The following is a 144179-nucleotide window of genomic DNA, read 5'->3' as shown; positions in this document are numbered from 1 at the left end:
AATAGATGACCTCTTGGACCAGCTTAGGGGGGCCCGATTCTTCACAAAAATTGATTTGAAATCGGGATACCATCAAGTACCAATTGAATCAGCTGATGTGTGGAAGACAACTTTCAAACCTAAAGAGGGATTGTTTGAGTGGCTAGTGATGACTTTCGATCTAACAAATGCCCTAGTGACATTCATGAGAATGATGAATGATGTACTTAGACCATTCACTGATTCTTTCGTGGTGGTATATGGATGACATACTCATCTTCAGCAAAACTTGGGATGAACATTTGCAACATGTGGAAAAAACTCTCTCAACTTTACAAGATCATGGGCTTTATGCAAACAAAGAAAAGTGCTCCTTTGATATGCAGGGTATCAAATACTTGGGATATGTTATTGACAGTGAGGGTGTCCATGTTGACCTAGAGAAGATACAAGTAATTAAGGACTGGCCATCTCCTAGAAATCTCACAGAGTTACGAACTTTCCTTGGATTGGCAAACTTTTATCGCAAATTTGTGTTGGGATTTTCCCTTTTGTCTTGGCCTCTAAATTAGTCATTGCTGGGAGGAACACAGGCAAAGTTTAAATGGACAAGTTCTCAACAGGAAGCATTTGAGGAGTTAAAACAAAGATTATGTTCTGCACCTATTTAATCTCTTCCTGATCTTCAAAATTCATTTGAAATACAAACTGATACATCAGAATATGCCTTGGGAGCTATCCTTATGCAACATGGTCACCCAATTGCATATCATAGTCAGACTTTTTCTGATAGAGTGCGTCAATATGCCACTTACGACAAGGAACTATGTGCTATTGTTCAAGCATGTAAGCAATGGAAACATTATATTTTGGGTAAGGAGACTGTCATCCACACAGACCACAAACCTCTTCAATTCTTGCAAACACAAGGGAAGTTGCAGAATGATCGACATCAACGATGGTTAGCCTATCTTCAACAATTTTATCTCAATATTTGCCACAAGAAGGGAAGCACTAACAAAGTAGCATACTGTTTGAGTAGGCCTCCGAATGCAGCTATCAGTATGGTATTGGTCTCATGTGGTCATCAAAATAAAGCTTGGGCTTGCTTGTATGAGAATGATGTTGAATTTGCAAATTTTTATAATCAATTGGTGATGGGACATCAAGTGAATGATTTCTATTTGTAGGATGGAATGCTTTGTCACCTTGGCCAAATCTGTGTGTCCAATGCAGAAATCAAAAATTTGATATGGGAAGCTCACTATAGTAAGGTTGTTGGTCATTTTGGCATAGGTAAGACTACTGCTATACTTCAGAGGTATTTTTATTGGCCAAAATTGACACATGATGTCATTTCATATATTCAAGCTTATACCACATGTGCTATTGCTAAGCCTACCAATCGTAAACTTGGAATATATTCACCGCTTACTGTTCTTGAAAAACCTTGGCATTCAGTTTCTATGGACTTTATGTCTAGTATTCCCACCACCAAAAGAGGCCATGATTGTGTGTATGTTGTGGTAGATATGTTCTAAAAAATGGCAGTAATAGTGTCTTGTACAAAAACAATTTTTGCAGAGGACATTGCAAAGCTTTTCTTTGAACACATTTGGGTTCATTTTGGTTTGCTGAATACCATCATTCCAGATAGGGACAACACGTTTCTTAGTAAGTTCTGGGCCACATTATGGGAAAAGATGGACACAAAATTAACAAAGTCTACTTCTTTCCATCCTCAAATAGATGGCCATACAGAGGTAGTGAACCAGATGATCATTCACATCCTACGCATGTATCACTCAAATATCCCTGCAAATGGGATGAAAGTCTTCCATATGTTCAGCATAGCTACAATAGGGCAATTCATAGTTCCTTTGGTCATAGTCCATTTGAGGTATGTCTTGGTTATCAGCCACTTGCACCCATGGATGTTTCCATACCACTTATTCAACCCGATATGGTTCCATGCATGTGTTGGTAAGGAGGAAGATAAGGCAGCCCAGTTCATTGATAGAATTCATCATCTGCAACAACAAGTCCATGAAATCTTGGAGCATACCAATAAGAAATATAAGGAGAGACATGAGCATCATACTCCTCATAATTTTCAAGTTGGGGACAAGGTGTGGCTACATATTTAGAAGGAATGATTGCAAGGTGATAATAGAAGGCTTTGCCCTCTATGTTATGGGCCATACACAATCATCAAGCAAGTTGGTGATAATGCTTTTGAGCTTAATTTACCCCCATTTCTAGGTCTTCATCCAATCTTCAATGTGGAACTCTTGAAGCCATATTTTCCTCCACTATTAGATGTTGCAGATGTGGCAGAAACAATTTACACTACAGAACTGAATCCAAGTGCAACTTCTCCATTCCAATGTTATCACATTGTGGATACCATGGCGAAAACACTCAAACAACAACAGATCTATCTATACAAAGTAGTTTGAGCAGGGCATATCGCTCAACAAGGAAAGTGGTTTACCAAGGAGAAGCTTCAGCTCCGTTTCCCTCATCTCATTCAGAATGTTGATGCAATAGAGCCAATTGCTCTTTAAGGGGGGAGTAATGATCAGAAGAAAATTTGAAATATTTTTATATATTTTTTTTTAGTTTTTCTATATGATAGTAATTGTCATTTTTGAAGGCCTTCGAGGCATTTTCAGCCCTTGAAAGTTTGGCCTATCCTTTAGAATGTTGTTGTAGGCAGGTTCTTTTAGGACATTTCTTCCAACTCTTGGAAACCCTTCCAATGAGTTAAACGGCTTGTAATTTCGAGTCCCGAGTAGAAGGTTATGCCTAGTTAAAGTTAGGACAAAATTTCATATAGTTTTTCGAAATTTTCGTAGTTTTAGATTTTATTATGTAATAAATAGATGTGACTGTTGGGTTTCGATTCTCAAGGGGTTTTTGTGACCCTTGGAATCTCATGAACTACTATATGTTGAATTTTCGAATGGAATAGATCACTTTTTGGCTTGCTTCAATTCTGTGTTATCTTGTTCATCCACAATACTGTAGGTTCTCACTTAGGTGTTGTCGTCCGAATCCATAATTTGGATCACATAGATAGGCATCCTGTTCTTGAAAAACGGAGGTCAAGTATTCATAAAAATGATGTAGGCTTCTACCCTGATCCTTTTAATAAACTGGCGGCTATCTACTATTAATGAAATTCCTCTCATATCAAATCTTACCAGTACACATTCTCAACCATTAGTAAATTGTGAAAAGTCAATATTAGCGCCACCCCATATATCAATGAAGAGATCGTGAATAAATAAGCTTTGATTTCTAAGTTTAAAAGTGTTAATCATTTATAATTGACTGACATTCTTTAAATTTAATTTTACTATGTTACTTTATTTGGGTTTAAGACTAGTCGATTGTGAAAGGGAATTTTAGAGATGATAAACGGCTTAGGTGATGAAAATGGAGTTTTGAATGAACATTTTGGTTTAGTTATTGTGAGAAAAATAACAAGTGCAGAAAATTTGCAGAGAAGAACAATAGCACATAACACACAGATTTACGTGGAAAACCTAGGAAAAATATACCAGTAATAAACAACCACGGGAAAATTATCTTTTGTATTGACTTCGAGTTGCATAAAACAACTGAGTTGCATAACTACATGTAATACCAATTCAAAATTACTATTTATAGAAAGTTTCCTAACAAAACATTCTATTTATAGGAAGTCTCAAAAAAAATTGTGCCTCTGATAAGATGCCTAGTGGCACACTAGTGGGTAATCCATAACGATGCAACCACTGCTACCTAAGAAGGCCATCATGACTCAACCACTGCCAGATGGGAGTCCAAAATGACTCAACCACTCCAAGCTAAGAACTCAATTTGAACTTCACATTCCAACAATATGGCCCGTATGAGTAACAAGCTTTGGAGGCGATTTCCCATCTGATACAGCTGGGTCTATTCCTATCAATCTGGGGTAGTTAATAGGAGTGGTCTTTGTATGGGAGATACGTGTGAAGTGGAGCCTGAATTGACAGTTAAATTCCAAGTTCAGAAGCTAATTGCTCGAGCAATATTGCGTGAAAATTTTTGACAGAGCCACGACGGTATGAAGCTTATTATGACATGAACTTCAAGTTGATGTTCGTATGGCAAATGCCTCTGTCACCATGTATTCTAGATGTAGAAGCATAAACAACGCCTTCAATATTTTCAACAGAATGTTCGAAGGAGATTTGATTTCCTGGAATGCAATGATAGTAGGATGTGTCCAGCATGGGCTTGGCAAGGAATGTTTTCTCCCTGCATGCAGTCGTGTAGGTTTGGTACAAGAAGGGCGAGCAGAATGATGAAAAATAGAGCTGTGAAGAAGGATGGAGTGCACAGTTGGGTAAAGGTTGTGAAAAGTGCATGTGTTTGATGAAGCTTATGCAAGGTGTGCCCTTGGAAACCTGTTATTTACTACTAATCAATACAGTGAAAGGAAAACCCTCCAGCAGGAATAATTCAAGATTAGCAGGCCAAAGATCATGTTGCTATAGGGCAAGTTACAGGATTTCAATCAGTGAATATTAGTGACAATGATACCGAGAAGAGGAGAATGTGTTTCGGCATCATACAAACGAAAGAAAAGTTTGTATTTACCAATATAGAAAGGAACATACAAACTGAAAATGATTTGGATTCATTTGAAGATGTTGGAGAAGAGCCAGAGAATTTTGTTGATGATCTTACCATCACGGAATCAAGAAACATAAATAGATTCTGAGTGCCAAATTAAACAAGAAGACTTCAATCACTAAAGATTATGAATGCATACCTGCAGCTCCCGCGTTATACTATCATTTTCCTGTACTTTAATAAGTTCTCTGTATGTACCTGAGAGGGGAATCTGTGTATTCATTCTCTTTTGCGTAGTCTCTCTTTTTCATTTTTCATTTTTTTTGTTTACTGGTTAAAAGCGTATCTTTAAAAAACACATTTAATTATATAAGGGAGCTGTACTTCTTAATATGTCCCTATTATATAGGTTCAAAACCTAATTGAAAGTATTTGATCATCATTCAAAGTTTAGCTACTATGATTTTTTTATGCTTGGCTTAACTAAACCTACTTTAGTCTTCAATAAACTTTAGAGTCACTTTCAACATTGTTTTTCTTTATGTGAGCATAGAGAAAACCTTTAGAATTAATAGAGCTAAAATAATTAAATTTTGAGAGTTGGATATTGCAATAGTAGGTATAGGTACCCCTTCACAATTGGGAGGTCTATCCTTTTAGTAAATGAGGGCATAATAAACATGTTCATGAAATATCTTTAAATAAGTTTTGAAAATCTTATAACATTTAATTAATGACAAAGTTTAGCTAAGTCTTTATGATTTCATGATGCAAGAAACTCTTATTAAGTAGGAATGATCTACTTGCTCTCAATATGTACCTGGTTTTGTGTTGAGCTTAAGATGGTGTTTCTTATGATTTCTCTAACAACTATTTGTAATTGTTGGTGTAATTAAGGTGTTGTATCTTATATGCTCTTCACCTAGGTCCTAATTACATATTACTTAAGTTTACTTAGGGACCACATAGGAAATTTCCACCTTCAGTGCACTTATCATGTTAACACTTTCTACCTCATGTGGAACTTCCACCTTTAGTGAATTTATCATGCTATCACTTTTCCACCTTAGGTGGGTGATCCACCTTTAGTGATTGTATCACACTATCAATTTTCCACCTTAGGTGGGTAATCAGCTATCACTTTATGTATCACGTCATAAGATTAAGACACTTGTCATAATCTTATGTCATCCTATTTTTTAGCTTGGCCTATATAACCAAGGGGTCTCCTTTGTACACACATTTGATTCCACTGATTTCATTCTATTACATTCCTAATGAGAATACAATTTATTCTTGTCATATTGTTTCTCTCTTGTTCTTGTGCTTTCCATTAGGCTTCTAGATCTTGGTTGGCGTTTTTTACAGCCAAATCTTATATGCTATCATATCTTTTAGAGTGCCTTTGATTAGTCTTTTGAGTGAATTTTTGTTGCAATTTTGAGGATGTTTTTAGTGGATTTATTTGGCAAGTCAAAATTAAATCTTTTGGAGTTAAATTTGAGTTCACCATTGGATTTATAAGGTTTGCAAAAGTCAATTTTACCTTTTGTTTTATCAAAATCAAACACTAGAGGCCAAATCTATGAGGGTTTTAAGGTGGGAGGTGCTTACTAGGTTTGGGGTGTACTTGCCATTTGTGATCTTTTGGGCCAAATTCACCTTTCCATTATGCTTAGAAGGTGCAAAAACCCCAAGATTGACTATCAAATTGTCAAAATCGAAGCACTTCACCCAGGGGCATCAAGAAAAATTCTCTTCCTCGACGTATAAATGTCACTATGATAGTCAAGTACTATTTCTTGTAAAATAAAATAAATATTTTTGAAATAAATTTTTTAAATATTATTAAATTTTTCATAGTTTTTAATTTGTTTGTAAAATTTTATGTTAAAAATAAAATAAAAAGTTGCCCAAGCAAATATTTTTAGTTTCAAGTCATACTTGCCTTCACAAGTATGACTCTACAATTGGACACCTACGCCCATAGGCATAGGGACACATGTCCCCACCTTATTTGTCAATCAAATCCATGCATATGCATTATGAGCCACAACACAAGTGGATAGCTATCATCGAACCCACTAATGATGCAACACCTGGTGTACTCTGATTCATGATTGCCACATCATAGGACACATAATCAAACACATGGCATGCCCACATCAACATGCCACATAAACGTCATACGTCATGTCACCCTCTTGACATCAACATGTATATTTTTGTTAATGGGCCCTAGGCCATTAAATTTATTGTAGTGAGTTACTAACATTAGTCCTATGCTAGCATGACATCATTGAATTTCTTTTGAATTTGGACCCCCCTTTCCAATGATAGTTTTGATTTTGTAGTTCATTTTCAAATGACCGTAACTTTCTCATTTTGACTCCTTTCTTCAAATTTTCTTTTATGTGGGCTATAATAATTTTTTTCTCTTTGTAGTGGTGTAGTTATTTTCTAGTTTTGGTTGACATATTTTCTAAAAAATAAGTTTTTCATAGGTGTTGTTAAGTAATCCTCATTTTTTAACTTCTGGGGTTTTATTTGGGCTCCTACGGACTTCTTTTCAAGTACCATTTTTTTGAAAGTGCCTAATTTTCCCTATATTTTGTAGTGGTACTATTGAAGTTTGTAGCTAGTATGATAAAAAAAATCACTTTCAGAACATGGCCTTGTTTGGTAATTTTTAGAAATTGTAATGCATAGATCACAGTTTAGTCTTTTGCATATTGATATAGTCCAATTCTAGCTATTGTAATCAATGAAATTAGAATTCCAGAACTAGACTTCATTTTACATGTGGCCATTGTAATCGCCCTTAGTATAAAGTGCCAAATCATTTTCTTTGGGGCATTCTTTGATTGAGTAATTTGTGGGGGTAACCTTGTAGTGGCTGATTCAATTATTTTGCATGTTCTTGTGTTAAAGAAATGAGAAATTCTCAAATTGAACTCATAACATCACATAATTATGCATCATTAGAAGAAATTAGTATGGAATTATCTCATGGGAAATGGTTATCAATTGGCTATCTAAAGGAAAGAATTTTTTAATCAACCGATCCTAATGCATGATAAAAATTGGAGAGTGAATGGGAGAGTCTTGAAAAATTGTATGGTAAAGTTGATAAGATTAGTGGATATTAGATTGATAATGATTTAATGAATCTTGATCCAATAATTGTTTACCACATCGAAGTCTATATCTCCAAAATCAAGAAATTAATCTAACATAGCTAAATGAATGCAAAATTCAAAAAGAGGATTTATAATTGGTTCTTAGTGTATTATCTAAACTTGGTCTTGAGCATTAAGTATTTATTTTTTTCTTTTATACAAATAGGCTTTCATTAGGAGCATCATATATTGGTCCCAAGTTTGATGATTTTGCAAATCTCCTAATCCAAGAGGAAGAAAAGTTAGTTCACATGGGTCTGATCAAGTCTTCTACACACCAATCATTGGTGGCAATTGAACCTAAGGTAAAGAAAGAAATGTGAAATCTTAAATAAAAGTAAAAGAAGAAAAAAAAAGCTAAGAAAAGAATTTGAATCCTCTCCATCTGAAGAAGAATCATCTAAGAAGAAGAAGAAGCCTAAATGTGCATATTGGAAGAAATTACAACATGATTAACACCAATTTTATTTGAAACAAATTTATGAGTTGAAGCATCTTCTTAATATGAATCAAATCAATGTGCCTTCAAAAATATAAGGGGGTCCATCCTATTCTTCTTCTTCTTCTTCTTCTTCATCATCATCATCTAAGATAGAGAATCAAAATAAGCAAGAACTTGTTGGAGTTGTAGATTCTAATTTAGATAGGTGGATACTTGATTCATTGCTTCAGATCATATAGATTGTATAGAGAGTATGTTGTCTTTATTTCAGTATTGTTCACCACCACACATATTGATGGCTAAAAACACATATATGCATGTATGTGGAAAGGGCTCAATTTACATGGATAATGGAGCATTCAATTATGCTCTTTGCAAATGCCTTCATTGTCAACCAATATCATTTCTATCTATTGAATCACACATTGTGGACCAGGAAAGAGTGTTGAGTTCACACCATATTTTGTCATCATTTAGGTTTTATTGAGTAGAGATATTGTTGTAGTTGGGGAGGTTAATCATCATTCTTGATTCTACACCTCACATTTTTCTCCTATTATTGATTCATCTGATATACACATTATGGCATCTAGTTGTAAAGAAAGAAAATTGAACTATTGTGAAAGGTGGTGAAATTTCTCAAGGTCTCACTAATCTCCTCTCCACTCAAGGAAATCTTTAGAGTTCTTTAAACTCTAAGTTAACTCAGTACAAGTAAATAAATGCACAAAAGCAATTATTGCTAGAAAATAAAATTATTTTAACCACAAAACCTGAAAACACTAATTGATCATAGATATTGTTTGGTGACCATTGTGAGCTCTCTATCCAGAAGGCACACATGGATCAAAGATTACAGTATAGCATGCTAGCATATTGTACAGACGAGACACAAAAGCTGTACTAAAAAATGCAAAAGTGACTAGCTATCAAGTGTTAAATGTTTAGTGCAATAAATGACAACAAGAAACTAAACTAATTTAAAAACATAGAATTAAAGGAAAAGGGAAAAGAGGAAGAAATTAACAAAGGGTCCCACTAACGAATCTTCTATCCAATGCAATACTTACCTTGATGAACTTACACACAAAAGAATGAAGATGAAATATTGGGGCTATGAATTAGAAGTATTCCATAGTCAAACCCCCGTTTTGGTGTTTTCACCTCCACGGATAGCCAAGATTGATAAATAGATAAAATTATAATGCTAAAAATGATAAAATAAATAACGCAAAACAATATGCTAACATAGATAATACAATTGAAAATGTAATCAAAGAGGAAGAAGAAACTCCCCTTCAACACTAAGAAGTCAGAAGCTTGATAGAGCAAAAATGAGAACTAAACCCTTGAAGGTGTGAAGCTACAACAATGGCAATAGTGTATTGAATGAACGTGTTTATTGTGGAAAATATGAAAAAAATAATTACAAAGCACAAAAGATAGCTAGCAGAGAGCCAAAGAAGATCGAAGAAGGAGAAATGAAGTGAAAAGGGGAATAAATAAAGCCTAGAGAGGAATAACAATGTTGGTGCATGTAGAAGGAGGCATTACACTACCAAAATTAGCAAATGTAATCTCTCAACATGTTGAATAAGAATATTCGGGAAATTGTGAGGGAGGGTGAATCAATTGACAGCAAATTTTTAATTTTAACTTTAATGCACAGATCTAGAATATTGAGAAGAAATAACAAAATTAGGAAACAAATGAAAAATTCAGATTAGCCACAAAAGACATCAAAATCTACGTGGAAAACCCAAGAAGGGAAAAACCATGGAGAATGTTAATTCTCGATATATAAACATTGGTTAAGGTAACATGGGTTAAGGTGATTTATACAAAGGCTGGCTCATTGTCGGTTTGGCTCACTATCGAAGAAGAAAAAAGAAAGAAAATCCACCAAAAGAAAAACAAAGTCTACACTACCGAAACTCCTTCCAGTAAATGTCATACACAATCACTAGATTCCTTCAATATTGCATATCTTCAACACAAAAATCCATATATGAAATCATCAAATCAAACTCCTATATATACTGTTTCCGAAAATCATAATCCTTAATGTTGGATGAGACAAGGAAGTAAAATAGGTCTCCACTAAACATTCTGGTGGTGGCAAGGAATGAAAAGTGAACTATGTCACATTTTTCTTCCTCAAACATATCAACACACTACATACATCTCCAAGATCAAACCTAAAATGCATCCACACACTATACATCCTCAATATCTAGTCAAAGACCTCGATATTCAGAGCATGCCAAACCCAAATATAATATAAAAAAACATCTTCTGAGATACCAATCACATCTGGTGAAATGAGGAAACCTTCACGCACACAATATGCCTACTCCTACTCACCATACCACATCCAGACTTAAAGATTGACATCAATGACAACACATAATGAAATGCTAACTATCTCCCCCTTTATCATTGATGGAAACATCCAACAACAATAATCAACAAAAGATCATCATTTAGAGTACAACCAATTCTCTCTCATCTCTCTCTCCCCCTTTGACAACAATGACAAAGGTGGTCAAAAACTCCCCTTGAGAAACTTACTCCTACTTCCCTTGAGAGGAAGCACATTAGCATCAGTCCAGAAGAGAATGTACATGTTGCTCACTAGACCAATACACACTTGGAATGCACATTAGTTGGAAATGGTAGGGGGTAATACCCATAACTTCTACCAGAGATACTCAAAAGTATCTTTGCAAAACGCCTTTCTAAAAATATTTGCAAACTGCTCCTCTGTGGGAACATACTCAAGTCTAACCTCATTATCTAAAAATTTCTCCCTCAAGAAGTGATGCCTCATAGATATATGCTTTGTTCTGGAATGTTGTACCAAATTCTTGGAAATGTTTATTGCACTAGTATTATCACACACAATTGAAATGGGCTCATCAAACTTCACACCAATGTCCTTTAAAGTCTACTTCATCCATAAAATTTGAGTGCAATAGGAAGGTGTTGCAATGTACTTTTCTTCTTCCATAGATAAGGATACAAAATCTCTATTTTTGCTTGACCAAGCAACTAATCAGGAGCCAAGAAAGAATGCTCATCCACTTGTTCTTTTTCTATCATCAACACTTCCAACTCAATCTGCATTTGTATAAGTTGTGAAGTTAAAATCTAAATTTTTGGGGTAACATAGTCTAAACTCTTTTGTAGCTTTAAGATATCTAAAAATCCTTTTTACTGCCATGACATGTGATTCTTTTTGTTCTTACTGAAACCTTGCTGCCAAACATACTGCATACATGATATTTGGTCTGCTTGCAATCAAATATAACAATCCTCCAATCATTGACATGTACCAACTTGCATCTGCCTTAGGTGAGTTATCATCTTTAGTTAACTTGCATCTGTTAGTCATAGGTGTACATGTTGTTTTACACCTCTCCAACCCAAACTTCTCAATGGTTCTTTGGCATACTTAGATTGAGAAATAAAAAATCCCTTGTCATTCTAATTAACTTGAAATCCAAAATAATTCAACTCACCAATCATGGACATCTCAAATTCTTTTTGCCTCTTAAGAGCAATTTTTTTTCACATACCTTCATTTCCTCCAAAAATTATATCATCAACATATACTACCAGGATCAAAATTTTACCTGATTTTATCTTGAAGTACAAGTTATTGTTTGTTAAACCCTTCTGAAATCCTTGATTAGTTAGATACTTGTCTAATCTCCCATATCAATCTCTAGGAGCTTGTTTCAGTCCATATAGAGTCATTTTTAATTTGCAAACAAGGTTCAGATCATCCTTAAACTTGAATCCTTCTAGTTTTTCAATGTAAACTTCTTCTTTTAACTCTTCATTTAAAAATGTTGATTTCACATCTATCTAATAAACCTTGAAAACTTTAAATGTTGCAAATGCCAAGAACATCTAGATTCCCTCTGTTCTTCCAACATCAGCATAAGTTTCATCAAAATCAATGCCTTCAATCTGAGAGTATCCTTTGTAAACCAAACTTTCCTTATTCCTCACAACCTTTCCATCCTCATCTAGTTTTTTTTTGGCATACCCATTTCTAGTTCCTCTGTCATTGCCTTCATCCAATTTTGATCTTTACATGCTTCCTCTACCATCTTTGGCTAAGTCTTAGATAGCTGACATAGAAAGACCTATTCTTGTGCTATTTTGCTTCTTGTGATAACTCCTTTTCTCTTGTCTCTGATGATCCAATCTTCTAAGTGATGCTTCTTGACATACCTAGGATTCTTGGATGCAGATGTCCGAGCATCCCGATCATTCTTTTCTTCACTCTTGTTTTCTTCCTTCCTTTCCTTTTCTCTAGAGTCATCTAAGTCATATCTTGTTGCTATTTTTGACCGCTTTGAATTATTCTCATCAACTTTTACACTTGCACTTTCAACAATCTTTTTCAATCTTTTGTTAAAACATCGATATACCTTTCTCTTTGTTGAGTAACCTAAGAATATTCCTTCATTTTCTCAACTATCAAACTTTCCAATATTATCTTCATCTCTCCTAATAAAGAACTTTCTTCCAAAAACTTTGAAATATTTTACTATGGGAGTTCCGCCATACCATAGTTCATAAGATGTCTTACCATACTTCCTCCAATACATAATTTTGTTGAGTGTGTACATTGTTGTATGAATTTCTTGTTTCCAATAGACTTCAGGTAACTCTACACCTTTTATCATGGTTCTAGTTGCTTCTTGTATAGTCCAATTCCTTCTTTCTACTACACTGTTATGTTGAGGTTTTCAAGGAGCTGATAGCTATCTTTTCATGCCACGATCTTTACAAAAGTCATTGAACTCATCTGAGATGAATTCTCCTCCTTTGTCAAGCCTTAAACACTTGATTTTCCTATCAACTTCATTTTCAACTTTTGCCTTGAATATCTTGAACTTTTCTAATGCTTCATATTTTTCTCTGAGAAATGCAACTCAATTCATTTTAGAATAATCATCAATCAGTAATATGAAGTACCTCTGATCTTGCAAACTTCTTATTTGGGTTGGACCACAAAGATCTATATGAACCAAATCTAGCAATCTAGTGGATGAGTACTCCTTTCCTCTAAATGTGCTTATGGTATGCTTTCCTATTTGATATTCCCTATAGATGTTCTCTGATTTAGACAATCTGGGCAAATCTCTTTCTAGACATTTTGAACTGATATGTATCCAGCTATCAAAGTTGATATGACACATCCTCTAGTGCCATAGTGAATTGTCATCTAGTTGTGATATTGAGGAATGGTTTGTAGCTCCTTCCAACTGGTACATATTTCTATGTGTCCTCCTTCCAGCTACAATGACAGTTCTAGAATCCTTTCGAATCTCACATCCATTGTCCTAAAAGATAGCATTGTATCCATTTTCACACATATATCCAACACTTAAGTGATAACGATGCAAACCCTTCACATATAAAAATTGTCAGTGCTATGATTTCCATCAAAGGTCATTGAACCAATACCAATAGTTTGTGTTGTCTGATCATCTCCAAATCTCACATACCTTTATATTTACTAGTATCTTTCTTTAACTTCCTTACAAAGTTTTCTTCTATCGCATCTGGTCTTTCCTCATCTTCTAGACTATCTTCAGATGCCTTGAATGCAGTTTCAGAGTTGTCTTTATCATTTCCAAATTTTCTTACTTCAAATGCTTGTAGGGTACCAAATAATTGCTCTGTGGTGAACTTCTCTGGATAATAAGTTTCTTCAATTGCAAAGATCTTGTCATTGTAGCTCATGGGTAATGTCATCAATATTTTTTTAATCACATATTCATCACTTAAAGTTCCTCCAAGGTCTCTGATCTCTTTTACCATTGTATCAGCTTTCTCAAAATAGCTCACAATATCCTCTCCTTCCATCCTCAAGTTTTTGTATCTTGTTTTAGCAATTAATCTCTTTATCAGCTTGAGTCTCTCATTTCCTTCATAGATGTCTTTTAACTTCTGCCAACTTCATATGCAATATTCAAAGAGATAACCATAGTTAATTCATTTTTTGATAATGCACTAAAATTAGCATACCTCTCTTTTTCATTATATTCATAAGCTTGAATCTCATCCGGAGTGTCAAGTCCATTTGCCAGAAGAACATACTTAGTCTCCATAGCTTTCCAAGTATTGTAACCTAGAGAAACCAAGTAACCTCTCATCTTTACTTTCCAAAAACTATAATCAGATCCTTCAAAGATAGGAATGGATAACTTGTGTGCCATTGGATCAGGATCTACCTCAAGTGGTTAAGCTCTACATCAAGCAACCAGATCTCTGAAACCAGTTGTTGAATAAGAATATCTAGGCAATTGAGAGGGGAGTGGGAGAATGAATTCACAACAAATTTTTTATTTTAACTTTAATGCAAAGATCTATAATATTGAGCAAAAATAATAGACTTAGGAAACTCATGCAAAATTTAGATTAGGCACAAAAGACACTAGAATTTACATGGAAAACCCAAGAAGGGAAAAACCATGGAGAATACTAATTTTCAATATATAAACACCGATTAAGGTGACATTGGTTAAGGTGATTTTTACAAAGGGTGGCTCACTATCAGTTTGGTTTGCTGCGGGTTTGGCTCACTGCCCTAATAGGCTCATTACCAAAGAAGAAAAAAAGACAAAGAAGATCTACCACAAGAAAAACATAGTTTTCCCTGCCATAACTCCTTCTGGTAAATGTCTCACACAATCATTGGATTCCTTCAATCTCGCATGTCTTCAACAAAAAATCCATAAATGAAATCATCAAATCAAACTCCTATATATGCTATCTCCAAAAATCATAATCCTCAATGTTGGCTGAGATAGGGAATTAAAATAGGTCTCCACCAAACATTCTGGTGGTGGCAAGGAATGAAAATTGAACCATGTCACATTGTTCTTCCTCAAACATATCAACACGCTACATACATCTCCAAGGTCATACCTAAAACACATCTGCATGTTATACATCCTCAATATCTAGTCAAAGACCCCAAGCTTCGTAGCATGCCAGACCCAAAGCTAATATATAATTAAATATCTTATGTGATACAAATGACATCTCATGAAATTGAGAAACTTTTACGTGCACAATATACCTACTCCTGCTCGCCATATCACATTCGGATTCAATCTGGACCTAAAGGTTGACATCAATGAAAACACATAATGTAATGCTAACATGTTACAAGCTGGGGTTGTCATTGCACCAAAAGATCAACCTTTCAATGCCCGATACAATTGTTGTGCTTTGTGAAGTGTGATAACTGCAGCTGCAACACAAAACACTCAATAGATCATTACAAGAATGGTTAGTAAATAATAAATAAACAAAGGTGAAACCATGACAAAGTAACCTATCACCTCCTAAGAGATGCGAGTATGGATTTTCTCTCAGATCTACATAAGCAATCCCAGTGACTTGAGTATACCTAGATGGAGGATTTGAAATGATAATGATATGCAAAGATGAGATTGATTATGCTAGATTGATCCAAGAGACTAATTAAGCTAATGATATGCATGATTAAGCTATGAAAAAGATTGATTAAGCTACATGATTTAACAATTATGCTAGAAAATGATAAAATTAAACTAAATCTAAGATGTAATTGCCTATAATAACAATGCTCAAATGATATGCTAGAATGGATATGCCTATAGTAACAATGCATAAGATGAAAATGAGATGGGATCCTTATTGCTCCAAAAAGGGGAATATTTTTAGGATTTCCAAGGTCAGGGGTGAGGTGGCAGGAATCAATAGTGAAGATTGAGTCTAAAGATATCAAGGGTTAAATTGGAGGAGGTTGGAAAAGAGGTTGGAGGAAGAGACACTTGTCATCTTTGTGGTGACAAGTGTCAAGGAGCTTTGTTCATAAAAGGGCAAGTGTCCAAGAGCGGAGACATGTGGCCAAAGTGCCATGTGTCTCAAGAAGAAAATATCCACACCATACGAGGTTAGGATGTGCAAGATAGGATAGGGTTAGGAAAACCCAAGGTTAGGTGGAATGAGTTAGGTTAGAAGGATGGTTAGGTTAGGTGGCTATAAGTTAGGAGGCATGTGGGTAATTTGAATTTAAAAATTCAAATAATAGGGAAAGACTAATTAATTCTCAGCAACTCATAAATTGATTTGTTTTAATTAATTAGGGGATTCAAAGAATTAATTGAAGTGGGGGGAGGATTAATTAATTTGAATTAATTAGTCAAAGGGGATTATGAGATAAACCTATTAAATAAATCATTAGATTTATTAATAAGTAGATGAAAGGGGGAATTTAATCAAATTGCTTAATGAATTCAATTAAATTAGGAAAGGGGATTAATTAAATAATTGCTTGTTTGATTAATTATCTTCAGACCATTTTTAGGTGTATACATTTTGCCCCTCTTTGAAGCGAGGTGTGATGACACGTTGATACAAAGAATAATCTCATTTTGATGATGATATTGGTTCGATAGGATGCCCTAGCTATTGATTGATAAATTCTGATACGATGATGCCCCCTCGGGAGATCAATTGAGATAATTGATCTTTGGAGTTTTTTGGATTTTTTTTGCGAAATTGATATCCCGATTAGAAATGATTGATGTTTGCAACTGTGGTTGATGAAAATGCGAGTTCTATGATCATGGTGATGTGGTTCTTGATTATTGATAAATCTTGATTGATTAGATTGATAATATCCAGATTCAATCTCATTTCAAGAATGACACCTCTTGTATAAGACAAAGATGATCAAAGCGTCTGGTTTGAGGAACAATATATCCTGTATAAGACATGATCAGAACATCTAGTTTCAGGAAAGATACATCATGTATAAGACATGAGAGAATTGATTCAAATGCAATTGATTAATAGAATTGATAAGGCTGATTGAGTAAAGAACTGACAGTTTGTTGATATCAAGTTGCAGGAAGAGTTAGATAAGCTAATGTTGGTTTTGTTGAAGAAATATAAGATTTTCGTTGAGTTGATAATATCTAGATAGAGATGAGTCATCCGTTTGATTGTGTATACACTTATGATGATACCTTGATGATTCCTATGATAAATTTAACCTTGGATAAAAGGATCATGAGGGATCCCATGCAAGAATGAAATGTAAGCTAAATGAAAATGCCAATGAAAATGAGATGCAATGCGATGATCGGATCAGTCACTGGGTTATTGCGTTTTGTCATCTTTGACCTTTTTAAAATGTGGGAAGTAAGTGCAAACATTGATGGTATAATTAAACCATGATGACCTGAGCACAACTTTCCTGGATTTTGATATGGCAAGTTAGCATAAGCATCGAGATATAATTGAACTGAGATGACCTAAGTGTTGCTTGCATAAAACAGGCAGTATTAATCTTTTCAGTACACAAATAGGAAATGTCTTCGATGATACTCTGATGATCATGTACTGAGACAAATTTGCACATTAATGATTAATTTATAGACAACAGACAAGAAAAATATCATGCTCCTTGCTTGTTTCTCTAGTCAAAGACATTGTGGAGTCACTCAGAAATCATGATAACAAAAATTACGATAGAAAAGTTGAACAATCATGTTAAAATGATTATCCAAAAGATATCATCCATGTGCTTAGACTAACTTTGTGATAGTTTGATGTTAGATAATTTGATATTATGTTCAATGTTGCATATGTCTCAGTTTTTCGCTTTATAAGAGTTGCCTAACTATTGTTCGACCTGTTTGATTAAGCTCAAAATGATCAAAATTTTTGCCCCCAGCTAAGTGCGGGATCTTGCCCCAAGCCTAGAAACAAATTCATTATGATATACCCAATGATTCAAACCATTGCAAGAAGCCACCCGGGATGCTTGCATATGTACAATGCTTTATTATGCATATGAATAACACTGGTGGAAAATAATGCAAGCAGAAGGATGCATGAACTAATAGATGGAAGAGCTAGCTGATAGATAGTGCTTGCTTGCCTGGTTTTCACCATCTGTTTTTATTGCACTTTTTCTCATATTTGATTTTTTTTTATTTTCTTCTTTTTCACTGTTTTTTATTTTTCTGCTTTTTCAGTTTTTTTTTTTTGGATTTTTCTACTTTTTCAGTTTTTTTAATTTTTTTCTGCTTTTTCACTATTTTTGGATTTTTCTACTTTTTTCACACATAAAACTTCTTTAGATGCATGCTATTGATGGGTTCTTCGATCTGATCTCCATCCTATGTTGATAGCTGATATTCTCCTAACCCAAATACTGCTGTGACTACAAACGAACCTAAACAATTTAGTTCAAACTTTCCTTTCTTTTCTTTATCTGCCTGGTTGTGTGGATTTTCCTTTAGTACTAGTTCCCCAACTTGAAAGATTCATGGTTTGACCCTATGATTATATATTTGGCACATTCTTTGTTGATATACCTTTAAATGATCAAAGGCATTTTGTCTTCGTTCATGGATCAATTCTAACTCTTGCAGTCTAGATACTCATTTTTCTTCATCTGGAATAAGACCTTTTAATGATACTCGTAAAGAAGGTATCTCTACTTCTATTGGCAGTATTGCTTCTGATCCATAAACAAGAGAGAAAGGTGTGGCACCTATTGGCGTGCGGATACTGATACGGTAGGCCCATAGAGCAGGGTTCAATTGAATATGCCAATATCTTCCAGCATCATTTATTGTCTTTTTAATAATTTTTCAGAATAGTTTTGGTTTATGCTTCTACTTGTCCATTCCCTTGTGGATAATAGGGTGTGGAGAATCTGTGTTGGATCTTGAATTTCTCACATAGCTCTTGTACATCCTGATTCTTGAATGGTTGCCCCATATCAGTGATAATGGTCATGTGTATTCCATAGCGATAGATGATGTAGTTCAAGATAAATGCATCAATTTGTTTTCCTATGATATTTGTGAGAGGTACCACCTCAATACATTTTGTGAAATATTTTGTAGCGAAAAGGATGAATTAATGACCATTAGATGAAGAAGGATTTGTTTTTCCTACTAGATCAAGACCCCATTGACAGAAAGGCCAAGATATTTCCAAAGCATGAAGTTCTTGTGTTGGTGCATGAATCAAATTCCCATGGATCTGACATTGTTTGCATGTTCTAGCTATCTGAAAGAATCTCATTCCATAGTTGGCCAATAATAGCCCAAGCGTATGAGTTTTTTCGAAAGGGTAAGACCACTTGAATGATTGCCACAAATGTTGTTATGGACTTCATGTAAGACCTTCTCAAATTCTTCTTAATCGAGACATCTTAAAAGAGTACCATCTAGATCTCGTTTAAATAGGGTATCCGCGACAAGAGTATAATGTGAGGATTCGTGAATAAAGTTTCTCTTTTGATTTTTTGATAAGTTAGGAGGGAGGATATTATCTTTCAGGTATGTGTAAATTTGGCCATAGTGGGAGGAATCATGCCCAACAAGGTGACTGATATTTTGGGATCCAAGACAATTATGAGTAGGGTAAAACAACTCTTCTACCAATAATTCATAACGGTGTTGATTTTCCTGTGTCTGAAGTAGAGAAGTAAGTGTAGCCATGACATCTGTTTCTTTGTTGTCATTCCTTGGAATCTACTGAAAAGTTATTTCTACAAAGTATTTCTTGATATCATCAACCATCTTTTTATAAGGCATCAAATTTTCATCCTTTGTTTGATAATCATCATTAATTTGATTGATGATGCGCTGAGAGTCTCCAAAGACTTTTAGTTGTGTAATGGTCCATTTTATAGCCATTTTGATACTTGTAGCCAAAGCTTAATATTTTTTTGTACTGTTGGTTCATGGAAAGCTTAATTTATATGCTTTTGGAATTGTATGACCTTGTGGTGTGATGAATAGAATACCTGCTCCTAATCCATGTTGTGTTTCATTATTGATGCCTTCTCCTGGACTCATATTCGGGTGATGTATTGTAAGATATGGATCGAACCCTAAAATGTCTGCATATGACCAGGTAAAATTGATTTTCCATCTTTTGATGGGTTCCAAATATTTTTGCCTTACTACTTTTGATAGATAAGTTGCTAGATATGTGCCAATGATAACTGCCTCTGCTAGTTCTATCAGGATATATGACCTCTCTTGATAGTATTCAGGTAAAGTGTCAAATCTCCCATCTTCTGGCACCTCAAGGAGGTTTTCACCGTTAGATGTATCCTTTCTTTTTACTTTTTTGTGGTCTAATGTTACCAATAAATGGTTTTCAACATTAGTCCTGATATTGTTTTCTTTATTTTCACTTTTGCGACTAGGAGATTTGGCACCCACTTGACTGGAAGATACGTTGCTGAAATTCCTAGTGAGAGCTTTTGTAGGTTCGATTGCATTAAGATATAGAGATATGGCATGGTCATTTCGAAAGGTATCAATGGCAGTATGTCCTTCATTTTCCTAGTCCATAGGTTTAGGATGGATTAAGGATAAATGATCCTCAGGTTGAATTGTTTCAAAGATATTAGGGGTCATGATAGAGATGTCAAGGCTTTCAGTATGTATTTCCATGTCTAAAATGATACTCCCGTCAGAATGACCTCTTGGAAGTAGCTCCCTTTTATCCTTGATTACGTCCAAGGTAGCCGAATGTGATTCTGATTCAAGTGGACTAGTTCCTAACATTTTTCCTACATATGTATGAACTAGATTGACTCCTATATCTTCTTCTTCCCTTTCAATTTCATGCTGCTCTTATTTGTTTTTCCATGATAGTAAATATTTTCCATTCCCTCGATCTCTTAGCTACATTTCTTTTTTCATATTTGACAAAATTGATGCAAATGATTGTTCTTTGGATTGTGTGCTTGAAGATCTTGCCTCTTTGTTATGTGAAACGATGACTTCCTGAGTTGGTTTTATATTACTACAACACTGCAATGAATTTGAGTTTGCTGAGATCATGATTTCCTGCCCATTGTAGGGAAATTTAAAGCACTGATGACATGTTGATGGAATAGCCTGTATGTCATGTATCCATGGTCTTCCTAAGAGTAGGTTGAATAGTACGTCCAAGTCAAAAACTTGGCATGTTGTGTCTTTCTGGAAAGGTCCCACTCTAATGGGTAACATCACAATTCCTTTAGAAGAATGCTCTTCTTCATCATATGCTTTAACTGTGATCTTTTTCTGGGTATCAATTACATCTTCTGAATAACCTAGAGCACAAACAAGACTCAAAGAGAAAATGTTCAAGCCAACTCCCCCATCTATTAGGACATGTTTAACAAGCATTCTATGAATGAGGACTTAAATTTGTAAGGAAGCGCTATGGGGATTGTTGCAAGGAATCAATGCTTGGATATGAAGGACATGAGATTTGAATAAGATCCTCTGAAATAGGCATGATGGGTATATTGTTTGGTGAGGATGCTATGGAAGGTTCTTGCAAGTTTTTAGGTGTAGGAATAAATTCCTTTGGAGAGTCAATTTTCTTATGGGGGGATGAACCATTGCTAGACATAGGTGCGCGAATTTGATCTTCTTTAGCAAAATCCTTTAGGGATCTCTTTAAGAGTTAAATAAAAGAGCCACCTTTCTTTTGAGATGGTTTTGAATCCTTGTGAGATTTTGACATAGTTGGATTTTGATTTTGGACTTGTTTGATTGCTTTGATATGTTGGCTTGTTATGTTTTCTTCTTGTATTTTTCTTTGATATGTCATGTTGATATGATTTTCAGCTATTTCAAATATTTCTATTTCTGTCTTTGTGATCTTATGTCTCTGTGCCCTAGTAAAAATGGGCATACACGTGTATTAGATATTTGTGCTAGGATTCGATTGTCCAAAAGTTTTTTTGATAAGTGATCAACTATCAATGTAAATGTGATAGAGTGATATGACATGAAAAGATGATTCAAGTGTTGAAAAGTTTGCAAGTTTTTAGATCTTCGGTTTTGGAGTGCAATGATCATGATTTGATAAAAGCAAGGTCCAATAGGAACGATATATCCTAAGATGGACAAGATTATCCTAACCAAGCATTGTATTTTCATGATAAAGGATGATAAATCCTGATGAGAAACTATGTTTTGAGTGATCAGTTTATCAAAGAGGGTGATGATGCACTTTGAGATGTTTAGACCTTGAACTTGTTGAGGGTGAGTACTTGAAAATCTTGAGGTGTTTATTTCTAAAGTCTAATTTGACAGATGATAACTTGACCAAGCTAACCAAGAAGACAATCCAAACATAAAATGACAGATAACAGTTGCTTATGATCACTACAAATTGATCAAGCAAATATGACAGACTTGAAAAAGATGTGCAAGAAGATAGCTTTGAACGAATCGAGACAGAAATTCATACGACAGACTACATAGCCCCGAATGACAATTTATGTAGGCTCATACAACAAATCATAAATCTTGCACGACAGAAGGCATTAACTCGTATGAGATTTCTCACAGAACCAGATGACAAATGATGGCATAAAATCCTCTGCTAAGATGACTCATACGACAATTATCATTGGACCGGACTATGAAAGATAACATAAAATCTTCTCCTAAACAAGATCGTACATAAATTCCCACCAAACCATACAACAAAGTAGATACCTTGTACGACAAAATAACAAACTCATATGACAGAGGATAGAACAGAGACAAAAATGTTTGTTTGGCAGAATTTTGATTAATGAAGTTTGATTTTTTGCTTTTATTTTCTAGTTTTAAATGTTTTATTTTCTATTTTAGGGATGAATACAAAGAAAACACATGATCTAATAAGTGACCTCAAGCACATTACACTACCTAAGGAAGTTGGCTAAGAGAGAAAACATTTGCTTGCAAGCTTAGTTACACACCCAATAGCTAATTAGAATATGGTTGCTGAGTCTCACGCAATGGATTCTCAATGTCATATTATCCAACTCCAAACGTTGATGGGGGCACGATATGACAAGTGTCTTGGGAGAGTTACTATCTCTCTTGCACAAAGATTATCACCCTTTTGGAGGTGAGTTGGGTAGCTTCTAATTTAACCGAAACTAGTAAGGGATTCTTTCGGTGTGTCAGGGTATAATACTCAATTAAGAGGTCTCCCAACCTTTAAAACCAAGTTCTAATATAACTGAAGGTACAGAGGAGAGCTATTCTCGAGCACTACCATTGACCTGATTTTCATCAAATCATATTTATTTTATAGTGGGTTTGATTACTTGGCGTTAGCCATTCCCACTTAGGTCATTCCCCTCTCACCAGCCTTAATGACTACGAGTTATTAGCTCCTCAGGAGGGTAGCCCCACTAAAGAAATGCACTAATGAAAGCAAAGGATGAGTCTAGCTTTCTGATCACCTAAGAAAGGTGAGAGCATACTCACCTATCATCAAAACACATATAACATGATTGTTCATTTCCACTAGAAAAATCAATTGTGCCTAGAAAAATCAAAGAAGACATAGAGTTTAGTTGAGACCTCCTAGGCAACCTGCAAAATAGATGCATTAGTATTCATGATGTGTTTTGTTGAAATGAAGCTTTGACAAGCGTTATCTTCGACAATCGTCCTGCAAAAACTAGTTAGGCTGCCAAAAAGCTCACAAACAGACCAAGGTTAGCATTAGTAATAACCAAATTGAAACATGAAACCCTTAAAATGCAAACTTATTTGAAAAGATAGAAACAGAATTTCGTACGACACAATTTATCTGACCATACGAGTGTAAAACAAAGATCGTATGAGTCAAGAAGAATTATTGTTTCAGTGCACAAAGGACCTCATACGACATTGAAAAGGGACTTGTATGATATTCTAATTCTGGATCGGTCAAAAATGAAGATTTGATGATGCTTGAGAGGCCAAAAATCAGATTTCCAGCCCCATAGTGGGCACCAAAATATCATGTTGTGTGAAGTGTGATACCTACAACTGCAACACAAAACACTCAATAAATAACTACAATCATGGTTACCCAATAATAAACAAACAAAGGTAAAACCATGACAAAGCGACCTATCGCCTCCTAAAACATGCGAGTATGGATTTTCTCTCAGATCTGGATAAGCAACCCTAGTGACTTGACTACAACTAGATGGAGGATTTGAAATGATAATGATATGCAAATATGAGATTGATTATGCTAGATTGATCCAAGAGACTAATTAAGCTAATGATATGCATGATTAAGCTATGAAAAAGATTGATTAAGCTACACGATTCAATAATTATGCTAGAAAATGATCATATTAAACTAAATCTAAGATGGAATTTCCTATAATAAGAATTCTCCAATGATAAGCTAGAATGGATATGCCTATAGTAACAATGCATAAGATGAAAATGAGATGGGATCCTTATTGCTCCATAATGGGGGATATTTATACGATTTCCAATGTAAAGGGTGAGGTGGCAGGAATCAACAATCAAGGTTGGAGGAAGAGACACTTGTCATCTCTATGGTAACAAGTGTCAATGAGCTTTTCTCACAAAAGGGCAAGTGTCCAAGAGAGGAGACATGTGGCCAAAGTGTCATGTGTCTCAAGAAGAAAATATCCACACCATAGGAGGCTAGGATAAGGAGGTTAGGATGTGAAAGATAGGATAGGGTTAGGCAAACCCAAGGTTAGGTGGAATGAGTTAGGTTAGAGGGATGGTTAGGTTAGGTGGTTATAAGTTAGGAGGCATGTGGGTAATTTAAATTTAAAAATTCAAATAACAGGGAAAGACTAATTAATTCTCAACAACTCATAAATCGATTTGTTTTAATTAATTAGGGGATTATAAGGATTAATTGAAGTTGGGGGAGGATTAGTTAATTTTAATTAATTAATCAAATGGGATTATGAAATGAACCTGTAAAGCAGAAAATCGAACCCTAGGTGTTTCCCCTACTCCAAGGAGAAAGGAGGTCACTAGGATTGACGGTTTTCACTTAGGAGGGGCTTTACATTCAAAAGAGGGGTTGAAACCCACAAGATCCAATCCCACACAATGCAAGACTGGATTCTAAATGAGTTTCAAGGGTTGAGATATGAAGGATACCCTCTTTTGTAAAGAATGTAGATAGAAAGATTGAACTAGGAGTACATGTGAAGTAGGAAAGATTCACTTATAAACGGAGATAGGGACATAGGATGAAGCTACGGACCTGAAATTAGTAGTAAAATGTCGAGACGATGCTATCTTGCAAGTTTGAATGAAAGTTGATGGGACGATGGTGTCCGGAGTGCACACGGTCCTCCGAAAAATCTACGAAACGAAGGGAGATTTGTTCGTCTCTGCACAAGGATTCCAGATCTTCAATTACAACTACGTACCTACAACCTACACATAGAAAAGAGAGGACAATTGGGGGGTTAGGGCTTAGGGGTTTGCCTTTAGGTCAAACCCCGGTTTTGGAATTAACCAAGAAATGAGAATGCTGTAAATGTAAATGTTTGTAATGTAAACAAGTACTGATACCTTGTTGTAAGAATGTTTGTATTCTTACATGCGAAGGTGTAATGATGTTGTATGTTGTATGTTGTAGGTAATCTCCTCTTCAATGGTTGAATCCTTGCCTTGAATGCAACACTTAGCCTTGAATGGAGACTTAGAATGCTCAATTGCTTGAAGAAATGCTTGAATGCTTGAATGTTTGAATGTTTGAATATTTGAATATTGCTTCCGCCTCTTGCACGCATATGTTTTTCCTCTCCCCTTTCTGGGAGGGGAAATGTAGTTTATATACTTGTCAATTAGGGTTAGGAGACTAATTTTTCTGACCTTAGGCTAACATAGGAACATTATTTTCCGAATTGCAAACTTAAAGACCCGATACCCAACAAGAGACCGGGCCCAAAATAGGGCCAGGGACCAGGGCACTGGGCGCCATGGTCTTTAGGGACCAGGGCGCTAGGCACCATGGTCCTGAAGGACCAGGGTGCTGGGCGCCATGGTCCCACCTCCCGGGACAGTAGGGTGCAAGGAAGGATCAGGCCAAGGTGCAAAAAGATGCAGTTTTTGGTGTCGTAAATAGGTTTTGGGGTCTCCATTCAGGTTCAATGTTGCGCCGCCATCGTGAAGACCCAAATGCAGTTGAAATTGAAAGTGTCACAATTTTAGGATGCTACATTTAGCCCCCACTTTAGGGGGAGTATAAGCGTACACCTATACTTCTGGTAAAGTACAAGGAAACAACATTGAAAGACTTTCACCATGTCAAGGAGGCAAGATACACCAAGCCCCCAGTGGACTAAGGATCTTATGACTTTGATTGACAAAGTAAAAGGGAAGATCATGAGGGAGAACCATGACTGTCAGTAGTAAGGTTCCCTCACTATGAGTCATGCAAGAAAAATATCAAAAATTTTCAAGGCAAAGCTAAATTTGCCAAGAAATTTTCAAGTATCTTGAAGAGATATGGATGGAGTGTATGCCCCCCTACGTTAAAGCGATCGCACATGCCTCATCGGGGGTGATTGCTTTAAGGTAGTGATACATATAAAAAATGAGAAGGGAAAGGAGCACGTTATCACAAGGATTTAGCCCCCAAGTGTGAGATAAACCCAAGGATAATAGACACAAAACACAAAGAATGAGGTGGCTTCGCTTTCATTGGGGTCAGTATGCTGTATGATAATTAATGTATATCAAATGTATCTATGCATAATTGTTCTTCATTCCCCAATCAAGGAAGGTCACCTAGAAGAAGGGAACACATGTGTCTTTTGAGTCAACATGAGAGAGACCAAGAGAGATCTCAATGCTTTGCATTGTCCTCAAGTAGACAACACTAAGGAAAAAAAATAGAAGAATGGGAATAACACATAGAAGAAGTAACAAAAGAGATCAAGAGAGGAGGAGAGAGTCTGCTATGCTGATGAAACTAGTCTAGCACGTCATCCACCCCCCGATCTTGCTGATCAATATTTCAGGAAGGTAGGGAACACGCTAGAGGAGGAACATCCAACATAGCAGATGGAGCTATCACAAGATCCAAACAAGGGCTATGTTCATGTTCCAAGCCACGTTGTTCTTGTCTAGGAGCTAGGATAAGTGCTTTAGAAAATTCGTTAGATAAATGGTTATCGACACCAACATATTCATATTCACTATCAGAATGAAGAGAAGTAACATTTTCATCATGAATAACATTTTTGTCTATATCATCATCAAGATTTATAAAAATAGGATCTTTAACTCGCATAAGATCAAAACCATCATGCATCTTATGTTTAGGAGATTTTGGCTCAATTTTTGGCTGAGGAGAAAATGGAATAATACTAGCTGAAGGTGTTTTTGGGGATTGCAAAATTTGAGAAGCAGCTACACAAGCTCTAAGACGATGCTTTCGTCGGCGTTCACGCATAGAACAATTTTGTCTAGTCTTAGTAGGAATTTGAGAAGATTGAGGAGGAGGAATGTTCTCATCCTTATCACTTGGGTGTTTAGGTTGTGGTCTCTTAGGTTGGACAATAGGAGAAGAGGAAGGTCTCTTCTCTCTGTAAGAGGAAGGAGGAGGAACTTCTCCATATAAAGGAGGAATATCTGGTTTAGGAAGGAGACCAAGTCCATCATGACTAGGAGGTATAGGTCTACCTTTAGAAAGTTTATTAGACATAGACATAGTTACATCCATAGGGATGGGTTGGGAATCTTTTTGAGGAAAGACATTAGTTTTATCTTTCAAAGGAAGAACTTCCTTCTCAAGAATGATAGGAATATCAAGTCTAGGTTCACTTAGAGATAGGATCATATCTTTTTTCCACTTTGGATAAGATTTGAAAAGATGATCACTTCGCGGTGGAAAAGATTGGAATTGTTTAGGCCAAAAATAATCAATAGGAATGCTAGAAGTTCTTTCAGCTGGTTTAAAGAGACCATGATTGACAGTAACAACTTCACCATTATGGGGAAATTTCAAACACTTGTGAATAGGAGAAGCAATAGCTTTCATGGAAGATAGCCAAGGATAGCCTAGCTTCACACGAAATTGTTCAGATGATGGAATAATAGCAAAGCTTACATCAAGGGATTTGTTATGGACCTCAATAGGTAATGTAATAGAACCAATTGCAGGAGAAGAAAATGCATCAAATAATTTCACAACCACATTTGTTTTGTCATAGATCACTTGATTCAATTGCAAAGTAAAAAGAAATTCTTCAGTAATGATATTAACCATACAAGAAGGATCAATAAGCACTCCACGGCAAGGTGTACTCTAAATTTTTGCAACTATATATAAAGGACCATTAGGTGCCCTGATAGTTTCACTGGAATCAAATGTGATAGAAGGTTCTTCAGGGATTTTCTGCTATTCCACAAAGTTAATCACATTCGGAGTCATAGACACAAGACTATCAGGTGAGAAAGAGGAATCATTAGTCTCAATCACATTAGAGGTATGAGAAGGTAATGGATTAGTAAGGTTTTGGTTAGGAGGAGCTATAGATGTGTTGCCTTTATCATTCACACTTGAAACAGAGATAGTATTATTATCAATCAAATCTTGAATTTTACCCTTTAAAGCAAAACATTTTTCAGTATCATGCCCAGGTTGACGATGAAATTGACAAAAATATTTGTTATCAAAATAGGGTGAATTAATCTTTGCAGGATCTATTTTCTTTATAGGAGGGAGAGTAAGCACATTTTGTTCCAATAATTTATTCATAATACTATGCAATGATTCATTCAAAGGAGTAAACTTTCTTTCTTTCTTGAAAAACTTAGAAATAGGAGGCACACTTGATGCTGCATTCACATTATTGTTGATGATGTTTTCATTGAAATTAATGGACTCTCTATTCGGTTTAAACTTCCCAAATGGTTGTTGAATACTATCACCCTTATCACTCGGAGCCATAGGATTTGCTTGTCCATTTGACTCACAGTTAGTTGATAATTGTGAAGAGTTACACACAACTGTTGGAAAGAAGTAAACTCAGAAAACAGAAGTTTTTCTCTAATATCTTTTTGTAAATTAGAAATAAAGATTCTTTGAATATCATTGTCAGGTACTGGAAAAGAAATTTGAGCATACAAATGCTTATATCTACCAATGAAATCAGTCACTTTTTCTTTAACACCTTGTTTACAATGCATTAAATCAATCAAAGTAACTTTAGGACTTATATTGTTTTGAAATTGTTGAATAAAAGAATTTGCAAGTTGTTGGAAAGAAGTAATAGAATAGGAAGGCAACGAGCAATACCATTGTAGAGCCTTATCTCTCAATGTTCTAGTAAACAGTTTTGCAAGCAACCTTTGGTCATGAGCAAAATCAGTACATATTGTTTGAAACGTCTTAACATCTGTTAGAGGATCACCTTCACCATTATAAAGCTCCAATTGCGGGATTTCAACATGCTTAGGGGGATAGCTCGAACAATGTCAAGAGAAAGTGGGCTCACAACATCAAATGTGGGCACACTAAACTTAGATTGATTCATAGAGGCAATTTGTTGTTGTAAAGAAGAGACAATTTGTGCAAGATTGTTAATGGTCGCTTCAGTCGAAGAGTTCATATTAGACGTGTTAGATTGTGATGGAGGTATTATGTTATTGAAAGAAGATATTGATTGAGAGTAAGGTGGCGGGACACTATGATAGTTAGTCATAGGAGATGATTGGAAAGGAGGAACACTACAAGGAGGAATGGAATGGTTAAATGAATTGCCCCCTTGTGCCAGGTTCATTTGTGGAGATGTAATAGGGACACTCATTGAAGGAATGAATGAAGAAGTCAGATTGAATGAAGGGAGAGGGTTAATTGAAGAAGAAGGATTGCCCCCATGACTGGTGATCATAGGTGGAATGTCTTGTATTGAAGTAGTCATTATGTTTGATGTAAAAGTAGGTATACTAGCAATAGAAGTTGTCAAAGGGATAAAATGATTGACTTGAGTAGGAGGTTGTGTATAACCTAAAGTTTCGGCACAACTCTTCATAGGCATCACATTCGAATCCACAATGTGTGCAATACTACGCAAAATATCAATTCCATTCTTATCATTTTGAACCATACGTTTTAGACCCTCAATTAATGAAAGAGCTTGACTATCAGGGTATTCTTGAGACATCCATTGTTGAAAATCATCAAATTGGTTATCCAATTTCGAAAGTTGTTCTACAAAAACCTCATGGAGAGCTTCTTCATCATTAAGAGGATTAGAGGAATTACCCGTGTCCTCATTAAAAAGGCCATTCAAATTAGGTTCCATCTCCTCAGTAATTAAACCTCATGCACTAGGGAGAGAAAGAGAAGATTTTGAATTTTAGAGGTAGCAAATTTCAATAAAATCAGCCAATCTCCTAGATTTAAGCTGTTAAATACAATCAGGACAATCTCCCGAAATTTCAGAAAAAATGTCAGGGACCGTGGCGAATGGAGTGCACATGGTCCTGGCAACTTTTTTCAAAATTTTCAGGGATGAAAGTTATGATGATTTTAAAGCTAATCTGAAAAAATTGAGTGATTTTAAGATCTGTAGATAGGCCAACTTAAAGTTGCAATCTCAAAATTGAACCCTACCGAGATTGTTGAAAAATGCAAAATTTGAATTTTGAAAAAGAGAGGGAAACTAAAATTTTGAATTTTATGATTTTCGAGGGAATACTAAAAGCAATGCAGGTTTTGAAATTTAAAAGTTGACTCAATTTCACGCAAAATTCAATTTTGAAAGTGGAAATCAAGGTTGTTGCAATTAAACATTTAATTTCAAAAGTCACAAACTACAAAAATTTGAATAAAGCACTGAAATTTCGAATGAATGCCAACACACTTTTCAGATTTAGGATAGTAAGAAACACAATTTTAATATGAATTTCAATTTCAACAATTTTTGAATGATTATAAGCCTTAATCCAAGCAATCACTAGACCAACTTTAACTTTAATTTTGAAAGTGTTAGAATTGATGAAATCAGCCAAAATTCTGGATTTTAGCAGAAAAATATAGTAAGATCTAGCTCTCGAAATTTCAAAAAAAATGTCGGGGACAGTGGCGATCGGGGTGCACACGATCCTTGCAACTTTTTTTTAAATTTTCAGGGATTAGAGATATTGTGATTTTGTTGCGGAATCCAAAGTTACAGCCGATTTGGAGGTGCTCTGATTAGTAAAATCATCAGTCAAAGGTTCAATCAAGAGGGTTTTAAAAATTAGGGTTTTGACACTTAACCACTTAATTTTTAGAATTAAAGCACAAATATGAATTGACAATTTGCAATAGAAGGGTAGATCTAAAACAAGCATTAACAATTAAACATTTCACAAGCTCAATTACTAAAAGGAAAATTTAGGGTTTTTATGCAATTAACCTCTAAAATTTGCAAAAGATCAAACATGGAAATGTAATTAAGGAAGCCAATTTTTTAGATCTAACCATGAATAATCAGAATTAGGATGTTCACGTCGGGTTCACCAAAATGTAAATTGGAAAATTGAACCCTAGGTGTTTCCCCTACTCCAAGGAGAAAGGAGGTCACTAGGATTGACGGTTTTCACTTAGGAGGGGCTTTACATTCAAAAGAGGGGTTGAAACCCACAAGATCCAATCCCACACAATGCAAGACTAGATTCTAAATGAGTTTCAAGGGTTGAGACATCAAGGATACCCTCTTTTGTAAAGAATGTAGATAGAAAGATTGAACTAGGAGTACATGTGAAGTAGGAAAGATTCGCTTATAAATGGAGATAGGGACACAGGATGAAGCTACAGACCTAAAATTAGTAGTAAAATGTCGAGACGATGCTATCCTACAAGTTTGAGAAAAATTTGACGAGACGATGGCACCCGGAGTGCACACGGTCCTTCGAAAAATCCACGAAACGAAGGGGGATCTGTTCGTCTCTGCACAAGGATTCCAGATCTTCAATTACAGCCGCATACCTGCAACCTACACACATAAAAGAGAGGATGATTGGGGGGTTAGGGATTAGGGGTTTGCCTTTAGGTCAAACCCCGGTTTTGGAATTAACCAAGAAATGAGAATGTTGTAAATGTAAATGTTTGTAATGTAAACAAGTACTGATACCTTGTTGTAAGAATGTTTGTATTCTTACATGTGAAGGTGTAATGATGTTGTATGTTGTATGTTATAGGTACTCTCCTCTTCAATGGTTGAATCCTTGCCTTGAATGAAACACTTAGCCTTGAATGGAGACTTAGAATGCTCAATTTCTTGAAGGAATGCTTGAATGCTTGAATGTTTGAATGTTTGAATATTTGAATATTGCTTCCACCTCTTGCACGCATATGTTTTTCCTCTCCCCTTTCTGGGAGGGGAAATGTAGTTTATATACTTGTCAATTAGCGTTAGGAGACTGATTTTTCCAACCTTAGGTCGACATAGGAACATTATTTTCCAAATTGCAAACTTAAAGACCCGATGCCCAACAAGAGACCGGGCCCAAAATAGGGCCAGGGACCAGGGCGCTGGGCGCCATGGTCCCACCTCCTGGGATAGCAGGGTGCAAGGAAGGATCAGGCCAAGGTGCAAAAAGATGCAGTTTTTGGTGTCGTAAACAGGTTTCGGGGTCTCCATTTAGGTTCAACGTTGCGCCGCCATTGTGAAGACCCAAATGCAGTCGAAATTGCAAGTGTCACAATTTTAGGATGCTACAAAACCTATTAAATAAATCTTTAGATTTATTAATAAGTAGATGAAAGGGACAATTTAATCATGTTTTTTAATGCATTCAATTAAATTAGGAATGGGGATTAATTAAATAATTTCTTATTTAATTAATCATCTTCAGACCATTTTAGGTGTATACAACAACCACTAGACTTATAGAATCCACAGGAGGTTGTTAAACCATGTTGCTAATCCCCATGAGGGACATTGGCCCACTGCCAACAATCCCACTCCCAGAATCACTCGTCACGGCCTGCGTGATTCGAACATGTGACCAAGCTCTAATACCACTTGTTACAAGCTATGGTTGTCATTGCACCAAAAGATAGACCTGTCAATTCCCGATACAACCACTAGACTTATAGAATCCATAGGAGGTTAGTAAACCATATTGCGAATCTTTGTGAGGGATGCTAGCCCACTGCCAACATAACATAATGACCACCTTTAGACTACATATTCTTGGAATGAATGTGCACCATGTGGACGTTTTTGTAGTGTGCAAGTGTCCCAAAATAAAATAATCAATATGGCCAAGAAAACTGACAAAAAATGTAACCAAATAGGATAGACAGATGGATGAGATAGAAGACAAAGAGTTATCTTTAATTTGTCTTAAAGTGGTGTTCGCATGTGATGTGGAATTACATAGGATAAAATTTACAATATTACATTTTTCCCTCACTTTGGCAAGAATATCATTAACAAGTGTGAGATATTTAGTAAAGAGAAAAATTTGATAAAACTATATCAAGACATGAAGTAGAAGCAAAAGCCTTTATCCATGTGGTGTTTCCCCCAGGGAATAGACTTGAAGATTTGGGAGATGTTGTTGAGCTATATCATCATAAACATGTACGCTACAAACAAACATGTTAGATGAGAAGTAAAAATTTAGATACAAAATAATTGATGATCAGATGCATATTGCAAGATAGTAATCACTAAGATAAAATATTATTAGATTATGTTGGTATGGGTATCGTTGTGTTATTATAGATAGTCATATGATAGAGAAACACATGGCTACTACAAGCCACATTTTAGGATAGCCACATAAAATATTAATGACTAATTGGATAGTGGTTTTTCTCCCATAAAGGAAATAGATAATATAAAAGATCTAAGATACACATGAGATAAATATAACATTGTAGTGTGGGGGAAATAGGTTTCACTAGAAAACTAGGAAACTTAGGCCTATTTATGCTTTAATTAGATTGAAAGGGAGAATGATCCACTTGGCCCAAGATTTTCTCAAACACAAAGTGCATTCAGTGGTCCCTCGAGGAGGGGAGGTACTTGAGAATGAATTTAAAAATTTGGAAGAAAAATATGAGGTAAGGTGAGAAGATGACATTTTCCATGTGTGTAGGCCTAAAACAATTTAGGAACTTGATTCTAGAAGAAGATCTAGTAAAGAGGGCTTGAACCAAAATATAGTCCAAATTTTAGGCAAAAGTGCAAGGACTGGGGAACCCTGGGTGACTTGCTCCTACGACTAGGGCACTCTGGGTGACCCACTCCAAACACTTTCTACTTTGACATATTATAGACTATAGATATTTACCTTATTAGCTCATACCTAGTTTCGTAGATGTGCCACATATTCCCACACAACAAAAAAGAGGCAAATAATGGTTGGAAAGGGATTTTCCTAAGTCAAAACTTGATTTTGGAATTAACCTTGAAATAGAATTGAAATAAACTTGAAAGGAAAGCATATTGTTAGGTAGCAGAGGCTAGCTCTAAAAATGGAAGCGTCTTATACCTTGATGATTCAAATACTTCTTAAAATATGATCACAAATTTTGATGAAATAACATTTATCCACATAAAAGACCTTAAAGGAAATCACAAAAGACATGCTTGCATGAAGGTTGTTGAAGGTTTCCACAATGAATAATATGGTGCAATGAAATGCCTTGAATGTTTAAATTCCTTATCCTCTTATATTTGCATTACCCAAAAATGAGGGAGGATACCTTGCTTATATACCTCTCCTAAAAATTTTGAGGTGCAAAACATGGAGCAATAAACATGATAAAATATTTCTTGCTAAATCCACCTAACCATTGTGTGATTTCAATTTGGAGCCAAACTAACGAGAGTGGGGTGACCTAGGCACCATGCTCCCTCCAAAGCAAACCAAATTGGGACTTGAGGTCCAAAATGAGAAGAAAAATCTGGAATAACATGTTGAATTGGGTTGTGATGAGTGGAACTAGATGCGGGATGCCATACATGATAAAATTGGGCTTGGTTAAGTAGAAAACTACATAGGGATGAAATTTATGACACTACATTTAGCCTCCACTTTAGCAAGAGTATGAGCCTACACAAATACTCATAGTAAAGTAGAATAAAGAAAGAGGGAAAGATAGAGGTATTGGGAAAGCCTACAAAGAGATAAGACATCACTAAGTTCAAGGGAACAAACACCCAAACCAAGGGTCTTAACTCATACAACCATGTGCAAAGACACACAAACAAAAATAATCACAAACACAAAAGATTTGCAAAGGAGTTAGTACAAAAAAAAAGGCTCCAAGTTATCTAGTTGAAGAGATCTTAATAATGAAAATATCTCAACCACTAATATCACCCTCAAAATTCTATTGTAAGAGAACAAATGATCACCTAGAAAGAGAAAGATCACACATTAAGGACAAGACAAAATTGTATGGTCCAATCAACTAACAAAGGTATGTTATGCAATCATAGAGGAGAAAGAGAAAGAGAGCATGGATTCCACAAGCTAGTAAGTTGCATTGTGCTAGGTGATCCAGGAAAGAGGAGGAAGAGTAGAAAATATTTTACTAAGCTACATTATGCTAGTTCAACTCATCCCAATAAATCTCAATGCAAAAGAAAGAGTTTAATTGTCTAGCAAGTTGTTCTATTCTTGTCAACCCATCTTGAAAATGTATCGACGTAAATAAAAGGTCAAATAGTAAAGAAAGTTGTGTTATGCTAGTCAACGTATCCTAAAAATGTTGTCTGGTTTCAAGAGTTAAGGATCTCATCTAAGAATTTGGTCTATTTTTTAGCACTTAACAACCTATATAAGACATGCAATTTGAAAAATGTGTCTAGTTTCCGGAATGCAACATCCTGTCTAAGAATATTGGTCTGGTTTTGAGCATGTACACCTCATTTAATATGTGCAATGAGTATAACCAAGAAAGGACTTATGCAAGGAAACATACAAGGAGGTTTCATAAATGACCCCCTCCTTAAGATGGAAACGCAAAGTTATGGTGACAGATTAAGGAAAAGAAGAAGAAGGATACACACCTTTAATCACCAAGGAGATATTTTTAAAAAACAATTTGCAAACAACCCTAGCCAAAGAGGCACAAGAAGGAATATATATTTACTCAAAGACATCTACCTCCAATAGTAGTTCATGAATAAAAATAACATCATTGACCAAAAGAGAGGGAGGAGAACAAGAATTTACAACTTCCTCGTATTGTTAGGTAGAGGGATTCTTGATGAAAGATAACACACTTTTTTATCCCCAACTGAGGGTTTTGTTTAAAATAAATATACACCATCAACTGAGGAATATTTTATACCCAAGGATACACACCTCTTGCATAGGAGAGAACCTTTGAGAGAAAAAACAATTCTACAAAAGAAATGATATCATATCACAAGAAAATACTACTCAACCAAGGAAACTTGGATCCTTAGATTTTAGACGATAGAATTCTTCTCCCCCAAGAATAGGGATAGAGAGAAGGGTTACACACCTTCTAAGGAGAGATTATGTATTAAATATGTACCATTTCAACTAAGCAATAGGTCATAACAAAGTAACACACATATACTCGCATGAAGGACAATTCAATGTGAGAAAGGACATCAGGTTATAAAAGATACAACTCAATAAAGAAAAAGTGTATCCATAGAAATAAGGAACCAATAAAATCCCTTCCCTCCAAGCATGAAGGACAAAGAAAAATGGGATTACATACATTCAAAAAGGGTAAATCATTCATAAGAAGAGGCACTAATGCAAACATAGAACAATTCCAACCAAGGGACATATATGTACTCATGTGGAGGACCACTCTATGTAAGAAAGGATCTCAAGATATGAAAAAAAATATACCACTCAAAGGAAGAGACAATTTTAGATAAAGAGAGAAGATTGAAAGGAAGGAAGGCTATTATGTTGTTGTCCAAATATGATTAGAATTGAAATGTATCACCACACATGACAATGAGCCCCTAAATTAAGATAAAATAGTAGTGCTATAAGGTAAGGGGAAACATAATAGGGTGAATGGAGTACAAGGCACTACCTCTTCACTAAGAAAATGTGCAAGATTAGTTTCAAGACTAATACAAGTACAATCATATTGGTCTTGAACAAATTCTTTAAAATCTTTACAATTTCCAAGAGAATGAAAATAGATATTATGAAAGAGACAATACACGTGACCATATTTGTTTCTATAATTTTTGACATATCTTATGAAAGGAAAAGTAACATTCTTGTCATATTTCAACCTCCAAAACAATCTTGTAGCTAATTGTTCATGATTCTCAACATGGATAGGTCTTGTCTTTTGAGATATACAACAAGGTACACTAGTGGAATAAGAAGGGTTATTTTCTTGTGCTAAAAGGATTGGTAATGTAGGAGGAGTATTGTTTGATGAAGAAGCATGTTTAGATTGATGATAGTTTCTATCTTACAAAGTACTCCCTAATAATTTGAACCTTACATAGATCATACATAGCTGATGATGAATTGGGATATCCTAAAAATTCTCTAGTAGATTGTAAGTGAAGATGTATTGGAACCTTAATTCCTTGTTCATGCTTTCTAATTCCTTGTCCTCTATAGCCTTTCTTTGAAATCTTATCATATCCCACCTCATAAGATGCTTGTAATTTTGAAAAAGAATTTCCTTCATCATGCATTTGTTTAAAATGTGTTGTGTAAGGATAATGTGAAGGGCCAAAGGGATAAATAGGTGTAAAAGGAATATCCTTAATAGGATAATTTTCCTTCCTATCATCATTAGTCATGTCCTCTTTGGTATATTTTGGAGGAGGGTCTTCTAAATATTCATATTTGCTTAATGCTATTTTAGGAGACAAATCATGAATAAAGTTCACAACATCATCTTGTTTTATAATATTTTTATAACAAATATAAGATGTAGGAGAACAAGGAGGATCTAGAGGGGTTGATATGCCAACATTTCGATTGTGTCCCCCTTGCACTAGAGTATGTATATGAGAAAAAGATGGTTCCATGTTTCTCTTAATTTATTGCTCTCCATTAGAGATATCATTGGTAGGAGCATTTATTCTTTCCTCATTCTCATGGGATACCATAACAAAAGTACAAATGTTATCAATTTCAATGTCATCTCAAGGATTATTATTTTCTACAAAATCTTTTGTGTGATCTACATATGCTATACATTTTCTTAAGAATATCATCATGAAAACAACATGCAACATTGATAAAAGCTATGAGAAATTATTTGCAAGTAGGAAAAATCTATAAAATGCTAGTGATGGCATATGAAAGAGTACTATGAAGAAAATAAGCAATGTGAAGTGAAAAAACCATTATCCAACATATGAATTTGATAGATGTAACTAAGAAGCAATGTAATCATATGTGAAATAGTAAACCAATCAAATTTAGTGAATTTTATCATACACAATTCAAGATGCCTAAATCAAATCTAAACTGGAAATCCATAACTAATGCAATGTAAGAAGAATCGGGTTCACCAAAATGGGAGAAATAGGGTTCACTAGAAAACTAGAAAAATTAAGTGTTTTTTGCTTTAATTACATTTAGAGGGATAATTTTCCACTTTTATCAAGATCTTCTCAAGCACAAAGTGGATTCAATGGTCCTTTATGGGGGTACTTGAAAATGACTCTACAAATTAGGAAGAAGAATGCAAGTTAAGATGAGAAGATTACCTTTTCTATGTGTAGAGGGTCGAAACAAGTGTTGGGAAATAGGTCTTTTACACCTTGCATAATAATACTATAATTGTAATATTTATTTATTATGTTTCCCATGGACATGAAATGTAATATTTATTCATTTGATGTTGCACATGGGCATGTAACATGAAGAGATTCCTTGGGAATATTCTCGAGGCCACTTGATGAGTTGTGTTGTAATATTGGGATTATTATATTGTAATTATTTAATATTGGGGAAAGATATTTAAAAAGAGAAAAATCAACACCCAATATTAAATGTGGGGTCAAGGGTAGTTGTGAGCACATGGTTTTATGGCACATGATTTTACTTAACCACCAGTTCTTTTTGTGTGAGATTTTGTGTATATAAGCAAGAACATGTTTAGTGGTTAAGGTTGGAAGGTGGTTTTGGTTAGTCATTGTATTGAGTCCTTTGGAGGACTGCATTTGTGAAGCATGGCATGAGATGTGTGCATTTATGCTTGGACACATGGGAATGAATTAGAGGGCTTGATGGTTTGAACTAACTCTATGTTTCTTTATGGATGCATAATATGATGGAGTATGGATGCTTTTGAAGCTGGGTTTTTTTACCCTCATGAGGGTTTTCCAAGAATATATCTTGTGTTATCTTGTCGCTTATCTATTTTATCTTTTCATTATGGTGATTTCATAAGCTTGTATGCATGCTTTTCTCTCATTATTTTTGTATGAAATGGTTTAAATGCATGTGGCTTTAAAACATTATTCCCTAATAACAAGCTGAGAACCTGATTCAAGAAGAGGATATACTAGAGAAAACTAGAACCAAATCGTAGTACAAATTTGAGGCAAAAGTGCAAGGACTAGGGAAACTTGGGCAACCTGCTCCTAGTACCGAGGTGTTGTCAGCAACACATTCCTAGTAGTTTCTACTCTAAAAAATAATGTACTATAGATATTCACCTAATTAGCTTGTACCTATTTCTGTAGATGCACCATTTATTCCTAGACAACAAAAAATAGGAAAATGTTGGGTGGAAAGGGGTTTGCCTAAGTCAAAACCCGATTTTTGAATTTACCTTGAAAAAGAATACAAATGAACTTGAAAGGAAAGTGTCTTGTTAGGTAGGAGATGCTAGATCAAAAAATGGAAGTGTCTTATACCTTGATGATGCAAATACTTCTTTGAAGATGATCAAAAAATTTGATGCTATAGAATGACTCCACATAAAAGACCTAAAAGGACATCATGAAAGACATTCTTGCTTGAAGATTGTTGAAGGTTGCCAAAATGAAGAATATGATGGGATGAAATGCCTTGTGTAAAGTGGAAAATCGATCGAACCCTAGTTGCTCTCCCATCTTCCAACTCCAAGGAGAGAGAAGGGAGGTTGCTAGGGTTGATGGTTTTCACTTAGGGGAGACTTTACATTCAAAAGAGGGGTTGAAACCCACAAGATCCAATCCCACACAATGCAAGATTGGATGCTAAATGAGTTTCAAGGGTTAAGACAGCAAGGCTACCCTCTTTTGTAAAGAATGTAGATAGAAAGATTAAGCTAGGAATGCATAGAAAGTGAGAAAGATTCGCTTATAAACTGAGATAGGGATATAGGATGAAGCTGTGGACCTGGAATTAGCAGTAAAATGTCGATACGGTGCTGTCCTGCAAATTTGGGCAAAAGTTGACAAGACGATGGCGCCTGGTGTGCACACGGTCCTCCGAAAAATCTGCGAAACGAAGGGGGATCTGTTCGTCTCTGCACAAGGATTCCAGATCTTCAATTTTAGCCGTGTACCTGCAACCTACACACAGAAAAGCGAAGACGATTGGGGGATTAGGGATTAGGGGTTTGCCTTTAGGTCAAACGCCGGTTTTGGAATTAACCAAGAAATGAGAAATGTTGTAAATGTAAATGTTTGTAATGTAAAACAAGTACTAATACCTTGTTGTAAGTATGTTTGTATCTTTATGTGCGAAGGTATAGATGTTGTTGTTTGTTGTATGTTGTATGTTGTAGTATGTGATCTCCTCTTCAATGGTTGAATCCTTGTCTTGAATGCAACACTTAGCCTTGAATGGAGACTTAGAATGCTCAATTGCTTGAAGGAATGTTTGAATGCTTGAATGCTTGAATGCTTGAGTATCGTTTCCACCTTTTTTCCATCCATCCCAATGAGAGAGGAAAATTTCGTTTATATACTTGTCAATTAGGGTTAATAGATTGATTTTCCCAACCTTAGGCCAACCAAGAAATGATATTTTCCATATTGCAAACAAAAAGACCCGAAGTCCCAAAGGAAACCAGGCCCAAAATAGGACCAGGGACTAGGGCGCTGGGCGCTCTAGTCCTACCTCCCAGGACAGTAGGGTGCAAAGGAGGTTCAGGCTAGGGTGCTTGAAAAATGCAGTTTTTGGTGTCGTGGACAAGTTTCGGGGTCTCCATTTAGGTTGCGTGTTGCGTCACCATCGTGAAGACCGAAATGCAATCGAAATTGCAAGTGTCGCAATTTTAGGATGCTACATTTAGCCCCCATTTTAGCGGGAGTATGTATGCTCATACTTCCGGTAAAGTACACGGAAACAACATTGAAATACTTTCACCACGTCAAGGAGGCAAGATACACCAAGCCCCCAGTGGGCTAAGGATCTTACGACTTCAATTGACAAAGTAAAAGGGAAGATCATGAGGGAGAACCATGACTGTCAGTAGTAAGGTTCCCTCACTATGAGTCATGCAAAAGAAATACCAAAAATTTTTCAAGGCAAAGCTAAGTTCGCCAAGAAATTTTCAAGTATCCTGAAGGGATAGACAGGGTGTATGCCCCCCTACATTAAAGCGATCGCACACGCCTCAACGGGGGTGATTGTTTTAACATAGTGATACACATAAGAAATGAGAAGGGAAAGGAGCACGTTATCACAAAGATTTAGCCACCAAGTGTGAGATAAACCCAAGGATAATAGACACAAAACACAAAGCACAAGGTGACTTCGCTTTCCTCAGGGTCAATATGCTGTATGATAATTCATGTATATATATCATATGTATGTATGCATAATTGTTCTTCATTCCCCAATCAAGGAAGGTCACCTAGAAGAAGGGAACACATGTGTCTTTTGAGTCAACATGAGAGAGACCAAAAGAGATCTCAATGCTTTGCATCGTCCTCAAGTAGACAACACTAAGGACAACAAATAGAAGAATGAGAATAACATATAGAAGAAGTAACAAAAGAGAGGAGGAGAGAATCTGCTATGCTAATGAAACTAGTCTAGCACGTCATCTACCCCCCCGATCTTGCTGATCAATGTTTCGGGAAGGCAGGGAACACGCTAGAGGAGGAACATCCAACACAGCAGATGGAGCTATCACAAGATCCAAACAAGGGCTATGTTCATTTTCCGAGGCACGTCGTTCTTGTCTAGGAGCTAGGATAAGTGCTTTAGAAAATTCGTTAGATAAATGGTTATCAATATCAACAAGTTCATATTCATTATCAGAAGCAAGAGGAGTAACATTTTCATCATGAATAACATTTTCATCCATATCATCGTCAAGATTTATAAAAATAGGATCTTTAACCCGCACAGGATCAAGACCATCATGCATTTTATGTTTAGGAGATTTAAGCTCAATTTCTGGTTGAGGAGAAAATGGAATAATGCTTGTTGAAGGTGTTTTTGGAGATTGTAAAGTTTGAGAAGTAGCTGCTTGAGCTCTAAGACGACGCTTTCGTCGGCGTTCACGTGCAGAATGATTTCGTCTAGTCTTAGTAGGAAGTGGAGAAGATTGAGGAGGAATGTTCTCATCCTTATCACTTGGGTGTTTAGGTTGTGGTCTCTTAGGCTGGATAATAGGAGAAGAGGAAGGTCTCTTCTCTCTATAAAAGGAAGGAGGAGGAACTGCTCCATATAAAGGAGGAATTTTTGGTTTAGGCAGGAGACCAAGTCCATCATAACGAGGAGGTATAGGTCTACTTTTAGAAAGTTTATTCGGCATAGACATAGTCACATCCATAGGAACGGGTTGGGAATCTTCTTGAGGAAAGACATTAGTTTTATCTTTCAAAGGAAGAGCTTCCTTCTCAAGAATGATAGGAATATCAAGTTTAGGCATTCTAGGTTCACTTAGAGATAGGATCATATCTGTTTTCCACTTTTGATAAGATTTGAAAAGATGATCACTTTGCGGAGGAAGAGATTGGAATTGTTTAGGCCAAAAATAATCAATAGGAACGCTAGAAGTTCTTTCAGCTGGTTTAAAGAGACTATGATTGACAGTAACAACTTCACCATTATGGGGAAATTTCAAACATTTGTGAATAGGAGAAGCAATAGCTTTCATGGAAGATAACCAAGGATAGCCAAGCTTCACACGAAATTGTTTGGATGAAGGAATAATAGCAAAGCTCACATCAAGGGATTTGTTATGAACTTCAATAGGTAATGTAATAGAACCAATTGCAGGAGAAGAAAATGCATCAAATAATTTCACAACCACATCTATTTTTTCATAGATCACTTGATTCAATTGCAAAGTAAAAAGAAATTCTTCAGTAATAACATTAACCATGCATGAAGGATCAATAAGCACTCCACGGCAAGGTGTATTCTTAACTTTTGCAACTATGTATAAAGGACCATCAGGTGCTCTAATGGTTTCACTAGAATCAAATGTGATGGAAGGTTCTTTAGGGTTTTCTTGCTGCTCTACAAAGTTAATCACATTCAGAGTCATACCATCAGATGAGAAAGAGGAATCATTAGCCTCAATCGCATTAGAGGTATGAGAAGGTAATGGATCAGTAAAAATCTGAAGATTTTGGTTAGGAGGAGCTACAGATGTGTTGCCTCTATCATTCACTCTAGAAATAGAGATAGTATTATTATCAATCAAATCTTGAATTTTACCCTTTAAAGAAAAACATTTTTCAGTATCATGCCCAGGCTGACGATGAAATTGACAAAAAGATTTGTTATCAAAATAAGGTGAAGTAATCTTTGCAGGATCAATTTGCCTTATAGGAGGAAGAGTAAGCACATTTTGTTCCAATAACTTATTCATAATACTATGCAATGATTCATTCAAAGGAGTATACTTTCTTTCTTTCTTGAAAAATTTAGAAATAGGAGGCACACCTGATGCTGCATTCACATTGTTGTTGATGATGTTTTCATTGAATTTGATGGAATCTCTGTTTGGTTTAAACTTCCCAAATGGTTGTTGACTGCTATCACCCTTATCACTCGGAGCCATAGGATGTGATTGTTCCATTTGACTCACAGTCAGTTGATAATTGTGAAGAGTTGCACACAACTGTTGGAAAGAAGTAAAATCAGAAAACAGAAGTTTGTCTCGAATATCTTTTTGTAAATTAGAAATAAAGATTCTTTGAATATCATTGTCAGGCACTAGAAAAGAAATTTGAGCACACAAATGCTTATATCTACCAATGAAATCAGTCACTTTTTCTTTAACACCTTGTTTACAATGCATTAAATCAATCAAAGTAACTTTAGGACTTATATTGTTTTGAAATTGTTGAATGAAAGCATTTGCAAGTTGTTCGAAAGAAGTAATAGAATAAGAAGGCAACGAGCAATACCATTGTAGGGCTTTGTCTCTTAATGTTCTAGTAAACAGTTTCGCAAGCAACCTTTGGTCATAAGCGAAATCAGTACATATTGTTTGAAAAGTCTTAACATGTGTTAGAGGATCACCTTTACCATTATAAAGCTCCAAATGCGGGATTTCAACATGTTTAGGAGGGATAGCTCGAGCAATGTCAAGAGAAAGGGGGCTCGCAACATCAAATGTGGGCACACTAAACTTAGATTGATTCATAGAGGCAATTTGTTGCTGTAAGGAAGAGATAGTTTGTGCAAGATTGTTAATGGTCGCTTCAGTCGAAGAGTTCATATTAGATGTGTTAGATTGAGATGGAGGTGTTGTGTTATTGAAAGAAGGTAAAGAGTAAGGTGGTGGGACACTATGATAGTTAGTCATAGGAGAGGATTGGACAGGAGGAACACTACAAGGAGGAATGGAATGGTTAAATGAATTGCCCCCTTGCGTCATGTTCATTTGCCGAGATGTAATAGGAACACTCATTGAAGGGATGAATGAAGAAGTCAGATTGAATGAAGGAAGAGGGTTAATTGAAGAGGAATGATTACCCCCATGACTGGTGATCATAGGAGGAATGTCTTGTATAGAAGTAGTCATTATGTTTGATGTAAAGGTAGGTATGCTAGCAATAGAAGTTGTCAAAGGAATAGAATGATTGACTTGAGTGGGAGGTTGTGTATAACCTAAAGTTTTGGCACAACTCTTCATAGGCATCACATTCGAATCCACAATGTGTGCAATACCACGCAAAATATCAATTCCATTCTTATCACTTTGAAGCATATGTTTTAGACCCTCAATTAAAGGAAGAGCTTGACTATCGGGGTATTCTTGAGACATCCATTGTCAAAAATCATCAAATTGATTATCCAATTTTGAAAGTTGTTCTACAGAAACCTCATGGAGAGATTCTTCATCATTAGGAGGATTAGAGGAATTACCCATGTCCTTGTTAAAAAGGCTATTCAAATTAGGTTCCATCTCCTCGGTAATTAAACCTCGGAAAGACTTAATTCTACGGCTTCGTCTAACGGGAATAGTGTAAGTAGGGCTTATTGTTGTAAAACTCATGCACTAGAAAGAGACAGAAGATTTTTAATTTTAGAGGTAGCAATTTTCAGTAAAATCAACCAATCTCCCAGATTTAAGCTGTTAAATGCAATCATGATAGTCTCCCAAAATTTCGGAAAAAATGTCCTGCAACTTTTTTTGAAATTTGCAGGGATGAAAGTTATGATGATTTTAGAGCTAATCTGAAAAAATTGAGTGATTTTACGATCTGTAGATAGGCCAAATTAAAGTTGCAATCTCAAAATTGAACCCTACCCAGATTGTCGAAAAATGCAAGATTTGAATTTTGAAAAAGAGAGGGAAACTGAAATTTTGAATTTTATGATTTTAGAGGGAATACCAAAAGTAATGCAAGTTTTGAAATTCAAAAGTTGACTCAATTTCATGCAAAATTCAATTTTGAAAGCGGAAATCAAAGTTGTTGTAATTAAGCACTTAATTTCAAAAGTCACAAATTGCAAGAATTTGAATAAAGCACTGAAATTTTTAATGAATGCTAACACACTTTTCAGATTTAGGACAGTAAGAACTCAATTTTGACACAAAATTTCAATTTCAATGATTTTTGAATGATTAGAAGCCCTAAACCAAGCAATCACAAGACCAACTTTGACTATAATTTTGAAAGTGTTAGAATTGATAAAATCAGCCAAAATTCTGGATTTTAGCAGGAAAATATAGTAAGATATAGCTCCCGAAATTTCAGAAAAAATGTCGGGGACGATGGCTCTCGGAGTGCACACGGTCCTCGCAACTTTTTTCCAAATTTTTAGGGATGAAATATATTGTGATTTTATTGCGGAATCCAAAGTTACAGCTGATTTGGAGATGTTTTGATCAGTGAAATTGTCGGACAAAGGTTGAATCAAGAGGGTTTCAAAAATTAGGGTTTTGACATTTAACCACTTAATTTTCAAAATTAAAGCACAACTATGAATTGATAATTTGTAATAGAAGGGCAGATCTGAAACAAGCATTAATAATTAAACATTTCACAAGCTTAATTACAAAAAAGAAAATTTAGGGTTTTTATGCAATTAACCTCTAAACTTTGCAAAAGATCAAACATGGAAATGTAATCAAGGAAGCCAATTTTCAGATCTAACCATGAATAATCAAAAAGGATGTTCACGTCGGGTTCACCAAAATGTAAAGCGGAAAATCGATCGAACCCTAGTTGCTCTCCCCTCTTCCAACTCCAAGGAGAGAGAAGGGAGGTTGCTAGGGTTGATGGTTTTCACTTAGGGGAGACTTTACATTCAAAAGAGGGGTTGAAACCCACAAGATCCAATCCCACACAATGCAAGATTGGATGCTAAATGAGTTTCAAGGGTTAAGACAGCAAGGCTACCCTCTTTTGTAAAGAATGTAGATAGAAATATTAAGCTAGGAATGCATAGAAAGTGAGAAAGATTCGCTTATAAACTGAGATAGGGATATAGGATGAAGCTGTGGACCTGGAATTAGCAGTAAAATGTCGATACCACACTGTCCTGCAAATTTGGGCAAAAGTTGATGGGACGATGGCACCCGACGTGCACACGGTCCTCCGAAAAATCCGCGAAACGAAGGGGGATCTGTTCGTCTCTGCACAAGGATTCCAGATCTTTAATTTCAGCCGTGTACCTGCAACCTACACACAGAAAAGTGAAGACGATTGGGGGGTTAGGGATTAGGGGTTTGCCTTTACGTCAAACCCCAGTTTTCGAATTAACCAAGAAATGAGAAATGTTGTAAATGTAAATGTTTGTAATGTAAAACAAGTACTAATACCTTGTTGTAAGGATGTTTGTATCCTTATGTGCGAAGGTATAGATGTTGTTGTTTGTTGTATGTTGTATGTTGTATGTTGTAGTATGTGATCTCCTCTTCAATGGTTGAATCCTTGTCTTGAATGCAACACTTAGCCTTGAATGGAGACTTAGAATGCTCAATTGCTTGAAGGAATGTTTGAATGCTTGAATGCTTGAATGCTTGAGTATCGTTTCCACCTTTTTTCCATCCATCCCAATGAGAGAGGAAAATTTCATTTATATACTTGTCAATTAGGGTTAATAGACTGATTTTCCTGACCTTAGGCCAACCAGGAAATGATATTTTCCATATTGCAAACAAAAAGACCCGAAGTCCCAAAGGAGACCGGGCCCAAAATAGGATCAAGGACCAGGGCGCTGGGCGCCATGGTCCTGGGGGACCAGGGCACTGGGCGCCCTGGTCCTAAAGGACCAGGGCGTTGGGCGCTCTGGTCCTACCTCCCGGGACAGGAGGGTGCAAAGGAGGTTCAGGCCAGGGTGCTTGAAAAATGCAGTTTTTGGTGTCGTGGACAAGTTTCGGGGTCTCCATTCAAGTTGCGTGTTGCGTCGCAATTGTGAAGACCGAAATGCAGTCGAAATTGCAAGTGTCACAATTTTAGGACGCTACACCTTGAATGTTGAATATTTGAATGCTTGAGTGCATTATCCTTCATATATTTATCTTACCCAGAATGTGGGAGGATACCTATCTTATATACTTCTCCCAAGCATTTTGTGATGTAAAATAGGAAGAAATATTTCCAACTAAATCCACCTAATCATTCTGTCATTTCAATTTGGGGCCAAACTAAGGGGAGAGGGGTGCCCCGACCACCAAGTTCCCTCAAGATCTTGCCCAAATTGGGAGTTGAAGTCCAAAATGAGAAGAAGAAGCTGGAATGAAATTGGGAGTGGAAGTCCAAAATGAGTTGAAGTCAACTAGGCCCTATGTAATAAAATAGGGCCTAGTTGACCAATAAACTGCATAGGAATGCAATTTACGATCCTACAAACATGAATGCAAAAATGTACGAATGCCCTATATGATAGCTCCTCTTTAAATTGATATACTTTACATGGAGAAAATGTAAGTCATTCAATGGAGAGTAGATATTGTGTCATATCAAAATAATGAGATTTTTCCATGGAATGCCACCTTGCAATAGTTGACATGTGATACCCACAACATCAACAAAAATACAAAGAGATAGAAGGATTCGATTAGTCAACTATAGAAGAAATCATAGAAGTGAAATTAGATCAGTATAAATATTATTAACAAATAGAGTAAGGGAATGATAGATAATCTCCTATTTCCAAGCACATAGAGAGTAACTTGGGTCCTACAGGAGAGCACAAACAAATAAAAAAATAAATAACCTCCTCTTTCCAAGTACGTACGGAATAACTAGGGTCCTTTAGGAGGACATAAACATGTAAAGAAAATCACAAGATAACACAAACAGGCACATGCTAATATAAAAGATAAAGAGAGCATATTCCTAACAATCATCCATGATCAAATCATCATCCTCTAAATCTTGATCATATAGGGAGGGAGGATGAGCTTGAAGAGGGATAATTGCTAAGATGATACTAGGAACCTTGATAATACCAAGAGCCAAGGAAGATGCATCTTCAACATTCTCATCCAAGAGCTCCCAAGAGACAAGAGTTAACAATCATTCAAATATCATAGACATCATTGGAACTTCCTCTAAAGAATTAAATAGATTCCCCTCTATAGAAAAGGTGGGTTAGCCCGAGGTAGTGAAATAGGTGCTGCACCACCAACCTCTAAAAAAGGGGGGTGAGAAACTCACGATATGGAAGAGGATCCTTAACAACACATAGAAAATAAGACAAAAAGTTTCCAAAACCAATTTCTAACAATGAAACTCTAAAATGGGGCCTTTCCCAAACTTTTGCTTAGGCTCCTACAAAGATGATTAACTCTTACCAACTATAGTAGGTCTAAGGACTCTAGAAAAGCTACAATGAAGATGTGGCTTTGAAGTATGGTGACTAGATAATACTCTGTTGGAAGCAACCTATGTATGCAACATGTCAATCGATATTGAAAATGGAGGGATATTCAACAAAGAGGTGACGAGCGGGACTCAAAGTATAGGGTGATGAATACCTATACCCATTTGGGGTGAGGCTCATCTTTAGCCCCAAGAATAGTGGGAAGCAATATGAAGGATAGAGCAGAAGTGAATGTAGATATAGAGCTAGCAGCAAGAGCAATAGGAGAGGAATCAAGAATGTGTACATCAATAGAAGGAGAAAACTTCAACAAATTACCCTCAACTCTCAAATTGGGCTCAAAACACTCAACCATTTGTTCATCATGATTCTTATGCTCATGTGCAAGTTGTTTCTAATATATATGGAGACCAGGAAGAGAAGTCTAAGAAGACCCACTAGCATGCTTCTGCACTAGATAGGCCATCAATATCATTTCCAGTAGAGAAAAGATGCCAATCGATGAGGATAGAGGTGCCACTATAGTAGGCACTACATGTTCAGTCATGGAAACCCTTCCCCATTTTTCTCAGGAAGTAGTTTCAAGCAATAGGGGACCATACCCTGAAAGGATAAGATATAGGAGCTAGAGGTGAAGGAAGAGCATGAGGGGAATTCTTACCCTTACCATACCATGTAAGATGAGGGAAATAAATGAGGATGAGCAGCTCAAATGGAGGGAAAGCCTTAGATGTCGACTTCACAGGTTCCTTTCCTTCTTTTGTGCAAGGCACAACTACAAGAATAGAAGACACCATCAAAATTTGCGTAGTCCTTGGCAAAGGGGAGGTCTACCCTAAAGAATGGGTTTGTCCTTAACCATTAATGAAGTGGGAGTAGAGGATATAACACACTATAGTATAAGAGAAGACAATAATAGAGGAGCTAAAATAGATGTAGGAGGAGCTAAAGATATTAAAAGTTAAACTAACTTAGGTGCCAAATCCTTCATCATATACTTATAGAAATACTTTTACAATAGATCACCGCACAAAATCATAGGCCCAATTAGAGTAGGCCAAAAAATGATAAAGAAAAAATCCCCGATGGTCTATCAAAAACTAATATATAATGTCCTAGACATTGTGCATTGTATTCTAATGAGAAAAATATAAACACTTATGTATCATCAAGGGGATTGCATCTATAGAAACCAGTCACGGAATACCTATCTTGACATAGAATAGATCTGACTCAAGAATAACAACAAATGTGTTAGATACCACCTTGGGTACCACAAGGATCATCAAGGTGGTGCTATGCAAATAAGGAACATATAGCCCATCATGGATCCAAATAGTAGCATGCCACTCATAATATATCATCTGATAAAGGCCATTAATAAATACAACCTCTTTTGTAATAACATGAACTCTATATGAAGGGTCAACCATCACACTTGTACCAATGTGACCATTTATCTTTGCATGGATCTAGAGAGGAACGAGCTCCCCATAATACATAGCATCCAAAGGTGTGAGAGACATGTCAGAATTATTTTTCCTTTGGCTAGGGGGTGAGATTGGAGTGATAATGATCATATTCACATAAGGACTATAACTCGATGCAAGATCTGATGATGTAAAAATAAAACTAGATGAATGTGGTAAAAAAAGATCAGTGTAGATCTAGCTCACTATTCACCTTGTTAGTAGACATTAGATTTCTACTTCTGATCATTTCCTTGGATGGCACCATTGTCTATATTCTCCTAGACAATATGTCATAGAGTAGCATCATAAAATTGTACTTGCCTGCAATTTTTGTCCCTACTTGGACCTCACTTTGGCACTTCAGCTTCCAAGGCCTGATTGAGGTGTTGATTTTTCTCACATAACCTATCTAACATGATTTTTCACTATCTCCATTGATTCCCCCAAAACGTAGAGCCCTAATTTCTAGGACCATGGTATTGGGCAACCTCGTCCTAAATCAGGACCATGGTGCTCAATGTCATAGTTTTCTTAAAAAGGGCCCAATTTAGGGTCTCATAACGGTCACATTATTTTAGCAGGGGGCAAGATCCTTTGTCATCTTATGCCAAAAATTCAATTGTTTTTTGACAAGCAAGTATAAAATTAAATCTACCCCTCTCATTTTAAACCTAACCTCATTCAAGATCTCAATTATACTTTAGCAAATTCAAGTGAGAAAGCAATCAATATTTCATCAAGCATTGGAGCAAAAGTGAAGTCAAGTTTCAAACATTGAAGGTGACATCCACGATCTATGTTTTATGAAAACAACATACATGAAACCCTAATTCCTTTGTAAAGGTCAAACAAAACTTTATTGAGCTATATAATTATTGTTTCAATCATTTTTAGACTTTCCTTCAAAAGGAAAGTATTTTATTATAGTCTTTCATTATATTTATCAATTCAATAGTTAATTCCAAAATTGAGGTTTGACCTAAGGCAAACCAATATTCACAACATCTTTCACTTTCTTTCTGTGTGTAGGAAATAGGTACATACTAGTACTCGGGAGGATTGATAGAGTTCACATAGAAGAACATAGTCAAGTTTTGACGATGGAAAATTGAAAGGACCATGGAAAATTGATACAAATTGCTCCCAAAAAATGAACCCAAACTTCTTAGAACAGATTCCAAACAACTTATTTTACCCAAATCTAAGTTCATGGATCCATGCGACATCTGTAGCTTACTCTTTCTTTCAAAATACTTCAATTATCACCTTATTTTTCCTAATTATCAAATAATTATATAAATTCAACTTAGGAAGGAGAAAGGCCTTACCTAAAGAGGCTAGAGTGTGATCAGAATCTTAGTCTTTTGAGGCTAGATCTATTAGATTCCTTCTCCTTCTAAATGTAATAGTTAATTAGGTCATGTAATTGTTTTATTATCTTAATTTAACCCTAACCCCAATTTCATCTCATTACATGTAGACATATACAATACTCACTGTCATGGTCAGGAACACAATGATACTAGAAATATTTGGATCTAGAATACTAGTGAGGGTATGATCTATTATCAAGAAGTTGTTTGATATTAGGTTCATGGTCATGAGATTATCTTTTAATCATTTCTACAATGTGCTCAAATAGGAATTGGATAAGTTAGTAAAACCTTGATTTCATTGAGGGTCATATATATTTCTCTTAACTACCTGAGGTAGAATGGTTACATTTTCCACAACCTTGATCTTTCTAGATCCACTTGAGGAAGATTCACCCCTAAAGGAATTGGCATGAGAGTTCAAAGTAGAATCTCTAAATAGAGTTATTATATGCTAATAATTAGTGAGCACGGAACATAGATTGGTGAAATTTGGACAGCGTGGAGAATATCTTAATACTTTTCCATCTATTTTGGCTATAAATTTCTAATGAACATTCTTTGAAGATCATGATTAGGGAGGTTAAAGGGGATCTTAGTTTATATATACTATCAACATGAAATAAAATTAGTGATTTTCTCATTTAGCCTTTTCTTTCAGTGAACAAGGTCAGTAATTGTGATCTTACTACTAGTGTTTTCTTGGAACTATTTGAAAAATGTATCTTTAAGCTAATAAAATATCTATATATAATGATCTAGTAAAGAACTATATATTTTAACATGGTACCTAAGAGACAAGGAGAATATATTTAATTAAAAAAAATCCAGATTATGATAATCACTACATAAATTCATAAGAGAATCAATATACACATGTAGATCTCCATCTCCATTATACTGGTAAAACTTCAATGTCTCATATTCCTAAGGAAGTATGATGTTCAGGATCTACAAATCAAGTGGATTATGATGATAGTGTGACAAGAGAAAATATTGGTTAGTAGTAGATTCTAGGTTGGTGAACCATTGTTGCAACTATCAGATATTTTGCAAGATGGTATTCAAGATAAGATTATTAGGTGGAGGAGGCTGAGGTGGGTTATGCATAACAATAGAGACATGGGTACCAAAACCATCTCTAGCACCAACACCAGAACCAATGCTATCACTAGGGCCAATTCTGATACCCACAAAAATGATAATAGAAACAACATGAATAGTGGAAGTGGCAACATAAGATGCCACAACCATGCTAGTGTACCCCAAGGGAGTCTGAGAGACATGGACACTCAAAATAGCTTGACTACATAATGGGTCAATCATAGGACCAATATCCACCATGTAAAATAACACCACAAGAATAGAGAAACCAATGTGTGGACCAATGGTAGAGGATTAATTTTCTTGGGTGATAGCCTCAACATGAGGGACATTAGATCTCTTGATCATATTGTTAATAATGAAACTGACATAGGGGAGGAGATTATCTTGATTAAAGAACCCTTCAAAATCCTTCAAGTTCTCTAAATACTGAATCTAATCAAACAAAATTTTAAGAGAAGACTTACGATTAATAGTAGGATTACACACCAAAGATTTATTCATCAAATTTTTATTTTGGGAGTTAGGTTGGGAACTAGATGTAGAAGAGCCTCCAATGATAATACATTTAGGCAAGGGGCAGGAACAAAATGGATCATTAGGATCTGTACTCTCTAGGAAAATTTGTCAAGGACATATAGTGACTATAGTGATCTAGTGGGTGTTAGGTCTAGAAGTTATCCTCACAACAACCCCAAAATAAATTTAGGTCTTAAAGCCATAGACAAGCCTCATAATACTTTGAAAACTCTAAGAGTGTGCCAAAGAGGAACCTGACAAAAGCATTGAATTGTTTGAGTTTAAGAAAACATTTTTTTTTTTTGTAAATAACCAAACACACAAGAGGCAAGTTTAGATTGGTTTCACCAAAATATAGAGTAGGAAAATTGAATTGTTGTAAAAGGTGGTCAAACCTCTCAAGGACTCACTAATCTCATCTCCACTTGGAGCAACCTTAAAAGTCCTCTAACCTATAAGTTAACTCACTACAAATAAATAAAAGGATGAAACTAGTTACTACTAGCATATAAATATTTTTTAACAATAGAACCCAAAAACACTAATTACAAAGATCATCTAGTAAGTTATGTGATCTCTTTATCAAAGACACACATATAGGTCAAAGAAGACAATGAGGCATGTTGATGTCCTATATAGATGAGACATAGAGGTCGTACTAGAAAATACATAAGTATTTAGCTATCAAGGCTTAAACATTTTATGCAATAAATGATAAAATAGAACTAAAATAACTAGGAACATAGAACCAAAGGACAAGAAAATAAGAAAGAAACTCACAAAGGGTCCTACTAATGAAGCTTCTAGCCAATATAATGCTTCCATTGATGAACCTGCACATAGACTTGAATGGAGAGAAAATGTTTGGGCTATGATTAGAGGTTTGTTATAGTTATACCCTTGTTTTGGTATTTCCACCTCCATGAAAAACCAATAATGATAGATAAAATGATAAAAAAATTAACATAAAGCAATATGCTAATAGAGTTAATAAAATGGAAAATATAATCAAAGAGGAAGAAGAAAATCCTTTCAACACCAAGAAGTAGGAAGCTTGCTGGAGTGACGATGAGAACTAAACCATTAAAGATGTGAATCTACATAAATGGTAGTAGTGTAACAAATGAACACGTTAATAATGGACAAGGTGCAGAGAGTAGTCATAAAACACAAAAATTAGCTAGAAAAGAGACAAATGACATCAAAGAAGGAGAAATGAAGCAACAAAGGTAAGAAATAAAGCCCTAAATGGAATCCCAATGTCGGTGCATACAAAAGGAGGTATTATAATGCCAAAATTAGTAAGTACAACATCTCAACAACCACCTTCAAACTATATATGCATGGCGTGAATTCCTAGCATGCTGACATCTCTATGGTGCACAAGTGTCTCGAGATAAAATAGTGAACCTAGTTGAGAAAGATGACAAAAAGGGTGACCAAGTAGGGTAGATATGTAGATTTGATGGAAGCCAAGTGGTTGTCTTCGATTTGGCTTAAAGTGGAGGCACCATGTGATGTGTAATTGTATGGGGTGTGATTTACAATGCTACACTAGTGCAAACACATTTGTGAAGATTCAATATAGTCATTTGAATCCTGGAGTTCTTTCTACTGAGATTATTAAGACCTAAGTAGATATTCCATCTCCTTCATTAACTATTTTATTCAATAATACTTGTATTTCTACAGTTTGGGATCCATGTGATTTTGTCCAGTAGGTGACACTTTGTCTTCTAGAGATGGCTTCATGGGATGATCATTTGGCAGACATTGCATGATTTTTTGTGGAGTCCTACACTTCATATTTGGAAGACACACTTGATTACATTCATCTTCTCATTGATGGAGATAAGCATTCTTTAATTATTGCGGGGGAGAACTCTAACCCTCTTGTCAATTCTATACACCATCATTATTTCAAGTTTAACGTGACTATGGATACTTACCTACAATATTTGGAGAAGCTCCCTTTATCTTCAAAGGAGACTCTTGATTCTTTGGATCATGTTCTACTTTCATCTTCACTAGATCTTAGATTGTCCTTTTTAGTAGTGTAGCCTAGTAGACCTTATTTGGAGGGAACGTCTTTTAACATTGACATGGTAACATTTGAGTAGCTTTTAAAGACTCCATACATTTTGAGATTTCTTCCTACATATTCCTTTCAAGATTGAGTACACTTCATACATACACCTCTGGTTTTGTTTCTTCCTAAGGGGAGGAACATAATTCGATAATCATGGATAGACTTCTACATCCAATTTCAAGCTACAACCATTGGTGCACATTCTACATTGATGGGAACTATTCAATTATCTTCCTCTCTCTTATGGGGGTAGGGTGTGGATTTTTTACATGGGGTTTTGTCCTTCTCATTTTTCTATAAGAGTAGTTTGTATTTTCATCTCCCTTTTGGGGAGGATTTTTTTCATACTAGGTTTTCTACTTTTCTACATTTGTTAGAGATTGTCTTGCATTTATATGTTAGGTAAATAACATGGCCTAGTTTTCTAGACCCATCTTGCATTGTTTGCATTCATGTACATTCTCCCTAAGTTGCACAAAGGGTTGGTGTTGGTGTAATTAAATTGTTGTACCTTGTCTGTTCTTCACCTACGTCCTCATTACACATTACTTAAGTTTACTTTGGGATCACATAGGAAATTTACACCTTCAATGGGATTATCACATTATGACTTTTCACCTCATGGGAAACTTCCACCTTTAGTAGTTTTGTCATGTTATCACCCTTCCACCTTAGGTAGGCGATCCAACTTTTATGGAAATATCACACTATCACTTTTCCACCTTAGGTGGGTGACAAATTTTCACTTTATATATCATGCCATAAGATTAAGACAATCGTCATAATTTTATGTCATCCTATGTTTCACCTTGGCCTATTTAACCACGGGCTCTACTTTGTATTTGCATTCAATTCCATTGATTTTGTTCTATTGTATTCTTGATGAGAATGCAATTTATTCATGTCATTATTAGGCCTCTAGATCCTAGGTGGCTTTCTCCATAGACAAATCTTATCGCAATTAACATTAAGTATCACTCAATAAGATTGGGTGTGCTTTTATTATATTTATGTGGTGGAAAAATGTAAGATAAGCCTTATCTTTGGTAATATATAGTTCAAGGTGGAACATTGTTTAAAATTACAACTATTAGCTCATTTATGTTTAATAAATAATGTAGTCTCAAATAAAAAATAAAAATGCCTTTATGCTTCTGGTAAGAGAATTTCTTAGTAGTGAAAAATTGAGGAGAACTGTTGCAAGGAAAGTTTGAACACTAAAGGAAATTACTCAAATGTAAATCCTAATAATATCAGTTTGCGGCTTCTATAGCTTCTTTAGAAACTCATCTTTGAAAAACTGATACCTATAAGAGGAAACAAGCCAAATTAAGGGCTAGATTACAATGGGTTAAGGTGAGAAATAGATGTTATAAATAATATTCAATTTTTTAAATTATAAACAAAACAAGGAATATATTTCATCCATTCAACATGATTTTGATCATATTCTTACTAGTCCAAAAGAGGTTAAGGGTTTATTTTAGAACTTATATTAGAGGTTTTTCAAATAATACTCCCATTGGCAAGAAAATTAACTAATTCTAGCAGACATTATCAAATATCATGTTCCAAAAAAAATTGATACTAACTATAGCTGGTTTCTTCACTATGAAATTTTAAATAATACAAGATTTAGAATATGCTTGTAAAAAGGATCCCAACAAGAGTCCTAGAATTGAAGTAGAATTTATCAGACTATGTGGCAACACATTGACGAAAAGTTCTATTTCATTTATTTGAATGCTTTAACACATGGTTATTTATGCCCTAATATTTATAACTATTTTATCAGGGTCACTATCAAAAAGGAAAAGTGAGGATAATATTTTTAGATGGAATCTTATCAATTTGCTTAATATTTACTAAAATTGTTATTAAAGTTATTGGTACAAGAATTAAACCGATGACAAAAGGGATAGTTAGGCTAGAACAAATTGGGTTGTTTGGCAAAATATTTATCCTTGACAACTTGACTCTTGCATCAAAAACTATTGAATGATTCTAATAATTAGGACAAAATGTCTTATTGTTGAAACTAGATTTTGATAAAGTTTATAATAGAATGCTTTGAAGCTTTATTCTTGTAATTCTTCAATGGCTCAGTTTTGGTCCTAATATTTGTAAACATGTCCAAATTCTTTTCAAGGATGCTAATGTGCAATGATTATAAACAAAGAGTTTTTAGGAACCTTTCTATTATAATATTCAATTAGACAAGGTTGTCCATTATCACATTTTTTTTATATTATTGTTGTCGATAATCTTGGGTATACTCTTCATGGTGATTGGATCCAACAATCATGACTTAACTTCTTTGGAAGATGGAGGTAACCAGTAGACCATTAATTGATAGAATAGGGAAAAATGAGGTATTTTGATAATATGTTGATCCAGAATCATCTTCGGTGTTTGTGGTCATTATTTTTTTCTGATCTCGATGTGTGGTAAGACCTTTAGGAAGCGTGTGGTTGTAATATTTTAGTCCAGTGCTATGGCATGTTCAAGATTGGAGTGAACTTCATCTACACATTACATCTCTTGAAGCCAACTTGATGAAGATTGTTTTTGTGGTGAGACTGGATATATAAGATCATTGTAGCAGTTAATTTTTAGTATGTGATGATCAGTTTTGGTGTGATTGAGTGCAGTTTAATGTGTGCATTTTTCTTTCAAATCAACCAATAAAAAGACTGAGACTAGAATAGGGTAACCAATAGAACAAAGAGAGTCAATGATACAAATCCTAACCAAAACTCAATTTTGTATAGTCAGATCTTATTTATGAGTTCACTTCATTGTACATTCTCATTGTAAGGCAGTGATCCTTCTCTAAAGGTTGTAGCCTTCCAATAAATTGTAACTGAGTAGTGAGCTCAAGGTAGTGATCCTGAATGAAAGTGCATTCCCCATCTATATAATATTTATTTACTCCTAGTCATAGTATATTAATATTGTGGGTTGCAGCCCCATTGTGGTTTTTCCCAGGTTTACACATAAAAATTTTGGTGTTGTAGATTTGTGCTTTTATTGTTGCATGTTTATGTTCATATTTGTTGTGCATTGTTAACTGGTGGATATAGAATAAGTTTGCAGTTTTAATTTCTGGTAAATCACTGATTCACCCCCCCCTCTCAATGATCTTTGATTCCAACAATTAGTTTTAGAGCCTAGTGCCTCTAAGGAAGCTTAACCACTTGAGGAAGATCAAGGAGATTGATTCAATGGATTCTAGTTTTCAGAGACAACTCAATGTGGTTCTTGAGGATCTTGATACTTCTAGAAGTGAGGTCTGTACATTGAAGAAAAATTTGAATGCAACTGATAAATTTATTAGTGAGCTGAAGGACCAAGCAAGTATCTATAGAGAAAATATGAAGGAATTAATGGACAAGTTGAAGGAGAAAGAAGATTAGATCATGAAATACCAGGACAACGATGATGAAGTTGACAAACTTGAGAGAGAAAATGTTGCATTGAAGAATGAGATGCAATCCATTGTAATGAGACTGACCAAGGAGATTGAGGGCCGGAAGAAGAATGAGGAGAACCTACCATAATCATTGAAGGACAAAGCTGATGAATACTTAAGGCTTAGATATGATAATGATTAGTTGAAGCTTGAGTTGACAAAATCAAAGAATAATGGTCAAGAACTTGAAAGATAGGTAGCTACCTTTAGGGATGAACTTTCTACTGCCAATGAATACAAAGACAAATTCAAAGCGAGTTCAATAAGACTTGATGAGATGCTGGAAAGTCAAAGAAATGGAAAGGATATGCGAGGTCTTGGATATGAGAAAGGTGAATCCTCTATATCTAGACAAGCCAATGCTAAACATGATTAGAAGAAGAACCAGAATCCTCCAGTAAGACAACCTAATGCTCATAAATTTAATGGTATATGTTTTACTTGCAATAAATTTGGTCATATGGAAAGTCAGTGAAGAAGTAGGATGAATAATGGAATGATGAATAATAATAATGTGATGAACAACAATGTTTCTACCTTTACCGGCCAATGTTTCATATGCAATAATTTTGGACACAGGTCAAATGTATGCAGAGCTGTGATGAATAACTTTCAGAATAAAAGATGATATTCCTGTGAAATGTTTGGACATATCTCTAATTAGTGCAGGATGAGATGAAATTAGATGAACTTCAGATTTGTGAAGAATAATGTTGTTTGCAGAGCATGGAACAAAACCTGTCACATTGCAAAGTACTGCAGAAGTAAGAATAGTGCCTCGATAGATAAGAATAAATTAGATGAGAAGGGTAAAGCAAAAGTGGAAGAGATTAGAAAGAAGCATGAGAAGATGTGGGTGAGAAAGGATGAGTCTAATATCGATAATGGATCTGTACTTGTATCTAATGCAAGATCTTCATCGGGTAACTAGGGCTTTGGCCTTAGGTGGAGGCAAATCAATGAAAATCTTGAAAGTACCACTTGATGAGATCTATGGTCTATGGATTACAAATTTGAGTTGATATCTGAAACTCATATGGTTGATTGTGGCATCTGGTAGCTAAACAGGGCATCTAGTTGAGTATTTGAGGTGCATTTATATCAAAGAAAAATTAGGGTTTGCAAAGTTAAAAGGGTGAATACAAGAATCATTCTTCACCTTGAAAATAGTGTTTTCAAGATATCAAATTTTCCAAGCTATCAAAGTTTCCAGGCAATCTAAGAGAAAACGATAATCTGACAAAGTGATCTAGGGCACTCAACAGTTGCTCAAGGTATTCATTGAAGGGCATTAATCTGAGTCTTATTTTCTAAGATTTTGCAATGGCATCTACATCCTCTATCTCTACTCCATTTGTGGTCGAAGTGAAGGACATGACTCGTCCTATATTCAAGAAACATTCATACAAGTCCATGGAGGACGACCCGGTAGGTGAATTTTCCTTTGTTTCGCATGGTGTTCTGCATGTTGATGATCTTGAGGAATATATTCATTGTAAAATTGAGGAAATTGGATCAGAAGATATTTTGGATCTATACATAGACAAGATCATGAACGATATCACCAAACTTAAGCCAAAATGTTCTCAACTGGTAAGAAAGGGTTTTAGTCAATTTGTGAACTTCCTGACTTTTGATGAGAAGGAGTGGGTTCGATATATAATGAGCAGAGTTTATACTGAATTCATGTGGCTAGACAAACCATACAAGATCATTATAGAGGCAATTAAGGAAGTTACTTGTTTACATCAAACTAGTGATACGCCAGGGTTACAAAAGGTTACAAACCCTACCGTAAATACACTAACTAGTGTAGAATTCGATGGTCGATCAATTTAAATTAGTACCATAAGGGAAGATGATGTTATATTTTCTTCTATGGTGATTGGGTACAAGGTGTATCAATTGAACACACTGAATTTGGTCTTTGGCAATGCAAATCATGTTTCTTACAAGATGGTGAAGGAAGACGGTCAGTATAACCTATGCAGTGTGTTTTTGGAAGAGTTGTTGATCAATTTGAAGAAGATTAAACAAGATAGGAAGCATGTTTTCAAGTTTGGATAATTGATTATCTGTCTTGCCCTATATTTCATGAATCAAATTCCCGGAACCGGTAGAGTCTAGTGGGCTTATGACAAACTAATGATGCATTAGATCAAGAAAGGATTGGATAATATTGGCAATCAAGATAATTAGAATGGTGCTTTGTGGGCCTTCTTCAAATTATTTCAGGAGAAGATGAAGTAGAGAGTGTGAATCCCCAAGGAAATTGTCAAGAATTATGAGGCGACACTATGTTTTATGGTGATTAAAGATTAGTGCTTGATGGAAGAAGTCTAACCCCGCACTTTTTGGATAATCCTATGGGCTATGAGGTTTATGAAGCTATCTTGGAGGAATATGTACAACATTTTCTCAACTCTTTAGAAGATAGCAAGGAGGAGAGGTTCGACACTTGTAAGGAAAATTCAATGGAGTTACACTCCAAATTTATAGAATCGACAAGGAAGAGGAAGGTGGAAAAGATAGTAGAGGATATTCTTGTTGAGGAGGGTCATCCTTGAGAGAAGGTGAGGACTGCTAGGGAAGCAAGGGATGCAATAGAGAAGGAAGAAAAAAAAAAATCTACATCTGCTCCTATCAAGATAAAGGTAACAAGACCCTTTGTCGCTCCAGTTTAGACACCTACTACCCAAGTTGAAACCTCTTATACATCTGCAAAGGGAAAATGTATTATGAAGAAGAAGTAGAAAACATAGAGGGAATATGTGGCGGTTATTCTAGTGGAATAAAAAATTAAATCTAATTCTGATGTTCACAAGGCACCTAGGTAGCGTGAATTTGCTAGGGTAACCTGGAAGCCCCAATCCGGTGATGTGAAGGGTGAGAAGTATAATAAGAAAATAATATTTGTACCTGAACAAACAGGCCAATCCAAGAAAGGAAAGAAGACAAAGTTTGATCTTGATGAAGTCATTGAATCCAGTAAGATGAAATCCTCAAAAACATAGTATCACATTGTTCCTCCATTATCTACTCAAGAATTGATTGATGAGATCATAAAAGATGGTAATTTAAAGAATATATTTGTATATTATGTCAATATGGATGATAAAGATCAAAGAAAGATAGAAGAAGCAGTAATTTTGTATATGGATGTATTTAGTAAGGCATTAATTGAGTTAGAGAGATATCTAACTAAATATTTGTACAGTCTCATTGATGCTAGAAGAAAATCAGCAAGTCAAATGGACAGGGAAATAAAGGAAAGTGAGCTCGTTAATCATTGCACTAGTATCACCATAGAAGAAATTGATAGATTGGTTTTTTTGGATAATAAAAAGAAATTTCCGAGTAAACACAAGGTGAACAACTTAATGGTCAGAAGAGTTGAAAAAATAAGGATAGAGACCAGTGAGATTTGGACAGAGTTTCTAATTGAGAACTAGCTTGTAGATAATGATTCTCAAAATAAAGCCACTCAGTTAGATAACCCTCCGACCGAAACTATAAATAAAGATCAGGACACGTAGAATGGTGGTGATCAACAAGTTTTGGATTCTGTTCCTGATGAGGCTACAAATAATAATGACAAACCAATAGAGGTTGTGGATGGTGCACCAAGTGGTGACACCGATGGACAAGAGGCACCCAAGGAGGATAAATCTAGACCTGTTCATGCTGAGAAGAAAGATGAGGAAAAATAGGTTGAACCCGATAAGGATAAGGGAAAGGGTTTGGAAACTCTTGTATTAGTGGCAATTCACACTACTAAAACTCATAGCCTAGGGAGTTTTCCTTAGTTCAACATCAATTTTGATAAACCTTTTTCTCAAATGTCTCCAACTGAAAGGATGATAGCTATTGGTGCTCTTCAGGTGCAAGCCAGTTAAGAGTTAGCCCAGTCTTAGTCAGAGGAGAAGAAACTAATGTAGATATTAGTGAAAGTTTTGGGTCACGTGATACAGGAAGTACAACTTGATGCTAGTACTAGCTCATTTGGTAAGATAAACAATTTAATTGATCATATCTCTAGAAAATTTGATTCTTTGTCTAAGGCATCCGCCCGAAAATCCATGGAGAAGTTTAAGGATGCCAAAATTTAGAGATTTTTTGCAAATGATAAATAATGATAAGGCATGGTTAGATAAGGAGCTCAAACTGGTTGATGAGGCATTAGTAGAAGGCGGTAAAATATATGTCTTGTCTAATTTTGACTAATTTTACAACTGCCATAGACAAGAAAATAGAGAATTGTAAAGGACGTCTAATTAAGATCTCTCATGCCTATGATCCCACAACAATTCTAACTGGCAATATAGAGCGACAAATTTTGAATATCACTGAGTAGATTAGAAATTTTGAGAGGGAGAAGGAGAGGATAATCTGGCAAACGGGTGAAATATGGAACCTAATTGGTCCCAAAATGGATGCCTTATTGTATCATAAAATAGATTGTATATAGAATATGTCTCTGGATACTCCTATAGACATTGCTATTATAGAATTTCATGCCTATGTTTTGAACAATATTTTTTCAATTTTGGAGAAGTTGCGAGCAGTTTGGAACACTTATCTAGGGTTCCTAAAGTTAGCTTATGCAAATATATTGAAGCATGTATATAGTTAATCCTCCAATGAATGTATATATATGTGTAAACAACTTTGATGGATACCCTATCTTTGGCATTCTTGTCAAAGGGGGAGAGATGCGGTGAAAAACGTATAGAGGGAGAGATGAGGTGACTAATTCTTTGTATGGAGTGTACAGCCTGATGTATTGCAGAATTATGGATTATTGATATTAGGGGGAGTCTTGGAATTCTTGTATTCTCGTATTCTTTCATCTGGTTGTACAGATTTCAGCACTTAGTCATTTTTCACAGGTGTTGCCATCAATACAAAAGGGGGAGATTGTTTGCAATTGACACTCATCTAGTAATTTCAAAAGATTTTTGGTGGTTGATTAGTTGTTCAGGGTTTTCATTGATGTCAAATATTTGTGCTGATTCGATCTGGCAGTTGTGACTTAGCTTATCCGAAAGATGGAGGTAACTGGTAGACCGTTAACCAACAGAACGGGGCAAAACATGGTATTTTGATAATGTGTTGATTCATAATCATCTTCGATATTTGTGGTGTTTGTGGTGATTATTATTTTGTGATCTTTATGTGTGGTAAGACCTTTAGGAAGCATGTGGTTGTAATATTTTTGTCTGGTGCTATGGTGCATTCAAGATTAGAGTTGACTTCATCTACATGTTACATATCTTGAACCCAACTTGATGAAGATTGTTTTTGTGGTGAGGCTAGATATATAAAATTGTTGTAGTGGTTGATTTTTGGTATGTGATGATGTGTTAAGTGTTTGGTGATCAGTTTTGGTGCGATTGATACCAGTTTCATGTGCACATTTTTCTTTTAGATCAACTGGTAACTGACTGAGACCGAAATAGGGTAATCAATAGAACAAAGACAATCAATGATATAGAGACTAACCGAAACTCAAGTTTTCATAGTTAGATATTATTTATGAGTTCAATTCATTGTACATTCTCATTGTAATCAAATTGTAAGGAAATGAGCCTTCCTTGAAGGTTGCAACCTTTAGGGCAATTGTAATTGAGTAGTGAGCTCTAGGTAGTGAGCCTGAATGCAAGTGCATTCCCCATCTATGTAATATTTATGTACTCCTAGCCATAGTATATGAATATTGTGGGTTCCAGCCCCACCGTGGTTTTTCCATTTATGGGTTTCCACATAAAAATTATGGTGTTGTGGATTTGTGCTTTTATTGTTGCATTTTTATGTTCATATTTGTTACACATTGTTAACTGGCGGATAAAGAATAAGTTTGTAGTTTTAATTTTTGGTAGATCACTGATTCACCCCCACAACTCAGTGATCCCCGATTCCAACAAATGGTTCTTAGTGCATGTTTTGATGATGATAGCATGCTCTTTCTTAAAAAATCTAAAGAGAAAGTTGATAATGTAATGTAGATCCTTCAACATTAATGCATTGTGTCTGATTCTAAGGTAGCTCACTAGCAAACTAAACTTCTCATGGTGAAATAGATCCAATATTTGAGTTGATACCAAAAGAATGGAAGTGAATTAAGCATGGACACATTTCTCATCACTGATAACTCAATGATGAATGGATAGTACCAAACTGGTATGAAGAGGGGGGGTGAATCAGTACAGGCAAAAACAAAATCCTAAAACCGGTTTATCAGCAGACACTATGCTTTGGCAGACAAATAGTAACACCGGTCTTAAATAAAGTACAACCAGCAAAACCCAGAATAACTGAGACAAGCATAAATTGGTTGACACTTATCTTTTCATACAATCTAATACTTCATTTCCATTTCAACCTAGTGCATGAACAAGTAATCTATCATCAAAGATATATAAATAGCTAGATCAATATGATTTACCTTCAAACACAAATCACTCAAACCATCACATGAATAACACCACACATGACACACAAATTTTTTTCACATGGAAACCCAATTGGGAAAAACCATGGTGGGGATGAATACCCACAAGGTATTTTTGAACTCTTTAGAAGTCTGCTCTATTAGGAGCCTTGTCCGGTTAAAGACTGATACAATAGGTTCTGTTAGGAACTGATCCTATTAGGGATCACCTAGTTAAGGGATGGCTAGAATGCCTGGTTAAGGGTTAAACCCTGTTAAAGGTTACCTTGTTAGAGGATTTCAAGAACTCCATGGTTTTGAGTCACCTCGTTAAAGGATTTACAGTAATCCGGTTAAAGCTACCCTATTAAGGGATTTCCCAACTGTTGAAGTGGTTAGAGATCAACATGTATTACAGTGAGCTGGTAACAACACTCAATGCTAATGCAGATCCTCTTTAGTTCCTCTTCACCTTCTGCACTTACACTCTACAGGTATCACTTCTCTCTTCTGGTCTGGCAAGAATCACGTATCCCTTCACTTGGATACACACACAAAAATTTTCCAACAACCTCAGAAAGAAACACAACATCGACCTTATAGGAAACAAATAGGTCGGTAGCATAAACCCTAAACCCTAAACCTGTTAGGTTAAGCAATTCAAACGGTTCAATCCTGACTGTTGAGCACATTGCATTAAATGCAATAGTCTTGAGCCAATCTCAAGACATTCTCCATCGTTCATTTTCCACCGCTTTCATGACGGCTGATAACCCATCATGGGTTTTCACCGTTTACAGACTTTGCACATTCTTGAGGTAGATAGGAACACTCTCCTTCATGCAAGATCCTTCACGCGTAGAAGGCTGATGTGGAAACATGATCTATTCTTCGTTATAATGCTAACTCATCACACAAAGTCACTGATTAAGTCACGCAAGCTTGAAGCACTTCAACCAGAAACCCTAAAGTTGAGACTACCAACCGGTAGTCATACAAAGCTTCCATGTACCAGTTCCCATAACCACATGCCGGTTCACCTTAAACAAACACACCACTTTGCTTTGGCACATATATTGGTTCACAATGTTATACCAGTTCTCACATATATCGGTTCTCTCTTCTTCAGCATATTGACATCAATGACAACATACAATGTCATCATGTCCTCATACCGGTTCACATAATGCCAACAATCACTTGGGCATTCCTTTTAGGTAAGTTTATACTCATTTTGACATGCTGAATTGGTTTCTAAACAAGCAAAAGATTAAGCTTTGTAGGTGAGTTAATAAACTCTTGTATTTAACTAGAATGATTCAAGTTGTGAACCAGATTTTTTTGGCTTCACATGTGTACTACTCATCTTGATGGATGCCCTGAAAAAAAAGGTTATAAAGATCTAAATAGAATCATCTATAAAAAAATATGGTCTAATGGAATGGTGATGTTGGTTTTAAATCTACTTTCTAGTTGGATTGTATCCAAACTAAAACTAAAGGGGGTTAGGGTTTTTGGATCCAAAACTCAAGGAGTTTGTTTGTTAGCTAAATGGATAGTTAGAATGGTTTCTAGAGATAAACCATGAAATATTTTTGTTCATTATCATATATCATATAGGATTTTGTCTAAAGGAAATGACATTTGGTTCGATGGTTAGATAAAAAATTTCTTTCTCCTTTCTTTTAGCTAAAACCTTCATTTTTATCCTATCTATATGGAAAGCTTGGTAGTAGATTAGTAATTGCTTAAATTGGAAAAATTCTTCCTTGCAACATGGGTTCAATTTTTGTTCATCATTTATTTGGTGCAATAAAATGATTCAATATCAAAGAGAACCAATTGTTGTCAGCTTTTAGAGACATGCTTATTACCCATTCAACAAAGGAACTTGACAATTTAGGGATTTGTGAGATTTTAATACTTTAGATTGGACAACATGGAAAAACATTAAGAATAGTTTTTGTTTAAACAACAAATTTCAAGGCTTTGTCATCTTTATGAGAGTGTTGGTTCCCGTGGATTTGGTTATAAAGTTATGCACTCCTTTACAATTTAATTTCCTCAAATGTTGGTGGTACTTTTGCAGATTGCAATTTGGTTATTTTTCTATACAAAAGTATATACAAGACTTCTTTCTTCATTGTAGAAGTTTAAGTGCTAATGCAAGCTCAATGAAAAGACTTGTAGCAGTTTAAGTGCTCAAATTTAGATATAAAGCAGAGGCTTAAGCTCAAATCTTGGTCCGGAAAGTGTTACACTACTAATTGTTTGTTGGTGATAGGTTGAGATCAGCCCATTAAATGTCCTTTTTGACAACTTAAGAAAAGTCTGAAACACATTTTTGGAACTATTTGTGGGCTAAAAGAAAATGGAATGTTAATTTAAATTTTCTTGGTATTATTTTTTAACATAGATTTATTTGGAAAAAAGCTATCTTGGGCTTTGATCTTCAAAAAAATTATGTTGTTATGGATTCTATGAGACATGCAATTTTGCTTAATATATGAGAAAATAGATGGTTGTCAATTTTTACAATGTATGTTAAAATTCAAGATTTAAGGCAATGGTTTTGTAATGTTTCTGAATTGTTGGGTAATTATGAGAGTTCAAAATTATTTTGTAATGATAGAAATGTTGTAACTATTTTTAGTTGACAATTTATTGACTGTTCTTCTATATAATTTTTTATTATATTATTTGTATTTGTCAGTGATGAAAATGATTTAATCTAATATATATACAAATACAAAATTAAATAAATTTCTGAATTGTTTGGTAATTACGAGAGTTCAAAATTATTTTGTAATGATAGAAATGTTGTAACTATTTTTAGTTGACAATTTATTGACTGTTCTTCTATGTAATTTTTTATTATATTATTTGTATTTGTCAATGATGAAAATGATATAATCTAATATATATACAAATACAAAATTAAATAGATATATTAATTTCTGCATGACTATAAAATTTATAATACACATACTTTTCTTCTTAATCACGATTAAGTTTTAAATTTATTATTTATTATTTATTCTGAATAGATGAATCTTGTGAGATTCCTTTCTTCTCATTCACAATAAAATTATTTTAATTTTAAATTTCTAAGTTGGTAAGGTCAACGAGCCCAACTACTGAGAACATAAATACTCGGATAACTTCTACAAGGAAAAAATATGCTAATAACTGGTTTCATACCTTATCCATGGAAGTTGTTGGTGATAGTTTAAATCATTTATAAAATTATTTTTTAATATCATTCACCAATTCATTTGTAATCTATTCTGTTTACATTGTTTGTAGTACAATGATATTGTTAATTGTTGGACTCTCAATCATTTTGATATTTAAAAATTGAATTTATTTCACAATAAGAATATCTTCCAAAATAGTAATATAGAATGTTGACAAATCAGAGTGGTGACTGGCATATGAATCTTTATATCTATTGTAAGCATTCAAATTAATCATGCATAAATTGGCTATGCATTGAACATTAGATTGGGTTATATGTACAAATAGAATTGTTTTTAATATTCGATGTTCTTTAAATTAACTTTGGGATTTCTCAACATTGACCAGAAGGATCACCTACGTGCTTTGATGCTCGAAATCAGTATTGCTTGGCTGAAAAAAGGGCACCAACAGAGGAGCCGCCAAAAAGTTCAGAAAATATGATATTAGAATAATTGCTATACCATATGCTTCAGTTGACTTCAGTTTATAAAAAAATTCCTTGCCGACTTTTACATGTGCTAAGAGTATTAAAATATATAGATAGATCACTACTAAATCATTACAGATGATAACTTCTCATTGAAGCTATTGCTTATTCAGCTTCAATAGCCTAAACTGCTTATCAACGTTGTGAAAAAGGACACTGATAATTGCATTGAGTTGCTTCGAAATCCAGTAAATTGTGTACCTTCAGTACTTATGCATTGAATTTAGTGCCTCAAAAGTGCTCCTCGAACTTTTGTCCCGATGCTTTGTCTTAAGGTTAAAGGTTGAATCCCACAGCAAATATTTTTGTATATATAGGAGTAGTATGATTGAAACGGAAATCATATCAGCTTTTTCAGTCTGTTGGGTATCAGAAGGTTGTAAAAGAAATTGCAGTGATGAAGATGACGGTGGTGGTGTGTGCATTAGCTTTTTTCATTCTAAAAGCAATTCTAGTTCAAGGCTGGTCTGGAGGGCATGCTACTTTTTATGGGGGGAGTGATGCCACTGGAACTATGGGTCAGTTTCAATTAGCTACACTTCTATTGTTCAATAAAGTCAATGACAAGACTTTTACTCATCATTCTTATTGTCTTGTTTGGATATTATGAATGGCCCAGCTATTATTTGGTGATTTGTGGACATTAATATGGTTTCTTTGTTTCTTGCATTCATGAGTATATGAAGTTAAAGTAGTTTGGGTTGATGCTGTTGCAGGTGGTGCTTGTGGGTATGGTAATATGTACAGTGCTGGATATGGTACAAATACTGCAGCTTTAAGTAGTGCGCTGTTCAACAATGGGGCTGTATGTGGAGCTTGCTATCAAATTAAGTGTGATGATAAAAAGGTTCCTCAATGGTGTCTACCTGGCAAATCCATTATAATCACTGCCACTAACTTCTGCCCACCTAATAATGCCCTACCAAATGACAATGGAGGATGGTGCAATTTGCCCCTCCAGCATTTTGACATGGCACAACCTGCCTTCCTACAGATTGCCAACTACAAAGCTGGAATTGTTCCAGTTGTTTATAGAAGGTAAGTTATGTTTCTTCTTCTTGGCACAAAACTTATTGTCCAAAAGATGTAAGCTATAGATGGGTTTTGAACATGTTGGAATTCATTGCAGGGTTCCATGCAAGAAGACCGGGGGTATCCGTTTTACCATAAATGGAAGAGACTACTTTGAGTTGGTGTTGATAAGTAATGTGGGAGGAAGAGGAGATATTACAGCACCTTGGATAAAAGGGTCAAACATTGGATGGCAACAAATGAACAGAAACTGGGGAGCCAATTGGCAGAGCAACTCTTATCTGAATGGACAGAGTTTGTCATTCAGAGTGATGAGCAGCAACGGAAGAGTTATCACCATGTACAACGTGGTTCCTTCCAATTGGAAATTCGGCGAGACATTTTCGTCCTCTCAAAATTTTAGATAAATACTAGCTATTGCTGTGATCTGTCTTGTGATTACAGCCAATGTAATAGTATAATATTTTAGCGTGTAACCCATCAAGGGAATTAATTCAGCTAAAATTCAATATAGGGTAATCGCAATTCAATATGTAGTAAATGTTCTCTGTGAAGACCATGTCCTTTTATAAGGACGCGTATTGTAATATGGTTGAATCAATAATTCTATCGTTGGTAAAGATTGTTGATATTGAATTCACAATTAATCGAGATTTTAGATTCTAACTTTGCACTTTAAAACATATTAAATTGGTCGTTTTATAATATTTTTAATTGATAATAAAGAATCTAGAGGAAGAGTTTGAGAAAAAAAGTATTCAACAAATCATTTCAAAATCAGTTATAGTTTGAAATGTGTCAAGACCAAACAAATACATAGGAATAAAGTAAAATTAAGAGAGGCGGGTAAATAGACAGCAGTAAATTAAGCTACATCATATTTAATCAAGTCTATTAATCTACCAAACTCCACTTTTTGTTTAATCTCAGCTTTAATAAGATTTTATTCTTCCTAAAATCTATTATTAAGGGTGGAGATGGCCAACTAGCCCCACCGGTTTGTTCGTAGAATGCTTAAAACAACACAGGGAGATCAACATGATCCTACAAAGAATCACATATGAATCCTAAATATTTGTAGCCAAGATCCAATCCTTCGTAATTTTTTTCTTTATAATCACCTTCCATTCAATCTACATGGGGACACAAACAAAAGAAACCTAATAAACCACTCACAATGACTTCTATGCATGCAAGATTGTTAATATTTTGGCCAATAAAGCTAATTCCAAGGACATTGGAAAAGGTATGGCCATCCTACAAGATCCAACAATAGGCATCTAGATTGGTTTATCCTTGTTGGTAATAAGCAGAATTGAGTTTCTAATATCCATGAGCATGCTTCATTGAAGCATGATCCTTAATATTCTCAATATTGATTCTATATCTTCTAGAACTAAGGTGAACTACAAATTTTTTTTTTGATTGAAAGCGATTTTCTTGAATATCCTCACATTTGTATGATAGAATCGAATCCCATAAGAAAATGAGATCCTTTCAATTGAAGAGAGTTTTATGTTTAGCTAGTAATGACTCAATAAACATGCGTTACCTAGGAGATTATAAATTTATCTATTATCTTCCCCATTAGCTTAGATAGAAAGGTATAGTGAAGGAGGAGTTGTGGGGAAATTGCATCTGCATTTTAGGTTATCCCTATATTTTTAATTGTTCTCCTAATATAAATCTACCATTACCAACTAGCTAGAGGAAAAAAGAAACTTTTCGCTAGGCTTAAGAGTTCCAAATTCTTTTTGCCAGCACTACAAGAGTTGTGTTAATTTCTTCACAAGTGAAATTGAAGTAGGTTGATTTAATTGTGTATTCCCTAAAGAATATGGACTCCATATTTTGTGTTCCCCTATGGAAACCATTAATCTAAATTTGAGTAGGAGTGAATTCAGAATAGCCTATTCTAGAAAGAAAAAGCTTAAATGGGACAATAGAAAGACTTTTCCACCTTTATAAGGGGTTTTCAAGCACAGTTTGTTCCTTGCATGAGGAAACTAAAACCTTACCAATGTGATATCGTCTAGTAGTTTCCAACATCAATAATATTGAGGACAATCCTCATCAGAAATTTGTACTTCATTAGAGTGCAATTTTTCATGAATATCTTGACATAATCAGGAGAAATTCAACGCATTATCGAATTTGTATAGTCAAGAAGTCTTATAATGAACTTTCTGTTCCCAAACACCAAACTTGGAATACACTTAACACTTGGGAAACTCCAAACCAATTTCAACATAGAAACCCTATTGTAGATTTTGTGACATTGTGAATAGTAATAAAATGATCAATAATAATACCATGAATGATACTTTCATCCCAAAACTTGAAAGGGAGCTTTAAGACATCAAACTAAATATGAACCATGTAGGAGACAACTAAATATGGACCATACAAAACTTGATGGCATGAAAACTAGCAATAAAACAAGATATTCCTTACCAAAACACTAAAGAATTCCAAGAAGAACTACATTGCAATCCATGATGGAATGGAAGGAGAACAAAAGAAATCCATTCATCAGAGCTATCACACGAACCAGACCTAGATAAAACCAACATTTATATTTATAGCCATAAATAAAATCAATGTTTGGTCAATGACCAAGGATTACTGTGATGAGACAAACTAAAATAAATATGAATGGTGTAGGTATGTTGTGGAATGGTTGCACACTAAATTAGCATGGTATTGTTGGGTATATGAATCCCAACAGTCACATGGTTGTTTGTCCTCCCTAGAAGACTCTTCATTTCATATCTAAGATGTCTATATAAATGATTGAGTGCAGTCATGTATGTACTGTGTAATTGGATATTGGTTAATAATAGTTCTCCCTACATTTCTGGTGGATGTAACCACTTAGTGGTGAGCCATGTTAATCTTGTGCCTTGAGTTATTTTTTGTGTCTATTATTCTTTTTGTTACTTTGTGTTCATTATTATGTGTTTTCTGTGCTCATTTTTAAACTAACAGTTGGTATTAGAGCTTAGGTGAAGTGATTGAGTAGAGATGGAAAGGTCGATAGATAAAGGATTGAAAATTCTTGAGAAGATGCAGAAGTTTGAAGTTAGAGAGATTAGTTGTTGGTATTGTGGCAAGTGAGGCCACACCAAAAGAAATTGTTGGTTTCTCAAGAAGGCTAAAAGGTAGCCAAAAGATGAAGACATTGATTCAGTCATTGAAGATTTTCTTGCAAATTTAGACTTGGTGGAGAGTAAAATTGTGCAATCAAAAGTTAAAACAAAATGCCATGTTCATTGGTGGGATGGCTGGAAAAATGAGGAGACTTTGGTTGAAGAAGAGGAGGGTTTGAAGTATTTGTTGTTTGAAGATTTTATTGATTCGACTGAAGAAGAGGATGCTAAAGAGGAGGACATTGAAGCAAGTGAGGATGAAGTTGATGAGGTTGAGACCAAGACTCAAGAGGATTATGAAAAAGAAAAAAATTTATGAGGTTGAAGGAAGAGAATCTCCTACTCATCGACAAAAACTAATTTGTATGGACCAAAAGTTGATGGTTTTGTGTCGCATCATGAATATTGAAAAAGATAACTTTAAGAAAGAATGGGATTTTTCTGAAGAGAACATATTTTAGCAAGAGGAAAGTGATGGGAAGCTCCTGATAGAGGACTCTTTCCTCACAAAAATGTATGCCTTGTTGATAGGAAAGTCTTTCTTTGGTGGAAGGAATCCACAAGAGGATTTTGGGTGCTTGGAGATTGAATATCCCAAGGGCGCAGGGATTATAGAGCTCACGGACGTGAGAGAGAGCCTCTGGCTCAAGGCTGTGAAAGATCCAAAAGACTTCGGAAAGGCTAAGGATAAGGTCTTTGAGGAAAATGAATTTTAAAAAGAACAAAAGAGTGATGATTTATTGCTCCAAATTGTAGAAATAGAGGCAGAGTGGAATACATTGATTCTAGGTACTGCACAAGTTTCTGAACAAAATACAACAAATTCATTTGATATGAAGCCCGTTGGTGCAAGGTCTATAGCTGGAAGCTCAAAATCAGATCTCGTGGCAGCCCAATTGCATAAAAATATTGCATTTGGTGTTGGTCAAATGGAGAGAGAACATGGGTTCCAATCTAGCCAGTTTGATGGCAGTAGTAATGATTCATTTGATTTGTTTATGTTGGATATCGTGGGGCCAAATGAGAGTTGGTGTGTTCCAGATTGTTGATATGTGGTGACTGATCAGCAAAGTATGGTACACTCAACACATATCCTCATCAGGGCCGCCCTTGAGAAATTTTTTTTTTGCTGTTTTTTGTTGATGAAAACCGACATTGTAATAAAACCCTAAAAAGGCCAACTTTGTTTGTTGCCCTAAAAATGCATGTTATAAGCGACTAGGATGCTTAAGGCATTGCAAGGTTGATGTACTATTTTTTGCTCGATAATAAGAAAGATTGGACGATTGTGTATGGTGGACGTAACCCATTCTGGGTGAACCACGTTAAATCTCTCTGTTATCTATGTCCTTTTTTATTTCTTTATCTTTTGTATTTAAATCTGCATATAATTTTTAGTTCATATTTGCTTTGTATCTGCTTAAAACCCTAACAATTGGTATCAGAGCAAGTTTTTTTTGTAAATTGGAAGGACTCTCAGATTTGAGTGGGAGCAATGGAGGATTCTAAATTCAAGGTCGAAAAGTTTAATGGCCAGAACTATCAGTTATGGAAAATGTAGATGGAGGATTACCTTTATCAAAAGGATTTGTAGCGGCTATTGGAAGGAAAGGCAAAGAAAGCAACCACAATGTCAGATGAAGAGTGGGACATTTTAGATAGAAAGGCACTGGGATCCATTTGATTGTGCCTTGCACCATCTATAGCATTCAATATAACAGAAGCAAAAATGACTATAGAACTGATGGCAACAATGGCTAGGTTGTATGCGAAACCCTCAGCTTCGAATAAGGTATTTCTTATGAAGCGTTTGTTTAATTTGAAAATGAGTGAGGGAGGATCTATAACGGAGCACTTAAATGAATTTAATACAATTACCAATCAATTGTCTTTGGTAAAAATTACCTTTCTAGAAGAGGTTAGGGCTCTCTTGATTTTATGTTCTTTGCCAGAAAGCTGGAATAGCTTGGTTATGGCTGTAAGTAACTTTGTCTCTGGTAAAAATACTTTGGTATTTGATGATATTGTTGGTGTTATCCTAAGCAAGGAAATGCAAAGGAAAAGCATAAGTTGGACTCCAACATCATCGGGTAGTGTTTTGAATGTGGAGAACAGAGGAAGGTCAAAGGAAAGAGGAAAAGGCCCTGGAAATGAGAAGTCACAAGGGAAGTCAAAGAAAGGATGCTCTCAATCTAGAGGAAAGAAAGATTGCTAGTACTGTGGAAAGCCTAGTCATCTAAAGAAAGAATGTTGGTCTCAAAAAAATAAAGGAGACAAAAATGAAAATGACAGTAAGGAAGCTAATATTGCAAGTAATACTTTACAAGATGCTTTAATCTTATGTTTGGATAATGTTAGTGATTTCTGGGTAATAGATTCTGGGGCTTCATTTCATACTACACCCCATAGAAAATAATTTCTAGATTATGTTCAAGGTGATTTTGGATAGGTATATTTGGGTGATGATGAGCCCTATCAAATTGTTGGAAAAGGAAAGATAAAGATCAAGTTGCAGAATGGAAATGACTGGTTTCCGCAGGAGGTAAGACATGTTCCTAATTTAAGAAGAAATTTAATTTCTGCAAGGCAACTAGGTAGTGAAGGTTGTATAGTTGTCTTCTTAGACCATATGTGGAAGGTCACTAAAGGATCATTAGTAGTAGCTAAAGGTGCGAAGGTAGGCACAATATATCTATGTACTGGTAACACTTACTCTACCCTAGTTGTTACAGATAAAGTTACTGTAGGGACGACAACAATAGATGTTACAAGAATAGATTCGATAATGTCGCACCATAGGCTTGGGCACATGAGTGAGAAAGGGATGAAAATCCTTCACTCCAAAAATCTATTTCCAGGACTAAAGAAGATTGATTTAGAGTTTTGTGAAAACTGTGTTTATGGTAAACAAAAAAGAGTCAGGTTTCTCAAGGTTGGGAAAGAGAAGAAGATTGAGAAGTTAGAGCTTGTGCATTCAGATGTATGGGGACTGGCTCAGGTATCATCTCTTGGTGGCTCTTGTTATTATGTTATTTTTATTGATGAATCAACTAGAAAAACATGGGTATATTTCCTAAAACAAAAATCAGATGTTTTTGAAACTTTTAAGAAATGGAAAGCTTTGGTTGAGAATGAGACAGGGAAAAAGTTGAAGTGTCTCAGGTCAGATAATGGAAGTGAGTATTGTAGCAAAGCATTTGAAGATTACTGCTCCTTAAATGGGATTCGAAAGCAAAAGACAGTTCTAAGAACTCCACAGAAAAATGGTGTGTCAGAGAGAATGAATAGGACTATCATGGAACGTGCAAGGAGCATGAGATTGCATGTTGGATTTCCCTTACATTTTTGGGTAGATGTTGTATGTATTGCTATCTATTTGATAAATAGAGGACCCCTTTGGATGGTGGTATTCCAAAGGAGGCATGGACTACTAAAAAGGTAAATTATTCTTTTTTGAAAAGTTTTGGTTGTGAAGCTTTTGTCCATGTTGATAAAGAAAACAGAACCAAGCTTGATGCTAAATCTCAGAAATGTACCTTCATTGGATATGGGATAGATGAATATGGCTATCAGTTATGGGATTTTGAAAATAAGAAAATAATTAGAAGTAGATATTTTATATTCAATGAGAAGGTTATGTGTAAAGAAAAGATGTAGGAAAAGAAGCATGAACATGACATACAAGAATATGTGGTGTTGGATGAGATTCCTGAAAATGAAATGCCACAGGTACTTGATGCTCAGCAACAACAGAATGTCCCACAAACTCCTACAAGTGTTAGACATTCTACAAAGTCAAGTAGACCCCCTAAAATATTTTCTCCTTCTTTGTATTCTATTTTACTAACTGATTCTGGTGAACCAGAAGAATATGAAGAAGCAATGTAGGTGGATGCCAAACAACAGTTGGAGCTAGGCATGAAAGAGGAGATGGACTCCTTGATGAAAAATAAGACTTGGGACTTAGTCCCTTTGCCTGTAGAAAAAAGAGCCTTGCCTAACAAATGGGTTTATAGGTTGAAGGAGGAGGAAGGAGGTCAGAAAAGATATAAGGCTAGACTTGTGGTAAAAGGTTTTGCACAGAAAAAGGGTCTAGATTATGATGAAATATTTTCTCCAGTTGTAAAAATGAATTCAATTAGAACTGTACTTAGTCTTATGGTTGTAAATGATTTACATCTTGAACAATTAGATGTCAAAACAACTTTTCTCCAAGGAGATTTGGAGAGGAAATTTACATGTTGCAACCACAGGGATATGAGGTCAAAGGTAAGGAGAACTTGGTGTGCAGGTTGAAGAAAAGTTTGTATGACTTAAAGCAAGCACCCCGACAATGGTATTTAAAATTTGATAGTTTCATGGCTGAACACGGTTATCATAGATGTCATTCTGATCATTGTGTATATTTTAAGAGATTGGATAAAGGCAGTTATATTATCCTGTTGCTTTATGTTGATGACATGCTTGTTGTTGGGTCGAACATGCAACACATAAATGATCTTAAATAGAAATTAGCCAGGTCATTTTCTATGAAGGATTTGGGTGCAGCTAAGAAAATTCTCGGTATGAGGATTACACAGGACAGGAAAAATAGAACCTTGAATTTGTCCCAAAGTGAGTATATAAAGAAGGTGTTGAAAAGATTTAACATGCAGGATGTAAAAGTAGTTAGTACACCTTTGGCTAGTCATTTCAAATTGACTAAGGAGATGTGCCCAAAGGCACAAGAAGAGGTAAATAAAATGTCTAACATCCCGTATTCATCAGCTATTGGTAGTCTAATGTATGCAATGGTATGCACAAGGCCAGATATTACACATGCAGTGGGAGTTGTGAGCAGGTTTATGAGTAATCTGGGTATGGAACATTGGAATGCTGTGAAATGGATTCTTTAGTATTTGAAAGGAACTACTACGAAGGCATTATGTTTCAAAGGATCTAATGCTACTTTGAGTGGATTTGTTGACTCTGATCTGGCAGGTGATATTGATTCACGGAGGAGTACTATAGGGTATGTTTTTACTATAGGGGGAACTGCAGTCAGTTGGATTTCTAGGCTGCAAAAGGTTGTTTCACTTTCAACCATTGAAGCTGAGTATGTTGCTGCTATAGAAGCCAGCAAGGAGATGATTTGGTTACAATGTTTTTTGGAGGAATTGGGTCAGACACAGGAGGATCACCCATTGTATACTGATAGCCAGAGTGTCATTCATCTTGCAAAGAACTCTGTTGTTCATTCAAGGAAAAAGAACATTCATCTTAGGTACCACTTCATCCGGACTATTTTGGAGGAGGGTCAGTTACAACTTGAGAAGATTCACACAAGTGAGAATCCTGCCAATATGTTCACGAAGGCAGTTCCACATGACAAGTTGATTTCTTCATCAGTTTCTATTGGTCTTCTTGATTGATATGTGTTAAATTTATACCAGTCAAGTCCAAGTGTTTTATCCAGTGGATGTTGCAAGTATAGTGGTGTTGTCTAGTATCAGTCTCCAAGTGGGAGATTGTTTGGTGTGGAGCCTGATCAGTCTCAAAGTGGGAGATTGTTGATATGTGGTGACTGATCAGCAAAGTACTGTACACTTAGCACGTATCCTTGCCAGGGTTTGGGGTCAGGCTAGGCCCCGAGAAAGCAGGCGAAGCCCGCTGCGGGGGTTCGGGGCCGGCAACCTTCAAGAAAATTTTTTTGTCATTTTTTATTGATGAAAATTGACATTGTAATAAAACCCTAAAAAGGCCGAATTTTTTATTTCCCTAAAAACGCATGTTATAAGTGGTTGGGATGCTTAAGGCATTACAAGGTTGATGTACTATTTTTTGCTGGATAATAAGAAAGATTGGATGGTTGTGTATGGTGGACGTTACCCATTCTGGGTGAACCATGTTAAATCTCTATGTTATCTGTGTCCTATTTTATTTCTTTATCTTTTGTATTTAAATCTGCATATAATTGTTAGTTCATATTTGCTTCGGATCTACTTGAAACCCTAACCCAGATGTGGGCAGTGAGACAACCATGAGAATTGGGAGTGATGTTTGTAGGCTATTCACAAATGTACGAGAGTTTTATATTTGGGTATTAAAATCTGATAATGGTGATCTTCTAGATATTCTATTACAAGGGATCACAAGAGCAAGAGACTTTGATGGAGGAGTGCATTATGCATCTGCAGATAGTAGTGTTCCTAATTATGGATTACCAGATGAAGTAGTTAGAGAATATGTTTTTAACTCTGATCTGACTTGGACAAGATTAATCTGCACTATTCATGAATAGAGTTTGGCGATATTTAAATCTTCTCAAAGCTAGTTGTAGTATGAGCCTTGGAATGGAAATGCAAGGAATGTTATAAGCTATGCCAGTTGGACTTCATGAGGAGATTGTTGGTTATATGAAGCCCAATAGTCACATGGTTGTTTTCCTTCCTTAGAAGACTCTTCATTTCATATCTAAGATGTCTATATAAATGACTGAGTGCAGTCATGTATGTACTATGTAATTGGATATTGGTTAATAAGAATTCTCCATGCGTTTCTGGTGGACGTAGCCACTTAGTGGTGAACCATGTTAATCTTATGTCTTGAGTTATTTGTAGTGTCTATTATTCTTTTTGTTGTTTTGTGTTCATTATTATGTGTTTTCTCTACTCATTTTTAAACTAATAGGTGTCTCACCTCTTTGGTTAATAAAAAGTTATATATAGATCAAGGATGAGGCATAGTATGTAGGGTAGGGAAAAGTACTCACAACCCTCAATCAATCGACATTTTTGGGGCTTTATCTTGGGACAAAGGGATGCATAGTTAGGGCAGGGGTGGGAGAGAATGGAAGGATGTGAGGAGAGGAAGGTGGGAAGTGTGGAAATGAAAATAAGAGGAAGAGAAGGGCACAAGTAAGAAGATGTGAGCAGAAGTGGTCAATAGGAGGAATTGCAGGGAAGAAGCCAAGATGTGAGGAGAAGACAACTTAAGGAAGAGGATTTTAATGGGATAAGGGGAGGAGGATGCACAAATGCAACAAAAATTTAGAAACATAGAATCAAAGGCACTTTTGAGGTCCATAGTTTTTTACAACATCCTCTCTTCTTGTGATTGAATGAGAGATTTTTAATAGGTCATGGATGTTCGGGAAGCATATATGGTAGAGGATTATCAATGAAGAGAGTTCATAGGTGGAGAAGAGAGTGGAAGGAGGGATACAATTTGATGAGATAGGAGAGAAAAAAGGACCAAAATCCATGAACTTTGATTGTGTCCTCCTTGCTGGCACCACCATGGGAGCTCACACTAGGGTATGTATGAAAATTCACTTGATGAAAGACAATGGCATAATAATCAATCCAAGGGCATGAGGACTACTATAATAACCCCATTAATAAAAGAGCCTACAAATAGGTGCCATGATTGTAGAATGACTTGTATTTGTGCTTAAAATATATCGCAATTTTGGGGATGAAAAATTATCTGCTATGCCTAGTTTTATTTAACATTTGTTCGATGTAGTAGATGTTATCCCAAATTTGATTGTGAGGCATGTAGGTGAACATTTAACCAAATTGGAATAAACTATCCAATTCTCAATCAAGCAAATAGAAAAAGATAATAGTTGATAGCTATAATAATATATTAAGCTTCTCTGTGTACACATATATGGTAAACTTATAGGAAAAGGGTGCAATCTTAGATGAGGCACATAAGCTATTGATAGAATGCCTAAGAAATATGGCTTTAGAGATTACTATGATGGTAGGATACGTTCCAAAATAGGTTTACTTAAATATATTATAAACTTTAAATTATATGATTAATAGTACATAGTTGCCCACACCCAAATTGGTTGCTTTAGAAAATGGGGATGGGAGGATTTATTCTAATCAATGGAAAAAAAAAATGTTAAGTAGGGTCTCTATAGTTCTTTAGGTGTTTTTATTTATTCTTGTTTAAATAATATTCTAAATTTTATAGATATTTTGAGAGGTCGTTACTTGATATTATTAATAAATTAATGGTAAATGAAAGAATTTAACTAATGATATCTCATGATCACCTTATGTTGATAAATTTATTCTTCTTGGAACATTTGAATTAAATTATAATAAATAGTTAGGGTTAATGTTATGGTGAAAATGAATATATTTACATCATCTATTATACAATGATAACTCATCAATTGTGATATCCTATATAGCTTAAATTATGATTAATGATCTTCTATCTTGATTAATATTTTGAAGTATTTAAGTTTAATTGTAGTAGAACATCCATGAAATCTTTGTATATCGATGAAAGTATAACTAGTTTGATATTGCAAGGTGAGTTTTTTAAGATATAAGGTCATATCTAGTATGAATTATGGCAAGTGTGAACATTATGAAGGTGAAGAGTATGAAGTTGTAACCTAAGGTAAATTTATTTTACATTGTATTTAACTCTAAAGATGCTCCCGCAAATGAAGACCATAACAAACCTTTGCACATCGAAGCTCTCATCCACAAGCACAAGGTCAAACGTATCATTATAGATGGTGGATCTGGGCTTAATCTGTGTACATACAAATTAATAAAATAATTGGGACTTTTTGAGGATCTGATAGTGTAGCGTCCTAAAATTGTGACACTTGCAATTTCGACTGCATTTCGGTCTTCACGATGGCGACGCAACACGCAACCTGAATGGAGACCCCAAAACTCGCTCACGACACTGAAAACTGCATTTTTCAAGCACCCTGGCCTGAACCTCCTTGCACCCTGATGTCCCGGGAGGTGGGACCAGAGCGCCCAGCGCCCTGGTCCCTCAGGACCAGGGCGCCCAGCGCCCTAGTCCCTGGGTCCTATTTTGGGACCGGTTTCCTAAGCGATATCGGGTCTTTTTGATTGCAATTTGGAAATATACTTCCCTGGTCGGCCTAAGGTCGGGAAAATCAGTCTATCAGCCCTAAATGACAAGTATATAAACTAGATTTTCCTCTTTCATTCGGGAGGATGGAAAAGGCGTGGAAATTATATTCAAGCATTCAAGCATTCAAGCAATTGATCATTCCAAGTCTCCATTCAAGGCTAAGTGTTGCATTCAAGACAAGGATTCAACCATTGAAGAGGAGATCACATACAACATACAACATACAACATCTAAACCTTTGCCCATAAGGATACAAACATCCTTAGAACAAGGTATTAGTACTTGTTTTACATTACAGTCATTTACATTTACAGCACTTGCTCATTTCTTGGTTAATTCCAAAAACTGGGGTTTGACCTAAAGGCAAACCCCTAATCCCTAACCCCCCAATCGTCTTCGCTTTTCTGTGTGTAGGTTGCAGGTACACGGCTGAGATTGAAGATCTGGAATCCTTGTGCCGAGACGAACAGATCCCCCTTCGTTTCGCGGATTTTTCGGAGGACCGTGGCGCCGGGCGCCATCGTCCCGACAACTTTTGCTCAAATTTGTAAGACAGCGCCGTATCGACATTTTACTGCTAATTCCAGGTCCACAGCTTCATCCTATAACCTAAACTCAGTTTATAAGCGAATCTTTATGACTTTCTATGCATCCTTAGCTTAATTTCCTTAATCAACATTCTTTACAAAAGAGGGTAGCCTTGCTTTCCTAACCCTTGAAATTCATTTAGCATCCAACCTTACATTGTGTGGGATTGGATCTTATGAGTTTCAACCCCTCTTTTGAATGTAAAGTCTTCCCCCTAAGTGAAAACCCATCGAATCCTAGCAAACCTCCCTTCTCTCTCCTTGGAGTTAGAAGAGGGGAGACCAACTAGGGTTCGACCGTGATTTTCCGCTTTACATTTTGGTGAACCCGACGTGAACATCCTTCTGATTTTTCATGCTTAGATCTGAAAAAATTGATTACATTTCCATGTTTGATCTTTTGCAAAGTTTTAGAGGTGATTGCATTAAAACCCAAAAATTTCTTTTTAGTAATTAAACTTGCGAAATGTCTAAATGTTAATGCTTGTTTCAGATCTGTCCTTCTATTAAAAATTATCAATTCATATTTGTGCTTTAATTCTGAAAATTAAGTGGTTAAAAGTCAAAACCCTAATTTTTGAAACCCTCTTGATTCAACCTTTGTCCGATAATTTGACCGATCAAAACATCTCCAAATCAGCTGTAACTTTGGATTCCACAATAAAATCACAATATCTTTCATCCCTGAAAATTTGGAAAAAAGTTGCGAGGACCGTGTTGCACTCCGAGCACCATCGTCCCCGACATTTTTTCCAAAATTTCGGGAGCGAGATCTTGCTGTATTTTTCTGCTAAAATCCAGAATTTTGGCTGATTTTGTCAATTATAACACTTTCAAAATTACAGTCAAAGTTGGTCTTGTGATTGCTTGGTCTAAGGCTCCTAATCATTAAAAAATTATTGAAACTGAAATTTTGTGTCAAAATTGTGTTCTTACTGTCTTAGATCTGAAAATTGTATTTGCATTCATTAAAAATTTCAGTACTTTATTCAAATTCTTGCATTTTGTGACTTTTGAAATTAAGTGCTTAATTACAACAACTTTGATTTCCGCTTTCAAAATTGAATTTTGCGTGAAATTGAATCAATTTTTAAATTTCAAAATTTGCATTGCTCTTGACATTCCCTCTAAAATCATAAGATTCAAAATTTCAGTTTCCCTCTCTTTTTCAAAATTCAAATTTTGCATTTTTTGACAATCTTGATAGGGTTCAATTTTGAATTTGCAACTTTAATTTGGCCTATCTACAGATCGTAAAATCCCTCAATTTTTTCAGATTAGCTCTAAAATCATCATACCTTTCATCCTTGCAAATTTCAAAAAAAGTTGCAAGGACCGTGTTGCACTCCGAGCGCCACGGTCCCGAACATTTTTTCTGAAATTTCGGGAGACTGTTTTGATTGCATTTAACAGCTTAAATCTGGAAGATTGGCTGGTTTTACTGAAAATTGCTACCTCTAAAATCAAAATTTTCTCTCTCTCTCTAGTGCATGAGTTTTACAACAATAAGCCCTACTTACACTATTCCCGTTAGACGAAGCTATAGAATTAAGTCTTTCCGAGGTTTAACTACTGAGGAGATGGAACCTAATTTGAGTAGTCTTTTTGACGAGGACATGGGTAATTCCTCTAATCCTCCTAATGATGAAGAAGCTCCCCATGAAGTTTCTGTTGAACAACTTTCCAAATTGGATAACCAATTTGACGATTTTTACCAATGGATGTCTCATGAGTATCCCGATAGTCAAGCTCTTCCTTTAATTGAGGGTCTAAAACGTATGCTTCAAAGTGATAAGAATGGAATTGATATTTTGTGTGGTATTTCACACATTGTGAACTCGAACGTAATGCCTATGAAGAGTTGTGTTGAATCTTTAGGTTATACACAACCTCCTACACAAGTCAATCACTCTATTCCTTTGACCACTTCTATTGCTAGTTTACCTACCTTTACATCAAACATCATGGCTACCTCTATACAAGACATTCCTCCTGTGATTACCAGTCATGGGGGCAATCCTCCTTCTTCAATTAACCCTATTCCTTCATTTAATCCGACTTCTTCATTCATTCCTTCAATAAGTGTTCCTATTACATCTTCACAAATGAACATGACACAAGGGGGCAATTCATTTAACCATTCCATTCCTCCTTGTAGTGTTCCTCCTATCCAATCATCCCTTATGGTTGACTATCATAGGGTCCCACCACCTTACTCTTTACCATCTTTCAATAACATCACACCTCCATCTCAATCTAACACACCTAATATGAACTCTTCGACTGAAGCTACCATTAATAATCTTGCACAAACTGTCTCTTCTTTACAGCAACAAATTGCCTCCATGAATCAATCTAAGTTTAGTGTGCCCACATTTGATGTTGCGAGCCCACTTTCTCTTGACATTGTTCGAGCTATTCCTCCTAAACATGTTGAAATCCCGCATTTGGAGCTTTATAATGGTAAAGGAGATCCTCTAACACATGTTAAGACTTTTCAAACAATTTGTACTGATTTTGCTTATGACCAAAGGTTGCTTGCAAAACTATTCACCAGAACATTAAGAGACAAAGCCCTACAATGGTATTGCTCGTTCCTTCTTATTCTATTACTTCTTTCAAACAACTTGCAAATGCTTTCATTCAACAATTTCAAAATAATATAAGTCCTAAAGTTACTTTGATTGATTTAATGCATTGTAAACAAGGTGTTAAAGAAAAAGTGACTGATTTCATTGGTAGATATAAGCATTTGTATGCTCAAATTTATTTTCCAGTGCCTGATAATGATATTCAAAGAATCTTTATTTCTAATTTACAAAAAGATATTCGAGACAAACTCCTATTTTCTGAGTTTACTTCTTTCCAACAGTTGTGCGCCACTCTTCACAATTATCAACTGACTGTGAGTTAAATGGAACAATCACATCCTATGGCTCCGAGTGATAAGGGTGATAGCAGTCAACAACCATTTGGGAAGTTTAAACCGAACAGAGATTCCATCAAATTCAATGAAAACATCATCAACAACAATGTGAATGCAGCATCAGGTGTGCCTCCTATTTCTAAATTTTTCAGGAAAGAAAGAAAGTATACTCCTTTGAATGAATCATTGCATGATATTATGAATAAGTTATTGGGACAAAATGTGCTTACTCTTCCTCCTATACGACAAATTGATCCTGCAAAGATTACTTCACCTTATTTTGATCACAAAGCTTTTTGTCACTTTCATCGTCAGCCTGGGCATGATACTGAAAAATGTTTTTCTCTAAAGGGTAAAATTCAAGATTTGATTGATAATAAACTATTTTTGTTTCTGGAGTGAATGATAAAGGTAACACATCTGTAGCTCCTCCTAACCAAAATCTTCAGATTTTTACTGATCCATTACCTTCTCATACTTCTCATACTTCTAATGTGATTGAGGCTAATGATTCCTCTTTCTCATCTGATGGTCTTGTGTCTATGACTCCGAATGTGATTAACTTTGTAGAGCAGCAAGAAAACCCTAAAGAACCTTCAATCACATTTGATTCTAGCGAAACCATTAGGGCACCTGATGGTCCTTTATACATAGTTGCAAAAGTCAAGAATATGCCTTGCCGTGGAGTGCTTATTGATCCTTTGTGCATGGTTAATGTTATTACTGAAGAATTTCTTTTTACTTTGCAATTGAATCAAGTGATCTATGACAAAACAGATGTGATTGTGAAACTATTTGATGCATTTTCTTCTCCTGCAATTGGTTCTATTACATTGCCTATTGAGGTCCATAATAAATCTCTTGATGTGAACTTTGCTATTATTCCATCTTCCGAACAATTTTGTGTGAAGCTTGGCTATCCTTGGCTATCTTCCATGAAAGCTATTGCTTCTCCTATTCATAAGTGTTTGAAATTTCCCCATAATGGTGAAGTTGTTACTGTCAATCATAGTCTCTTTAAACCAGCTGAAAGAATCTCTAGTGTTCCTATTGATTACTTTTGGCCCAAACAATTCCAATCTCTTCCTCCGCGAAGTGATCATCTTTTCAAATCTTATCAAAAGTGGAAAACAGATATGATGCTATCTCTAAGTGAACCTAGAGCACCTAAACTTGACATTCCTATCATTCTTGAGAAGGAAATTCTTCCTTTGAAAGACAAAACTAATGTCTTTCCCCAAGAAGATTCGCAACCCATCCCTATGGATGCGACTATGTCTATGCCTAATAAATCTTCTAAAAATAGACCTATACCTCCTCATCATGATGGACTTGGTCTTCTTCCTAAACCAAAAACTCCTCCTTTATATGGAGCAGTTCCTCCTCCTGCCTTCTATAGAGAGAAGAGACCTTCTTCTTCTCCTATTATCCAGCCTAAGAGACCACAACCTAAACACCCAAGTGATAGGGATGAGAACATTCCTCCTCCTCTATCTTCTACACTTCCTACTAAGACTAGACGTAATCGTTCTGCACGGGAACGTCGACGAAAGCGTCGTCTTAGGGCTCAAGCAGCTGCTTCTCAAACTTTGCAATCTCCACAAACACCTTCAACAAGCATTATTCCATTTTCCCCTCAGCCGGATATTGAGCCTAAATCTCCTAAACATAAGATGCATGATGGTCTTGATCCTGTGCGAGTTAAAGATCCTATTTTTATAAATCTTGATGATGATATAGATGAAAATATTACTCCTCTTGCTTCTGATAGTGAATATGAACTTGTTGATGTTGATAACCATTTATCTAATGAATTTTCTAAAGCACTTATCCTAGCTCCTAGACAAGAACAATGTGGCTTGGAACATGAACATAGCCCTTGTTTGGATCTTGTGATAGCTCCATCTGCTGTGTTGGATGTTCCTCCTCTAGCGTGTTCCCTGCATTCCCGAAACATTGATCAGCAAGATCGGGGGGTAGATGACATGCTAGACTAGTTACATTAGCATAGCAGACTCTCTCCCCCTCTCTTTTGTTACTTCTTCTATATGTTATTCTCATTCTTCTATTTGTCGTCCTTAGTGTTGTCTACTTGAGGACGATGCAAAGCATTGAGATCTCTCGATCTCTCTCATGTTGACTCAAAAGACACATGTGTTCCCTTCTTCTAGGTGACCTTCCTTGATTGGGGAATGAAGAACAATTATGCATACATACATATGATATATATACATGACTTATCATACAGCATACTGACCCCAAGGAAAGCGAAGTCACCTCATGCTTTGTGTTTTGTGTCTATTATCCTTGGGCTTATCTCACACTTGGGGGCTAAATCCTTGCGATAACGTGCTCCTTTTTCCTTTCTCATTTCTTATGTGTATCACTACGTTAAAACAATCACCCCCGTTGAGGCGTGTGCGATCGCTTTAACGTAGGGGGGCATACACCCTGTCTATCCTTTCAAAGATACTTGAAAATTTCTTGGCAAACTTAGCTTTGTCTTGAAGATTTTTGGTATTTCTTTTGCATGACTCATAGCGAGGGAACCTTACTACTGACAGTCATGGTTCTTCCTCGTGATCTTCCCTTTTACTTTGTCAATCGAAGTCGTAAGATCCTTAGTCCACTGGGGGCTTGGTGTATCTTGCCTCCTTGACGTGGTGAAAGTCTTTCAATGTTGTTTCCTTGTACTTTACCGGAAGTATGAGCATACATACTCCCGCTAAAGTGGGGGCTAAATGTAGCGTCCTAAAATTGCGACACTTGCAATTTCGACTGCATTTCGGTCTTCACGATGGCGACGCAACACGCAACCTGAATGGAGACCCCAAAACTCGCTCACGACACTAAAAACTGCATTTTTCAAGCACCCTGGCCTGAACCTCCTTGCACCCTGATGTCCCGGGAGGTGGGACCAGAGCGCCCAGCGCCCTGGTCCCTCAGGACCAGGGCGCCCAGCGCCCTGGTCCCTGGGTCCTATTTTGGGCCCGGTTTCCTAAGCGATATCGGGTCTTTTTGATTGCAATTTGGAAATATACTTCCCTGGTCAGCCTAAGGTCGGGAAAATCAGTCTATCAGCCCTAAATGACAAGTATATAAACTACATTTTCCTCTTTCATTCGAGAGGATGGAAAAGGCGTGGAAATTATATTCAAGCATTCAAGCATTCAAGCAATTGATCATTCCAAGTCTCCATTCAAGGCTAAGTGTTGCATTCAAGACAAGGATTCAACCATTGAAGAGGAGATCACATACAACATACAACATCTAAACCTTTGCACATAAGGATACAAACATCCTTAGAACAAGGTATTAGTACTTGTTTTACATTACAATCATTTACATTTACAGCACTTGCTCATTTCTTGGTTAATTCCAAAAACTGGGGTTTGACCTAAAGGCAAACCCCTAATCCCTAACCCCCCAATCGTCTTCGCTTTTCTGTGTGTAGGTTGTAGGTACGCGGCTGAGATTGAAGATCTGGAATCCTTGTGCCGAGACGAACAGATCCCCCTTCGTTTCACGGATTTTTCGGAGGACCGTGGCGCCGGGCGCCATCGTCCCGACAACTTTTGCTCAAATTTGCAGGACAGCGCCGTATCGACATTTTACTGCTAATTCCAGGTCCGCAGCTTCATCCTATAACCTAAACTCAGTTTATAAGCGAATCTTTATGACTTTCTATGCATCCTTAGCTTAATTTCCTTAATCAACATTCTTTACAAAAGAGGGTAGCCTTGCTTTCCTAACCCTTGAAATTCATTTAGCATCCAACCTTACATTGTGTGGGATTGGATCTTATGAGTTTCAACCCCTCTTTTGAATGTAAAGTCTTCCCCCTAAGTGAAAACCCATCGAATCCTAGCGAACCTCCCTTCTCTCTCCTTGGAGTTAGAAGAGGGGAGACCAACTAGGGTTCGACTGCGATTTTCCGCTTTACAGATAGACACATCACGAAGGATCACAATAAAGGCATATGATGATGCTGAAAGAATTTCAAAGGGCATGATCACCCTACCTCTTCAACTGGGCCCCATTACAATTGAAACCCCTTGCCAAGTACTAGATCTTGATCTCCCCTACAACATTCTCCTCAGGAGGCCATGGATTCATTCCTTGTAGGTCGTACCCTCTACCTATCACCAATGCATAAAATTCCCCTATAACGGAAGAGAGATCACTATCAAAGGTGATCCCCAACCTTTACAATATTGCAAACTGTTATAGGGGAAGCATCCGTATCATTGCCCACTAAATAGACCCTCGCCAACGCCTCCATCTGACACATCAAATGTTGCCTCCACATCATCCCAACTAGATAATCAAATCAAGATCTTGGACAATGGTTGTGGAGAATACAAATTGGAGGACGTCTTATTAATAGGCAACCTCTCTCTCTCTCCTAAGTCATTTGGCAAACCAAAAGAGATAAAAAAGGACCCAAAACCAGTCATGCAATGCCAAAACTCTACCTTCTAGCAATAGGGCCCACTTGATAATGAGAGCCTCGAAGAAGATATCTCTTCATGGCTGTATCGGGAAGAAGATGAAGATCCAACAAGAATATCCAAATAAATGTACCCAAAAGCATCTGCCATAGTTGAAAAAATGGGTTACAAAGGACATGGCCTGGGACCAGAGGAGAAAGGAAGAAAAACACCCATAAATCCTATCTCCTACAGATACAATAGAGGCTTGGGGTACACCTCAGTTCCTAAGATTACTATTGCTGGTGCCCCTTCTAGTCCTTCTTCGGATAGCGAAAGCGCTGACGAAGAGGAATTCTATGAAATGGCTTATGAATATGAGAAAGATATCTTCTTGGACGCTTACATCAATAACATCACCTGGGTAACCCCTCCCACTTCACATGAGCTACATCTTGTCCATCCTGAACTCATTGATTGGGGCCAACGAGACAAACCCACTTTAGATATCTGGGCTGACGATATTGCTCTCATTGCTCTCCTAACAGCGCAAAATATGGAAGATTGTAGCAGAATCAAGGGTATTCAACTGCATGAAAAGGGATACTTTGGTAGTCAAGTCAATGCCCTTAGCCACAAAAAAAATAATAAAAGAAAAAGATATGATTCCCTAGGTGAAAACCTCCCTAAGGCGCCTTTGGATGAACAAGAAATAAAAATAAAGGGCGTATATGAAAGTGGAAACCTGGAAAAGGCACTTGACGATGAGGGATTTGACCTCCCTACCATTGGTTACCTTCCACAAGACAAATCAAATTTGTTGATAGAAGAAACAGATAGCATCAACATGGGCACTGAGGTCATTCCGAAAAATGTGCTCATTGCCAAATCCCTCACAGAAATCAAGAAACAATACTTCATCAACTTCCTGACAGAGGTAAAAATCAGTTTTGCATGGTCCTATTCTGATATGCCAGGGTTGGACCCTGCCTTGGTGGTTCACAATCTCGCCATCTGCCCAGATGCAAAACCTATAAAACAAAAATTGCGCAAAATGCACCCACATATTGCACTCCTGGTCAAGGCGGAACTCCAAAGTTGTTAGACACAAAATTTATCAAACCAATAGATTATGCTAAATGGGTCTCCAACATTGTACCTGTCGGCAAACCTGCTGGGGGCATCCGTATCTACACAGATTTCTGAGATCTAAATATAGCTTGTCCTAAATATGATTTCCCGCTCCCCAATATAGACTTGATTGTGGACCTTACAACAGGACATGAAATGTTATCGCTAATGGATGGGTTTTTTGGATACAACCAAATTAGGATAGCAAATGAGGATCAGCATAAAACTGCATTCACAATAGCATGGGGTACCTTCTGTTACCGGGTCATGCCTTTTGGCCTTAAAAATGCTAGAGCTATGTATCAACGGGAAATGACAATAATTTTTCATGACCTCTTGCACAAAATTATGGAGGACTATGTGGATAATCTGCTAGGAAAATCCAAGACAAGAAAAGAACACATCCCCATTCTAAAATAGATCTTCGAAAGATTAGAAAAATACAAGTTGCGCGTAAATCGCCAAAAGTGTATGTTTGGTGTCACATCGGGAAAACTACTAGGATTCATTGTTTCCCACAGAGGCATCGAGGTTGATCTCACAAAGGTAAAAGCTATTATGGAAATGCCTCTGCCAAAAACTCTCAAACAACTGCACAGTCTCCAGGGAAAACTCTAGTCTGTCAGGCGTTTCATTTCACAGCTAGCAGACAAGTGCCATCCATTTGCACACCTATTGTGTAAAGACACAAAATTTAAATGGGATTGCCTATGTCAAAAGGCCTTTGAGAAATTAAAAGAATATCTAGCATCACCTCCCATATTGATGCCTCCTGGAAAACCCCTTATTTTGTATATATGTGCTACTGCAGTGGCATTGGGGGCATTATTGGTGCAAACAGATGATCAAGGGAAGGAACACGCCGTTTACTACATCAGTCAGATGTTGGTAGGATATGAACTCAATTACACCCCCAATGAAAGAGCATGTTTTGCATTAGTGTTCAACACACAAAAACTACGACACTAAATGCTAAATAATAAGACAAAATTAATTGCTAAAATTGATCCACTTAAATATCTCTTGTCCAAAGCTGCTCTCACTGGCAGAACTGCCAAATGGGTCATACTCTTAAGTGAGTTTGACATTGAATATGTGGATAGAAAGGCAATCAAGGGACAAGTCATTGTAGATCAGTTGGTTGAAGCTCCACTTCCACGCGACCATCCTCTTCTCATAGAATTACCAGATGAGTTCATTATGACTATTACCACATCCTCCACATGGAAATTGTATTTTGATGGCTCCTACACTCAACATGGATCGGGGGTAGGAATATTATTGGTCACACCTCAAGGAGATGGCATCCCCAAATCATACAAGATAGCCTTTGCATGTACCAATAACATAGCAGAATACGAGGCCCTCATCATAGGTTTACGCTTGGCTATCCACTGGAAAATAAAGGAATTACAAGTCTATGGCGATTCCCAACTCATCATAAAACAAGTCAATGATGAATACCAGACAAAAGATGATAAACTCCTTCCCTACCATACCATGGTTGAAGATCTTAAGCAATATTTCATGGCAATCAAGTTTGACCAAATCCCACGAACAAACAACAAGGCTGCAGATGCAATGGCCACCATTGGCTCCCTCCTTCAAATGCCAGCACACAGTCAGAAGTGTGAGTTCTTGGTCGAGCAATTGTTTATACTGGCATACGACCTACTAGAGTCTGAAATGGTGTGTGTTCTCATTGGTCCTGAGTCCCCTTGGTACCAAGAAACCTTCGCTTTCCTCAAAGACAACACCATTCCCCCACACCTCACCAAAACCCAACAACAAACCTTCATCCGCCAATGTGCCCATTACACCATCCTTGCAAACACCTTGTTTAGAAGGCATTTTGATGGTTCCCTCCTAAGGTGTTTAGATAAACAAGAAGCAGAATGGGCATTATGCGAAGTACACGAGGGTATCTATGGGGCACACTCAAGTGAACTCACATTGGCTAAAAAACTTTTGAGAACAGGATACTATTGGCCTAAAATGGAAGAAGATGCATACAAAAATGTGAAGAAATGCATCCCTTGCTAGTAGCATGGCGACAAGATTCATGCACCGTCACAAGAATTGTAGCCATTCATTACACCATGGCCCTTCTCGTAGTGGGGGCTCGATCTCATTGGGAAAATCCACCCTTCATCTTCCAATGGACATAAATTCATTATCACCACTAGCGAATACTTCACCAAGTGGGTAGAGGCTATCCCTCTTACTTTCACCATCAGCAAGAAAATATCCAAATTCATCATGAACTACCTAATCTACCGATATGGCATCCCAAAAGTTATCATCACAGATAATGGTAAACAATTTAAGAACCAGGATGTCAAAGAACTCTGCCAAAAGTTCAACATCCAACACCACTTCTCCACTCCATATTACCCCCAAGGCAATGGCCAAGCTAAGGCTTCTAATAAAACTCTAATAACAATCCTCAAAAAGACAGTCAATGAAGCGGGCCGTGATTGGCACCTCCAAATCCATCCCGCATTGTGGGCCTACCGCACCTCCATCCGCACCCCCACAGGTGCCACTCCTTATTCCCTAGTATTTGGTTCCGAAGCCATCCTTCCCCTTGAGATCGAGATCCCGTCTCTAAGGGTATCGCTGCAAAACATCCTACCAAAGGAAGAATACAGAATTGCCTGCTTACAAGCGCTAGAATTGTTAGATGAAAGGTGCCTCAAGGCCTTGAATCATCTCTAGGTATATCAAAATAGTTTGCGCATGAGTTATCATAAACAAGTCAGAACCTGAGAATTCCAAGTTGGTGATCTTGTCCTCATGGAAAAATCAAAAAAATCTACAAGAAAGAGAAAAGAAAGGCAAGTTTGAGTCTAATTGGCTTGGACCATATGTAATCACAGTGAAATATGGATCAGGAGCTTATCAGTTGGCTACTCCTGAAGGCGATCCTTTGGATGATCGAATGAATATCATGCACCTCAAAATATTTTATGCTTAGTCCTCAGAAAGTCTTAAATTGTCAAAATTAAAAAATCAAGAAATTTTTTTTAAAAAATGAGAAAAAGATCCTAAAAAAATCATCACTTTGGTGAAAACCTGGCAAACAGGCACCTTATGACACAAAAAATTAAAAAATCAAAAAAAGAAAGAAAAAACAATTCGTTCATTAGTGAAAACCACTTGGTGGCCCTATGGACAAGTACCTTGGTGAAAACCTCTGTGCAGATGCCAGGGTAAATAACTGGATCCACAGTCTATCATGTTGATACTACAAATCATTTGCCATCCAGCCCACCCATGCGCAACATTCCTTCTTTTCTGCCTCCCAATAAAACATGTGTATGATGATGAGTCTTCACTTGAGTCATGAGCAAGGAATGTCCCATTGAAACTGAGATTTTATGCCTCTGTGTGTAAGCTTCAAGAAGTCTTGAGAAACAATCCCAAGTCCATCCTAGTTCTACTCTTGGCAAGAGGTATCATGTGGTCGCAAGGAAGAGACTTGTTAGATTTTGTTAGATTTTTTCACATAGGCTTGCATCTTTTGCCCTATGACTGCCACTATTTACGACTGCCTGGATTCTTCCATATCCAGGTACGTTATGATAGGTACATACTGGGGCATATTTCATAGTATGGCATGTTTTGGATCCTTCTTGTATAAATCGGTGACTTGGTACTAGTGTTTATCAACACTTACCTTCTCGTGTACAAGAGGTATCGATGTGTTTGAGGGTTTCCATGCACGAACCCACAACTTTGTATTAGTGTTTCTTAACACTCACATTGTTGTGTGCAAGAAATTCTCGCTTGTCTAAAGAGTCAGTCCACGCCTTGCATTTCTCATGGCATCCTGATTTCTATAGTCAATGGTGAAATTCACTCAGGGCAACATCAAACTAGGTTGGCTCTCCACATTTGTTGTGCACAAAATCTCACCATCATTCCATCAAATCCTAAACTCAATAATCCCATGGAGTTCTCAATTGCCCCCATTTTCCTCCGTGGTCTCGCATCTCGTATTCTTCTTTCCAAATACCTCATGACTACTTCATATATCTTCCTCATTTATCCCTTCCACCCTAATTTTTCTTCCTCTATTTTTTTTTTTTTTCCCTCACATAATCAATTCTGATTTTGATTCATGTCTTATACAGGATGTATCCTTCTTGAAACCAGACGCTCTGATCATGTCTTATACAGGATGAATCCTTCCTGAAACCAGACATTGTGATCTAATCATGTCTTATATAGGATGAATCCTTCCTCAAACCAGACATTGTGATCAGTCATGTCTTATACAGGATGTATCCTTCCTGAAACGAGACACTCCGATCATGTCTTATACAAGATGAATCCTTCCTGAAACCAGAAGTTGTGATCAATCATGTCTTATACAGGATGAATCTTTCCTGAAACCAGACGTTGTGATCTAATCATGTCTTATACAGGATGAATCCTTTCTAAAACCAAACGTTGTGATCGATCATGTCTTATACAGGATGTATCCTTCCTGAAACTAGACACTCTAATCATGTCTTATACAGGATGAATCCTTCCTGAAACCAGATATTGTGATCAATCATGTCTTATACAGGATGAATCCTTCCTGAAACTAGACACTTTGATCATATTTTTCTTATACAAGATGAATTCTTCTTGAAACCAGACTAAATCTAGATCTTATCAATTGAATCAAATCAAATCTATCGGGATATCAATTTTGCAAAACTCCAAAGATCGAATACCTCAATTGATCTCTCGAGGGGGCATCACCATACCATAATCTATCAATCAAGAGTAGGGGTGTCCTATCAAACCAATATCAACATCAAAACAAGATTATTCTATATATCAATGTGTCATGACACCTCGCTTCAAAGAGGGGAAAAATGTAGACACTTAAAAATAATTATTTTAATTATTTTTTATTCCTTGCAGAATTAATTAATTAATTATGTTAATTCAAATTCCTCTCAATATTAATTAAATATAATTAATATTGTCACTATAGCATATGATTGATTTATTTAATAAATCAATCCCTTTCTTTATTCTTCTAAAAAAATCAAATCCTCACAAATCTTCCTCTTAGCTAATTAATTTCAATTAATTAGTTAACCTACATGATTCCTACAAATCATCTTCTTAATTCATTCTTCTGGAAACTCCCTAAACTCACTTAACATTATTCTTCTAATTTTTTATTCCCTCCACTCATTCTCTCTCCTAGTCAAACTCTCCTACAAATATTAATCCCACCTAACATTTCCTCTAATCCCCCTCCTAATGAGTCGTTAATGGTCAATCATCATGATTAGCCACAAAGTCAACTCTTTGTCCTTTTCATCCAACCACTAGCTTTAAATGTTCTTTTCCTAGGTGAATGTAAGATTTTCGAAATCACACATTCCTCTAGGCATCCCCTCTCCCAAGGAATTTTTAATTCTTTTTTATTCCTCCAATCTCCATGATATCCTTTTTTGGAGAAGTTTTAATTCCTCCAATGCATCTTGTGGAATGTGGAGATACAAAATGCCTTTAAGGCATATTTCTTGGTCTCCACACCCTCTCTTGGACCTTGTGTGAGATCACAAGTAAATCTTAGCCCTTCATCTTGAATTCATCCTAGCCATCTATTTTCCTCTCCTCTTCCTATAAAATAGGGCTCCATCCCTTCATTCAAAACATCTTGAAATCTAGTAAGCTTATGTTGCCCTTTTGAGCCCAGGAAATCATCTTGGCAACTTGATCATCTCATCCTTATCATTTTTCAAATCCATTCCATTTGTGCACAACATTGGAGAGCCATCCACATCCAGCAATCAAAGGAGCACATCAAGTGGAGCATTATCAAGGGGCGTCTTCACTTCATCAAGCTCAATCCGAAGGAGAAGGTAAAATAGCAAGGTGAAATGGTCTTTTAATGATATTTTAGCATTCTGCATGTTTATTTTGTTATGTTTTGATCATTTGACCTTCAAATCTATTTTCCCCTCTTCAATTAACACTAAAATTATTACTCTCAAATTAAAAATGATGATGATCTGATAAATGCATTATTCCGACTGTCATAAGGTTTGATTTTTTAATATATTGATGCTATATGAAATCACTCACTATTGATCATTTAAGTATAAGAACTAATATTCAATATATTCTATGAATTTCAAACAAAAGTGCTTTCCTATATTGTTGTTGAACTAGGAATAGGGTTGGATTTGTAGGGAAAATGGTGTTGTACACCTTGCACAATAATGTTTTATTGTTATATTATTTTATTATTTTGTGAGGTGCACATAGAATTATATTGTAATATCATGTTGTATTGTTGCACCTAGATGGACATGCAACATGTAGAGATTCCCTTGGAATATTCTTGTAGCCACTTGATGAGTTGTATTGACACATTGGTATTATTATATTGTATTTATTTAATATTGGAGAATGTAATTGTGATGAAGTACACAATATTAAATGTGGGTCAAGCGTAGGTAGGAAAAATATTATATTTTATTGTCACATGGTTTTGAGGTAATATCACTTGGTGGTTTTGTGGGAGCTTGTGTTTATAAAAGAAACCATAAGGGTAGTTGTTTGGGTTGCTCAGTTAGCCAGGTTAGCATTTGTGAAGGAAGCATGGAATGGGATGTGTGGATTCATGCTTGGTCACATGGATTGCTTGTTGATGACTTGTTATGGCTAGGTTTCAAAAGATTTCCATAGTTGTATTGTAATGGACGTATTGCTAATAATACATGGTGGATGATGCTTTTGGAGGCTATATTTTTCCTTCATGGGGGTTTTCCCCGAGTATATCTTGTGTCACATTTTCATGGGTATGTTATCTATTCTTTGCATGTGGATTTTATGTGTTGATTTGATTAAGATATCAATTGGGTTATGTGGAAATTGTCAAAAAGTTGGCTGCAAGTTTCCTTACAGGATTTCCTTGAATATTGTTAAGAATTTTTAATAGTTGATAATCAATAATGGGAATCCTAAATGAACAAGAATTAAACTTGACTTTTATTTGACAAGATTGTATATGAAGTGGGTATTAATTTAAGTTGAGCTAAATGTATATTAAGTCTATATCTTATTGGACTCAACATAAGGTGATATAATTATTGTCATACTCATTGACATCAATAAATGTAACTTGTGAGAAACTCTAAATGGTGTGTAGTCCTATGTTAGGGTATATGTGAATGGTAAACTTTTTAAGTGAGTAAATTATTAGACATAATATTATTGATCAACTAGCTATGAGAGATTCAATATATGTCCTTAAAACTATTCTATCCTTGATTACTATTATGTATTGGAAATGAGACAAAGGTAAGTCATACTTGATCCTCACCTAAAATGATTTGATCTCACAAGTGGGTAATAAGGCTTATCTATTTTATTATATATTTTTTAACTAAAAGTCAATACTTATTAATTTCATTATGGTATGATAAAATAATAATAATTTATATTGGTATAAATATAATGAGCATTGCATACACTTGAGAAATATGACTAGGGTGTAAGAAAAGTTAGTTTAATATAATGTGTTCATGTAAACCAATGCAGTTGTGATAGTTAAGTCTACCAAATCAAAGTGCATACATATTATCACATGCTAAGCCTAAGTAAAGCCTTATATTATAAACTATGTGATAGTATCATCAAGGCACTAAATGTAGGATTATATCCTCAATAGATAGTTGTAAGGATTGGGATATTCACATTGAATTGGAAAATAATAGTTATGGTGAGGGATAATATGAGATCTTGATGCCTTTAGATGAATTTTTTCTAGCTTAGGATCAAGATAAATTGGATTAGTGTCAAAATTCTCTACTTCTTGTTAAGCACTATTGACTAATGAGAATCATTTAAAGGAACCATGTTGGAGTAGGAGATAGAAATTAATAAAACCTTGCTAATGGTAACTTTTGCATGGGTTTTTTGAGAAAACTTGTAAGGAGAGCTATGTGTGAATTTGATCTCATTTGAAAGTGGGTATATAGAAGGAGTCTTAATATCGAATAAATATAGGGATTGATTTTGTTCTTGAATTGTTTGATCTTCCCTCTTTTGTAGACTGTAGATGAGGCTAAAATGTTTATTAGATGGTTATGAAAGAGTTAACAAAACTTGATAACTTGTATTTAATATGTAATGTTCTTTTGAATAGTGAATTGAAGAAATCGAATAGGTTGACTACCTTATAGTTAGTATATACTTAAGGGAACAAGTCAATTTGAGGTCATCCAATGTTGGTTCTATTTAATTGTTATATGTTTGTGAAATTTAATCATTAACCTATAGAATTCTCAATTTATTTATTGTGATGTACTTATCCATTAGATCAGAGTTGTATATCCATTTATGTATGAACCCCACATGTGTGAGCCTACAAGATATTTGTGTAATGACAAGAAATTATTGGACTATATCAATGATCAATATCTAGTCTATTGCAAGGAATTAGTTAGCATTCACTTGGTTCATGAGCTTAAAGTTTCCAAGGGATACCATAGAGGAAATATGATTGATTCCTATAGCTACTATTATATATTCTTGATTAGTCAGTATTCATCTAGCTCATAGAGGTGATAGATTTTTAAGGGAGTATCTAGGATTTGATATAGTAATAGTTGAATGAGTAGTTACCTTACCATGTGGGTAATGATAATTGAAACTAAATATTGTATAAAGAGGACTCACTTATAGTCACGTAGTGCATGGGGGTGATTGATGCCAAGTGTTACTTAGGATTGTGAAGAAGATAGTTCACAATATCATTAAGGTTACCAAGTGGTATATGTTGGAAGCTCCTTCTTCCTAGATGGAAAAAAATGTTGCTAGTGGCCTATAGGTTATTTGTAGTGGAGTAAGTCTAATCCTACAAAAGGAAGATATGTTTTTTCAAGAGTCAATTTCAAATCATACATTGAAATATATCCAACTAGATAAACTAGTTAAATCTTATTTACATAAAAAAAAAAAAAAAAATTGACTAGAGAAATAGAAAGTGTAGATGACAAGAAATTTTTGACCCAATTTAAGCATCTCAGCCAAGGATGGTAGTGCAACACATAGACATATAAGAGGCATAGTCTCATATGAACCAAAAATAAAAAATTTGAAAAATGGAGAAAACCCAACTCTATGTTTCAAATAATCTGCATTCTGTACAAAAGAGGAAAAATGTTTGAGGACTTGCCTTAGTAAAACTCTTGTTCTGGTGTTTCCACCTCCACAACTAGAAAGATAGATAGATAGATAGAAATGTAAATAGAAAAGGTAAATAATTTGATAGATAAGGGATATATGATAAATTCCCAAGACTCTCAAAGATGATGAAATATAGAAAGATATTGTCAAATAGGATCGAGAAAGCCAAGAGAGATAAAAATATTATTATGAGAGCTTGAGAGTGTTGTAGAAAATTAGAGACATTTGTAGAAAACAAGAGAGAGAAAGAGAAAGTAGGGAAAGTTGAGAAAAATAGAGAGATTTCTTGAGAGAACCTAGAGAGATTGCATGAATGAAAGATATATATTTAAAGTAGAGAATAGGTGGGAAAAGAGGGTTCTTGAGTCGTTTCAAAATATTCCAAGCATTTCCACTAACCTGGGCAAATAACATGTGTCCAGACACACAAAAATAATATTTGAATGTTAAGATGTCATGGGATGTTTGCATGTTGCATAGACATCCATGTGATGTGCTAGATCATACTAAAAATGACAAGTGGTAAGAGAAACATGCAATTAATGCACAACTGAAGCTGAAAGGTAGCTACTAGAATCATAACTAAGAATGTTGAGAGGGAAAAGGGTGATGTAAGGGATAAAATGAGCTTAATCAGATGCTAGGGAAATGGAAACTAAAATGGGTACACAAGTGTAGGTAAAACTGCAAAGTGGTATGCAATTTTAAACTCTACATTTTGCCTCCACCTTAGTGGGCTTATGAATTAACATGAGTATGCATGCTAAAAGGAATCTATTGAATGTAAATAACATCATGGTGACACAACAATACCATAGAGGAAGTAGAAAAATCCATAAGTCAAGGAAGAATGCCCCTAAGCTAAAGACCTACAAAAGAAATGCATTAGACAAATAAATATATACAAGACAAGAAGGTTAGAGGATTAAGTTTCCCATGATGATGGGGTTAAATCATGAAATCTAAAAAGTCACAGGATTAGAGTATGATAAAATATAAATATATAGACAAGAACATGGATAGCACATGTACAAAGGTACACAACAAAAAAACTAAACTTTTTGAGTTAGGAAAGTGGAAGAGACATTTATGCAAAAGATTGTCTTAGTTTTATGTGTCATCCCCAAAATACAAGAAACAACACATAGAGGAATTATTAAAAGAAGAGAACAATGTAAGTATTAGTTTCTTTAGAGAAGAATGCACTAGATGATAGTGAAAAAACCAATGTTGAAGAGACCATATGTGACCTAGACACTAGCTTGGTCTAACACTAGTGGTCATGCAAACATGATAATAATTAAAAAGATAGATCATAGTCTAGAATGTTGTGTTATGCCAGGTGATCAAATATTAGTAGCATCAACCTTGCTGCAAAGGAAACCCACTATCAAATAGTAATCAATAATATATATTATTCTATAAAAAAAATTTATGCTTGCTGATCAAATATTAGTAGAACTAACCTTGTTGTAAAGGAAATCCATTGCCAAATAATATGGTCAATAGAACTGACTTTGCTATGCTATGGTAATGAAGATTCTAGCTATTGAAAGAGAAAGTGCAAATGGCAAAGAATTTTTAGTCCAAATCTAAGTCTCTAGACTAAGAATGCTAGTGAAACCTATGTAGTCTCATACAAACCACAAAAAATAATTCAAAACATAGATTAAACCCAACTCTATTCTTTAGATAACCTGAACATGTACAAAAAAAAATATTTTAGTTTGATAAGGAGCTTGCCTTAGTTAAATGCTTGTTTTGCTATTTCTACCTCCATGGTAGGCTAGACAGATAGATAAATGAAAATGTAAATGGAAAAGATAAATGATTTGACATATAAGGAATGTGAATAAATCCCCAATATTATCAAAGGCAATGAAGAATCAAAAGATATTACCAAATAGGCTTGAGAAAGTGAAGAGAGCTAGAAAGATCATTGTGAGAGGTTGAAAGTGTTGTAGCAAATTAGAGACTATTGTAGAAAACAAGAGAGAGCAAGACAAAATTGTGTAAGTTGAGAGATTTAAAGAGATTTCTTAAGAGAACCCAAAGAGGTTGCATAAATAAAAGAGATAGATTTAAAAGAGGAAATAGGAGGAAAAAAGATAGTTGTCAAGCCATTTTGGAAGATTCTAAGTCATTTCAACTGGTTCGGGTATGTGAGAAGTGTCAAAATGATTAGCACAAATATTAAACATTAATATTTCATGGGACATTTTCACGACACCTGATAATTCATGCGGCATGCTAGTGTCTAAACAAATCACACTAAAAAATGACTAGTGGCAAGGTAAACACACGATTAATGCAAAATTGAAGCAGAAAGGTAGTTGCTAGAAAGGTGTCCTAAGAATATTTAGAGGGAAATGTTCGATGCAAGGGCTAAAATGAGACTACTCATATGCTAGGGGAATGCAAACTAAAGTGGCTACAAAAGTGTAGGTGAAATTGTAAAGGGGTATTCAATTTTTTACTCTACATTATTGAACTTGGAATCCATGAAGCTATGATGGTTCAATACTTGTGGAAATCCTTGGGATAGAAGATGAAACCATGGTGTAATATAGGATGAACCAAATCCTTTTATTGATTGTTAGATGGTATATTTGACCTTATTGTGTTGATGATGGACCCCCAGTGTAGTATGAGATACACCAAATCCTCTTCCAAATTTATATTGGTACATAAGACCAAGGAAAAGAATGGAACCAATTATGTAGTACTCAATGCACTGACATTCTTTTTCTATTTGGGATATATTATGGATAGGTGTGAGTTAGTCATTATGGATAAGCTAGTCACTATTGTATTTGTCATACCTATATGAGCTAGGCAATATTGTCTTTGTGTTTCTTTTATAAGCTAATCACTATGTATTTGTGATATATGTTATAGATACTCATTTGTACATGATATATTATGGTGCTAGTTATCTATATTACCTACTATGTGAATGAGATAGTCCTTGTGTATATGTGACATAATCTTAAGACAATCATTGTGTGTGAGATCTGTAAAATGACCCTTGTGTTAATGTATAATTTTTTATACTAGTGGTTGATGATGTTCGGTATGGTATGGAACCAACACCTAATATAAAAAAACTTCATGCTTTTATTCTTATGGGACTAAGTTAATTGATTATATTTAATTAATTATTAGTATTTAAAGAGAGATCAAATATCTCATACAATAGAAGATAATGAACCCCCTCTCACATTATAGTGTGAGATACAAGGTCTCTAATTTGTCAGAAGATGATATGTATGTAGTGTCATCGTGAATGAACCCTTTAGGCTTAGGTTTAGGTCTAGGGATGATCAATTCCTATAGAACCTCTTATAGGAACATCACAATAATAGCATAATTCAATCCTATAGAAGCTTTATGAACCCACCCATTAGGAATATTAAGAACAAAGTCCTACAAGTGGTGAAGTAAAATGGGAATTTGAGGATTCATGGAAGAGAAGACCTTCCAAAGACTACACTCCTATGAAACATTTAGGATATAAGGTATATGAGGGATGAATTTCATAATAGCTTGAAAAAAAAAGAGAGGATGGTAGCCATCTCTTGGGAAGGAAACCCCTTACATAGTTTGTCCCAAGAAAAGAGAGAGTATAACACGCTCAACCCAACAATAAGACTAGGAGTAAAATATTTGAAGAGGAGAACCAAAGAGGAGATAATATTGATATGGGGAGCATCTATTCTAGATCCAATAGAGTATTTCTATAGTCTCACCATGATTAGAGTGGATTCTTATAAATTGAGACAATGAAATATTAAAAATTAATAATTTCTAAGGAGATGAAAAAAAGGAAGGAGCAAAGAGGTTAATACCATTGGAAGGAACCCCTTGCACAAACCAAAATCCAATCTAAGAACAAGCCCAACCACTATTAGAACACACCTACGAGCATCAAATAACCCAAGGAAAATGAAAAATATCCTAGTATCAAGAGGAAGGTCCAACAATAGTTCCTAATCCTCCATAATATCCCCAGAGGCCCCCTCATCTGCATTCTCTAGAGCCTGCAACATCATCCCCACTCTCTTCATTAGAGTTGAAATCCTCATTATCACTCCAGTTCTTTCTCGTTGTCATAAGTGTACTCAAATCTAAATTGTTTATGCATATGAGATTCAAGTGATCTTTTGAGGGGGCAGGGGTGAATTGGGGTGAAAGGGCCATGTTTCTCTATCTGCTACTATGGATTGGTGGTGTCGATAGGGTTGGGAGGGCTCATGTTTGGCAGCCTTCCTAGGTGGAGATTGGGAGTTGAGAGGAGTGGGTTCTTTTAGGGGGTTTTTTTCTTTTCCCTTATCCGGTAGGGGTGGGGGTTTTTTATCGTACATGATGGCTAGTTCGTGAGAAGTGGCTTCAGAGGCATCTCCTAGCTTAGATTTTTGAGTAGCTTTCAGTTCAAAATCCCCGAATCATGGTGTTAAGACTTTTGTTAATAATATTTTTTCTCCCGAATCGGGGGTTGTCGGTGCTGGTGTATCCAATGGATCCCAAATTTTGAAGTTTAATAGGTGTCTGGAGAGATGCAAAGAGAGGCCAAAATTGGTAATTCCACCTAAGATGATTGCAGAGGATGTCGAATATTTTTCAAAGAATTCGCTTTACTACCAATTTTTTGGGATGAGGCTTTTTCAGGACTTGGGCGCTGAAAGGGAAAATTGAGATCATGTTTTTGGAAAACAATTACTTCATGGTTACATTCAATTGTATGGATGATCACAATAGGTTCTTTGAAGGAGGCCCATATTTTTATAACCAAGTGGGGCTATTCATCAGACCTAGTCATGCGGGATTTAACCCTTAGGAGGAAATCCCAAATTGGGTGCCATTTTGGGTTAGATTACCTCATTTTCCTGTGGAATGTTGTCGGGAGGATGTGCTTTGGATGATATCTTCATTTCTTGGGAAGCCTATTAGATCTTCATCGCAAACCTTGGGGAGAAAGCTAATGACTTTCGCTTGTATCTGTGTTGAAATTGATCTTAGTAAGCCTTTGCAAGATGCTATAGATATGTGTGTGGGCTCTTATATTTGGGTCCAACAACTAGATTATGAGACCTTACCATTTTGGTGTCACCTATGTCATGAGTATGGTCATTTGCAATGAAAGTGCCCTAGTTCTAAACTGGTTTTGCATCAGCCTCAACAGCCATCCTGTAACTTTAATGGGGCTGATAAAGGTAAAGCTCCCATGTCAGGTGTGACTATGGGGGCTGATGGCTTTGTCCTAGTTAAGACAAATAATAGAAACCATGGATAGAATAGATCTCTATAAGAATGCCAGGAGGAGGATACTTTTAACAGATTTGAAGCTTTGGATGACCTTAGTCAGTAGGAGGTGAACCCGGGGTTGATCCCCTTGGATCATAGTGCAGTAGTGTTAATACCTGATAGTGTGAACTTAGATCCTACCCAAGGTATGCAGAAGGTTGTAAGTCAATAGATGGAGATGGATTAGTAGGTATTGGCTCAGATGGGACCCATTTCTAGTGCTAGGATGAAGATAGCTGGTGGAAATGTTTCTCCTACAACAAAGAAATTGGACTCTGCTAGGGTTAAAAGTAATAAGATTTCCTTACACCTAGGTCTTCTTAAGAAATATATCAAGAAAGGTGCAATGGAGAAGAACTGAAAGGTTGGTAGAAAGAAGGATTTGGATAATATTAAATTGATGGGGGAGAACTTGGTTGAGTCGGGGTTAGTAAAGACTCTGGATTGTCATTTTTCTAATCCCCCAAAATGATTGTGCTTTCTTGGAATGTGAGGGGCTTGAACAGTGGCCCTAGACAAAAATTTGTTTGGGAATTGATTAGGAGTCATTATCCAGATGTCCTTTTCTTGCAAGAAACTATTAAACTTTTAGTAGATTCTATATTGGATCTAGTGCCTAAGTTATGGGGGAGAGGTGAATGTCAGTGTATTGAGGCAGTTCGATCCTCTGGAGGTGTGGCCTATCTTTGGAACCCCTTGAGGATTCGCCCTACTTGGTGGGTTTCTTCCAGATCATCCTTATCCGGGGTGGCCTCTAGTATTGAGACTATGGAATATATCCTGCTTTCTAATATTTATGCCCTCACTGATCTTCAGGGTAAGCAGAATTTGTGGTCTGATATTAATTTTATGTGTGGACTTGTTCCCTTTCATCCATTGATTATGGTGGGTGATTTCAATGCCATCTTAGAGTTGAGTGAGAAGAAGAGATGTGTTATGTGGCTAGAGGCTTCTTCCTTTCTTCTCCGAGATAGTTTATCAACCTTAAATATTGTTGACATCAATCCTAGTAATGGTCTTTTCACTTGGAACAACAAGATATTAGGGGTGTATTGGATTGTGGAGTAGCTGGATCATTTTCTGGTTTCTAATTTTTGGATTGGTGGGGGATAGTCCACTTGCTTGGAAATTTTAGATTGGAAAGGTCCACTGGCCCATCAAATTGGTGTCCTCTTCTGCTTGGGTCACTCGCTCTCCTTCTTTCAAATTCCATCATATGTGGTTGTGAGATTCTTCTTTGAAGGTTCAGGTTGCAGAGTGGTGGAAGAAAGGGAGGCCAACCTATGGCACTGCCATGTACACTTTTTCCAAGCAACTGCAATTTGTTAAGTTTCAGCTTAAGCGGTGGAATCATCAGTGTTTTTGTAATTTCTCTCCTGATAAGATAGTTTGTCAATTAGAGTTGAATGGAATTACTAGAGAGATTAGAGAGCATGGATTATCAAAAGCCTTGCTGAGGGAGGAAGTCAGGGCAGTCAAGGTTTTAGAGGAGTGGGAGCTTAGGGAGGAAATCTACTGGAAATAGAGAGCTCAGATTGATTGGCTTCAAGAGGGAGACAAGAATAATGCGTTCTTCTCCAATTTAGTGAAAGCAAGAAGGCATGGAAATTATATCCCTGTCCTAGTTAATGATAGAGGTGAGCAATGTTTATCCTTGCAAGAGATTTCTAGGGAGTCTATGGAGTATTTCCAATCCATTTTTAGGGAAGATTCTCAGGGGGAATCGGAAGAAGAAATTTAGGTTCTTGCTTGTATCCCTTCTCTAGTTACTAGGGAGATGAATGAATAGCTAATGGGCCCCATTTTGTTTGATGAACTTGAGAGGATTTTTTTTCACAGGAAGAAGGGGAAGGCGTCGGGACTAGATGGGTTTCTAATTAAGTTCTATCAAGAATTCTGGGATACTATCAAATTGGACTTATTGGAGGTGGTCCAAGAGTCCTAGAGGAGTAAGAAGATGCTTCAGGCTTTGAATGCAACTTTCATTGCGCTCATCCCCAAATGTGATGAGGCTGACCGGTTAGGCTAGTTCCATCCTATTTTCCTTTGTAATGTGATTTATAATATTATTTCTAAGCTAATAGCAGAAAGGTTGAAGAATTGGCTTGGGGGGGTCATTTTAGAAGAGCAGAGTGGGTTTGTGTAGGGCTATCAAATCTTTGATGGAGTGGTCATCGCTATTGAGACCATTCATTTTCTGGCATCTTCCAAGGAAAAAGTTATGTTTATCAAGATGGACATGGTGAAGGCTTATGATAGAGTCTGATGGTCCTTGCTCTAGAAGATTCTTAGGGCTTTTGGTTATGTGTTGTGTTTCGTCTACCTCATTCTCAGTGCTAATTAATAGAGATCATACGGAGCTGTTTGGTGCATCTAGGGGCCTTTGTCACAAGGTCCCTCTTTCCCTTGTACTTATTCATTCTCTTGGCTGAGGATCTGGGGAGATTGATTAAGTATAATGTGGGGCTTGGTACTATTCATGGTTGGAGTTGGGGTAATGGCATACCTCCTTAGTCCCAATTGCAATTTGTGGATGATACAACCCTAATGGGATTGGCTAGGATCAATGAAGCTATAATCTGCGAAAAATTTTGGATGTCTATCTTGGGGCTTCGATCCAGTTGATCAATGAGGATAAATCTTCCATTATCTTATTCAATACGATAGGAACTATTCAGATGAGGATTGCTTATATCTTGAGATTCCAGGTTGGGTCTCTTCCCTTGACTTACTTGGGTATTCGTATCTCTGCTGGTAATCCTCCCAAGCACTCTTTGCAGGCTATTCTGGATAATTTTGTAGGAAGGTTGAACATTGGACTCATAGATGGTTATCCTTTGTTGGGCGGGTTCAATTGATCCAGTTGGTGGTTCATGCTCTTCCGATTTATAGGTGTATACTCCAAGTGGCCCCAAAGTGGTTTGTGAAGGATTTGGATTCTTTGGCAAGGCAATTATTATGGGTAGGCAACCTATCCTCCCATAAATGGAGTCTTATCAATTGGGACTTGGTGTGCAGACCGAAGCAATTGGGGGAGGGTTGGCTTAAGGAAATCTTCTTTATTTGGGGAGGCTTTGGTGGCTAAATTATACTAGAGGTGGTGTGTTGAGTAGGATCAAAGTTGGGCTAGGATTTTGTCTTGCAAGTATATGCAGAGGATCCCAAAAGAGGAAATTTCAAGATATCTGCTTGTGGGAAAAGGCTCTACGATTTGGCGTACTCCCAGGAAAGGGGATACACTGATAAAAGAAGGTATTTTTTCAATCTGTAAGAAGGGAGAAGAGATGCTTTTTTGGTTTGATTCTTGGGATGGCTCTCCCCTCATTATTGATTAGTTTCCTAATTTAGTGAATCTTCGCCAGAGATTCGTGGAGGTAGGGTGGTCTAGAGTGACTGAATTTAAATATGGTTATAGGTACGGGCAACTGGAGATGGTGCGATGGAAGGTTCCTAATGAATGGCCAATTGTTGATATGGAGGAAGACTATGCTGAGCTTTATGGCATGTTGGCTAGTAAACACTATAGTTCCCTTAAGGATAGGGATAGACTTGTTTGGTCGCTGAATCCTAAGGGTATTTTATTGTTTCTAGTGGGTACCAGGAGTTGTCATTTCATGGCTTGGAGGGGAGAGAGGTACACTGGTGGAAATATTTTTGGAACAATGTCTCTTGGCTAAAGTGTAACTTTTTTGCTTGGACTTTGGCTTTGAATAGGTGTCTCACCTGGGACAATATTCATAAGCCTGGGTTCCATGGGCCTTCCATCTGTGTTTTGTGTAGTAATGGAGAGGAGGATTCCTCTCACATGTTCTTTAGATTCCCTTTATCCTTCTTTATATGGCATTACTGGTGGGGTGTGTGGAAGCATCCATGTGTTCATGCAGATTCTTTGGTGGATTTTTGGAGCAGTTTGGGTAGGCCTCCGATTCTGTCCTCTTTTCTCCACACTGTCTGGCACATTGGGCCCATTTTTATACTATGGAATATTTGGTTAGAGAGGAATAGTAGGATCTTTAGGGATGCTAGACTGTTAGTTCAGCAAGTGTGGAATAGAATCATTGGCATGATCCAAGAGATGGTGGAAGCTAAATGTGAGGTGAATTTTCCTCTGGATAGAGGAGAGGCTGATATTTTGAGTAGGATGGGTTTGCAAAAGATGTCTCTTGTCTCAGCCTATGTTAGGATAGGTAGACGTGCTAAGCAGAAGTTCCAAAGGGAGGGAAGGTGGTTGCCCCCTCAAGATGATTTCATAAAGATTAACACCGATGGCTCCTCTCGAGGTAATTCGAGGCCTGCTAGGATTGGGGGGGTTGGTAGGGACTGTATGGGGGTTGTGGTTTTCTTCTTTTCAGTCCATAAAGGGCAGCAGTCTAATAATTTTATGGAGGGATTAGCAATTTTCTATGCACTGGAGCATGCTTTTGAGTTGAGGTGGCGTAAGGTTATCTGCGAATCAAATTCGCAAATTATTGTTAACCTGTTGATTGAGCAGAAGGTGAGTAAGATTAATTGGCAACTGGTAGGGATTGTTCACTAGATTTTGCAAATTAGTGCTATGATGGAGAAGGTGTCCTTCATCCACATTCCTCAGGAATGGAACAAGGCAGCCAATTGCTTGGCTAAGTGGGCCTTAGGAAATGGAGATGATTAGAAAGTTGAGGGTTGGGAGCATCTCCCCTTGAATTACTGTCAAGACTTGCATAAGATCTTTGCCAAGGATATGGATAGTTATGAAGTTGTTTGATCATTGGTTGGGAGTGTTGCACTCTTCTGGAGCTTTGGGGCTTTGGTTTTCTTTTGTAATGATGTATTCTGATTATTAATAAAAATTTTAACCCTTTATTCAAAAGTGATATTTTCAGGCATAAGAAGAATAACTCTTTTTTATAATATCAACATTATAACATTTTGAGGCTTGCTAATATTATTTGGATAATTTTATGAGGGTTTTGGTTGCTATAATCAATGGATTTGTGAAAAATAAATCAATATATTTAGGCACCTTAATTTTTGAGTTGTAGCTTATTGTTAAGTGATTGAATTTTGAGTTACTACATACAATATTAGCATTAATTTCCCAAATATACAATTTATAATTAGTTCAAGGAAGTGTCTATGAGAGTTTCATATTTATATTAGCGCATAAATAATTAGATATTTTGTTACAATTATTTAATTTGTCATTTAACAGTTTCTAAATTTCTTATTAGTTAGTCATAGTTGAATATTTTAATTCATAAGGGTTTTAAAACATTGTTGTGGCTAATTATATTATTTATCAACATTTATTTCAGTGGAGTTTGGTATCTACTATGATTTTTTTATCATATCAACTTGCACATATTAAGAAAATTGCTTTTTTTTTTAAGGTGGGTGAAAGGTCGGCCACATTAGTAACCATAAATCCAGGAAAAAAGGTAATGCTATGAAGCATATAAATAGGAAAAAGAAGTAACCCTTATTAGATTTTGAAATAAGATATAATATTCCAAAAAAAATGGATTTAAAAAATTAATGTTTAGAAGGAAAACCCAATAAAGGAAAGTAAGAGAATAAAATATATATTTACATAAATCTAGAGAAAATACACAAATGTAATTAACAAATAAGGATTAAATCTAAATAAAACAAACAAGGAAGAAATAATTACTAAATAAATGTTTGAAAATTAAATGCGACGGGTAGGGTACTTATTAGAAGAGCGATTTTGAAGGTGTTTGAAATCATTCGTAATATCAAAGAGAACATACACAACATACAAATTAGCTATATGATGATGATTAGAGACTTGACATCCTTGATTCCATTACAATTTAAGTTTGCTCTAATGGGTCTCTTTGTAATGACATGTGTAATTAAGTGCACACTGGATGTCTTTAAATATAATGATATAGCAGCACGTTATATAAAACATGTTTTATGTTGGGTTCATAATGGACAGTAGAGCAGATTAAGAAAATTGAAATTTCAATTTGAACATTTGAACATTTGAATTTTAGGTTCGTTTGTACCCACCTTGAGATTGAATTAGGTGAATCTTAAACCACTAAAAAAAAAAATTTAAGTAAAATGATAATTTTGAAGGAGGCAATGATGATATGTAAGTTTGAATAGAAGTACAATAATGATGACCAAATGAGAAATATGTAAAAATAATTATGAACAAAAGTTTTAAAAAATCAGACCATGAATCAAACTCAACATAAAACTGTACTAAATACTTATCCATATATTCTTCCATTAAATCATTCCAATCAAAATAAATACAAAATAAAATAATAAAATATAATATAATAATTTCACCAGTACACTTAAAAAAAAAAAAATATTGATATAAAATAGTTCTATGATATGCACAAAACCATTTAAATTGAACAATGCCAACTTTCAACGTGATATTGAATACTGTCATATTACCTACTTCATTACTCATCTGCATGACTGAAAACAAAGCACACCCTGAGCAGGCCCCGTCCAGCCGATGGAATATATTTCCTAATGCATAAATTGGCTATGCATTGACATTGGTTAAGGTCAAATTTTATATGAATAATTAGAGTTGTTTTTTATATTCATCGTCCTTCAAATTAATTATAAATTTAGATTTCTCAACAGTGACGAGAAGCATCACCCATGTGCTCTGATGATCAAAATCAGGTTTGCTTGCCTAAAAAATGGGCACCAATAGAGGAACCGCCCAAGAGTACAAAAACTGTAACATTAGAATAATAGCTATACCATAGACTTAAGTATTTCTATAATGTTTATATAAAAATTCCTTGTCAGATATTACATGTGCCAAGAATGTTAAAACATATAAATAAATCACTATTAATCATTACAGATGTTGACTTACACATGAAGCTCTTGCTTATTCAGCTTCAATAGCCTAAGTATTGCATCAGGAATATTGCATTGCATCCACAGCTATTCTGGTTTTAAAATGGTATTGTTGTATTACAAAACATTACTGATTGTGGGTATGTGCAGGATCATGGTGTGCCAAAACAGGCCCTTAAGTGGCAATGAAATTTCAGAAAAATCAAAAGTTGTGAACATTATTTTTAAAATATGTAAGAAGAGAATATATAGAAAATTGAATGTAGTTTCTAAGCTACTAGTTGTTTTTTGGGAAAAAAAAATCCTATTTGATGAAAATTTCAAATTTTAATGCAGTGGTAGTAAAATTTCAAGAAAAAAATAAGAAGTAGATGCATGTCTGACCACCCTAATCACAATCAAATCTTAATATTTTTTTATAATATTTATAATATAAGTATTAGACTCATGTCTAGATGTGACACATATTTTTTTTTAATTTTTTATGAATTAAATAATTATTTATGATTTTTTTACTATAGTTTTTTAGAAATTCAGAAACTCCTACGTCTGACCACCTTAACTTGATCAAAACCTTATGAAATTTAATTTTTTTTAATTTTTCCCTATAGTAGATGAAGCATAGGATGTGATGCATGTTTCGGGTTCAAAAAATGTTATACCATTTGAAAGTTATGAGTGTTTTTTATTCAGTATATCAATTAGGACTATTGTCAGAATTCAATTAGAAAATAAATAATAATTATTTACTAAAGTCAAAATAAGCCTTATATTGTTGGAAAGCTAGGAACGTCCTTAAAAAACCCTTTTCATTTTATCAATTTTGGCTACAAAAAAAGTCGTCAGCCACCAGTGTAAAGTCTGGAAAACCAGGGAATACTGAAAAACATGTTTTTTCAGTTGACTTTTTAGGCTTGTAACTTCCAAGCCTAATACCAAAGCATTCCCGAGCCGAAATTTGAAATTTGAAAATTTGAGTACAAAAATCAGATATCAGATTTTATCCGACATCCGATTTTTGTACAAAAATTTGTGGTCCCCAATGAATTTCCCTTTTCCGCCATTTATGAAGTAAACTGCCACATGGCAGAAATCCGATATCTGATTAAATCAGATATAGGATTTTATTAGTCATATTTTAAAGAGGGAGAGAAGCAGAGGGAGAGAGGGAGAGAGAGAGAGAGAGAGAGAGAGAGAGAGAGAGAGAGGAGAGGGATGGAGAGAGAGAGAGAGAGAGAGAAGGAGAGGGAGAGAGAGAGAGAGAGAGAGAGAGAGAGAGAGAGAGAGAGAGGAGAGGGATGGAGAGAGAGAGAGAGAAGGAGAGGGAGAGAGGGAGAGAGAGAGGGGTGAGAGAGAGAGGGAGAGAGAGAGGGAGAGAGAGAGAGAAGGAGAGAGAGAGGGGGAGAGAGAGAGGGGGAGAGAGAGAGAGACCATATGACCCCTAACGATGAAATTTGGTGTCTTAAGGGGACCTATGGTGTCGTTAGGGGTCATATGGTGTCTTGGGACACCATTGGACCCCTTAAGACACCAAATCATGTTGTTAGGGGTCATATTGTGTCTTACGACCCATAACTATGACCCCTAATGATAGTTATGTGATATGGTGTCCCATGAACTCTTATGACCTCTCAGGACACCATATGACCCCTAATGACACCATATTGGGTCGCTTTGGGTCATATTATGTCCTAAGGGGTCATATTGTGGTCTATGACCCCTTAGGACACCATATGACCCCTAACGACATGATTTGGTGTCTTAAGGGGTCCTATGGTGTCGTTAGGGGTCATATGGTGTCCATAGAGGTCATATGGTGTCTTGGGACACCATAAGACCCCTTAGGACACAATATGACCCCTTAGGACACAATATGACCCAAAGTGACCCAATATGGTGTCATTAGGGGTCATATGGTGTCCTAAGAGGTCATAAGGGTTCATGGGACACCATATGACCCCTATGGACACCATATGACCCCTAATGACACCATCAGACCCCTTAAGACACCAAATCATGTCGTTAGGGGTCATATTGTGTCCTAAGGGGTCCTATGGTGTCCCAAGACACCATATGAACCCTATGGACACAATATGACCCCTAACGACACCATAGGACCCCTTAAGACACGAGGTCATGTCATTGGGGGTCATATTGTGTCTTACGAGGTCGTAGGACACAATATGACCCCTAACGACACAATTTGGTGTCTTAAGCGGTCTTATGGTGTCACAAGACACCATATGATCCCTAACTACACCATAGGATCCCTTAAGACACCAAATCATAACATTATGGGTCATATTGTGTCTTACGGGGTCGTAGGACACAATATGACCCCTAACGACATGATTTGGTGTCTTAAGGGGTCATATGGTGTCCTAAGAGGTCATATGGTGTCCCATGATGACCTCTTAGGACACCATATGACCCCTAACGACACCATCGGACCCCTTAGGACACAATATGACCCCTTAGGACACAATATGACCCAACGCGACCCAATATGGTCTCATTAGGGGTCATATGGTGTCCTAAGAGGTCATAAGGGTTCATGGGACATCATATGATCCCTATGGACACCATATGACCCCTAACGACACCATCGGACCCCTTAAGACACCAAATCATGTCGTTAGGGGTCATATTGTGTCCTAAGGGGTCCTATGGTGTCCCAAAACACCATATGAACCATATGGACACCATATGACCCCTAACGACACCATAGGACTCCTTAAGACACCAAATCATGTCGTTGGGGATCATATTGTGTCTTACGGGGTCGTAGGACACAATATGACCCCTAACGACACAATTTGGTGTCTTAAGGGGTCTTATGGTGTCACAAGACACCATGTGATCCCTAACGACACCATAGGACCCCTTAAGACACCAAATCATAACATTAGCGGTCATATTGTGTCTTATGGGGTCGTAGGACACAATATGACCCCTAACGACATGATTTGGTGTCTTAAGGGGTCATATGGTGTCCTAAGAGGTCATATGGTGTCCCATGATGACCTCTTAGGACACCATATGACCCCTAACGACACCACCAGACCCCTTAGGACACAATATGACCCAAAGCGACCCAATATGGTGTCATTAGGGGTCATATGGTGTCCTTAGAGGTCATAAGGGTTCATGGGACACCATATGACCCCTATGGACACCATATGACCCCTAACGACACCATCGGACCCCTTAAGACACCAAATCGTGTCATTAGGGGTCATATTGTGTCCTAAGGGGTCCTATGGTGTCCCAAGACACCATATGACCCCTATGGACACCATATAACCCCTAACGATACCATAGGACCCCTTAAGACACCAAATCATGTCGTTGGGGGTCATATTGTGTCTTACGAGGTCAGACACAATATGACCCCTAACGACACAATTTGGTGTCTTAAGGGGTCTTATGGTGTCACAAGACACCATATGATCCCTAACGACACCATAGGACCCCTTAAGACACCAAATCATAACATTAGGGGTCATATTGTGTCTTACGGGGTCGTAGGACATAATATGACCCCTAACGACATGATTTGGTGTCTTAAGGGGTCCGATGGTGTCGTTAGGGGTCATATGGTGTCCATAGGGATCATATGGTGTCACATGAACCCTTATGACCTCTTAGGACACCATATGACCCCTAATGACACCATATTGGGTCGCTTTGGGTCATATTGTGTCGTTAGGGGTCATATTGTGTCTTAAGGGGTCCTATGGTGTCCCAAGACACCATATGAGACCTATGGACACCATATGACCCCCAACAATACCACAAGACCCCTTAAGACACCAAATCATATCGTTAGGGATCATATTGTGTCGTACGGGGTCGTAGGACACAATATGACCCCTAACGACATGATTTGGTGTCTTAAGGGGTCCTGTGGTATCGTTAGGGGTCATATGGTGTCCATAGGAGTCATATGGTGTCTTGGGACACCGTAGGACCCCTTAAGACACAATATGACCCCTTAGGACACAATATGACCCAAGGCTGCCCAATATGGTGTCATTAGGTGTCATATGGTGTCCTAAGAGGTCATAAGGGTTCATGGGACACCATATGACCCCTATGGACACCATATGACCCCTAACGACACCATAGGACCCCTTAAGACACCAAATCATGTTGTTAGGGGTCATATTGTGTCCTACGACCCCGTACGACATAATATGATCCCTAACGATATTATTTGGTGTCTTAAGGGGTCATATGGTGTCATTATGGGTCCTATGGTGTCGTTAGGGGTCATATAGTGTCTTGGGACACCATAGGACCCCTTAAGACACAATATGACCCCTAACGACACAATATGACCCAAAGTGACCCAATATGGTGTCATTAGGGGTCATATGGTGTCTTAAGGGGTCCTATGGTGTCCCAAGACACCATATGACCCCTATGGACACCATATGACCCCTAACAACATCATAGGACCCCTTAAGACACTAAATAATATCATTAGGGATCATATTGTGTCGTACGAGGTTGTAGGATACAATATGACCCCTAATGACATGATTTGGTGTCCTAAGGGGTCCTATGGTGTCGTTAGGGGTCATATGGTGTCCATAGGGGTCATATAGTGTCTTGGGACACCATAGGACCCCTTAAGACACAATATGACCCCTAACGACACAATATGACCCAATGCAACCCAATATGGTGTCATTAGGGGTCATATGGTGTCCTAAGAGGTCATAAGGGTTAATGGGACACCATATGACCCCTATGGGTACCATATGACCCCTAACGACACCATCGGACCCCTTAAGACACCAAATCATGTCGTTAGGGGTCATATTGTGTGTGTCTCTCTCTCCCTCTCTCCCTCTCCTCCTCTCTTTCTCTCTCTCTCTCCCTCTCTCCCTCTCCTCCTCTCTCTCTCTCTCCCTCTCTCCCTCTCCTCCTCTCTCTCTACTTCTCTCCCTCTACTCCTCTATCTCTCTCTCTATCTCTCTCTATCTCTCCCTCTCTCTCTCTCTCCCTCTCTCCCTCTCCTCCTCTCTCTCTCTCTCTCTCCCTCTCTCCCTCTCTCTCTCTCCCTCCCTCTCCTCCTCTCTCTCTCTCTCTCCCTCTCTCTCTCCCTCTCCTCCTCTCTCTCTCCCTTTGTCCCTCTCTCTCTCTCTCTCTCTCTCTCTCTCTCTCTCTCTCTCTCCCTCTCCTCCTCTCTCTCTCTCTATCTCTCTCTCTCCCTCTCTCCCTCTCCTCCTCTCTCTCTCTCTCTCCCTCTCTCCCTCTCCTCCTCTCTCTCTCTCTCTCTCTCTCTCCCTCTCCTCCTCTCTCTCTCCCTCTCTCTCTCTCTCTCCCTCCCTCCCTCTCCTCCTCCTCCTCCTCTCTCTCTCTCTCTCTCTCTCTCTCTCTCTCTCTCTCTCTCTCTCTCTCTCTCTCTCTCTCTCTCTCCCTCTCTCCCCCTCCTCCTCCTCTCTCTCTCTCTAAAATATGACCAATAAAATCCGATATTTGATTTAATCAGATATCGGATTTCTGCCATGTGGCAGTTTAGTTCATAAATGGCGGCAATGGGAATTTTTCTTGGGGACCACATATTTTTGTACTAAAATCAAATATCCGTTAAAATCGGATATCGGATTTTATCAGATATCCAATTTTGGTACTAAAAACCAAAAAAAAAAAGGGTTTGTGGGCCATTCTGTTGATTCCAAGGGTCGACAGTCTGGGTCCTATGTTTTTTGTCAACGATCACAAGGTGGCAGACAGCTAGAGACAAATTAGTGCTTTTGGGATATTCTTAAAGTGAAAACTTTTATTGTCAATCACGAAGGACCATATTTGTGGAGGGAAATGGGGAGTAGTAGTCGTCGGAAGTCTAAACGCAAAAGAAAACTTTCAAATGACCAAGTTGAAGTGTATAGAGAAAGAGATAGAGAATGTCATAGGAGGAGAAGATAAGGTATGTTAAATATTGCTAATGTTACTTCAACTAAAGAGGAAATTGAAATTGAAAATGTGCCACAAGTTATTGAAAATGAAAATGTAGATTTTGAAAGTGAAAATATTGAAAATTTTGAAAATGTTGAAAGTGATAATGAAAATGCTCAACATGTGGAAAATGTGCTACAAGTTATTGAAAATGAAAATGTAGATTTTGAAAGTGAAAATATTGAAAATTTTGAAAATGTTGAAAGTGATAATGAAAATGCTCAACATGTGGAAACTGTGCCACAAGTTATTGAAAATGAAAATGTAGATTTTGAAAGTGAAAATATTGAAAATTTTGAAAATGTTGAAAGTGATAATGAAAATGCTCAACATGTGGAAAATTTTGACATAGGAGGTGAAAATGTGGAAAACTTTAACATTGAAGGTGGAATTGCCTCACCAAGTGAACCATATGTAACACCTAATTACTTTAGAAATGAAGACCCTCTCATGGATGAAAGACAAATTCCAAATCCAAGACCTTCAAGAACCCCAAAATGGTTATTTGGAATCGATGAGAACATTATTGCAAATCTTGAAGGCAAGAGGTCAACAAGAACCGTTCGGTTGTGGGCTACAAAACTTTTCAACCAAAATTTTTTCAATAAGACATTGACCGAGCAATGCCAACTCTTTGTTCAATTGCTAAAGATGATAAAGATGAGACCATTGCTAAACAAATTGAAGATTTGTATGAACAAGAAAACGGAGAGAAATTCTATTATTGCAAAAAATCTATTTGACGCTCTCAATTCTATTGGAAAGAATACCAAAGAAAGAGATAAGAGAGCCACTTGAAGAGTGATTACAACCTCCTTAGTAAGCCATCAATTGAGGAAGGCTCATCAAATGAGACAAACTTGTGTTGACTTTAACATAAACCGTAAAACTTTGGATAGAGCACTTGCATGAAGACAAAAAATTGACGATCCACTTCAACAAGATACATGGGCATTTGGTGGGAGGCTTCCATGTGTTGATAGAAAGTTCACTGACAATGTGAAGGAAGAGATTCAACAATTTTGGCACTCTAATTCTAGAGTGTCACCCAATGTAAAGGACGTTTTGAAATTAAGAATCGGCAACCGAGACCGCACACTGCATCCCAAACATTTCTTGGAATGAAGCCAAATAATGTTGTACAAAAAATTTTGTGAATTACATCCAACTTTGCAAATATCACAAAGGGCCTTTGAATCTTTGAAACCATTTTATTGTGTTCCTCTTAAGATTCGCAATACCTGTTGTTGCAAGTACCATGTGGAGTTTTCAATGTACCATGAACTTTTATGTCATATTCGTTCTACGATGCATACTAATGAGATGTTGTAGGAGTGTGGTGCAATGTTATTTCTGAGATCATCAAGAGACTTGCAAGATCTATTTTTATGCCCTAGAGATGATGGCTGCTATTTCTATAGAAATTATTGTTTGAATGAGAAGTGCTCAGAATGCAGTGGGTTGTCAAAGTTTGTTTCATGTTTTCATGAGGGCAGCGAACACAAGTTTGGAAATAATTATGTTGGGAAAAAAAGATACGAGACAGTGAAATATACTGTGAAGAGTGGAGGTGAAGGTTCTAGATGCGAATTAGTCTCAAGAGAAGTGAGTATTGCTGATTTTATTTTGGATTTTAAGGAAAGTCTTTTCTACAAGTATGCAAGGCACGCCCATAGGTCCCAGTGGTTGGATCAATAGTTCAGGATGTGTAAGAACTCTTTCCCGATTGGCACTATTGTATCGGTGGTTGATTTTGCAGAGAACTATACATTGCAACCACAAAATGAGGTACAGTCTCAGTACTACAATTCAGTCCAAATTGCTATTTTTGTTCACATTACATATAAACATGCTCTTGATAGTACAAAAGAGGACAGGAAGATAATAAGGGAGTATCATTTTTATATGAGCGATGATAGATCACACTCCTCCAAGTATGTGCAACATTCTTTCGAGAATTTTTTTGAGTTCTTGCATGAGAAAGATATTGCAATTGACCAGCATATAATATGGTCAGATAACTATACGGGTCAATTCAAGAATGCACGTATGTTTTATTGGTTGAGTAGAATGCATGTGGAGAGGCATATACCTCATATTTGGTGTTTTTTTGAGGCGGGGCATGGGAAGGGAGAGCATGATGGAGCAAGTGCATGTTTGAAGAGAGCTCTTGTTAAGGAGCGATTGAGGATTTCAAGTGCAAATTTCTCTGATGCATGTTCTATTGTTGATTGGTGTAGTTCAGCATTGTCACATGGAGGTACTCTTGATTCAGCAGTGAGCAGATTCTTTTGGTTGGTTGAGGAGGGAACAGTGGGAGATAGATTGGATTGTCAAACAATTAAAGATTCTTCAAAGATGAATTCATTTCTCAGCTCAGATGCAAGTACATGGACCATTTGGACATGAGCATTGGCTTGTTTTTGTCAGAGTTGTCTTCGGTGTGATTGGGATCAGTGCGAGTGAAGTGAGTGGGTTGATACATGGGTTCCCCACTATCTGACTCCTTTATCTCAAACAATGACATGGAAAGTTCACTTGAGTATGATCATCTATTAGATCTTGTACAACTAGGACATGTTTTTGCAGTTGTTGCACCGCAAGGGAATGAAGAGAGATCAAAATATTGGTTGGCACGATGTGTACAGGGAAAACAAAAGCTAACACAACCCGTGAAAGATGATGATGGGTTCACATATCCTACAGGTTCAGTTGTTGTTGTGGGAACTTGGTTGCAAACATACATGATTAGAAAGAATGGCATACCTGCATTTGAAGACTATGAGAGACACAAAACCATTATAATGTATTCACACCTTATTATAGCTACAAATGTCAAGTTGTTGAAGCATCAAGCAAAACTGAAGACCAAAGAGCTATGGACAATGACTACTGCTGATCATGAAGCAATACTAGATACTCTTAAACAAAGAGATGACCCTTCAGGCACACTTGAGTAGTAGGTCTTTAATGGTGCCTTATTTTTTTATCATGCATTTCATTTCAAACAATGATCATTAAACCTCAATGTTCAAGTTTGTTACGTGTATATTAAGGATATGTTCAAAATGCAGGTCTATTGATGAACGTTTTTTTTGGCAACACGGTTTTTGCATGCACATAGCGAGTACACTCGATATAATTGGAAGGGACGTATTTTTGCAACACGACTTATTATCATGCATTTGATGAACTTTACAATTTTTTTTATTAGAGAACACTATTTGAGAATTTTTTATGATATAATTATCGCATAACCTTTATGCTCATGAAGGCATTTTTTGATGATATACAACAGTATCACATTATGATTTTTGCATCAACATAGTGGGTTCTGTTGATATAATTTGAAGGGACGTATTTTTATGGTATATGATCCCACCTTTTCATTTATTATCATGCATTTCAGTTGAAGTGATTATCATAAATCCGTTATGTTCATCCATGCATTTTATGTGTAGACTAACAATTCTTAAAAATACAGTTTCATGCTAGATCATTCGTTGTTGACGAGACCCTCTCTTGGTGATGGTACATATTCCTTTGTGCATTAATGAGATTAAATTGTGGGTATTGTTGTATTTATTATCATGAAGATGATTCAAATGCATGTGGCCAGGACACATCTGTAGTGGATCAAATTGTCATGACAGATGATCTATTGAATCAAACATTTGACATTGATAGTCAAGTAAATAGGTTAATGTTGGGCCTTCAACATCAACACCTACTAGTCAAAGTGGTCATCGAACTTTCACTTAGGTAGCCTTGTCTATTTTTATTCATTAATGGTTTATAAAATAAAGTTAGTTAGATTTTGGCAATTGGATAACATTGTTTCATTTTCAGATGCTGACATCAGATGCACCTAATATTCTCTCCACAATGGAGCATGGTGCTCTCTAGCAGTAGCATCTTTGATGCTTTTGACAGTAGTATGAGTCAGATTAATAAATTTCTAATTTGATGCTTCCCACAGGGCTTTGCAACTTCAGATTGTGAGTGTGCCCCTGTTACAAATGAATTGTACTTTAATCGACATAGATGGTCTATGATGGCTTTTTTGTAAGACTATATGGTTTTATTACACATATTGTACTTTAATAGACATATAACAATATCCAAGTGGTGGTTGGCATGAGCTTGAATATGGTAAGTTGTATGCATCTTGAAGTTGAATATGATATGTTGTATACATCTTGAAGTTGAACTTTGATTAGACTTTGTTAGCATTTGATGAATCATAAATGTCATTTTATTATTAATATTGTGAGTGTGAGGTGTAGGAATAAATATCAATTACTTTGAAAGTCATGGATGGTTGTCCTCATATGATAACCACCAGATGATTGTGCCTTATGAAGAAAAGCTGAATAGATAATAACTAATTGAGAGCATCAATTCAAATCCATAATCTAGAGGATACTAATAACAGATCTTTGTATATATATTTTTTCTAATAATGAAACAGGTACAACTCTATTGAGATAAAATGAAGCTTTTCTCTCATATGAAGATGTCACATTGGCAAATTGGTCTTTATTATAATACACAAGACATAAGTAAAATCAAAATGCTCTCAGGGTATAGTTTTGGACTTGAACCATATTGCATAAATCTCAAGGCTTCAACTTGATTATCATTAAAGGTTTCTGATTGTTTACAAAATATCCCTTCATGGATGTCACATGCATAGGGTATGACCTCGAGCATTGGATCGAGTGGGGAGGGGCAAAGCAAGAGCATGCGTAGGGTAATTATGCCTAACTCGACATGTTAGAACCGATGGTTCGTCATAGCAACGAGCTGAATGAGAAATCGACTAGGCGACAACAGTCCATTGAGTGAGACTGATGATTTTTTCGCCAACCAAAAAATTGCTGCCCTAATAAAATCGTAGGGAAACTTGAAATATCGAGATAGGCTTTAGTAGGGACCCCTCTCATGGCCCCGTAGGTTCAAACGGATCATTCGTAGGTGCCAGAGATTCTAAGTTAGGGTCCATCAAAGTTTGACAATTTTGAGCACTTAGGGCGCTCAAGGGACGACGCCAGTAGGGTATGACCCCGAGTGTTCGATCGAGTGGGGGGGAAAAATAGGAGCATGCGTGGGGTAATTATGACTAACTGGACATGTTAGAGCTGATGGTTCGTCATTGCAATGAGCTGAATGAGAAATTGACCAGCGACAACATTCCATTAAGTGAGACTGACGATTTTTCTGCCAACCGAAAAATTACTGCCCTAATAAAACCATAGGGCAACTTGAAATACCGAGATAGGCTTTTATAGGGACCCTCTCATGGCCTCGTAGCTTCAAACGGATAGTTCGCAGGTGCCACAGATTCTGAGTTAAGGCCCATCAAAGTTTGACAATTTTGAGCACTTAGGGCACTCAAGGGACGACGCCGGTAGGGTATGACCTCGAGCGTTGGATCGAGTGGGGAGGGGAAAAACAGGAGCATGCGTAGGGTAATTATGCCTAACTAGACATGTCGGAGCCGAAGGTTCGTCATCGTAATGAGCTGAACGAGAAATCGACCAGGCAACAACATTCCATTGAGTGAGACTAACGATTTTTTTGCCAACCAAAAAATTTCTGCCCTAATAAAACCGTAGGGTAACTTGAAATATCGAGAAAGGCTTTAGTAGGGACCCCTCTTGTGGCCCCGTAGGTTCAAACGGATTGTTCGTAGGTGCCAGAGATTCTGAGTTAGGGCCCGTCAAAGTTTGACAATTTTGAGCACTTAGGGCACTCAAGGGACGACGCCAGTAAGGTATGACCCCGATCGTTCGATTGAGTGGGGGGCAAAATAGGAGCATGCGTAGGGTAATTATGCCTAACTAGACATGTCAGAGCTGACGGTTCGTCATTGCGATGAGCTGAACGAGAAATTGGCCACGTGACAACATTCCATTGAGTGAGACTGACGATTTTTTGCCAACCAAAAAATTGTTACCCTAATAAAACCGTAGGGAAACTTGAAAAACTGAGATAGGCTTTGTAGGGACCCCTCTCATGGCCCCGTAAGTTCAAACGGATCATTTGCAGGTGCCATAGATTCTGAGTTAGGGCCCGTCAAAGTTTGACAATTTTGAGCACTTAGGGCACTCAAAGGACGACGTCGATAGGGTATGACCCCGAGCGTTCGATCGAGTGGGGGACGTCGGTAGGGTATGACCCCGAGCGTTCGATCGAGTGGGGGGGCAAAACAAGAGCATGCGTAGGGTATTGTTTATTACATGAATTGTATTGTTCATTGAATGAATTTTATTGTACTGTTGATTAAATGAATTGTATTGTTCATTAAATAAATTGTATTGTATTGTTCATTAAATAGCCATTATTAACCATTGTTAATTATTGGAATGAAGATTAAAGATTTCCATGATAACACCACACATAGATGAGCAACAATTTATATGATCGAATATCAACTTCTGTACATATAAAAATGTCGAATGATTACAAATGTATGTCCATACACAAATATGGCATAGACACCAACTGAAACAAAATGTATGTCTAAATACGTGAATGTATGTCCATATACAAAATATACATGCCAACTAGACATGTAAGCATCCCAAAACTATCTATAACATCCTAAGCTACTGATGGATTATCAAAATTGATCCTCTTCGCCGCACTGCTCGACTCTGAAGGATCCTACACAAGAAAACCAAACCACGATTAATATGAGTTATATTATATAATTCACATTCGAAAAGTTAACATAAAAATGAACTATTCATATTTACCTCATCTCCACATTTTCTCTTCAGCTTTGCAGGACTCTTGATGTATGCCTTCAGTAGAGGAGGTATGTTTTGAATATTTTCGTAAACAACCTACATATGTTTAGAAACATGACATTGATAAAAGTTAGCATATAATTGTCACTGATAATAACAAATTATATCTACTAATCAAAAAATAAAATAAACACACATCTACTCGAGGCATCTCTTCTTCGTCTTCAGATATACTGGGTGTAGTCATCAAGGATGTGAAGCCAAGGATTCTCTGTATATATACACAACAAGTATATGAAACTATCAATCTATGTCTAGACATGTATAATCACTATAAGTTATTTAAACTATTCATTCAATCATATTTGCATTCAATTACCTTTCCCTTGTGTCCAATTGCACTACCAGATCCTAGATCACACTGCATCGCACTCGTGCTACTTGTGCCCTACAAGAGTAAAATAAGATATACATGCAAGTTACTACATAATCTAATTAATACAAATATAAATGATGAGCATGTATGTACAATAAAATACAAACGACTAGGTGCAATAATATATGTACCGTCAAGCTATCGAGGCCAAATGAAATGGTCGACAAGGTGCCCTCCTGAATTTGTCTCAACTCATCCTCGGTCATCAACTATTAAATAGACCATGTAAATAAAAATTAGTACTTAATATTATCTAATTTATAAATATTTAATTAAAATATAACATGAACTTTGAAAACACAAATCTTACCAATACATCATCAATGTATGATGATGGTGCCTCCTCGCCTCTAGCATGTGAGGACTCCCCAGGGTATCCTCCAGCCTGTGTAATAACCTTTGGTGCATCATGCATCTCATGCACCTCGTAATCTACACTATCCACAGTAGGATCAATGGGCTGTCCAACTGGACCCAAGCATACGTGCCCACACATGACACAACTATGTGGCATGCATATGTGTGGAGCTGAGGATGACGTGTCAGCACCACCCGATGCACCGCTACCATCAAAAGTGTGCCGAGCTACTGACGCAACCTGAGAAACCAAAAGGCTGCTCAAAGAGTGAATAGTCGATATGGTCTGTGAAGCCACCTCACAAATGATATCAGGATGCTGAACTGCAGGTGGGGGAGCAACAGGAGGAGGGGGGACATATTGGCCCTGGACTACTCTAACTGCCCCAAGTCTATTTTGGGGCATACCTAAACCTACACCCTGGAAAGGTTGGATGTCAAAGTAGTTCACATGTTTCTATAAAACAAACTCAACATACAATTTTTTTATTAAATAGAGGGAGATATCAAGATTGTTGTTGGGTGGTTTGTTGAAAACCATCCACCAACGATCCCAAAAGTTTTTCACAATCTCATCATCTGTGCACCATTTGATAGAAAGTTTTGTTTTTTTAGGATCTACAGGCTGATCAGTACGGGGATTGATAAACAATGAAGCGATTTCGGCTTTGGATATCTCAAGATCCTTGATATCCTTATATGACAAGCCATTTGCATATTTTTCCTTCATAGAATCTCGCCACAAAAGGGCGGCATCGTGCTCCTTAGTCATGGTTTCCATAATTTTTACGATCGACGTGAGAGGATCAAACAATGGGTTTAGACAAGGGATCCTACGATATACTTCTGCAATCCCCCTCAATTCATTCAAATTTTGTGCAATCAAATCTTGAATTGAGGGGGGGTTTGGCAAATGAGGGTTTGGTTGTCGCAGTTGTGGTTGGTCAGTGTTTTCATTGTTATCTCCCATTTTTAACCTAATTGAATGTAAACAATTAAATTTAGTTAACAAATTTAAACAATTAGGTATTTGATTTTAAAAAAACCTAGTTTTCATGAAAAAAAAACCATATTTTCAATGAAAAATCAAATAAACATTCACAAAAAATACAAAAAATGAATGAAAATGATTCAAAACGACAAAATTCTTACCTCTAAATCAATTTTTTAGCAATTTTTTGTCAAAAAACCGGATATCAGATGAAGCGGATATCGGATTTTGACAAATTCGCGTGACCCGTGAGTTAAAAATGACTCACGGGACTGTCGTTGTCTAAATATAAAAGTCTCAGAAAATCGGATATCCGATTTCAACACTTAAATTATTTTTAAATAACATATATAATATAATAATATATTATTATATTATATAATATGTATTGTATTATATTATATATATTATATTATAATATTATAATATAATATAATATAATATAATATTATATTATATTATATTATATTATATATTATATAATATTGTATTATATTATATTATTTTATATATAATATAATACAATATTATATAATATATAATATAATTGTGATTTTTTTTTATCAATAACACATATTTTATAACCCCGTTTTGAAACCAAAATAACTGCAAATTCTGTACCTTCAATACTTATTACCCCTAGTACTTTTATCGAAAATAGTTGTGTATATATGGGAAGGGTATGATTCGAAGAAATCATATCGGCCTTTTCAGTTTGTTGGGTATTAGAAGACTGTAAAAGATATGGCAGTGATGAAGATGATGGTGGTGTGTGCATTAGCATTTTTTATGCTAAAAGCAATGCTAGTTCAAGGCTGGAGTAGAGGGCATGCTACTTTCTATGGAGGGAGTGATGCAATTGGAACTATGGGTAAGTTTCAATTAGCTTGTCTTATATAGTTCAATAAAGTCAATGGCAAAAAGTTTTACTTATCATTGGTATTGTCTTGTTTGGATATTATGCGTAGCCCAACTACTATTTGATCATTGTTGTCATTAAGATGGTTTCTGTGTTTCTTTCTTTCAAGATTATATGAAGTTAAAGTAGGTTGTGTTGTTATAGGTGGTGCTTGTGGGTGTGGTAATATGTACAGTGCTGGATATGGCACAAATACTGCAGCTCTAAGCAGTGCTTTGTTTAACAATGGGGCTGTATGTGGAGCTTGTTATCAAATTAGGTGTGATGCTAAAAATGTTCCTCAATAGTGTTTGCTTGGCAAATCCATTATAATCACTGCCACTAACTTCTGTCCATCTAATAATGCCCTGCCAAATGACAATGGAGGATGGTGTAATTTGTCTCTCCAGCATTTTGACATGGCACAACCTGCCTTCCTGCAGACTGCGAAATACAAAGCTGGAATTGTTCCCATTGTTTCCCATTGTTTATAAGAGGTAAGTCATTTTTCTTCTTCATTACACAAAACTTATTGTCCAATAGATGGATTTTTGAACACGGTGGGATTAATTGCATGGTTCCATGCAAGAAGACTGGGGGAATCCATTTCACCATAAATGGAAGAGACTACTTTGAGTTAGTGTTGATAAGCAATGTTGGAGGAAGAGGGGATATTATAGCAGCTCTGGATGGCAACAAATGAATAGAAACTGGGGAGCGAATTGGCAAAGCAATTCCTATCTGAATGGCTAGTGTCTATCATTTAGAGTTATGAGCAGCAACGGAAGAATTATCACCATATACAATGTGGTTCCTTCCAATTGGCAATTCGGCCAGACATTTTCTTCCTCTCAAAATTTCAGATAAATACTAAGCATTGCTGTGATGTATCTTGTGATTATAGCCAATGTAATAGTTCCTAAAAGAATAAGAAGTTTCTTCAATACAAAGTGGCACATCCCATCAGTGTAGTATTTTAAGCACCTAACCCAGTAATGAAAATGGTTGGGCTAAAATTCCTAGGGTGACCGTAATACTTATTATTTGTAAATGTTCAATTTAGCCAATCACAACCATCTGTGTTATTGCAGGTCCTTTCTCTTAGGACCGTGTCCTTTTATGAGGAGCCGTATTGCAATTTGGCTGAACAAATAATTTTAAAGTTTACTTTAGCGCTTGTAAAGATTGCTCGTATTGTATTCAAAATCGACCAACCAAATTTCAGATTCAGAGTTTGCACTTGAAAACATTCCAAACTAGGGTTATTGGTCTTTCTTGTTTCATTTGTATTTTAAATTTTTAAATGATAAAAATATTTTTAATTGATGTTCAAATATTTAGAGGAAATGGTTTTGCTACAAATTAAGAAAATAGAAATATTCTACAAATCAATTAATAATCAGTTATAATTTGAAGGTTATCAAAATCAGAAAAATACATAAGATTAAAGTAATATTTTGAAAAATGTGAACAAGTAGATGAACAAAAAATTAAGCAACATCATCTTCAATGAAATCTATTAATATATGTATATCTACTTGTTCTTTAATCTATCTGTTCCTAAAATCTATTGTCGACGTCTTCATTAGCCAGTTAGTCCATCTATTTATTTGTTGAATACTTAACATATAGAAGTGATTGATAAAATCCTACCAAGAACCTTGCATGCATCCTCAATCTTTATAGCCAATACACAGTCTCTTTTTTAAAGAGTTAACAAAAAAATTTTAATCATCCTAATATAATCCTAATGTTGAACAAAACACTACTAAGAACTCATATGTGTGCCATAGATCCAACACTGATAATGACAGGCACAAGAACCACCTACAAGAACATAACTTCATATAATCTTACAAACAACAAATAAAAAAACCTATACATATTAATTTCATATAATGTTGAAAGCAACAAACAAACAAACTACATTAATGTCCACATATGACCAAATAAAAATTGGACTATATATAATCTCCAAATAAGAATGATAAAGTAAAACTTTTGCCATTGACTTTATTGAATTTTAGAAGAGCAGCTAACTGAAACTGACCCATGGTTCTACTGGAATCACTCCCAACACAAAATGTAGAATGCTCTATAGACCAGCCTTGAACTAGCATTCCTTTTAGGATAAAAATGTTAATGCACACACCAACAAGACCGTCCTCATCATTGTTATTTCTTTTACAGTCTTCTAATACCCAACAAACGGAAAAAGCTGATATGTTTTATCTTCCAATCATACCCTTCCTAAATGTACTATTATTTTATTCAACCTTCAATCTTAAGACAAGCATCAAGATAAAATGTATGCAGACCACTTGGAGGCACAAAATTCAATGCATAAGTACTGAAGGTACAAAAATCACTGAATTTGGAAGCAACTCGGTGCAATTTTCATATTAACAGTTTTTACACCATTGATAAGTAGTTTAGTATATTGAAGCTGAATAAGCAATAGATTCATCGGTAAGTCATTAACTGTAATGATTATGAGTGATTTATCAATATACTTTAACATTCATGTAAAAGCTCACAGAGAGTTTTTTTATTAACATTATAGAAATACTGATTTCTATGGTAAAGTTTAATAATCTAATTATGGATTGGTAATTGTCATGCTGCCATTCCAACAATTTGGGCAAACATTGCAGTTCCATTTCTGATTTCCATCTGGATTAGGTGTTCTATCGTGTCAAATATTCTTGCAAGGAATGTATTACAGGTTATTTGAGCATAAATTCACGTTTCAGATTAAAAATGAATTCATAGATTATATTAGATCTTTTATTAAAAAATAATTAAATCTAAATTATTAACAACAGACTTTTATGGATAAATTATCCAAGTATTTGTATTCCCAATTGTTGGACTAGTTTAGACGTTACTTGTACTTAAGGTTTATGAGTGGATTAAATATTTAAATAATATAAAACAACTTTATAAAGATAGACAATCAGATTAATACTTAGGTTTATTATTTTTAACTACATTCACGAGAAAGTAAGGTAATATTTTATATTACCGGTTTCTCTACTATATCATATATATAATCTATATAATCTGCATTTATTCTTTTCTATAAAGGATAAAAAGATGGAATAAAAGAATGATCAGATGACTCTTAAACTTCATAGTCTAAATTTTTATTTTTATTTTTTTTATAAAAGTGGATGAGACCACTAAAATTATACTGATTATATATATTTTTACATGTGTCTGGTTCAAAGAGCACTAAAGGGAAAGAACCAGTAAGAAAACCTTTCAGTATTGCTCAAGAAAACATAAGCCTATCTACCCATTACAAAAAGCCCATTGCCATCCGCATTAGATATAAAGGAAGCTGTAAAAATCAGTCTAACAGGGAGCATTGAAGATGGAGTCAAGAATGTCCACCAAAAAAACATCACAATATTTTTTCTGTATTCTTTGAATATATTTATTTACTTATATTAATTTCAATCTCATATCTATTATACTTTTTTGAATTAACATTTCAATATGGTTGAAATGGAATAGTTTGTATCTCTAAGATATTTCTTTCATTCATCCATTTTGTACCCCTTGTGAAATCACAATACGAACAAAGTAAACTACGAAAAGAGATTTTATGCATACTTTGTTCAAGTTCATTTCTTTTATTTAAAAATATTTTCTGGAATACATGTGCAGAGTCTAAGTGTTATTTGAATAATTATAAATATTTTTTAAATTAAAATCTTTATTAGGAATATCTTAAATATATTTATTTAAGAGATGTCTTGAGATGTTTGTCTTAGATAAGATTTATTATGAAGAAATATCAATTTTGAATGTATGTTTATGGTAAATAACAAATTTGATACAAACACTTTTAAGAGATTTCTTGTATCTTTCAAAATAAGTGAAATTAATATATTATTTGTATTTACATTATTTAATTCATTTTTTTAGCATAATTTTATGTTTTTCTATATCTTTTGATTTTATTTTTCTAAAAACCATCATTCACTATATATTAATTTAAGCTATTAAAGTTATCCTTCCTAACATTTTCTCTGAATAGTAATCCCATAATAATGGTTCTTAAACTTGGGACATGTTGATTTTTGTCTAAAATCACATAGTTTTTTAGAAAACATAATGATTTAGGCCTTGAGAGATTCCATATGAAGGATTTTAAATGAAGAGGGTTAGATCCAAGCCTCATAGATCAAACCCCCTTGTATAGAACCACTCTAGTCATAAATCATATGTACAATGGAGTCTCCTCTGTAGCTATCAAAATATTGACAAAAAATACTTTTTATTTACCTTTTGGAGGATCAAAGGAATTCATTGAGATGGATGTCTCAAGTATGTAACCCAAAAATTATAATTTTGAAGATATTTAATTTCATTATTAATATTTTTTATTTCTTGTGAATGTAGGTTTTTCATTGAACATTCAGGTCTAAGTATTGATATCCTCATTTCAAAGAAAGTTAAGTATAACGATTAATACTATATTTCTGTTTATTTTTAATATATATTTAGAGTCTACACAAAAAAACTAAAAAATCAATAAGTTGTATCATCTTTGAATTTTCTCAATATTTTATACGCCATAAGTGTCAAAAAGTGAAGCTCTAATGCCAAATACTAATTACAATATCCTAATTTGGTCAAAAGTCAAAATCATTCTTGTGGGTTGGAGCTATTTTCATCTAGGCTTTGGAATTATCTATCCTATTGTGCCTCTCCTTTGTTCATCACTTTCATTTCTTATCCCATAGAATCTTCATATACCTCCCTTCTAAACCCTAATTCTTAAATTATGGTATGTAATGGATCACCCTCATCTTGTGAACTTGACACTCTCGTATTTTCTATTATTGACCTCACCTACCTCCCTAGATTACTAGACACACATTATTGCATGAAGTGATAACACATCTTGTAGAAGGTTTTGTAAGCACAAAATATCATTTAATAATGAAGATATAGCTCCACATCTACAAATAATTATGAAAATAAAGAGGATACTTTTAACCACCATTAATGAGGTAGTTCAATTTTTAAAACCTAAATAACCCTTTCCATTATTGTTGAGGATTGAAGTTTGTAAAGGACATACCTCCATGCCTTCAAAAAACATTCTCATACACACAAATTGGATTTTAGTCATGATTCGGGGTAAAATAATTCTTAATCAGTATGTGCAATCCTTGTTGTGAATTTTGATGATATTTTTTAGTGTATAATGGACTAGAAAAAAGAGGGATTATAATTGAATAAGCTAAAAAAACCAACAAGAAACTTGTTGTGATCTTGTGTGTTCAAGAAACTATATTTGTAGATTAAAACCCATAACTTTATAATATTGGAGGATAAAAACCATGAGTATCTCTTGCACAAGGGATGATAACCCTTTGGGATAAAGGAGTCATCTCACACAAAGGTCATATTGAATTCTATTAGTAGAATATATTTGTGATATTTATTTTAGATGAAACTTGTAATTTTCATGGATGTAAGATGTGCATATTTTATTTACTTTTTGGTTTTTTCTAGTAGAATTTGATTGTATTTATGACTTGTTAGTGTAGGGAGAGTTCTAGCATCATTCATTCAACTATTGGTTGCATTTGTAAACCTAGGTAACTATTTTATTTCTAAGTTAGGCTTAAGGAAGTTTTACCCATAAACAATTGATTAATAAAATGGAAAGAGTGCATACCCTAAAATTATGGGTGCGTAAGGACAAGTTCAATCCTCAAACCTCCTATCTAAAAACCATTGACAATATAAATCTATCAATATAGTTTTCAACATTTTCACCTTTCTTTGATGATCTTAATGTTGTTTAGTGAGAAGGTTTATCTAAACCTATAGATTCTTGATCTACATAAGAAAGGGTCTCAATCTTATTTGTATCTTTACTTTTGTGCTATCAACATTGTCCTCAAGACAACTAAGCATTGGGAGAGCCATCAATCTAGAAGATAGCATAGATATTTCAAAGTTCTTAGAGGAGGCTCTTTCTTATGAAATTGAAGAGCTCTATTGAATATTTAATTAAAGATTGTTGTAATGTCTATCTCCCATTATCCCTCTATCTCTATGTACTTATACATCTCTTTATACATACCCCTCCTGCCTCTATTTCTTTGCATCCTTCTCCCTCTCTTTCTCTCCCTCATTTCCTCTTCACTTCTCTCTATCTCATCCATGTATACCTCCACTCCCCCTCCACCCACCTCTCTCTCTCTCTCTCTCTCTCTCTCTCTCTCTCTCTCAACAAACCTCTCCTTTCTTTTTTCCCTCCCCCTCTCTCCATCTCCCCTATTCCCTATCTATCATCTCTACCTCACATCTCTCTCCCCTCTCTCCCTATCCATCTATCCCTCCTTTATCTCAAGTTATCTTTTATACCTCTCTTAACTTCCTTCACCTAACTCTCCCTTTATCCTTCTCCATGTATTCCTCCCTCCCTCTCTCCTTCATTTTTAGCCCTTTACCTATGGGAGGGAGGGAGAAGTAGGTAAATTCAGAGGGGTAGGAAGAGAGAAGAGGGATAGAGAAAAGTTGAGAAAGAGAGGGCAAAGGAGAGGGAGAGGAGAGATATACATTATAGAGGGAAGAAGATAGGGAGGGGGAGGGAGAGGTGAGATGGAGAGTAGAGAGGGAATAATTTGGGGAGAGAAAGGGAGAGGGGCGATAGAGAGAAGTAGAGAAAGGCAGAGGGAATATAGAGAGAATTAGAGAGGTAGATAGAGGGAGAGTGGAGATAGAGTAGAGAGAGAAGAGGGTGGAGAGAGAGGAAAAAGAGAGAGGGATGTGCCTAAGTCTTAAGGAAGAAAGAGATAGAGAGAGTGAGGTAGAAACAAAGAGAGAAGTCTTGAGCTTAGAGAGAGAGAGGATCATGGTAATTATTAAAATTTGACTATCTAAAAAATTATAAGATCTTCCAAAACCTATAATTTCTATTATAACTCGCAGAGATATAAAACCACTCTCAAACATCCAAACACTATATACATAAAAGATAAATTAAAGTATAAGAAAGTAAAAGCACATATATTAATGTCACCTATACTAGTGTGAACTAATAAGGAGGTAAAGAGATATGTGAAGATAAATCTAGATATGCCTTTTTAATTCTTTATAAGGAAAACACATTATGGCTTGGTAGAGATCAAGAGTAGGCCTGATGACTACCAAGTTAAAATATGCTTGTGTTATAATTCTAGCACACTATAACACACTGATGCTATAAAGTGATAGCATTATGACTTCATAGTAACCACTTGCCTAGTCTTGGTCACAACAAATCCATAACATGAATATGTTATTATGTAGGGTGAAAATTGAATAAAGTAAACTAAGACTTAATCCCACTCTCATTCACACATTGGAATACGAAAGGGGCCCAAGAAGATGATTTATTTTAACTACTTCTTGCAAGGGAGAGAGTGTCAAGGAATATCTTTATCATAGGCCGACCTAGAAATGATATATTTTCACACCAAGTCGGGTTTAAACATTATAATACTGCCAAAACATGATCCTCAAATTTAAGGAGAAAAAGTAGAGACCGATGTGGATCACATTAGCTTGACCAACATTTTTCCAAAATTTTAGGGATGCAAGGTATTGTGATTATAAGATGATTCCTAGGTGGGTGTGATGATTCAATGTGTTTAGATATGTGAAATTGATCAGATCTCACAAACCGCTTCTAATTTTTCCATCAAATTGTTTTTGCAGGTCAGGAAAATTATCAAAAGTGTTCAATAAAAATTTCAGACTTTTTGGATCAAAGTTGCATTTTATATGAATTTGTTATGATTTTTCATACAAAATTAATTTTGAGAGAAAATTAGCAAATTTTTTAGATTTTCTTACATTTTTTGAAATCTCTCAGAATTATACAAAGGATCCATTCTTTGTGATTTTAAATTTGATGCAAAATCATTCCTCAAAAATTGGATCTTTGAAAATTAGGGTTTTGCATTATTTTACTCATATCTCACAAACTGCTTGGATTTGTTGTAGAAAATGTTTTATGCAGGTTTGGAAGACTATCAGGACTGCCTAGTAAAAATTTTAGATTTTTTGGATTGATTTACGTTTTATATGAATTTTTTATGATTTTTCATAAAAAATTAATTTTTGGAGCAAATTAGCAAATATTTTGGATTTTCTTACATTTCTAGAAATCTCTTGAAATTTTATTGGTGGTCTTTTTTTATGATGAATCAGATCTTTGAATTGGTCAACAAAACGCATTGTTGAAGGCCCCTATTTCACAAAGTCTTTTGGATTTAAAATTTACCTGACTTGTGTGCTTGCAGGAAGGGGTGATCATTTGAAACAATCTAAACTACTAATAAATCTTTGTTGCGGGACCTTGACAAGGATTTTATTTTGATCTTTATTGTGCCTTGTTTTCATATATTATCAAACACTTCAATTGGTGCACTAAAATTGAACCAGTGTCTTTTGTGTCTTGGGCAATAGGCTCTTTTTGTTTCATCTTTAGAGGGCCTATCTCCTTGTGTGGTCATTATGACAACTAGTAAGGAGAGAACGACCCAAGCGGTAGCAAGAAAAATCCATCCTCTTTTGAACCACTATAAAAAACTATATTCATGGTGAAAACTATGGATAACGTCTGTTGATTAGTTCATACCGACACTATGTCTCCCATAAACCCATTTGATCAAATTTATTTGATTAGTTGTAGGGCATAGCCCCTACCAGCTAGGAGCCTTCTGTATCCACAGAGTTGAAAGTTCCACATGTATGGCCACACGAGCGGATGCCCTTACTAGCACCTTTTTGTTTTAGAAGCCAAAATCCTTCTAGTTGTTGGGGTAGGAGGTCGGACCTCTGGAGCGGCCCACACACATACAGTTCTTAGTAGAGATACAAAGTTCGCCATGGGAATTTTTCATGGGGATTGATGCTTGGCTGCCCCGAGAAGTGAGTGCCGAGGGTGAGGCCAGTGGGGTCAAGCATCTAAGTATCTACTCTAAATAGTGTAGCCTCAAGGGAAACTCCATGTGGGATCAACAACTATTGTCCTGGCCAACCATAAGAATTGTGCTTGTCTTATTTTGAACAATCAAACATTCAAGACCAAATAGAAAAAAATTGTGTCTTTTGTGTCTTCAAGTGTATGCAAAACAATTTTACATCAAACAACACATTTTTCTTTCAGTTATTTTGAGTCTAAACACTTGCAAACATTGAGTCTTCATCAACATTGTGTCCTCTTATCATGGAAATATAGTCAAAATTTCAGATTGGGTCACAACAAAACAACTTCACAAATTGGAAAATTTTACAGTCCAACAAACAAGAGCAATCAGTTTCAAAATTGTTGAGCTTCCTAAGTTATTTCTCTAGATTTTCATATAGCATTTAGCCTATATTTGGGTCTCACAAAGTCCATCATTGCTTTACACCTTACATTACATTCATATTTGTCTAAACTTGAGTCAAAAGGTCACTTGCTTGTCCTCATCATACTTTGTCAACACATTACATACAACAACATTTTGTTAAGTGGTCCCTCATCAAGGTCTATCACCTTTGGGTCTCATTTGGTCTTACTTAAAGTCAAGATCAACTTACCTCATCAAGAGAAACTATCATCTCTTTTGAAGGCACACCTACTCTACTATATACATACTTGGTCTTACACTTTGGACATTTCAAGTAAACCTCAGATTCATTTCCATTCCATCCAACTCTTGGTCTTCCATACTCTTCCCATTTTCATCTAGTCTCAAACATCTCGGTCAATACCTAGTTCATGGTTGAAACCCATTTCCAAAAATATAGGAGAGAAGCTAAAGAGGCTCAAGAGTTTGTAAACATGAGTGCCTATGAGTATGACAATGATATCCTTTTTAGTTCTGATCATACTACATTACCTGACATGGATGCCTATAGAAACATTCCAAATGTTGAGAACATGTACACTATAAACAAAAATGATACACATAATGACAATATGGACCACATTTCAGTACATTCAACAGAAGTGGAAGACTCTATAATGGATCCCCATTTTAATCGATTAGTTGAGGAAATAATGAGGAGAGATAGACAATATTTCTTACAAGTGATGGCACAAAGTGGAGCCAAGATCCCTCATGATTTTGACATGTCTCAAATAATGGTAAATCAACCTTTGCAACAACCTCACCTCAACATGGATCAAAGAAGGCCTAATAGTGGAGGAAATAGAGGACCACATATGGTTCTTGAATCACCATCATCTTTGTTTCAAAAACCACAGGTCCCATACACACATGGTCAAGCATATGATACTCACCTCCACATACCATTATGGAAATCTTATGCAGAAAAATATACTCAATCACATACTAATACTAAGGATCAACCACCAAAGCAATTGGATATTCAAAGGCATGATCAAAATTGGGACACAAGGAAACCCCATGTCAAATTTGGGGGCAACACACTAGAACAAACTCATGACATGCCTATAGAGTATGGTATACATGGACAAAGTAGATATTCCATTCCTCACCATGACTCTATACCAAGTGGTCCATATACGCAACATCATTATAGACCTCCTCCATATGAACAGGTGTATGATCAATATCATCCATATATGCAACATGCTCCTCCACTCGGTGCCTCACACATGGGATATGGTCCAAGAAGTAGGTCTCCACCTACGAACAATTTGGAGCAGCAAATTAAGGACTTACAAAAGAAAATGGAGGACATAAATACACCGAAGCCAACATACATAATGAAAGACATATGTCCCTATCCATTTGACAAAAGCATTCCAATTCCTCCATTTCCTAAACACTTTGTGACACCTAATTTTGATAAATACAGAGGCAAAGGACATCCTAAGGCACATATAAGACAATTTTTCATAGCTTGCATTGAGGTAGCAGCAGAAGAGACATATTTGATGAGATTATTCCCATAAAGCATAGGTGATCAAGCTATGGAATGGTTCTCCCAACTTCCACCTGGAATTAAGTCATGGGGTGACTTAGCAGAGGCATTTATCCAACATTTTTCATACAACATAGAGACAAACATATCAGTCACTACTTTGTGCAACACCAAGAAAAAAGATGGAGAGTCTTTTTCATCATTTTTACAAAGATGGAGGAATCTAGCTAGCAGATGCTCTCGTGAAATTCCACAAAAACAAATGGTAGAAATGTTCACCCAAAATTTTAATAAAGACATTGGTTATGACTTGAGAAAAGCTTGTTTGTCCACCTTCAAGGACGTCATTGAAAAAGGCTTAGCAACAGAAAAGGTCCTAATTGAACAAGGAGTCATTAAGATATTCAAGGAAAACAAAGATGACTATAAAGGAAAAGACAGGCCAAGATTTTGGAATAAAAACAAAAACACTGTCAATGATGGTGTTGTGGATGCTAATACAATACATCCCAAGATCACTTTTTCTGGATCAAGTTCTACAAACAATCAAGTGAATACTCAAACAACTTCCAAATCATGAAGGAAGTACACTCCATTGGGAGAACCAGTTGAGTAAGTTTTCAAAAAGCTAGTGGCAAACAGGATAATCACAATTCCAGATTTGCCTCCATATGAGCCAAAGGTTAAACCAAATTGGTGGAATGATGATGAATTTTGTGAATTTCATAAGAGCAAGGTTCATAAGATAGGAAATTGCCATCGACTAAAGAACATCACACAAGATCTGATTGATAGAGGTGACATTGAGATTGAGGGACACTCATCTAACCAAGAACATGAGATGTTTCAAGAACCATTCCCAAAACATGACAAGGGAAAAGCTAAAGCCACAGATGAGAAGATCAACTATACTAGATCATCCTATAACTATGATTCAACTGTCAATCACATTTCGATGGACAATTATGTCTCTACCATTATCATCAAGGACAAAACACCTGAGAATTCTACCCAAAGACCCAAGATTATCCTAAAAGACATTGGATCTTCTTCTGGACCAACCTCTGAATGTAATGTTACAACTTGTCAAGGTAAATTCACTTTGCAGGGTGCTCCAGCTAAAAACACCACTTCCTCATCAACCAAGCCTGAGTATGACCTTGTAGAATAGTTAGGGAAGACACCCATGCTTATCTCCATCCTTGAGCTCTTACACATATCCCCCACACATAAAGCCATTCTTGACAAAATCTTGAGAGACACTTTTGTCCCTACTGATCTGAACGTGGACATGTTTCAAGCCTTGGTGGGATACCTTTCCATTCCACACTCCCTTACATTCACAGAAGCCGATGACGCCTCCGTAAGTCAGCCACATAATGCACCTTTACACATTGAAGCCTTCATACGCAAACATAGAATAAAATGAGTCCTGGTAGATGGAGGAGCTGGTCTTAGTATATATACTTTGAACACAATAATACAATTGGGATATTCAGATAAAGCCATGAATGCTAAAAACAAAATTACCATCAAGGCATATGATGATGAAGAGCGTTCATCCAAAGGCACAATCACCTTGCCTCTCAGAGTTGGGCCAGTTATAAAGGATGTGGTTTGTCAAGTCCTAGATGTGGATCTCACATACAATATATTACTAGGATATCGTTGGATTCATGAAATGAGGCCAGTCCCATCTACATATCACCAATGCATTAAGTTTCCTCACAATGGAGTTGAAGTGACCATCAAAGCTAACTCAAATCCATTCATATATTGCAACAATCTATGACCGAGAACAGAAATAATAATTCCAACCAATTGAGAGACTATTCCTTTATTGGCATATGTGGATCCAGAATCCTTGAAAGCTTTTACATCAAAACAAGCAGAGATAAAAGAAAAGTTCAAGATTAAAGACATGGGATGTGGTGAGTATATCTTTCATGTTGATCAACTCCCACTATCTTCTAACACATTTAATCGACAGGAACAACCTACAAACAATTTGCAATGCCAAGGATTTGGGTACGAAGCACTTAGTGTTGTGGCTACTAAGTCTGAATGCAAATCTCCTCCAGTGGTGCAAGCAACTCCTGATATCAATACTCCTAACAGTAGTTCCAACAAAGAATCTATTGAGTGTATCGCCAACCCTCTTGATAACTCACATAGCTTTACCATATCACCCACTCATTCCATTTGCACTCCACTTCTAGAATTGGTTCAACAAGAATCACAAAAGCCCTCACTTATTGGGGATCAAAAAACAAGATTTGAAAAGAAAAATCTAAAACTCAATAACAAAGAAAAGTCCTTTAGTCCAAATCAAAATCAAAAGCTACTGGACTCTGCAAAAATCAAAGTCAAGGATAAAAATCCTATAAAGCAAAAAGCACAAGAGTTGATCTCCCCTAATATCAAAATAACTGGGGGCAAAAGTTATTCAATTTTAAGTCAAAAAGCATACTTGTTGATCCCAAGTCTCCATCATGTCATCTTATTTTTACTTGTTTTCACAATCATAAGCCTTCATAACTCATCCACTTGTTTCGCACATTCTTTCCCTTCTAGCGATACATCATGGACCTTTAATGGAGCCTCCTTCAAGAACTTTGTTATCAGGGGTGCCCAAACTTCTTTAGGTGACACATATACGAGCTTATGTAGTCCACACACTATTAATTCTATCTCAGTCCCTTTATCAAGGAAGATAGTCACTCAAGCTACACATCATTCAGTCAAGGAAAAATGCATTTACAATCATAAGATTAAGCCTCACACATTTGTGGTAGGTGACTTAGTTCTCAAGGAAAATCCTAAAAATCAGCAAGATAGAGAGAAGAAGGGAAAGTTTGAATCAAATTGGCTTGGTCCTTACATCATCACAACAGCCTATGGATCCAGTGCATATCAGCTTTCAACTCTAGAGGGTGAACCTTTGGAGGATCCTATCAATAGCATGCACCTTCGCAGGTTTTACAAAGAACTCTTCAGAGTATCCTAATTCAAAAATACAAAAAAAAAAAAAATTCAAAAAATTTAAAATACAAAAAAAATCATAAAATAAATAAAAAAATCATTACTTGGTGAAAACCTGGCAAAAAGGCGCCTTGTGACACAAAAAAATTGAAAAAAGTAAAAACAGAAAAACATTTCATCCAATGGTGAAAACCACTTCGGTGGTGCCCTGGGAAAGTACCATGGTGAAAACTGGGTCACCAACGCCATGTGTAGAGACATTGCTCCTCCCTCCTTCAGGATTTCATTTCATCCTTCACTTTGCACACACTCACAACCTATCCATTCATAAAAAACTTATCCACTCTCATCATGGCTTGTTATTGATCTACCTAAGATTGGTTAGCCATTCAAAATTAACATTCCTTTTCATCCCTTTCCATCCATAATAAATCAGCTCCTATCTGTGGCTAAGGCAAATCCTATGTCTAGTAATGGGTGTTTAACTAAGAACATCACATGTTTTGAGGAGTATAGTTTCTTCCACTTTTCTTCAGTCTATCCACGTGCAATCTGCAATAAAGTAACATTTGCATCGCCAATCCACAATAAAGTTTCATCTTCTCCATAATAAAGTATCAGTTTCATGGATTTAGTCAATTTTAGATGAGACACAACAACAACAATGGACTTTCAACAGACTCAGACAACATTATGGTTCAGTGCAATCTATCATTTTTGTGAAAGTAAACATTGTGATCACAATCAAATAAGACTTATACGAGTGACAAGAGACACTAAACTTGAGGACTATAGTGGATGTTGGTGTCGAGTCTTTATTTTCTTTTGGTTTTATCTTTTTGGTGACATGTCTTTTAGCTTTTCCAGGATGTCTCTGACTAGAGATTTTATCTCCAAGATGTCTTTGACTAGAAAGGCGAGGATGGGGTATCCTCACCTATTTTTCTTTTGTTGTCTGCCGATTGTCTCTTAGTAATGCTATGACTTGTCCAAGGATATGAGGACACTATGAGTCTAGTGTGAACTGGGGCATTCCTTGTTTGTGACTATCTTATCTCCATGAAAATAGGTACAATGACTTTCTGGGTCGAACATATGCCTCGATTTTCATAACCTACTTGCCATAATAAAGATCAATGATGATAACGCACAAGAAGCTCTTTCACTTTCATATCTTCTATCTTCCATCCCCCTTTCTTGATTGACTTCCATCATCCTTCTTGAGTCCATGTAGCCTGCTATCACATAACTGAGTATAATGACACACCAAAAACATTTGCATTTTATGTAGTTGCACTTGCATTACCACATATAAGCATTTCATACATACATACATATAGATATCACAATCGCATCACATCCTGCACACAACACACGTTAGAACATTTTACATTCTCATCATGTAAATAGTTATTTGCATTATCATATTCATCTACATTTCACACATTCACAATTGCATTTGCATAACATATAAAAACATAAATGAACAAAAATATTGCATTTCCTCATGTACATATTTGCATCCATATCATAACCATCACATAGAAACATATATCATGAAATATCTCATCACATAGAAACATACATCATGAAACATCTCATCACATAGGTACACATGCATATAGTTGTTGCAAGGATGGATCATCTCATATATATAATCATAAGTGTCATGATACAATGATGTTAAAATCATATAGATACAATCACCCGAAGATGTCATACAAAATGGTACAAAGCTGATACATAGGGAGCCCTCTAAGGCTATGATGACCTCCCTACCTCAGAGCTGGCTAGCCTCGATGGAGTCTGAGCCCTGGAAGGACCCACCCCAAGATCATCTCTCCTAGCCCCTGTGTCCTCTACAGCCATGCTTTGTGTCACCATATCCGGATAGAGGAACCCACTGATAACTCCTACCAACACTGCTGGTAGTGCTAATCCTGTCCGTGTCATGGTATCCCAAGCCACGTGT

The 144179-nt window shown here is 36.1% G+C and overlaps 1 protein-coding gene across 1 annotated transcript; it reads left to right on the top strand.

Annotated features, from left to right (window-relative positions):
* The first annotated feature begins 69800 nt into the window (after window positions 1-69800).
* LOC131056835 (putative expansin-A17) lies at window positions 69801-128619 on the top strand. Its single transcript, XM_057991102.2, has 4 exons — window positions 69801-69915; window positions 70114-70435; window positions 70527-70600; window positions 128534-128619. The coding sequence occupies exons 1-4, from the start codon at window positions 69801-69803 to the stop codon at window positions 128617-128619; spliced, it is 597 nt and encodes a 198-aa protein (XP_057847085.2).
* Window positions 128620-144179: the final 15560 nt, after the last annotated feature.

This window comes from Cryptomeria japonica, chromosome 4, assembly GCF_030272615.1.
Source record: "Cryptomeria japonica chromosome 4, Sugi_1.0, whole genome shotgun sequence".
Lineage (NCBI taxonomy): Eukaryota > Viridiplantae > Streptophyta > Pinopsida > Cupressales > Cupressaceae > Cryptomeria > Cryptomeria japonica.
Note: the sequence above shows the minus strand (reverse complement) of the source record. Positions and strands in the feature narration are given on the sequence as shown.

What these genes read in the sequence shown, in the direction of transcription:
- LOC131056835 (XM_057991102.2), top strand. Translation starts at nt 69,801, where the DNA reads ATGACGGTGGTGGTGTGTGCATTAGCTTTTTTCATTCTAAAAGCAATT. An exon ending in TGATGCCACTGGAACTATGG is followed by an intron (nt 69,916 to 70,113) that starts GTCAGTTTCAAT and finishes ATGCTGTTGCAG; the next exon opens with GTGGTGCTTGTGGGTATGGT. An exon ending in CTTTGAGTTGGTGTTGATAA is followed by an intron (nt 70,601 to 128,533) that starts GTAATGTGGGAG and finishes CAAATACTGCAG; the next exon opens with CTCTAAGCAGTGCTTTGTTT.